Raw genomic sequence first — 113,873 nt, forward strand, 5'->3', positions numbered from 1 at the left:
CTGATTACTTTGAGAAAGAGGGGATACAAATGAATCCTGATAAGATAAGCCTTAACCCCGCGAGGCGTTCTATCAATAAGTTGTTGCTAAACAGTTTGTGGGGTCGTTTTTCTATGCGAGAAAATCTCCCCAACACTGTGTTGCTCTCAGATCCGGAAGAGTTTACGAGATACATTTTTGGCATGGCGTACGAGATTAAACACTTTTCGTTTGTGTCAGACAAGGTAGCTCTAGTGCAATGGATCCATCCGGACGGCAAAGGCGCGCGCACGCGTGACATAAACATATTTCTCGGCGCCTTTACTACAGCCCACGCGCGTCTAGAATTGTATGATCTTATGGACAGGCTCAATGAGCGTGTTCTTTACAGCGATACAGACAGCGTGATTTTCACGTCTAAAGACGGCGACTGGGATCCTCCGTTGGGGCCGTATCTAGGTAATTTGACTGATGAAATTGGGGATGATGATTTTGCGGTCGAGTTTGTGTCGTGCGGGCCAAAAACATACGCCTACCGCACCGCAAAGGGGCGCACGGTCCTAAAGGCCAAAGGCATCGTGCAAAATTATACAAACTCCCAAATTATCACATTAGACACACTGCTTGATCTTGTCCGTGATTATGTTAATGAGGGTGATCCTGACAGACACGTGCTAGCCTCTGCTGACAGCATTGTGAGGAATAAAAGTCACCTCACGCTCCACAACAAAACAGTTGTGAAGAAGTTTAAGCTCGTATACAACAAGCGAGTAATAAACAAAAAAGAATTGACAACGTTTCCGTATGGATTTTGATAACGTTTTTGGGCATAAAGGTGTACGGGATGCTAAAGGCCATGACTTTAGGCTACAGCATCCCTTCTCTTTAATTGTAGCAGGACCATCCAACAGTGGGAAATCAATCTTTGTTAAGATGTTGTTGGAAAATGCTGTAAATTTGATTTCTGAAAAGATTGAGAATATTGTAATTATATATGAATGTTGGCAAAAAATGTATGAAGAAATATCAAAAATGTACAAAATTAAATTCATTGAAGGGATACCGCAGACTCTGAATGACGATCATTTGTTTCCTGTTAATAAAACATCTCTGCTAATTCTAGACGATGTCATGCGTGATGCTTCTGGAAACATCGAAGTGGAAAAGGCATTCACTCAGTATGTACACCACAGAAACTTGAGCGTTATTTATATTGTACAGAATTTATTTTGCCAGGGAAAGTCGAGCAGGACAATAGCTTTGAACACAAATTATCTAATTCTTTTTAAAAACCCCAGAGACACAAATCAGGTCATGGTTCTAGCCAGACAGATGTACCCCGGAGAAACAAAATATTTTATGGAGGCTTACAAAGACGCCACCAGTCAGCCTTTTGGTTATCTTATGATTGACTATAAAGCCAAAACACCGGAGCTGTATCGTCTCAGAACAGATTTGCTTTCACCGTATCCAGTGGTGTACGTCCGGAAAAGAAAACAGAGAACGTGAAAATGTCTGATAGACTTTGTAGAAACCTCCCTCTTTTAAAACTTCTATTAAAATCAACACCCAAACAGAGACGCGTTATTCTACAATCTGCTACGGATGATCTCGTCGTGGCATTGTGCGAACTAGCTCTTAATTTATTACACGGACATATACCCTTAAAACATGTACAGTACCAAAAATTGAAAAAGAAGAAACGTGAGTTAAAAATCGTTGCGGACAAGAAGATTAGTGTCGGAAGAAAGAGACGTTTGATAAACCAGCAGGGGGGTTTCCTTCTACCCCTCCTAAGCGTCGCTATCCCTTTTATTACCAGCCTGATTGCCTCTAGATAAAACCAGAGCATGGAATTTACGGAGAAAATGTATCTAGTACCGCAGCACCAGCTGGATAAACTAAAGACCGAATCGCCTCGCGAGTCTATTCAACAGAGCGTCGAGAGCGATATGGATGAATCTATACGAAATATTTTACACAGAAATGATTTGGACGCTTATGAAAAGGCAAAGCTGTACTCGAACGCCTTACAGAGATTTTTAACAATCGCCAAACACAGAGACCGGGAAGTCAACACTTTAACATTAAGCCTTCCCCCATCTGATCACACAGATAAGGAACAAACTACTTTGGATGTTAAGGATAATGCCGCAGACGATGTTGTGGCTGATGTGTTAAACAACGCACCGCAAAAAAGTTTAAAAAACATCAGGTACATTTTAGATAAAATGTCTAAAGCTAAAGATGTAACTTCATGGACAGGTTCAGGGGAATTTGTGTTTAGGGGAAGTCCTATACATGGGTCCCATTTGTTTGATTTGGTGAAAAGCGTTACCGCATCGCATAAGATCAGAGACGAACACAGACCTGTAGGTTGGTCAGAGTTTTTAGAGGCGATCTCGTTGTTGAATTTGCCTTATTCTATACTACCAAACCATGCCGTTAGACAGGCTGTTCAGTCTTTTAAATCGGGGACATCACCTGGTGTGTCGGCTCATTATGGAAAAAGTAAAAAACGCAGATCTCGGGCTCGGGCATCTGTTATTCTGCCGGATGAACCCCTGTTTAAATCACCCAAACTAGATTATAACAAATGGTTACGTTTCTAATGTTTTACATTGTTGTTGTTGTTGTTGTTGTTGTTGTTGAATGGTTGTATTCATAAATAAAAAAATAATCTTTCTGAAGAATCTTGTCTTGACTAATAGTGTTTTTATTGATTAAACAAAAACATTACACAAACATGTCACCCGTTTGCACACACTGAACACATTTAAACACATTTTTATAACAATCAGAGGGTTTTAGTTTTTTCACAAAACACGATACCATATTATCATTTTTAATCAGATCATCTGTATACTTTTTTAAAACATTTTCATATTCACGATCCATGCACATATGATACAGGAAAAAAACACAATGCTGACCACAGGTATCTGCTGAGAAGTCTTGTACTTGCTTGGCAGAGTATTGCATCGTTACAGAATTGAGATTTAAAAAGTCATTGATTTGATGGGGAAAACGGTAATGATCCGGTCTGTTGCCAAAACTGTCAAAAAAACAACCCACACCGTATTTGTTTATGTAAATAGCTAACCAGTGTTCCCCGGGGAGTCCGGACGGGTGGGTGTTGATTATGACCATGGCCGGCAATGTTCTTAAAGGATCAACTGGTAAATGGTCACACGGCACCACTCCTAGGAAATGTGTGTTGCATGAAATTTTATCCATCAGGCTCGTTAGTTGCAAGGTGTTCATGATTAATAGTAATCAATCATAACCTGCCGACGATTAGATATTTCCAGAATTGAATCATAAATCGCATACACTATCAGCGTTATCGTATTTTGGAGAGGCTGCCTAAAACGAAGTTCTAATCTGATATTGCCGGATTTGACTAGTGACACGTGACGCCCGCATTCTTCATCTGGTGTGAGGTTGAACGCGTAGAGTGTATATCCGTGCAGAAAGGCCTCTCTATCGATAGACAGAGCTTGATTTTTCAAATGTTTTCCCGAAGCCAATGCTAGTTGGTAAAACTCCCTTACAGCAGAACCGCTGCCAAAGTCAGGCTGGAAAGGCTTTGAAGGTGTCTGAACGCCGTCTGTATAGACCGCTAAGAATTCCAGATCGTAGTTTTTAAATGCAAATGGGTTTTTATTATAAGCGCCTGTAAAGGCGTCATTATCAACCATCGCCAGAACGATGGATTTGGGTAGGGTTCCTAAAAATAAGTTTTCTTGGTTACATACGCGGGAACCAGCGGGTATGGAGAAGTTTTTCAAACACACTCTGTCGATAGGGTATTTTGCTGTTGCTGATAACAGAGCCTGAGCGTGGCCCAGCCTCACAGCTGGTGACACTGATACTTTTTTAACAAACAGAGATGCTGAAACAATGTTTATTCTGTAGTTTACATTATCGTTTCTCATCAAACAAAACTCATCTTTGGCCCTAGTCATACGGATTTTAACATCTACTCCGTTAAGCAACAATTTTTCTTGAAAGAATATATCGCTGTGAATGGGTCCTAATAGCTCAACGATATTGCTGGACTCTGTAAAGGCAGCTCTCTTTGTTAGACCTCTATTTCCGGCAGCTGGATCTGTCGCATCCATATGCCCCGGAGAATCTTTATAATATAGTCCAGAGGAGAACGTCGTCTCGAGAGCGTCTGTTCCATAGTTTAACAGACACTCTATGATGCAACGATAAGGATGCGTGCTGGAACTCTGCGAAATTAATCGGTCCCCGAGCGACACGTCCGTTTGGGCAAACAAACTTCCAATAGGATAATTCACTAACCCAACAGGCGCTCCGGCGGCAATGTCCGTACCGTTAGGATTAGTAATTTTCACCCTCAAAAACAGCAATGTGTTATTTAAATCGATATAATCCTCCCCGGTTCCTGCTATAAAAAATTCCAACGGGGCTGTGTCTGATAGCGCGGATAAAGGAGGTATTTCTACATATGTATTTTTTTCAATAGATGTCTGAGTCAGAGGTACCGTGAATAAATCCAGTTCGGATTTAATACACTCTTCTGACATATTGTGTAGCAGAGCCATGATCTAGAAGATTGTTTTAACTCTCTTTGCCGGTGGTTTTTTTGCTGGCACCTTGCGCTTACGCTTTGCAACTGATGATTTCTTGACTGTACCATGTGCTTTCTTTGGTTTGTGGCCACTCCTTTTGGCGCCCGGCGGCCTATACGTGCGTTTGCGAGACATAACCATCAAACCCGAACCGTCTTGATCGTGGTTGTTGAAAGAGCCTGACATCGTATTGCTAACGACATCACTAAATATGTTTTTCGCAGCAGATTTAAGATGCGGTTTGGCTATGTTAAAACCACGCTTCAACAAGGGTATAGCGAATCTAAACAGTCCTCTGAAAAGACCTCCCAGCCCATTGCCGTACATGACCCCACCACCCGCATACCCAGGCAGTCCATTTCCAGCCTGGTTTGTATAATATGTCACGTAGCGCTCGGGGTTTGCGTTATAATTATTATTAAAATAAGCCATTACTGAATATTAAAAGGATGACTGCTTCACGGGTCTAAAATGTAGTTTAACACACACTTTACCGTAAGAAAACGCAACGTCTTTGTTTTGATCGTCCTTTACTTCAATAGCAATTTCTGTGATAACGGACTTGTTTGTAGGTACGTAATGAGGTTTGTCGTATCTAATACTGACGATGTTGTTGTTTTCACCAGTTATATGTACACATCCTAGGAGCGGTACATATGCATCACCCACTGCCTGATATTCGATAATGTCAGTATAGATATAGAGCGTATAGAAACCACCATTTATGTCTGCCTGATACGGCGCTCTCGTCACAACATCCTTTATAGGCTCAGGAGGGGCAGGTGCTCGCATGGCTATCCCTATAGGCACATTAGGTCGCAGCCCTAAAATGACAGCCAACTTGCCGCTAAACATTAACGAGATACCGGGCGGTGCTTTTAAAAATACCTTGTTTCTTATGTTATCATACCCCATGAATCCGTTAGGGTTTAGAGCCTTATTTATTTCACTAACCACCGATGTGACATTTTCATAATATCCAGCTTTTATAAAGTGTCGCTTGCTGTCGTTGAAAATATTGGACGCTCCTACTTCTGTATTTAAATCAAAAAATGCGTCTTCGGTACTAAATGTGTACCATGTTCTAGGATATTCAATTTCAACAATCCCCACCTCCCATTTGCCCCTCAGGTTTATAGGATTGCCTAATACGGTCCTATAATTTGAGATAGTATTGTTGGTGTAGACACCAGAAGATGCGTTGCATGGTAATGTAACATAAAAGCCACCCTCACCCATGTCTATTTTTTATTGGACTGCCTTTATTCTACGCGAGTTCCTCCTTTTTAAGGATTCTGTATATCGACCACATCTTTTTCTTCGACCCAACTATTAAATTTATCAGGCCATCCGAGCCATTTCACTAAAACCACTATTTTTTTGCCACGTTTTTTCTTGTCTAAGATTTTTTCTACCTTAAATGCTTTGTTTTCACACACAGATATTTTTTGTAATTCTTGTTCGTAAAACCGACCATCAATAACATCGTTGTCATAATCATGTAGTTTGTAGACCGGCGGATCCCTGGGTATACACTCTGCGATTGTAAAATACTCTTCTGTGTAATTCTGTTCATAACCTTTCGCGAATGGACCCCTAACTTTGGAGATTCTAACAACATCACCGATCTTGTATTTAAAACACGCGGGTTTGTCTCGTCGCACTCCTGCAGGTCCATACAGATTTTCAAACACAACGTGTTCAATATCTTTGTTGACATCCACGGGTCTCATCTTAATACTCCTGTGATAACTGGTGTTGTAGCCCCGCGTGATATCTTGTAACACGTCAATATATCTCCTGGAGTTTGTGGCTGTTAAAAAACGCCACATCAAGTTTTTGAGGCTACGATTAAACCTTTCAACCACAGAAGCTTTTAAATCCGATGCGACGGCAAAATGATGAATATTATATTTTTTAACAACTTCTTGAAAATGTTTGTTAAAAAATTCTTTCCCCTGATCCGTCTGTATTTTTTGAGGCACACGGCCTTCCCCAAGTATTGACTCAAAAGCCTTAGCGACCTCAAGGCCGCTTTTGTTCTTTAAGACCCGAGTCCATGCATATTTACTAAACACATCTATGCATGTGAGTAAAAATTTTGTGTCGTCATTTTCCTTGGAATATGCAGACATATCGACCAAATCAGCTTGAAACTGCATGTCTATCCCATAAACAATCACTCTGTTTCTTTTGAATTTAAGAGGAGCCTGTCTATGTAACGTGTAGGCATCCTGTGAGGAGACCCATTCTGAAACTTCCTCGTCATTTAAACGTACATCGTAACCTTTTAAAACAGCTTGTTTTAAACGATTTTTACCACCTAAGGACCCCGGGTTGGAGGGTGTGTAATAAACCTTACTCATGAGTTCTGCCGACATGATGTCGTCTCATCAGACCACAAATAAGTAATGAGTGAGATTTAAGTAAATAGTCTTTTTTATTTTCACACAACAACGATAATACAGAAAGCCATTACAGGGTGTCTAAATACCATAAAAAATGTATACATGAAACAATTTTTTTATCAATCATATATTCAGCAGCTGTTGCGACAACTTCACACACATTAAATTGTGGATTCTTTAAAACCATATAAATGCATAAATCAATTACGTATGTAGACATTGTGATTACATCTCCTATGTAAAAATCATCATGACTTTTATACATCAAATCTAGAGTTTTTTTAATAAAAATACAAGGTTGCTCTTCGGCATTAACACACATCTGGACCATGGTATCCCATGACGTAGCAATATCTCGCACATCAGACATTTGTTGTTTGAGACTGGTCACACGTTTGCTGCTTTCACAAGCATCAGGTTTGAAATCAGAGTCAGTTTCTAGAGATATCACGCTACATAAGAGATTAACCAGTTCATGTTTATAATGGTTTTTAAACATATTTTTAATCAGTCCGGTAAAGCACAGGTTCCCCATTTGAAAGTCGATGTCAATTCAAACTCAGCAGATTTTACTCCAGGAGTCCACACAATCGTTGACAAGTTTTTCACATTTATCGTCTACTAGATCATCTGTGATTTCTTTCAGCTTAGACACAACGTAAGGCTCAGACCTTAATTCACACAGAATAGCGTCCACAGCACCTTGGATCCTCATGGGATGAGATTTCAGGCCGATCTGGTTCAGAGCTTGTGCGATGATGTGTTTAAACTCCGGTTTAAACAACGTACTGGTGAAATCTTCATAATTAAATTCAAAGTAATAGGGCGTGGGTTCGTAAAGGCATCCGTGCTGTATTTGGCTGGGGTGGTTCACCTTGCAGCCGTAGCATTCACGCTTCATCTTTGCCCCGACGGCGCTTCCCAGAACGGACGCAACAATGGCCTTTATTAGCTTAAAGCCAGCGACGCCGATACAGCCGTCCACGCCGTCGTCTGATGCTCCGTGCGCGGCTGCGGCGATGTTACAGCTACGCGTAGTGAGGAAAGTCAGGTTGTGATACCCCAGTTCTCTGCAGAACTCATCCAGCCAGCTGTTAATAGCCGCGGTGTCTCCAGCACTTGGCGGGGGAGCATCCATGGTATCGGGTGTATCTATGACGGTGTGGTAAGGAGTTTCAGAGTCTTGAGACATGTTGAATCAATGTGTCTGGGGTCTGTGGTCCGGGGTCTTTTAATGTTTGTAGTAAGTGGGCGGAGACGGCATCTCGCCGGTCCCCGCCATGCTTCCACGGGGGTCAAACAATTTAACTCTTACGACATTGTATTGGTCACGCATCTTGCACCATCTAAACATTTTGTCAATGTGTTCAAAAACATCTCCAAGCACACGAACATCGCGCCACTGGAAAATGAATTGCAGATCGTAGTGGTTGTTGTGCTCATCCTCCGGGATAGGCCATGTATACTCAGAAATCTTTGATACGTCTCTACAGGTGAAAATGTAGACACAATCATCAAGTTTCTTTTTACACTGGTTGGCGACAACACGATAGTGCATCCCCCGGGTCACACCATTCCACTCACCAACGTACAACGGTCGATCACAAAACTCTTGCACATCTTTCCAGATACGTTTGTAGAACAAGGACCAGTCTTTAGCAGGGAGAAAAAGGCTTGGATCTCCGTATGTTTGTTTCTCACCAGACTCCACACTGTAAAGCTTTACAGTGCGCAATTTCTTGTCAAACTCGTAGTCCCCCAAACGCTTGTCCGCCATTAGAAATTCATATTTAACCATGTCTTCCGAATCATGTAAAAACTCTGTCAAACGCACACGATGCCCCACACCCCTCTTGGGCGCAAAAGTCACATCTTCATCCACTTCCATACCAGAAGCCGGAGGGGTATTAAATGCGCCAGCCATTGTTCAACGGTTAAGACAGAACCAAAGTCTTTTCATTCACTGAAAACCTATAACCTGTTTTAAACAAGCCTATCTTATAACACCCATTTATACAACACACACACACACACAGGAATAACAACGAGCTGATTGACACATCGTAAAACACGCACAGGATACTCGCTGTCTAAAGCCCTTGATATACGACAGTCCAGAAACTGGACAGATTGTACACCTTTTGATTGATAGTCCCGCCCCCTGTCAAAGGGGGTCATAAATCAATCAAATTTTGACAGATAGTGGTCCCTTACAACTACTTGTATTAAATTTAAATGTAAAACTTGTCAGAAAGAAAATGCAACAAGCAGACAATTGGGTGGTTTCCTGTAAAGGGATTAGCTTAAAACAGGACTAGGCCTTAGTTTAATTAAGAAATATAACTAGTTTCAAAAAACATGCCTTAATAAAAACATTACCTGTGTGCATTTTGAGGCAAAACAAAGGACACTGGTGTATTTTAAGATATGTCAGTGCAAGTTGTTTTCAGTTTGGACAGCTCTTACATTTATTTTAGTCTAGGACTAGTCTAATCGCTGTCCAGGAAACAGCCTCAATATGTATATAACATTATCTAAACTGAAGCTTGATTTACTACTACGAATGAATTATTATATCTTAAGAGTTTAAAATGACTTACCATTAGCTGCAAAGTCCTTCCTACAAATGTCTTTGAAAAACTTTAGCTTCTGAGGAAAGAATGCAGCATCATTAATACTAAATACAGTTAGGTAAAAGCCTTACAACCTCTAAACAGACAATAAATGGTTAACTTTCACGCTACATTAAAAAAACAGATTTTCTGACGCTACCTTTATTCATTAACATATACATACACACCAATACATATATTTAACAAAACAATCGGGTGTACTAATTCGATATAACAGGCTAACAGTGCTATCTTTCAAACTTTTAACATTAGCTATAAGCTACACAGCAGCTTATCACTAATAGAGAGTTAGACACCGCGTTAGTATTGACAACATTTCGCATTCGAAATATGATAGTCTACTGATAAACTTCAGAATGGTCAAACGATAATCAAATATATTAATTTTAAGATATTTTAACGTACCTTGGGACTGAATCCGTCTGTCTTGAACGACTGTTTTTTTTTTTTTTTTTTTTATTAAACAGAAAAAAAATAACAACAATTGTCATCATTGCCATGTTACAATAAAATAATATGCCAGAGTCCAGTCTTTCAGTCTAAACCAAGTGCCAAGTCCTTAAACACAGCAATTGTTCTCATAGCTTTCAGGTTTTTAGAGGATTCAAGTGTATCAAAATATATTTTCATTTCATGTTTAAATCTTAAGAAAAGGGGTTTGCACTTTGAGAATTTACACTTATGAATATGATATTTTGCTAGCAGAAACAAAAGGTTTATAAAATAAATATCATTTTTCTTTTCATTCTCATGAAAGCCAAAAATTACATTTCTGTATGAAAACGTAAAAGTTGGATAAATATAACATTTAATATAATCACACAAGTCACACCAGAATGTCATTGTATAAGAGCAATTCCAAAATAAATGTAGAGTAGTTTCAGGTATCTTTAAACAGAAAGAACAGAGGTTATTAATATCATTCTTAAGTCTTTTGAGAGAGCATTTATCTGGGTAGACCCTATGAATTAACTTAAAGGTAATTTCTCTCACTTTGTTAATGATTAAATACTTGTGAGGTAAAGTCCAAACCTTTTTCCAGGGAATGTCACTTACAAGTCCATTCCAATAAGAAATTACATATGGCGTAGAAACAGATTGCTCTTGAAACAAAACTCTGATTTTCTTATTGTTTTTTGTCTTCGATAAAGAAAAGCACTGTTTACCTACAAATGTTTCACATAGATCCATTGGGTGACATAAAGATGAAAAAGAAAACTCTTGAACGACTGGTAAAAATCAAAATACGTGCGTCGTGACGTCATTAGTGATGGGACATCTGAAGCGAGGCTCCGGAGCTTTGCTGCGTCCGAAACCGCCTACTACATACTATATAGTACGCGAAAAGCAGTAGGCGAGGCGAGTAGTATGTCCGAATACGTAGTATTCGAAAAACAGTATGCGAAAAGTACCCGGATGACCTACTACTTCCGGTTAGATTTTGCAGTGTGCATAAGATGGACGCTTCACTATCCCATGATGCCCCGGACGAGGAGTTATCCAACGAAGAAGAAGAGGCACGCGGCTGTTTTCGCGCTGAAATGACATGACGTGATGACGACGTATGTCACGTGATGTAGCAACATGGCGGATGTAGTACGTCCGAATCTCATTCATACTACCAGGATTCATACTATACAGTACCTACTGTTTTAACGTCAAGTAAGTAGGTACTTCATCTAATGCAGTACCTACTATACAGTATGCGGTTTCGGACGCAGCCCTTGTGTCGAGCAAAAAGGGGCGTTCCAGATGAAGCCCCGATTCGAGGCTTGTATCGTTTACGTGAAAATCACGTGACGATGACAAACGAGGCCTCGTTTTCTGTTGAATACGTCATTGCTTCATTCTGAGTTTCGCTTACGGTTCGAAACTCGCGCCTCTTGTGGGTTTTGCAGTACGTTTGCATTGATGTTAAAGTGTTGGTTGTAGCGAGTAGTGGCGAGGTTGTAGTGAGTTTCTAGTATAGTTATCATTATATATCATAGCCTGTATTATATATTATATTACACTTAGTTTAGTAGATTATTAGAGTCAATTATACATAGCCTAGTTCAGTAGATCATTAGAGTAAATTAGCATATGTCTACTTCTAATACCTATAATACGTAATTATATTATATAGCCTATATTAGTAGTAGTGTTATTATTATATATATTATTGCTGCTGTATTAGGGATAACCTAGAAGGACTGAGGATCCATTGGGATATTGGAACAAACAGAAGGTCCAATATCCCAATTTATATAAGCTGGCACTGATCTTCTTATGTTGTCCAGTTTTCTAAAAACAGAAACCACCTCAATCCAAATAATGTTAAAAAACTTTTGTTTCTAAATAAAAACCAGTAAACCATTTTCCGTGTTGCAGTTTGCTGTTCCACACTTCCAGTCCCATAAGCATTGCACTATTGCAGCCCCAGTTCAATAAGCACTGCACTCACGATAATTTGAAGAGTTTCGTTGCAAAACGAGATAACCACCGTTTTTTAATTGTTCAGAAATCTTGTTTTTTGGTTGTGCATTCCAATTAATTTCAATGCAACTGCAGTTGGTTTGTTTTGATTTAAACCTTCATAACTTAAAAAAAATACAGCTAAGTAGCACCATAAAACAAAATAATAACATGATAACGTAATAATAAACATGTTTTGACAAAAATGTTAAAAAATGGATTTATCTCGTTTTGCAACGAAACTCTTCATTTCTTTATTTTGTGCATTCACTGTTATCACTAACTCAAGAACTGTAGGCCTATAGTTGAACACAAAGTTGTGTATGTGTGAGTTGTGTGTACATAGGTTAACACAAGCAGAGTAAAATACTTTCTTTAATATACTTTATTCAAAAGCCCACACCATGACAATTTGGTTGCTCAAAATGAATAGATTTGTGTGCGTGTGCGATACATTGCTTTGCACAGCAGGTGTCACTGGAGAGCACAGTGTTTCATGAGGCTTCGGGTAAATGAACCTTTTGGCGAACCAATGGGCTGGAAAGCCTCATTGGTTCAGGAAGCCTCGTTTGGCCATCACTAGACGTCATCCCACACGTCAGATGCATTATTCTTCTTCTTCTTCTTCTTATGTTTTATGGCGGGTGGCATCCAACGTTAAGGTGCAATACCGCCACCTACTATGCTGGAGTGTGAACTAGAGTATCTACCCAAACTAATAAAAAAAAAAAAAAAAACTACATATATATTTAATACAAATGACTAACAATAATAATTATAATATTAATACAACATCAGATAATTAATTTCCTTTAATGAGATAATTTAAATTCTGTTTATTAAGCCAGTTTCCTTCAAAAACATAATTAAAGAATGATAACCTCCTGATTGTCCAAGTATTTGCTCAACAGTTAATGTGTCCTGTGGTGTCCTTCTCAATATTTCTCTTTCTGTATTATACTTTCGGCAATGACATAACACATGCTCCACTGATTCCTCCTCTTGACAATATTCACACAGACCAGTAGGATGTTTTCCAATGAGTTGTAATGTCTTATTTAATCTTGTATGACCCAGCCTTAACCTTGATATTATGCTATCTTCCAAGGCATTTCGCCCTGTCATCCTCATTCTTCCCACATCTTTCTGAATATTATAAAAATGTCTACCCGTACTACCCTTGTTCCATTTGTTTTGCCATTTCCTTATCATTTCACTTTTAATTATTGTCTTTATTTCTGTTTTACTAAATAAAATATCCATTATAATTTCCTGCTTGCTTGCTTCCTTTGCTAATGTATCTGCAGTTTCATTGCCTTTAATTCCCCTGTGCGCAGGTACCCACATAAATGAAACTATTATATTTAACCTTTGGAGCCTAAAAAGAGTTTCATATATTTCATTGACTATGTCCTGCCTACTCCGGGATGAAAATGACTGAATTGATAATAACACTGAACTTGAATCTGAACACAGAATTACTCTATTTAGTTTTACTTGTTCTACCCATTGTAGAGCTGATGCAATTGCAATTAATTCAACTGTATAAACTGCCAGGTAATCTGATGTTCTTTTATTAATAGATACTTGTAAAGATGGAATTGTAAAAGCATACGCTGTTCCTGTAGAATCTTTAGATCCATCTGTATATATTGGTACATAACTCTGATATCCTGTCTGGATTCTTTCCTCCACTATACTTGGCAAATTTCCTGCATCTTTAAAAAGATGACTATTTTCTAATAGATAGAAGTCAACAAAAACAGATGGAAATAACCATGGAGCAGTTTCTGTCAATGGGACCGTAGGGATGCATGCTACCTGATCTAATCCCATTTTCCTTGCTATATCCACTGCAATCCAAGCAAAACATTTATTTTTGACTCTCTCACTCTCCCAACATGGGAGAAAAACCTTGGTGGTGGGGTTTCTAGCCTCTGTATGTCCTTTTAAATTTGCCCAATAATTCATCATAAGTTGCTCCCGTCGGAAACACAGTGGTAATTCCCCCATTTCCACATGAAGAGCATCAACAGGAGTCGATTTAACTGCACCACAACACATTCTCAGCGCTTGAGCTTGTATAACCTCTAACTTTTGTAGTGAAGTTTTAGATGCTGATCCATATACAAAACTCCCATAATCTAACACTGATCTAATCAATGCTATATATATGCCTTTCAATGCCCCTCTGCTTGCTTCCCATGCTGATCCGGTTAAACACCTCATAACATTTAACACCTTTTTGCATTTGTTTACAATATTAACAATATGCTCGTTCCAAGTCATTTTGGAATCAAACCACACTCCCAAAAACTTAAATACTTTAACTCGTTCAATTAATTGCCCATATAATCTTACCTCCATTCCATTGATTTCCTTTGTTCTCTTTGTAAAAATTAAAGATTTAGTTTTTTCTACTGAAAACTTAAAACCCCATGCATAAGACCACTCTTCAACCACATTAATTGCTTCTTGTATCTTTATCTTAATATGTACAGCATTCCTTCCCCTTTTCCATAAAGCTCCGTCATCTGCAAATAATGAACGACTGATATCAGGTGGAACTTGCGAAAAAACATCATCAATCATGATAGAAAAAAGCAGTGGACTAATGACACTACCCTGAGGGGTACCATTTTCAACCATGCACTTCCTAGAAAGTGCTGAACCAATTCTCACTCTAATAGATCTACCAAATAAAAAATCTTTAATCCAATTAAAAACTCTACCAGAAATTCCCATTTTATCTAACTTAATCATTACTCCCTCCTTCCACACCATATCGTACGCTTTCTCCACATCGAAGAAGACTGCCATAACAGATTCTTTATTAGCCATCGCTTTTTTTATTTCTGTTTCCAGGCAGACAATTGGGTCCATTGTTCCTCTCCCTCTCCTAAATCCACTCTGATACAGTGAAATCATTTCCTTTGATTCCAAATAAAACGTCAACCTTTCAGTGACCATCCTTTCCATTACTTTAACCAAGTGCGAAGTTAGGGCTATTGGTCTATAGTTTGCTGGCTTTGAAGGATCTTTCCCTGGCTTCCTAATGGGAATAATCACTGCTTCTTTCCACACACTAGGCAGTTTCCCCATATCCCACACTTTGTTATACAGCCCTAAGAGTTTAAAAGCTGCTAAGGTTCCTAGATGTTTTAACATTATATAGCAGATTCCGTCTTCCCCTGGAGAGGTTAACCCAGATCTTTCTATTACTCTCCTCAATTCCACCATAGTAAATGGAGCATCTAAAATATTATTATACTCCTGTCTCCTCTCCAAAATTCCGGGATGAGCCTCTCTAGTTCTCATTATACCTCTTTTAGCTTCCTCAGATAAATTATCAGAACTATGTATTTTAACCAGCTCTTTTGCAATCATTTCTGCTTTTTCCTCATCAGAAATGGCTATCTCCTCATCCTTCTTTAATACTGGGTACTGGAATTCCTTTCTAATTCCTCTCATACTCTTGATCATTCCCCACACATCCCCAACCGGTGTTTCTCTACCTATTTTATTACAAAAATTTCGCCAGCTATCCCTCTTTGCACACCGTATTGTTCTCCTGACTTTAGCTTGGGCTTTCTTATACACAATCAAGTTCTGAAAACTAAGAGATCTTCTTAATACTCTAAAAGCTTTATTTCTCTCTTTAATTACACTAGTACACTCACTTGTCCACCAAGGGACTGCCTTCCTCTCCATTTTCCCTTTACTTTTAGAAATGGACTGATTTGCCGCCTCTATTAATTTTGTTCTAATATTTTCCTCAATTTTATCAACATCTTCATCTAAATTTATTTCATTCATCTCATGCTCACAAATATATGAAAATAATTCCCACTTTGCATTACTAAAAATCCATCTCCCTGTCATTACCCCCAACCTCTTATTGCTTACCATTGATAATTGCCAAAAAACTGGAAAATGATCACTACCCAACGTTGATTCTTCTAACACATCCCACTCACACCTTCCACTTAAATTCCTAGACACTAACGTTAAATCCAATACCGACGTGTTCCCCGTGCGCACATCTATTCTTGTTCCTCTCCCATCATTTAAACAAATCATCTGCCTTTCCTCTAATAATTCTTCTATAATCTCTCCATTTGTATCTGTTCTACCTCCTCCCCATAAAGTGCTATGTGCATTAAAATCCCCACACAATACTACTCTATCACTACCCATCCCATCCATTTGAATTAACTTATCTAAATCTAGCCTTTTACATGGATTGTAAAAATTAATAATAGTAACCTTCCCCCCGCTTGTCCATAACTCTACAACACACTCCTGTTCACTTTCTATACTCACATTTCTAAATGCAATTTCTTCCTGAATAAATGTAGCACAACCCCCACCACTTCCCTCCTCCCTATCATTTCTAACAGATGAATAACCAACTATTCTAAAATCCCAATTTGACTTCAACCATGTTTCCTGAACACAAATCACATCCGGTTTAATAGGCAACTCATCTATAAACTTTTTAAATTCCTGTCCATTAGCCACCAAACTCCTAGCATTCCATTGCAGACAGAGAACCATTAACCACACGAACCAGCTCCCAACTGCTCTTGACTATTATGGACACTGAGCTCATTCCTAACCTCCTCCCATGTCAATCCTCTAATATCTAGATGTTGTACCGCAGCTTTTACAATGACCTGTATTCTCTCTGTTTTAGATTTAATTTCCATAGTAGCATTAATAACCCCTGCTATAAATGTGACTAGTTTCTTAATATCCACCACCAACTTTTCTTCCACTCCCTGAACTGAATCCTTATCAAGCATCTTACTTGATTTGTTTCTTACTCCATCTCCTCCTCCCTGCCTAACTATCTTCACAGCTTCAGCATACGTCACCTTTCCCTGAGTTCTCACCTGCTGAATTTCTTTTTCCCTCTTCAGAACTTCACAACCACCATAAGCCACACTATGATTTCCACCACAATTACAACATCTCGGTTGCTCCTTATGATCACACTTATCATACTCATGATCTTCCCCACATCTAGCACATCTTCTTCTGCCTTTACATGATTTAGCTGTATGACCAAACCTTTGACAATTGTAACATCTCATTGGCTTTGGTACATATTCTCTTACCTTATAGCTCATAAACCCTAGGGTTACATTCTTGGGAATCACCTCATCCTCAAAAACTATCATGATAGACTCGCTATCTAGTCTAGCTCCCTCTCGAAAAACCTGCAGCCTCCGGACACTCTTTACATTTCCTCCCTTTAAATTCGCCTTGACTTCATCCATAGAAGTAGTAACTGGCACTCCCCAAATCACACCTTTACACGACTTGATTCCCCATCCAAACAAATTCACACTCGTGACTTTATTTTTCCCCATTTCTTTCAACCTTCCAGCCCGCTGCCTCTGCTCTTCATTTCTACAAACAATAAGCAAATTACCATCTCTCAATACCTTTGCCATTTTAATATCACCAACCTGATTTTTAAGTACTGTCGTTAACTTTACCGGGCTCATAGACAAAATTCCCCTCTCCTCAGCAAATCTCAATATAATTTTAAATTCACCATCTACATTCTCTCTTTCCCTGCTTCCCTCTCCAACACCTCCATTACCTCTTATTTTCTTCAACCTGCCTCCTGCTAAGTCATCTCCTCTTTTTTCCTTCATACTCACACTTCCTATATTTATATCCATACTTTCCTCACTATCTCCCGATTCAGACTCACCCCACTCATGTTCATTCACAGCATAGCTGAGCCGAACCGCCACAATTTTCTTCCTTTCTTTCTTCTTTTCCATATTAGTTAATCCTCTTAATCGATTATCCACATCCAATCGTTTCTTACTCTCTGGATCATTTGACCATTCACGTTGACTGAATTGACGTCCCGATAAAGATTTTACCATATATCCACGGTTTGTTTTGAAGCAGCGCGCCCGTCCGTATCTCGAACACCCCACTCCGCCGTTCCAATCGATGCATTATTCAAATCTCAGAATTCACTTTTCTCTGAAATGCATTTACGAAAACTGTTTAAGTTAATTAATGTGTACAGCTAAAAGCGGTATGCAATTGACTCAAAAACTACAAAAAAACAAACACTCATATTCCCCCCACGAAAATGAATGTTTTTTTTTTGTGGTAAAAGTTTAGTAACCATGTTTTTTTTTTGGTGTATTGATTATTACTAGCAAAACCATGGTTATTTTGTGGTAAAACACAGTTCATTAGTTTATCCAATGCTTGACTATAGTGAAGTTAAAGTGTACCTTATTATGTTAATAGTATATTACAAATGTATACATCTACAATATAAAATGTAACAGAACATACTGCTCTCTCGTAATTTTAAGCCCACGTTATTTCGCCATAAAATAATATACATTTGTACACCCCATATACTTTCAAAATGTGCTTAAAATATACTGTTTCTAAAGAATACTAAATAATGTATTTTAGAAATATACTGTCAGTGTATTATTATAATGATAACTTTAAGCATACCAATAAAGTATACCTAAAATACATTTTAAAATAAGTTTAAATTTAGTATACTTTAAAAATTGCACAAAACTTTAACTTTAAGTATATTTTTCTAAAGTATACTTTTAGAAAATATACTAAAGTATAATTATTTTGAAGTATGTTAAAAGTTTAATTGTAAAAAATACGCGCAAATATGTTGTAAGCATACTTTAAATATGTTTAAAGAAAGTACATTCCTTTGTAAGTATATTTGTAATGTACTATTGCAAAGTTAAATATACTTGAAATACAATAAAGTATATTTGTTTTTCACCAGGGTTATCTTTGCAATTTAATTCTAAACTTAAAAATTTGAAAATCTCTCAAATGATATACTTAGGTGCATAGATCGTCTTAGTGACTAAAATGTCATGTACTTTTATAGATAATCCTGTATATGATGATGTTGCATTCATTTGTAGAAAGTTAGATTTATGTCGCGAGAGGATTTTGAGACCCCGAGTGTTTTTTTGTCATATCCACTTACATTTATGTCAGCGAAATTATTATTTTTTGCAGTCATAGAAATAAATATACTTACGTCACTAATATCAGTCTTTGTGGTGCTCTTACATCTATACAGTTGTCTTGACATTTCTTACGTATACACTCGTCATTATCGCTGGTCTAGTGGGTAGTGCTATGTGCAGTAATTAGGGCAGACGTATTATCAGCGATCTGAGTTCAAATCCCGGCTCAGCGAATTTTTGTTTTATTCATGACAAACATTTGTAAAGTTCGTAGCCTTATATGACAAAGTATTTTGCCTAATTTTATTTTAGCTAAGCTGCTGTCATCTTTTTGTCCATGGGATTGCATCTGCATGTAAATGAATATAATAACGTACAGTCCTCAGTTTATTTACTTCTGATATTTTAACTGGGATGAAAAATTAAATGTACGCATTTACTAGAGTAGCAATTTACAAAAACAACTATTTTCCTTAAAATATATGCTTGAAGTTGCTGTACACTTGCAGTAACACTTTCAGTTTTAGTATTAAGAAGGATTAAGACCTCTTTGTCACGTGCTGTTGCCATGGTAAATCGTAATATCTGAGCTCCATTGATGATGGCTTTTCATTGTGGCTGTGCACGCGCTTAATTCAGAGTCAACCTTCTCAGAGTCGATTCAACTAACTCAGATCAGCTGTTCTGTAACCGAAAACTCAAGAGCCGTTTCTCAATATGCGTTCTTGTGTGTACTTGTGTTCTTGTGGACTTGTGAAACGTCATCAGTCGCGGCCCAAGTACTGTTCCAATTCAAAGTTCGCATCTAGCCCAAGTTCACATAAAATCCCCGGATGTGTTCTTGATCCGCCCATTTTATCGAGGATGCATCAGAGGAGACTTGTGTGGACTTATGACGGCGAAGTTTACCAGAATGCATTTCGCGTCAGGAGTTCGTTCTTCCGAGTCTGAACTTGCAAGTTCGAACTACGAAGGACACAAGTCCGAGTTTGTGTACTTGGTATTGAGAAACGGCTAAGGTGTGTTCGACATCGGCTGTGGCTGGATGTAATCGATCGGCGAGATTAGCTGCGTGCAGGCGGAGAGGAGCTGAAAACGGAGACGTGAAGTCGGACGCGCTGTGCTTCCCGTAGTTTGCTGCATTTACGTCAGGCATGGCTGATCACGTGCCGTTTGCTTGCTTAATTGCATTAAACATGATTTGTAAGATGTAAACTACATAAAAAGTGAATTATACTGTTTTGAATGTCCGTGTATGAGCATGAGTGGAACTGAAGAGGCTTACAGCATCTGTTTTTACAATAATAAAGTTCAACACAAGCATATATTATTAAAATACCAATGTAGTGGGGTCTACGTTTTTTATCCATTTTATTTTAATGGAGATGACACAATATAACATCGCGACTACATGAAAATAGCTTTAACTGTTATAAAAATACAGATTTGTGAGCATTTGTGGAACTGGGGGCGTGAAAATAAACACGAAATACACGTGATTGTTGTCATGCGCTGAATCCGACCAATCGTGAAACAGCTGTGTCGTCATTACAGCCTGTGCAGCTCCTCTTCGCGAACTGCGCTGGCTAACTCAGGCGGCTGATCTCGAATCGCTCTCGCGGTACTTAAAAACCATATGACACAGTCACGTGCCTGCAGCGCCAGCTTAAGTCGGACAAAAATACTAACCGGAATGCACTGCTTCAAGTCAGCCGCCGATCGGTCTGCGCAGCGCCGCATGAAGTCGAACACACCTTCAGAGTTTACTATCTCAGAGTAAGTCAACTCAGAGTTCAAGTTTAAACTCAGAGTTGGTTGAACCTCCTTATTGAAACAGGCCCCAGTTGTGTGATTGCAGTACCAGTTTTAGCCACAAGTTTTGTGATTGCAATAACAATTTTGGCCACAATCCTACATACTGTTCCTTTAATATTTAATGGCAGAATTTAATGGATCGTTATAATGTTTGAGTTTCCATGGCGACATATCAATCAGGTCATTACGTGAATGTTGCACTTCTTTCTGGTCAGTCGGCTGTTTCTATCTCGTTTAACACATCTTAAGTTACTTGAAAACACGTACAAACCATAACCAAATACATTTGTTCAGTGTTGATTTTATGCAAAGTAGGCTAAGTTACTTATAAATGTGTTTGTAAATTACATTACTTCACTTCTCGCGCACTATGAACAGGAAATTGTTGGCTCTTTTAGGCTTTTTTTAAATTTTTAAATAAATTATATTAAAATTAACAGGAAAAAACTAACAACAGTTTATGGTTGATATAGACCATTTCATATGATGTAAACAACACTGGTCCAGAAACACTTCCTGTTACGGTATGTGACAGTTATTTTTTTATTTCACATATATTATTATCTTTAAGATGTTTGTTTAACTTCAGTTAATTCAGGTTTATATGTTCTGGTGGTTTATTTTATCCAAAAGCTTATCTAGTGTTAAAAAACTGAAACAGGAAGTGCTTCTGGACCAGTGTTGTTTACATCTTTTGAAATGGTCTATAGAAATAAATGAATAAACAAAGTAATGCCTGACTCACACTATAGGATAATCAGGCCGAATTTACCCCGATTTTTCCCTCCAATCCGAGGGAAAATCGGGAAACGGATCTCGATTGGCTCCGAAGTTCGGCCCAGATTATCCTGTAGGCTAATGTGAGACGTTTAAAAAATCTAAACTTACACCTTCACATGCTCACAAGCAAATCGGGGCCGCCCCGATCTTATCAAACATGTTTGATATTTAGGATTTTAAATCCGGATAATGCAGCTTCCTGAGGTCGCGTATAGGCTTCATAGGTCATCAAGAAGGTCTTATTTTAGAATATTAACAATTATAACGTTGACTATTATTCTTAGTTAATCATAAATTGTTGTAATATGCTTTTGACTTTTTTTTTAATATGCTTTTGACATCACGTAAATTAACCAGGCTTGATGACGTGGGCGCCTGCATATGAGACCTCCGGAGTAGTTCACCAGTCCGCCAGAAAACGAAAGAAGAAGAAGAAGAAGAGACCTCCGGAGGCTGCAGTCTTCAGATTGAAGCTGTGTCCCAATTCAGGGGCTGCGACCTTCTAAGGACGTATTTTAAGACCGATTGCGTCACAGCAGCGCGACTTCAGGCTGGTAAGGCCGTCCCAATTCGAAGGATGCTTAGAATGAAACCTCAAAATGCGTCCTCATTTCTCCGTGCTGTTAAGGATAGAACGAATGGATCTCGAGGACATCCCAAGATTCATTGCGCGCCTGCAACGGCGGCTGGATATTCTAAAATAAACAATTAAAATCTTCATTAAATAAAAGTGTGTATTTATCAAAAAAAGTTTGTCACTGTTTTAGTATTATAAGTTATGTTTTGTGTTAATATTATTATTTTTATGATGCATATATTTCTATGGTTGATTAATTTAATTTAATATAGGATACTGTTGAATAGTTTAATCTACATCAACGTGTCATATTTTCTAAACTAAATTAATATTTTTCTGATTTCATATTTATTTTAATAAGTCAGAAACGTTTCCGCTATGTCCTGGGGCACGTTCAATCTCACACCGGTGCGCAACGTTTTGCTACAGTTTACGGGTTGAACGACATGTTTCCTTGAAACGGTGTGCAACGGAATGCAACAGGTTTTAGAAGCGTTTTCTCTTGTTTGGTGGGTGTGTCAGAAATGTAGCCCCAATCAGCGGCAAGATATAAAAAACCACGCGGTAGTAAAGAGACAGCTCGCTCAATGGGTTCAAGTTGGAATGTTGTCTTTCATTCTGGACACCAAGGTCAGTGACTGTAACATTGAGGGTCTTTTAAAGTATTAAACACACATTTATAACGATTTCATCAGGCTTCAGAAACATTTAAAAAAGAACACAAAGAATGGCCTCTCAGCTACCGTAGTTGCAACTCTTGCGTCATCACAACAGGGTGTTCAATGCGTCACCGTTTCTGTTTAATAAACATTGTGCAACGTTTTGTCGGGGCTGAACGCAGCCCTGCTGACAGGCGCAGCAGGTAGTGATGGCCAAACGAGGCTTCCTGAACCAATGAGGCTTTCCAGCCCATTGGTTCGCCAAGAGGTTCATTTACCCGAAGCCTCATGAAACACTGTGCTCTCCAGTGACACCTGCTGTGCAAAGCAATGTATCGCACACGCACACAAATCTATTCATTTTGAGCAACCAAATTGTCATGGTGTGGGCTTTTGAATAAAGTATATTAAAGAAAGTATTTTACTCTGCTTGTGTTAACCTATGTACACACAACTCACACATACACAACTTTGTGTTCAACTATACAGTAGTTCTTGAGTTAGTGATAACAGTGAATGCACAAAATAAAGAAATGAAGAGTTTCGTTGCAAAACGAGATAAATACATTTTTTTACATTTTTGTCAAAACATGTTTATTATTACGTTATCATGTTATTATTTTGTTTTATGGTGCTACTTAGCTGTATTTTTTAAGTTATGAAGGTTTAAATCAAAACAAACCAACTGCAGTTGCATTGAAATTAATTGGAATGCACAACCAAAAAACAAGATTTCTGAACAATGAAAAACCGGTGGTTATCTCGTTTTGCAACAAAACTCTTCAAATTATCGTGAGTGCAGTGCTTATTGAACTGGGGCTGCAATAGTGCAATGCTTATGGGACTGGAAGTGTGGAACAGCAAACTGCAACACGGAAAAGGGTTTACTGGTATTTATTTAGAAACAAAAGTTTTTTAACAGTATTTGGATTGAGGCGGTTTCTGTTTTTAGAAAACACCCTATCACAGGGCACTGATGCTGGACAACATAAGAAGATCAGTGCCAGCTTATATAAATTGGGATATTGGACCTTCTGTTTGTTCCAATATCCCAATGGATCCTCAGTCCTTCTAGGTTATCCCTAATACAGTCTAGTCTTATAATAATAATAACCGCAGCAATAATATATAATAATAAATATAGGCTATATAATATAATTACGTATTATTAGAACTAGACATATACTCTAATGATCTACTGAACTAGGCTATGTATAATTGACTCTAATAATCTACTAAACTAAGTGTAATATAATATATAATACAGGCTATGATATATAATGATAACTATACTAGAAACTCACTACAACCTCGCCACTACTCGCTACAACCAACACTTTAACATCAATGCAAACGTACTGCAAAACCCACAAGAGGCGCAATGACGTATTCAACAGAAAACGAGTGCTGCGTCCGAAACCGCATACTACATACTATATAGTACGCGTAAAGCAGTAGGCGAGGCGAGTAGTATGTCCGAATACATAGTATTCGAAAAACAGTATGCGAAAAGTACCCGGATGACCTACTACTTCCGGTTAGATTTTGCAGTGTGCATACGATGGACGCTTCACTATGGCTGAATCCCAAACCGCCTACTTCCATACTATATAGTATGTAAAAAGCGCTACTTTGCATACTATATAGTATGGAAGTAGGCGGTTTGGGATTCAGCCTATCCCATGATGCCCCGGACGAGGAGTTATCCAACGAAGAAGAAGAGGCACGCGGCTGTTTTCGCGCTGAAATGACATGACGTGATGACGACGTATGTCACGTGATGTAGTAACATGGCGGATGTAGTACGTCCGAATCTCATTCATACTACCAGGATTCATACTATACAGTACCTACTGTTTTAATGCCAAGTAACCCAACAAACACAGAACGTTCCCCTAATGTTCCCATATGGTTCCCATTTGGTTATTTTTTGTAACCAAATAAGAACGTTCTAGGAACATTCCCTTTAGGTTATTTTTTAATAGCCTAAAGAGGACCTTACCGGAACGTTCCCGGCAGGTTATTTTTAGGTTTTTTTTAAAACCTAAAGGGAACCTTCCCGGAACGTTCCCTGCAGGTTATTTTAAGGTTTTTTATTTATAACCTAAAGGGAACCTTCCCGGAACGTTCCCTGCAGGTTATTTGTAGGTTTTTTATTAATAACCTAAAGAGAACCTTCCCAGAACGTTCCCTGCAGGTTATTTTTAGGTTTTTTATTTATAACCTAAAGAGAACCTTCCCGGAACGTTCCCTGCAGGTTATTTTTAGGTTTTTATTTATAACCTAAGGGGAACCTTCCCGGAAGGTTCCCTACCTCTGGAAAAAAACAGCTTGTCTCCCAGGCTGGCCAGCTTAAACCAGCTAAGACAAGTCAGCCTGACCACCAAGCAGGCATGACCAACCTTCAACGTTGAAATTTGGTTAAAATAACCTCAGTTGTTTTTTCAACATTGATACAATGTTGAAACAACGGTGAATGGTAAACGATTGCAAAAGGTTAATACAATGCTTAAAAATCAACGTTGAAATTTGGTTGAAATAATGTCAGTACGGTGAATGGTAAACGGTTGTTTTATGACATTTTAATTTGTGAATCCTTTAGATAAAAATTTAAAAACTCATTTAATGAAAATACTTATTTTTATAAAATTTAACAAAAGTAATTGATCAAGTTAAAAATATATTAGACACATGCAAATAAATCATCTTTTTATCTTTATTTCTCCCTTTTAAAACAAGTGCCTTTTTGGTAAATATTTTTCGGTTCTTCATATTATATAATGTTTAAGAAGCTAAAAATATTTTTTGTATACTATTTGATTGATTTTAACACTGGTGGGGCATTTGATTTCCATATTAATTTAGGAGATGGATTAGGCTATTTTTGTAAGCATTATTATGGTTGTTTTATTTTTATTATATTTTCATCACAATGTCTAAAATATAACGTTTCAAATATACATTTTAAGAATACCATTAATAATATAATAACATACAACCTTTTATCTGCTTACTTTACGGTGCACAGTCAGCTCCCTCAGCCTTTTGTAAGCAAAACATGCCCATGCGGGCCCACTGTGAGGTATACTGTGGGACAGTGTGGGCAGGGCAAACTTACACCACATCTCAAATGGGCCCCCAAATTATCATTGGTTGTTATTATCTTAGCAGATCATTTTCTTTTGATGTTTGCTGTTGTTAAATCAAAAACCAGTTACTACACTTGTATTATAATAATACAATTTTTTTATTTTTATTTTTTCATAAAGCTCTGTCCATTTAGAACAAAATGTGCATGCATGTTTATGAAATAATTGAACCCACCCCCGGGTGAAGATCTAAAAAGCTATGTTTTAAAAGCACAATATTTCTGTTTATTTTAATACAAGAAATGTTTATTGTTAAAAAAAGTTCTAATTTTCAGTTCAGTCTGAACGTGGGACATCTTTCTTACCATCTTTATTGTTCTTTAACATGTTGTCTTTTGTTATGTGTTATTAGCCATGTTCGACTTCGTGCAGCACTGCGAGAACCGACATCATACGTTGATGACGTCAATGTATCGCGAGAGCGAGTCAAGAAATTACACTCTAGCGATACATTGACGTCAGCGCAGCAAGAAGTCGAACCCACGTATTTGCGTGCGCGCGCCTCGGTCCTCGTGAGGTCAAAGTTGATTTTAACCGTTTACCTCAGACGACAGTTTTCATTTCTATGGCAAATTCTAAGGTAAGTTTTTATTAATTCCTGGTTAAGTCATTTAAATAAGTTCACAGTTATGTTTATTTTGTTTTTAGTAACAGTTAATTCGATATGACTTAAATATTCTTACGTTAATGTTGACTGTTGATGCAGTGGTTTGACTGAGCTCGTGACGCATCTGAGCTAATGTAGTAAAGATATTTTATTTGTCTGTACCTTCTATAAAAATGTGTTATCATCGTTCTTCAAATTTATATGACATTGTTTAGTTCATTATAACGCAAGTTATTTAAATGTAGGGTTTGACGCGTAAATGTAAGGTTATTTAACTTACAGTACGGGCACACAGTTTACAGTAAGTTATCCTGTTAAAACGGCTAAGAATTTAAACAGAAGCCATCAATTCTGGTTTAATAACTATTGTATATTTATGTTCACTTTTCTTTACAGGTCATTTTCTTGTTGTGTTGTGATGTTTTCCATTGGCTGAAGAGTAAGTATAACTTTGTGTTTATATTTGCATCCAAAACATAAGCGCTCAAAAAGTGCATATCTGGTTTATCATTGTCATTAGGAAAATATAAGAAAATAATTTAGGATACAATGGTTATTGTTCAGCACAGCAATTCATTTCTTTTGTATGTCACTATTCCTTCTACAGTATGTAAGTTACATATTTCAAACCCTTTGTTTTCAATAGACAGAGCCAGAAGTTAATAGTTCAGAGTGGATGTTGACACAAGTTTTAGAGAGGCTTCATATTGACATATAAAATTGGTCTTTGTGGTGGTATACATAACAGCATTATTTTCTATCTTTATGTATTATGGCTTTAATCATAATTTTTTAAATGATGGCTATGTCCATGAGCTACCACCCACCATTGTAACGCACCACCAAGTAGGGCTGGGCATCGGATAGCTTGTGAATCGAAATTGAATCGATCTGGAACATCTGAATCGATACCCAGCCCTACCACCAAGCTAGCGTTTTGTAATAGAAATCAATAATTTACACTTTTTTTTTTGAAGCATCTCCCCTACAACATACAATGCATTTAGTATTTGTTTTGTATTCAGATCAAATTCTACTAATCGTAATAACTAAGATGCAGTGTTTTGTATTTCACAATTTATATTTTCTTTTGAAAAGGAGCCATGACTTGTTTTTTATTTTATTATGTGTAATTTGAAGAAGTGTGATAAAATACACAGAGGTGAAGTCATGTGTCTTTTCAGATGCCCAAATCTGTACCACTCAAAAGGTAATGAAGTGACAGTGTACCATGACAAAAAATGTAAACATTCTTTCTTTCTTTCAAAGTTGTACTTGGGCCACAGTTTTTGTATTTCTAACCAAAACATTACATTTATGATTGTATACTAATGAAATATGTTTTTCTTTTTCCAAACTTTATCAAATGCAATGATCGCTAAGATGAGCCTGAAGAGGAGATTTGGGAAGATGCTGTTTTATAAGTCTTTGCTTTGCCAGATCACCTGTGGTAAGTTTGTAAAACATATATTAAAAATAGGACCAGAACATCTCCTAATCAAATTTTTTGATCAGGTCGGGATGTCTGCTAACAAGATGCCTTGTTGGTCTGGGCGAGTTTGAAGTCTCTCACAGACAGTCCAGAAGGTCTGGAGTCCATGTTAGCTTTTATTGGTAAGGGACTGCACAAAAGGCTGTTTGACCCACATGTAAAGCAACCAGTCAATAGCCTTTTTCACACAGTAGTTCTGGTAAATTACCATGAATTTACCAGAATGAATTTACCAGTAAATACAAAAATTAGCTGTTCGCACACGCAGTGACATTCCGTCTTTTTACCAGAAAGACATCATTCACACATCAGTATCAAAATACCGGTAAATTCGTTGAGAAAGCGGAAGTACCTATGGCACCCAGCAAGCTCAGTGTTGTATTTGTAAACAATCCACGTCGTTCATATCCACGGTCCATTTTTTGTTGTTTTCACGTCTGTGGCAAACAGTCGCGAAGTTGCTCATCACCAAACAACATTGCATGAGGCGACGTCAAACCGAAAATGCGTTTTAAACAACAGTACTGTTTGCACTTTAGGCTTCACAGAGGGCGTCCTACGTCGGCAATTCGGCAAGTAGGTGGTAAGCTGTTTTAAACAACTTTGGTGAAGAAATGTGGACGTAAACTTCAGGTGTGCTCGACTTTCAAGCAGCATGTGTGTGGAAACGTCCGTAAACAGTGCGGGGGTAAACGCATCATCTGTATTAAAACATTATGATTGGCCCGAAGCTGTCAGCACGGTCTGACGTCGTCCGTTCTAAATGCGTTAATCCTATATTTTTCGTTCACACATAGCGCTTACCGGGGTGGGGGGGTGGGGGGTTAAAGTTGATATGACCTAAGTATTCCGACCCTTTACTCTGTACTTAGTTAAAGCACCTTTTGAAGTAGCCTCAGGTCATTTTGGGTGTGACACAGCAAACTTTGCAACTACTGGATTCATTTGTAAACAGGGCGATCAGAAGACCCATTCACTTCTATAGTATTCTTTTATCCTACTATGGAAGTCAATGGTGCTTCCGGTCAGTTTGGTTACAGACATTCCTCAAAATATCTTCATGTGTTCGTCAGAACCCATCAGCAACCATCAAGAGAAATTGGAGGCAGCTGAGCTAAATTGCAGATATTGATGCAAATGATCTGAATATGTATAATGTAAATACGTACATAAGCTAGGCATATGCCAATCCTAAACTTTCAATATAGTTAATGGACATTTATATTATATTTCACAAGTTAATAATGATTTATATGCATAAAATAATGATTTACTGACTGCTTAATATGTTCTTCTAGACTTTAAAACCGGTTGTGTTAAAACAAACCCTATCAGTGTTATTTTGGGACACATTTAAACTCACTGCCTTGTCCCAAACTAGACACATCTGTGTTTTTATTTGAACAACACATTTGTGTAACTTTTAATACAACGTTGTTGTATACACACAGAGTTGTGTCTAGTTTTGGACAATGCATTTAGTGTTTTTTAATGTAATATATAAACACTGATTGGGTTTGTTTTAACACAACCATTTTAATAAGATACTGTGATTTTAGAAGAATGCAAACAATTTCTGTATGTTAGAATCGTTAATTTTAAATTGCTCACAGTAGGACTATAATGAATTACTACGCTAAACAATTCTGCCAAAAGTATATAGTCAGTATGTGTTCATAATTATTTTCTACTAGTTAGAAAATACATGTTGTTGTTGTTTTAGATTAACTACATACGGTCCCTTGGGGGAGCCAACCCAGGTGAAGTCCACTGATGTCCTGAGTGCCTACAGCATGAAAGGGAGGAAGGGTAAGAAAGCCTTCCAAAGGCTCAGAATCTGCCCTTTAATAATAGGCAAGCTTTCTTCTTCATCTCATTGTTTAAAGAGAAACTCATTTCTGTCCGTTTATTCTCAGCAATATCCAATTTAAAGAGACAGAATAAGATTCTGCTGGGTTATTTTGAACCCAATGCTGGGTAAATATTGGACAGAACACATGGGTTACCTTTTAAATAAAGCACTGCATTGAAACAACCCAGTATAGGTTTATTTATTATTGACTAATGCAGTATGCCTACTAGAAATGGGTAAATGAAGGCATGCTCAAGAAGAAAAGTGGCCAAGGAGAAAATGCATTACGTTAGGACTGATGTGATTTGTAACTGGTACTGATGTGCTTATAAAATAAGAAAAACATATAAATGATCAGAATATCAACTTGCATAATTATGCATGTAGTAATCATAACAACAGTTACAACCATACATCACAATTGTGGTTATACAGGAGTATGAGTATGACATGACATGATGAACTTGTATGTTTGATTCAGGGGTGGCAAACGTTGGTCCTGGAGGTCTGCGGTCCTGCAGAGTTTGGCTCCAGCTCTGATCAAACACACCTGAACAGGCTAAAATCAAGGTCTAAAGAGTTACTAGAAAGCTACGGGCAGGTGAGGTTTTATCGGGGTTGGAGCTAGGATCTGCAGGACTGCCCTCTCCAGGACCGATGTTCGCCATCCCTGGTTTAAATGGTACATATTTTACAAGCCCAATTCTTATGAATTTGTACAGTAAATCATACAAATACCTATGATTATTATAAAATAAGAATGAATTAAATTAGTACAATGAGCCACCTCATAACATACATAGTACTAATTGCCATGAGATTGTGTTTTTTTTATAATCAGCTGAAAAATTAATTTAATTCTTTCATCGAATTGTATTTACAATCTACACATTATAGAAATTATTCACTGTGATTATTTTATTTTGTTTACAGAATCAACACAGAAAAACTACAAGGCATTAAAGGCCCTTGACGTGGAAGACTTAATTGCATTAGCCCTGAAATTTGCCCCACACAGAAATTTAAAATGGTAATCATATTCAGTGTTTCCCACAGGATTTAGAGAGACTTTTTTAGAGCATGTGGCGATTACGTCACACGCTAATTAGCATATATGTGACGTGTTTGCGTTTGATCGAGTGTTGGCACCTGAAATATGTTTAATTTCTTCTCTTTTATCTGTCACATTATATTGCATATTACAGTTTTTCTCAGTTGCTTAAACACATTTACTGAAATTATGCCTCATATTCTCTAAACAGTAAACACAATTGCATAACATCTCACACAATACTCCAAGTATTATATTTTCAGGTCAAAATGAAGCTCTACACTCAAAACCACAGAAGCAACAGTGAAGCGACTCAAATTAGGCTTTACCCCTGGCTCAGCCTCCCTCATAGTCATACCATGGACAAGGACATGGTCAGCTAGAGTGGCTTAAATTTCATCTGAGACTGCTTGTCACCTTTCACCATCTCCTCCTCCTCTTCCTCCTCCTTCAACAAGTCCTCTTCCTCCTCCTTCTTTCCCTCCTCCTCTCCCTCTCCCTCCTCCTCCTCCTTGAACTATTCCTTCATTTTTCTGTGAATCCATTCTTCCAAAGCTCAGTGAACTGATTCAGGTCCTTTATCTATCTATTGAAGGATTTGATGCTGTTCAGTTTTGATTCTTAGTGTTTCCACCTTGGTAACTGTTTGCTAATTGAGCCTTAGCGGTGCTGACTTGAGTGAACAGTATTGAATGCTAGTGCTTTCCATATGACCACATGGTGTAAGCCCCGAGAGATGTAGGGATTTGTGTGTAGAGTTTTGAAGTAAAACTTCACCAAATCTAACTCATGTGTTAAATCAGGGGAGTAGTGTTTATTGTTCAGCAAATTGATTTTGAATGATTGTGCTTCTTGAAAAATGGCGTTATGGTTTTGAAATTTTAGTTCAAAAGCCTGTTTATAGTGTTTCCGCAATCGAGAAAAACTGTAAAACAACTGCATGCTATTTTTTACATATTATCTGTTCGGTTGTCAGACATGAAACGAGTATACTATAAAGTAGTGACAAAACACGACCCAGAAACACCTTGTGTTCAATTTAACCAGTTGTTCCTTTAACGGCTGCTAAAATCCTGATTTATAAACGCGACATCGTCTGAAGCGCTTGCAAGAATGAATTAAGCCGTTTACCAGTAAAATATAAATGTAAATTGGAACCACCATACTCAATCCCACAGCGACATCTTAAAATAAAAACTTGTTTCAATCTGTATAAAAACTGTACTATTGCAGTACTAAACTTTTACCAACTTGTAGCAGTCGAAGTAACAAAATTTTTTTTGAATAGATTTATTCTAAAAATACTAAGGTAAAAGAGAATCATTTTGCTGATTAAATCAGTTGTTGTAGAGAAAATAGCCTACTTTTAAAGAAACCATGCGTAAAAGATAGCATACTTTTAAAAATGATGGTGTGAAACTTTTTTACTTTTATACACTTTATCATATTGGTTTAATAACTCTGCTTGTTCGAATCTGTATATATATATATATATATATCTATAGCCTATATAGTTTAAAATAAAATGTCGTAAAGAATCATTATCAAAATTACTACTAATATCCTGGCGCTGAACTTTTTCTTGTTTGTATGTCTCTTGTTTTTCAGTATACCAATATTGTCACAGTGTAGTATGAGGTTGAGGCACTGTGACTAGCCTCATACACAGCAATTATTATTACACAGCCACCATTAACACCAAGCACGATTCGAATGCCTGCATTTAATGTATACAAGGATCTGTGTAGTGGTGTAGTGTATTGTGCATCTGTGTTTAATGTTTTATGTTGCTTATCACTGTTTGCTACTTCCCAAACAAAACTACATTTCATCTGCCATTAAAACATTGAAATAACCACACACATATTCTTTTTCTGCTATCATTTATTGGACAATAAACACGCATACAAAGATTACAAACACTCACCAGTTTCCATTTTCCAGAACCAAACCTGTGCAATATACAACCTGGGACTTTTATACACTTACCATGCTGGGCAGCCATTTTGGACTGTGACATCATATGGGTCACCAGTTCATGCCTGTATAAAAGTGTTCTGTTTTTCTGTTTAAAGTCTTAATGGTTGTTTGATATGTCTGTGGAATTTTGTACTTGTACTTATTTATTTTCATTAATGTATATTTTGTTGCCCATGTATGTTTTTATAGTTAGAAGAGAAACCCCCTAACAATTTTTTGAGAATGGTTTGGTCCAGGGGCGGAGCTAACAATATAAAATGGCTCCCACACAGTCAGTCAGTGTGGGTTGTTGTAGGAGTTTTTGTTTGACTCACTGTGTACAAAGTTTATTGCTGACTTCTTGCTGACGCAGTTCAGATCAAGTGATTTAGCTGAACTAGCGTGTAAATACTTTGTATATAGTGTATATTTTGTACAGTTTATTTTCTTTTTGATTATTTTTCTATTTTTACACCGTGTGTTGGGGATTGTTACCACGTGTGTCATTAATAAATAACCTTCACCTGAATCCAAGCGGCTTCTGTGTCACTTTTGCCTCCCATGCCCCGGTCAAATCCTAACAGTTGGTGTCAGAAGTGGGATTTTGAGTGACATAGAAATATGCCGCCGAAGAGGAGGGGACAGCTAGGAGCTGACTTCGATGTGGAGGAAGAGCAAGGTGCCACATGTGGAGATCCAGTTCAACCTGCGGACCCCCCTAACCCTACGGGTGATTCAGCCGTTGCAGCTCTTGCAGGAATGTTCCAATCATTCCTTCAATATCAGAAGGACAGGGATGAGAGGCAAGAGAGAGAGTCAGCTCGACGGGAACAGCAGTACAAGGTCCTCACACATCAAGTCACTCAGATGCGGATGGATCTGGAGCGTGCCCGACAAGGAGCTCTCTCTTCTGAACGGTCAGTGGCTCGAGTTTTTGATCATCTACCTCAATTGCCTAAGTTGCAAAACACTGATGATATTGAACATTTTCTTACAACTTTTGAGAGACTGGCAGAAGTGTACAAGTGGCCGAAGGAAGACTGGGCTATTCATCTGGTTCCCCTGCTCACTGGCAAGGCAAGAAGTGCCTTTGTTGCCATGTCACCTGCCTATACATCGGACTATGAGAAAGTCAAAGAAGACATCCTCAAGAAATATGAAATCAACGCAGAAACCTACAGGCTGAGATTTCGAACACTGAACACACCTGCTGACGAGTCACCGATGGAGTTGTATGTCTGGCTAAAGGATCTGTTCTCTAAGTGGGTGAAGTTTAATGAAAGCAGTAAGATGGACCTGATGGAGACGATGGTGTTGGAGCAGTACATGCGTGTGTTGTACCCAGAGGTGAGAACTTGGGTGAAAGAGAGAGATCCTGTTACAGCAGAAGAAGCAGCTAAACTAGTTGAAGCCTATGTTGCAGCTCGTAAAGGATTCTCTGAGAACTTCAGATATGCGGGCAGCCTTCAAGCAGCAAGGGGTAAGTCTGAGGGGTCGGGGGGAAGTTCGTACTCTCATAGCCAAGCCCAGATTTTACAACAACCCACACCCCACCCACCCTAAACCCACCCACCCAAAAGCTACAGCACCCATAGACACACGTTCAAACCAGCCCAACAGTGATGTTATTTGTTATACCTGTGGCAAACCCGGTCACACTAGCCCACATTGCCCACTTAAAAAGCTCAAATCAGCAAGGTTGTGTTATGTACCCAGACCCACCCCTACAACTGATGATAGTGCCACCAGAGAGCCCACCCTTACAGTGTTATTAAACGGAAAACCAGTAACAGCCCTGGTAGACACAGGTTGTACAAGGACCTTAGTACAGGCTAAGTACGTTCCCAGAGAACTGTGGTCTGAGGACACAGTTTCAGTGTGTTGTGTCCATGGGGACAAAGCAGATTTACCCACTGCTGAAGTGTATATTGAGGTAAACAAGCAGCCTTACTTAATGAATGTTGGTATTGCAGCTAATTTGCCCTACCCAGTTCTGCTAGGTACAGATATGCCAGTTCTAGCAGATTTGGTGCAGGAGACAGCATGGTGTGGAGTGGTCACTAGAGCTCAGGGAGAAAATGTAATCCAGTCATCCAAAGAGTCTGTACAGAGCACCCTTAGGGAAATGCCATTTTTCACTGAGGAAAGTGTAGGTGAGACAGGGGTCTCAAAGGAACACAGACTGCAGAAAAGACGAAATTGGGTTGCAGATCTGATTGACAGCTCAGAACAGTTACAGTTTGAGTTGACAGAGCCTGAAATCAGTGAAAGTGAGTTAATCATACCTAACGAATTAACCAAACTCCAAAGAGATGATTCTACATTGTCTGAGTGCTTCCAAAAGGTTGACAATGAGTCAGTTTTGAATTCTCTGTGTGATGAGAGATATTTGATAACGAATGGCCTTCTATACAGACAGACAAAGGAAGAAGGAAAACAGCTTTTGGTACCCACAGCATATCGCAACAAAGTATTGGAATTAGGGCATGCTATTCCATGGGCAGGCCACTTGGGCTTCATGAAAACCCTAATGAGAATCTCCAAGAGGTTTTATTGGCCTGGTTTGTACACTGATGTGAAGGGGTATTGTAAATCCTGTCCAGAGTGTCAATTGACCAAAGTCAGATCACCTGCCATTGCACCATTAGTTCCAATCCCTGCGGTGGAAACGCCTTTTGAGAGAATAGGGGTTGATATTGTTGGGCCTCTTGAAAGAAGCCAAAGAGGTAACAGGTTTATACTGGTGATCTGTGATTATGCTACTCGATACCCCGAGGCTTATCCCCTTAGAGAAGTAACGGCCAAACAGATTGCAACAGCACTGTTACACTTTTTCTCACACGTAGGCATCCCCAAAGAGGTGTTAACAGATCAGGGCCCCAATTTCATGAGTCACACACTGCAGCAAGTCTATCAGTTACTAGGGATCAAGAGAGTACGAACAACTCCCTACCACCCCCAGACTGATGGACTGGTTGAAAGATTTAACCAAACATTAAAATCCATGCTTAAAACATTTGTGTCGGAGTCCGGCAAAGACTGGGACCAATGGCTACCTTACCTCCTGTTTGCTTATCGTGAAGTACCCCAGGCATCCACTGGATTTTCGCCCTTCGAACTCCTTTTCGCCCACCAGGTCAGAGGTCCTCTGGATGTCTTGAAGGACAGCTGGGAAGCTAATGACAAGCCACGCAAGCAAAACATCCTGTCCTATGTCCTTAAAATGAAAGAGCTGCTGCAACAATCGTCGCTTATGGCGCAACAAAATTTGCAAGAATCTCAAGTCAAGCAGAAAGTTTGGTATGACCAAAAAGCCAGAACACGATCCTTTCAACCAGGAGATCAAGTTCTGTTACTGCTCCCCACATCAGAGAACAAGCTCCTAGCAAAATGGCAAGGTCCATATCAGGTGAAGAGGAAACTTGGTCCAGTCACATATGAAATAGAAATGCCTTCCAGACAACATCCATTACAGACATTCCACATTAACATGTTGAAACAGTGGCATGAACGTCCCTCTCAGCCACATTCACCACAAGATGCTGTGAAAGAGCTCTTGGTTCGAGTTGTAGAGGAAGAGGATGAAATGGAGGAGCAATACTTGCCTGTTCATCAAAGTGAGTGCCACTTAGAACTTCAACATTTGTCAAGTGAACAACGCCAACAACTGCTGGAATGCATCCCAGACCAACTGTTCCTGGACACACCTGGAAGAACAGACCTTGTCCAACACCACATACATTTAAAAGATCCCAAACCCATAAGGCAACCAATGTACAGAGTGCCGGAAAGACTCTTACAAGTCATGAAGAAAGAGTTGGAGTTAATGCAGGAACTGGAAGTCATAGAGTCATCATCTAGTGAGTGGAGCAACCCCATTGTGCTTGTACCAAAGAAGGATGGGTCCCTCAGATTCTGCCTTGACTTCAGAAAACTTAATTCAGTCAGCAAGTTTGATCCTTACCCTATGCCCAGAGTTGACGAACTACTTGAGAAACTTGGTCATGCAAAGTTCCTCACAACACTAGACCTATGCAAAGGTTACTGGCAAGTTCCACTAAGTCCAGTCAGCAAAGAACTGACAGCTTTTAAAACTCCATTTGGCCACTATCATTTCCGTGTTCTGCCTTTTGGACTTCATGGGGCACCTGCCACCTTCCAGAGGATGATCGATCAGATTCTCCGGGGTACGGAGGCCTTTGCTGCAGCATATCTGGATGATGTTATCATCTTTAGTACATCCTGGCAGGACCATTTGCAACATCTGCAGGAAATGCTGTCCAGGATAAAGTCTGCAGGACTTACCATTCGTCCAGACAAGTGTGCTATTGCCAAGGAGGAAGTGTGTTACCTTGGTCATGTGCTGGGGCATGGAGTCATACGCCCGCAGTTGGGGAAAGTCGATGCCATCAAGCAAGCAGTGCGTCCTACGACCAAGAAGCAGGTACGAGCTTTCCTTGGCTTAGTAGGGTGGTACAGAAGATTTATCCCCAATTTTTCGAAAAGGGCTTTAGCACTTACTGAACTTACTAGAAAAGATAAGCCCAACACTGTCATCTGGGAAACTGACTGTGAAAGTGCTTTTATAGACTTAAAAGATGCTTTGTGCAGTGACACTTTTTTGTTGAGTCCAGACTTTGATAAACTCTTTACACTCCAGACTGATGCGTCAGAATGCGGTCTGGGAGCTGTACTTTTGCAAGGGGAACAAGGACAGCTTCAACCAATTGCTTATATTAGCAGGAAGCTTCTTCCCCGTGAAACACGGTATTCAACCGTGGAGAAGGAGTGTCTAGCAGTTAAGTGGGCCTTGGACTCTTTTAGGTACTACCTCATTGGTAGAGAATTCAACCTAGAGACTGATCATAGAGCCTTGATGTGGCTGAACCAAATGAAAGACACAAATGCCCGTATTACGCGGTGGTTTCTAGCAGTACAACCCTTTCAATTTAAAGTGTCCTATAGGTCGGGCTCTGAAAATTGTACTGCTGATTATTTGTCTAGAACACCACAGGGGGTGTCACCAGAAGGGGGAGGAAATGTCACAGTGTAGTATGAGGTTGAGGCACTGTGACTAGCCTCATACACAGCTATTATTATTACACAGCCACCATTAACACCAAGCACGATTCGAATGCCTGCATTTAATGTATACAAGGATCTGTGTAGTGGTGTAGTGTATTGTGCATCTGTGTTTAATGTTTTATGTTGCTTATCACTGTTTGCTACTTCCCAAACAAAACTACATTTCATCTGCCATTAAAACATTGAAATAACCACACACATATTCTTTTTCTGCTATCATTTATTGGACAATAAACACGCATACAAAGATTACAAACACTCACCAGTTTTCATTTTCCAGAACCAAACCTGTGCAACATACAACCTGGGACTTTTATACATTTACCATGCTGGGCAGCCATTTTGGTTGTGACATCATATGGGTCACCAGTTCATGCCTGTATAAAAGTGTTTTGTTTTCTGTTTAAAGTCTTAATGGTTGTTTGATATGTCTGTGGAATTTTGTACTTGTACTTATTTATTTTCATTAATGTATATTTTGTTGCCCATGTATGTTTTTATAGTTAGAAGAGAAACCCCCTAACAATTTTTTGAGAATGGTTTGGTCCAGGGGCGGAGCTAACAATATAAAATGGCTCCCACACAGTCAGTCAGTGTGGGTTGTTGTAGGAGTTTTTGTTTGACTGTGTACAAAGTTTATTGCTGACGCAGTTCAGATCAAGTGATTTAGCTGAACTAGCGTGTAAATACTTTGTATATAGTGTATATTTTGTACAGTTTATTTTCTTTTTGATTATTTTTCTATTTTTACACCGTGTGTTGGGGATTGTTACCACGTGTGTCATTAATAAATAACCCCTTACCTGAATCCAAGCGGCTTCTGTGTCACTTTTGCCTCCCATGCCCCGGTCAAATCCTAACAAATATAATTATTTAAAATGAAATATTCTTCTGATAACCAAACTGCAGCGCACTAAATATATTTAAAACTTTTTATGAAGAAGTAGGCCTACACAAAACGCGTCTCAAATCTGTATAGACCATTTCAACAGATGTAAACAACACTGGTCCAGAAGCACTTCCTGTTTCCTTTTTTTAACACTAGATAAACGTTGGGATAAAATAAACCAACAGAACATATAAACCTGAATTAACTGAAGTTAAACAAACATCTTAAAGATAATAATATATGTGAAAAAAAAAAATAACTGTCACAAACGGTAACAGGAAGTGTTTCTGGACCAGTGCTGCTCACATCACCCGAACTGGTCTATATGCATTTTTATCAGACCATTTGACGGGGTCGTGCAACTTAATGATAATACTTTTGTCATTGAATTGTTCATTTAAATGTTTAATCTAATGTTACACTAACTTACGTTGCCTTTATTGTTTGTTACTTTTGCAGATGGGAGAGATTGCTGTGGAGTTCTGAAGTTCATCGTTTAAAGCGTAACTAAACCCCTGGTCAGAGCCTGACTCCACCCACTGCAATATTTGAAAAATGCAAGAAAAGTAGGCAGATCCCAACGGAGAAAGAGGGGATGAACTAAGCTTGTACCAAGTGTGTGGTGAGATCGTTACAAGGGCGTGGTGAGCTTGAACCTGCTTACGTCACGAGTTCTTTTTTGGACCCAACATCCAATAGAAAAATTCAACTGCAGTAGCCACCGTTCAACCTGAAGAGGGCAGCACTCAGACGTTTTTACACCATATATTGTAGTATTGAAACACTTTATATCCAAATGTCAAAAAACTTACTAAAATGAATGAACAGCACTAATAAAGCATCATTCTTACAGATCATTAACTAAAAAAAGTTGGTTTAGGGTTTAGTTACTCTTTAAATGTTTTCGTTTTTAATATATTAAAATGTTTTTTATGATACAATGTTCTACATGTTTATTGCCAATTTTATGTGTAATATAAGCAAATTATCTACCCTATTATATTATTATCTAAGTCTATAAATTCTATAAATGTTCCTGTGATTAATGATTTTGATTTGTCTACGAATAAAGAATGGATCAACATGGATTGTGTGATTATTTGTTCATTTAAATAGATTATATATAAACAAACTTAGTTTATATAGTGAAATCGTTTTTTTTTAATGATTTAATTGTGAATTTTTATTATTAATGGTGCCTAAATATAGGGAATAACTAGAGGTTTTGAGAACGTTCCGGGAACGTTCTGAGAACGTTCCGGGAACGTTCTGGCAAGGTTCTGCAAACGTTCTGAGCAGGTTAGATTGATGTTTCCCGAATGTTCCCGGAACGTTCTGAGAACGTTCTAGGAACGTTCCCGGAACGTTCCGACAAGGTTAGGGGAACGTTCTGAGAACCTAAAAATAACGTTCTATTTCCATAAAGAAAACTTTCCTGGGGAACCAACAGGGAACGTTTCAAAAATAACGTTCTGGGAACCAAAAACTAACGTTCTGGGAACGTTCCCGGAACCAAAACCTAACGTTCTGGGAACCAAAAATTGTTAGCTGGGAAGTAGGTACTTCATCTAATTCAGTACCTACTATACAGTATGCGGTTTCGGACGCAGCCGAGGCCTCGTTTGTCATCGTCACGTGATTTTCATGGAAACGATACAAGCCTCGAATCGGGGCTTCATCTAAAACGCCCCTTTTTGCTCGACACAAGCTCCGGAGCCTCGCTTCAGATGTCCCATCACTAGCAGCAGGTGACGCCAATTATGGGTCGTCCGAAGGTTAGACCGTCTCATTTCAGTTCTCTTCGCGGATTTCTGAGGCTGCCAACTTGAAAGACCGAGTGCTCATATTTAAGGTCGCATGCTTAGAAGGTCGCAGCCCCTGAATTGGGACACAGCTTGAGAAACGGCCAGTGGCGTGTTTGCGGAACGTCAATGTTGAGCTCGTGTTTCTGATCGAACCATAAAAACTGCAGCACGACCGGATGTTCAGTACACGCTGAACCGTCGCATGACCGCACGCTTTTAAAACGAATTTAAACAAAATTAATCACAGAATTTCATTAACCGAACCGATTCATTACACGTGACGCGCAAATAATGTCTGATAACGAAGACAAGTAAGTTTGAAATTATTACTTTTTCCATGAACATCGGACATTGCTATAAATATAAATTATCTTATAGAATGCATGTAACGTCATGTTGTTAAGTAATAGCAGTAACATTTTAAAATGTTTTATGTGATCCTTTATTAAATCCTTTATTTTTATATCGTGAGATCGTCAGTGTTTGTTTTGTGTGCTTGTCTCAGTATCGTGTTCATTTGTTGTTTATCAGTTTTGATGATGGAGATTTTGATGATGTTGAAGATGAAGAACCTATGGATGATCTGGAGAATGTAGAAGATGTAAGAAGTGTTTATCTCAACTAATTAAACTTGATCAGCTTCATTTCTTAATTTCTAGACTTGAAAAGATTATGACACTTAAACGTTGATGTATTTCCTTTTATATATCTAAACTGTATTTCAAACAGTGTTTCTTTTATTTATTTATTTAGTATTGTTTATACTGAATTTAATTTCTGAAATAAATATGATGGTTTTTATAGTTTTATTATAGTAATGGGAGTTAAGAAAATTACAGTAATTGAAATATATGACCAACATTTCTTCTTCACTGGTGACCATTTTAAGGGTTTATTTTGAGTGTTTTGTGTGTTAATGGCTGTTGTGTAGATGTGTATGTTTACAGCTGATGTGTTGTGTGTTTTTCCTGCAGGAGGATCAAGAGAACGTTCAGATTCTGCCGGCAGGTGAAGGTCAGCAGGCCAATCAGAAGAGGATCACCACCCCATACATGACTAAATATGAGCGTGCACGTGTGCTGGGAACACGAGCGCTGCAGATCGCGTGAGTATTTCTGACACACACACATATGATCTCTCTAATCCTAACACACATACACAACTGCATGTATGATCAGTGACATCACTTCCTCTATGACAGGATGTGTGCGCCTGTGATGGTGGAGCTGGAAGGAGAGACCGATCCACTACAGATCGCCATGAAAGAGCTGAAGTATGATAACACATGTGTACAGTATACCACACACACATACACACACATTATACTACACACACATACACACCTGTCTGAAACTCTGTTAGTCTGCCTGTACATTAACTTTGTTGTTGTTTATGAGAGTTATGTTGTGTTATTACTCTATAGTTTGTGACATGTGTTTGTGATATTGTGTTTGTGTAGTGTTTTGTTGGTGTGTTTATGTAGTTTATGATATTTGTGTTAGGGCTGCACGATATATCGCATGTGATTGTCATTGTACATCTCATCAGTAAAGTAGTTCACAGACAATCTGAGCAATTTTGCAGTCATTGTCGCTGACGTATTGCCTGTGATAATGTATGTGATATGGCTCAGCTTGTAAAAGCAGACGATCATGTCTTTCTTTTATTTATCGTGCAGCCCTAATTTGTGTGGTTTGATTGCGATGTAAGTGTGCAGTATTATGATTGTGAGGTTTGTTTTAATTCTTTCTTGTTTTGTTTTTGTCAGGAGTAGAAAGATTCCCATCATCATCCGAAGATATCTGCCTGATGGGAGTTATGAAGATTGGGGTTGTGATGAGCTCATCATCACAGATTGACACTCAGATCACGTGTACAGTATTAGAGACACAACACATCTGTGTAGATTTTATGTGTATAGCAGAGTTCAATCTCTATTTTACGTTTTTCTTTCCAGCAAGTTGTACTTGCGTTCATCCACAAGATGGCAGCACAAACACACAATAACGTTAATACTCAATGTACAGTTTTCCTGTTGAATTTAGTGATTTAATGTTTGTTTGCTTTATTGATGCAGAATTAAACAATTTTTGTAAAATAAATAAAAACTACAATAACTGTGCTCTTGCTGCCTTTGTTGTTGTAAATATCATTGTGTGTTCAGTTTTGTGTAATCAATGAAACTCTTCAGCATCTCTGTTAGTGGGTGACTGAAGTACAGTAAAATCTTTTAGATTTGCCCCATTAAATGTGTAGATTAAAAATAAATCAAATATGTTTGAGTAAAACACACAACTGTTGCTTTAAAGTGAATAAATTATTACCTTATATTACATTTTCTGTGACTTATTTTATATACATAGAGTACATGCATGAATATCATACTACATTTTCCAAAATGTGCATTCCACAACATGATGCGCTTGACCCTTCATTGTCAATTTGACATCAGTAATATATTGACATCAGTAATATATTTTTTACATTGCTTTATTGGCTGTAATTTGTTAATATAGATAAAGTTGTTATTTAAAATATATTTTATTTCTGAAATTGTTCCAGTTGCTGACGTAAAAATACAAAATAAGTAGGTGACGAACACCGTGTGCTCGATTTCATGTGTCGCTTCACTGATCAGTGTTCGCTGCGCAGACCGTTCGCTGTATGACGTCACATTCCCGCGAGAGCGATTCAAGAGCAGAATTTTCAACACAGCACACAGGTGTCCTCATCGTGTCTTCATCGTTTGAATTTGAGACCTCCAACTCATTTCTTCTGACTCTGATAATCGCTGAATCACTCACAAATGATGACGACTTCAGGAGTAGTTAAGTAATTCTCTCTTAATAGTTTAGGTTAAACGTCAACTATCGTCTAATTTGGACTAGCGTTTGATGCACAATTATTGTGAACAATATAATTGAATGTTGTAATTACGCATTTTGCAGTTGTATAATATATGTAAATAACACATCTGCCCCTCAAATTTACCCAGCCTAAGTAGGCCTATACTTAAAAAAGAAAACAAGCTTCTCTTTTTGTGGTTCCCCCAGTGAAATAGCACTTCATGTTTTTTTGGAATTGTGATTTTACACAACTCTTTTGGATTGATTTCTGTAAATATATTAACCATAACCTTATGTTGCCAAAACAAGAGAAAATGGGCATTATAACTAATCTTTACTGTTACTAGATAAGTTTCATATTCATTCATTATTTTTGAAAAGGAAATCTAACTATACACCAAAGCTCTCTTATCTTCTAAAAATCCCAAAGCTATTAAGATATTAAAACTCCTTTAAACTGTTTTTTTTAAAAGTCCTACTGGAACACATTTTTTCTTATTATTGTAACGTTTTAATATATAAATCTTGTATGTCTCTGTACATTTTCATTTAATGTATTGTACATTGAAACCCCGGCAATGAAAAAGTAAGAAATAAACAACACGGCCATTATTGTTTATAGTAATGTTATACCAACATGGGTTAAAGGTGGTGTGTGTAAATTTTAGCGACATTTAGTGGTAAGATTGTGAATTGCTCACCCCTCAATTTTAAAACCCATATGGTAGCCGCCACAGGACAAACATGTTGTTGTCTGAGACAAAATCTGAAATGAGCACTGTATAACGATTTGTCCGTTTAGGGCAACTGTAGAAACATGACGTCAACTTTCATGGCCCACGGTGTATGGAGATAAAAACGTCTCATTCTAAGATAATAAAAACAATACAGTTTATTATGTAAAGTCTTTATACACCACTGATAATATAGTTATGTAGATTATGTTACATTTCTGTCAAGAGATCCTACTAAAGGTTACAAAATACACATTTAAGTTACCTGCTTTACCTGGATCCTGGTCATCATGGCCTGATCTTTTTCTGATCTTTTAAAACAGTGAGGTGATTATTTCAAATTAGGGGTGCACCGATATATCAGGCGATGATGCTTGTTATGCTTCTCAATGAAATACGGTGAAATGCCGCTACATCCAAAAGCCAGAAGGCTTGTGCAGAAACTCAATGTGCACTACAGACGAAGAACCATACACACATGACACACAGCTCCAGGAAATGTCTTAAGGATATATTTATATTGCTGTTCCTCAGGTATTTTCATGATAATAAAGAATATTTATAATTATTGTAATGGAGGGGCGTGACCTCCCACAATTTAACTGGTTGAGGCGGCAGATATGAACTTGACTCCGGTCAGAGAATCAGGCTCCAGAGGATGTATGTTTGGTTAACAGAGCTTTATTTAGTTGCATTGGTATTTGTTTTGTGTTTGAGTTTGTGGTCTACAAGAAAAGATAAACATATAATAAGGTTATCAATTTAAGCTGTAAAACAATGATGTGAAGATAAATGAACTATAGCAATAACCATTATATCAATAACATATAGCAATAATATATTAATCAACAGTGGTTAATATAGTCACTAATAGCAGAAACAGCAGCTTTTAACTTAAAGTGCACAAATATTAATTGTAGCTGTTACCAACATTACAAATAGACTACAAAATGGAGTATTGAATAAATCACGAGGTGATTAACTGCACATAGCTCACGGAGAACATAAACGGAGATTCACTTCACAATAATCTCCTACACTAAATTGTAACAGTCAACTATAAGATATAAACACTCATAGAACACACAAAGTGATATACAACAATGTTATCATAAATTATCGGCGATAATTAGCAAAGTAATCTCAATCTAGTGTGCCGTGAAGAAAGGAAAATTAGGCTTTAATGACATCTCTTACATAACTCTGATTCAAATAATGAAACTATAGACCCCTTCACGGTTCACGTCACAGGCGGTTCCCACTGCGCATGTCGGGGTCAGAAAAGTCATTACAGCAGATTGAGTTCCGTATTATTCGGTATCGTCAAAAATGCCTACTTACGTCGTGGGCTGTGAAAATCGCACCAGGTCTTCAGTTAAGTTTTCGCGATTCATGCAGAATCTCAAAAACAAAAAAATACAACATCTGCGTCTGCAAGCAATTAAATGTGCAGACTGGGACAATGCAAATATCAAAGAGGCTTGTGTTTGTAGCGCTCACTTCGTTTGAGGTAAGACATCATTTTTCAGCCCTGTTAGATTAAATTATAAAGCCTAAATGGTATGAACAGTTTGACCCCGTGCTGCGCGCGCACCCGATCGTCATTCAATGTTTACAAACCTTGAAGGGGTCTATACAGTTAAACTAACACACATATTGTTCATGTATGTAGTAATACATCAAACTCTTGTAAATGTTCAAAATACTCACTTTTTCCTCACGAACGCACAAACCAGACAGAATGATGAAAGGAATAACTAAAAAGTCTGCTGCCTTTCTAAACAGACCTCTAAAATGCAGTAGCACTCACTCAACTGACATCAAACTGCAGTAGCGCCGTCCACCAGCAGGGGGCGTGGACAGGCTTTCCAACAATTATTATGTTTGATGAGTGTTGCTTTTTCAAACGCATGTTATGAACGATTAAAACTAACAGTGATTTCAGATCGATAAGGACTTATTGATCAAAAGCTGTACCGTATAAGCCGCATCATTCAAAAATGCGTCATTAAGACGAAATAACATATAAGTCGCAGTGGACTTTACGTCACGTTTATTTAGAAAATTATTTCACAAAATACAAGCCGAAGAACAGACATTTCATCTGGAAAGGCAAGTTATTCAACTAAACAATAGCGGACAGAACAGCAGGCTGAATAGATGTCTGTACATTAAAGTAATATTATCAGTTATTTAAAGGGATAGTTCGGCCAAAAACGATATTAAACCCATGATTTACTCACCCCCAAGCTGTCCGAGTTGCATATGTCCATCGTTTTTCAGACAAACACATTTTCGGATATTTTAGAAAATATTTTAGATCTTTCTGTTGATTAAATGTAATGTTACGGGGTCCAGCAATAGTCCACGACCTTCAAGTCCAAAAAAGTGCATCCATCCTTCACAAATTAAATCCAAACGGCTCCAGGATGATAAACAAAGGTCTTCTGTGGGTAATCCGTGCGGTGTTGTTGTAGAAATATCCATATTTAAAATGTTATTAACGTAATTAACTACCTTCCGGTAGCGCCGCCATCTTGGAGTCATCCGCATTCAGGATGAGAGCTTACGCAGCATACAGCGGTTTCTCTGTTGCTGCTCTGTGCCCCCACCCTCCGAATTTGTCATACGTCACTAAGAAAAGTGCGTACACTACGCTAATACTCTCTCCTGAGTCTAAGATGGCGGCGCTACCGGAAGGTAGTTTATAAAGTTAATAACATTTTAAATATGGATATTTCTACAACAACACCGCACGGATTACCCACAGAAGACCTTTGTTTATCATCCTGGAGCCGTTTGGATTTAATTTGTGAAGGATGGACGCACTTTTTTGGACTTGAAGGTCGTGGACTATTGCTGGACCCCGTAACATTACATTTAATCAACAGAAAGATCTAAAATATTTTCTAAAATATCCGAAAATGTGTTTGTCTGAAAAACGATGGACATATGCAACTTGGACAGCTTGGGGGTGAGTAAATAATGGGTTTAATATCGTTTTTGGCCGAACTATCCCTTTAACCGAACAAGCCAACTAGCGTGAAGTTCGCAGACTCGTCATTCCACATCACTGAATCCATTGAATTACATAAATACAGGACTCTCACGGCTGTAGACGGTAATGTTGTCTTTTGCTTCATAAGTGTCAAAATTAATTCATACTGACTTACAAGGCGCACCTGACTATAAGACACAGCACCAGCCAAGTTATGAAAAAAAAACGCGGTTTATAGACCAAAAAATATGGTAGTACATAAAATAGCTGTGAATAATATCGGTTGTTCGATTCAGAGTAGTTATCGGCCAGGTATTATTAGTGTGTATCGGTAGAATGTTAGTAGAATGCAGTTAACGGATGTAAATACAATTATATCACAGATGATCGAAATCTTCAATACATCACTCAGTAAGAGAGAGAGGACAAAAATTAAATTGATCTCTCTCTCTCTCTCTCTCTCATGCACAGTTTAGGAATGTTCAGATGCAGACCTGCTCTGTGTGTGTGTGTGTGTGTGCGTGTGTGCGTGCGTGCGTGCGTGCGTGTGTGTGTGTGTGTGTTCCAGTGAAACTGTGCGCTATAAGCCCCCTCCCTCCCCAGAGCTGAATGAGTCTCTTTGTTTAAGCAAAGTATCACACAGATGATTAAATCAGGGGAATTAGAAATCAGCCTGAACTCTCAACACACACACACACACACACAGATATGCATAACAGCATTTACACAATATTAATGTAGAAATGCAGAAGCCGTTGAGATGATGTTAATGATTTCAGCCAATCAGAGTGAAGCTCCAGTACACAAGAGCTTCATCCCAGTTCAGTAGACTACACACTGCACGTACTGCCATGATGAATGTAAAGTGCACACTTCTTAGTGTTTACTAAAATAATGCACCAGCCATACAAGAGTTCGCAAAAACACAATATAATCAGTCAAGAAAAAAGTTTATAATTGTTGATCATCCGGGAATAAAAAAAAAGTCTGTGTCAGGACTGAGAATATAAATATGAAAGAAATGACTTTTCTTCATGAAAGTGAGTTTGTATGGACTTTAGCTTTATTTAAAGTGAGGGAGGTTAGTCATTGCTCTCTTCTATTTACACTGAAAAACAACAACACTTACCCACCACAACATTACACAACAAAAACATATCCAACATCAGAATAAAACACTACTGATAAAAAACAAACAAAACAACAAATATAAATAATATTCTGTAATATATATAAAACAAGGATGACCTACTGTAAGATGTAGGCTCTAACATTGAGTTTTTGCTTGTTTTTCTTTCAATAATAAATCGCCTAAAAGTCTACAATCAAAAGGGACGAAAACATAATTAAACTTTGTTTACAGAAACATAACATCAGTCGTAACTTTTACTAAATTATATCATGATGTTTAATTTCTAGCTGAAAATGGAAACCCTTTACATTGTCATGTGTTCATGTGTTATTTTCACAAAATATGTTTAAAAAATATAAAAAACACACAACATTTTGTAAAATTATAATGAAAATATACTTTTCACAATAATAGTTTTGCATCCTGACGTGATTTAAACTCTGCGTCAAATTTTTGATTTTATATATTGGAAACTTGACAGATGGTAAAGGTGTTTTTACTTCATTACAGCGTCACGTCTGTGTTTAGAGTAACAAGGTAAAGACTGATATTTACAAACAAACACGAGACAGTGGTGAAGATGTTCAGTGGAGTTATGGCAACACAATTACAACATAACAATAGAAAAGATTACAACAATGCAAACACATCATTATTATTCTGATGACAATATGGCCTTATTTTGGTTAATAAAACGAGATTATTCATTTATACAAATAAAAAACACAGATGTATAGATAACATGATCAGGTATTGTGTTTGTGTTGGGTGAAGTTTGAGATCTTCTGCTAAACCACACAAAGAAACTCATCTATTTGTTCCTGTTTTAATGTTTTGGTCTCTTACTTTGGTAATATGTAACACTTGAAATACCATAGGAGTCAACTTTCTTGAATCTAATGAGAATAAGATCACAAATCTTTGTGATGGGCCATGTTTTAAAAGCCTGAGGCACATGGTGATAATATTTTCCCTGCAGATCTCCACACACTCCAGAAGGTTTCTCTCAGATCTCCATCCGTGTAGATTGTAGTGCAGGTGAAAATATTTCATGATTTTCAAGCACATATACACTAGTTTAGACCTTTCAGCTACTGGATATTAAACAGGAGCAAAACCTTAAGTTGTATGTGTTTGTCACGGTCGAGACAGTGTGGTGTATACGGGCTGCTCCCAGTGTGTAGGGCTGTGTGACTGCGGCACAGACCCGGGGTCCGGGATGGCCGTGTATAGGGGCCTCTGTGAAGGGCCCATGTAAGAGAAAGCAGAGTAAAGGCCGGAGGTCTGACCGGAGTGGGCGTAATAGGAGCCGGACGCCTGGTGATCGGCGTATTCTGCAAACTGGGCACGGGACGCCAGTGAAGGGAAGGCGGAGCTATAGTGCGGCAGGCTGAGAGGCGTGTAGGTGACGTGAGAGCCGCTCGCCGAGGCCGCCGCCTCGCTGGAGAAGTGCGCCTCGCTCTTTATCTGAGTTTTCCCGCCATCTGAGCCCAGGTGTTGCTGGGATGGCAGCTGCTGTTTGGACAGCCAGGCGGTGGAGTGCCCGCTGGCGGCCGCCAGGGCTGACGAGATGCCGTACGTGTACGGGGAAGCCGAGGATCCAGAGCCTGTGCCGCCCGACGCCTGCGCCACGCCGGGGTGCCCGTTCGGCGGTAAGTACTGGTCAAATTCATTAACGTCAAACGGCTCCATGTTGGCCATCACATCGTGGCTGATCTCACCAATGTCCACGTTACCAAAGTCGATGTGAGGTTTACTGCTCCCGGACGCAGAGGAGGAGCTTCCATCTGCTCCCACCCCGAGACCGCCCCTGGAACCCCCGGCTCCACCCTCACGCTTCCCGTCCCCGGATTTACCCCCCTGCAGTTCTGTCTTAGGTGTGGTAGGGGGCGTAGGAGGGCTGTGATTCTGACCTGATAAAAGAACAAACACACGGAGAAGAATGTTATGGAAAAGTGTTGTCGAAGGTTGATGACGAAGGTTGATGTAAGCAGGTGTTTGTGATTCTGACCTGTAGCGTGAGGGTGATGCCCGTCACCCAGCGGTGATCCTGCCCCGTGTGCCACCTCCAGGTGCAGGCTCTTGTAATGTGATTGGCTGTGACTGACCTCACCCTCAGAGTGGCCGTCGGTCTCAGAGTTGGTTCCTAGTTTGCCATTCTTGCGTCGACGTGGCTGGTATTTGTACTCGGGATAATCCTTCTTATGCTGTTTCCTCAAACGCTCGGCTTCTTCAATGAAAGGCCTCTTATCCGCTTCGTTGAGGAGCCTGAAACACACACGCATAAAAACAGCTCATTTTCTGCATGATATAATGTTACATTGATCTCTTCAGTGAAACAGGCCTACAAATATTTTTTACAATGCAAAAAATAATGAAGATTTAAACAGGTTTAATCCTGTTTATATATATCACAGTGCCAATAAAATCATAATTTTTCCATCTATCTATGTGACATCTGGCTGTCTGATTCCTGAACTGTTAAATAATAAGAACGGCTCAGATTTCTGCTCTTGTGTTTAGTAGTTGTAATAGTGCAGCTGGTGTTGGAGGCCGTCTGTTACCCCATCATGTGTGGAGCGAGACACTTTTATTTACTGGACTCTCCATACATTTCAGTGTCCAGGAGTGTATTTAACACCTTCACTGCTGTGTCTGTAAGTTCAGTGAAGTCACACTCAATGCTTCATTAAAATAAACTATTTAAGATAAATAAACTCAGTAACGGCTGATGTTGGCTTTCAGTCGTATGTTAATGGAGCTGTTTGTGGCATGTGTGCGCGCGCAGGCGTGCGATTACTCTTTCCACGTCAGCTCCTGAAGGGATTTGTCCCTCTAATATGGTCTTCTGAAGGAATGATTATTCCCAGCTAAAGCCCACGAGAACCTCAAAACCTGAGCACCTCAGAAGTGACAACTGCTGTGTCCAGGTCTTATTAGGTTTATAATAAATCTGGACATCACGACTACTGACAAGAGCAGAACTCACTGTGGATGCATTAAACTGTGTTATTAACTAATATAATTATCATCATAAATTTATGTCTGTCATTTCTTAAGTGATTAATGTTTGAGGTTGTGTTTGAGGCAGTTTGAACCACTTTTAATTTATTTATCTGGATATAGTTTTGCAAGTTTACGCGAACGTCAAGGTGTACGATCATCTGATCTTGTTGTACATTTTTACTATTATAATGATTGTTGTTGTGGTTTAATGTCATCTGTTCTCACCTCCAGAGTTTGCCGAGAGTTTTGCTGAGCTCGGCGTTGTGCAGATGCGGATATTGATCTGCCAGTTTCCTGCGCGCGGCCTGCGCCCACACCATGAACGCGTTCATCGGCCGCTTCACGTGCGGTTTGCTTTTACTGCCCGAGTTCACTCGCACGGGCATGGGCACGAGAGTCCAGTCGTAGCCGTTCAGCACCTGACTGACCGCCTCACGGATGCCGATGGGGAAACGATCGTCCTCGTCGTCCGACTTTACCGAGACGCCCCCGGAAACGCCCGCCGCCTCCTCGCCGACGCCCGACATCTGGGGCGGCTGGCAGGGCAACGGGGAGTCCGGCCCTCCGGCAGCGCCCGACGAGTGCCCGGGGGACATGGAGTGGCCATCGTCGGACACCCCAGGACTCATCTCCACCTCAGATAAACTGTGTTCCTCCGTTGACATCGCTTCTCTTGCGCTCCGGTCACGGGTGTCGGTAAGTTAACGGTTCTGTTTGTGCTCGGTTGATTTATGTCCTCCAGTAGAACTTTACCAGTCTTTACACATACGCTTGGTTCTTTCACAACGAACCCATTCACTGTCTTCCTCAGGATGAAGATCTGCTTTACCAAGACCTGCGAAACAATCCACATAAAGATCATCAGAAGACAACAGGTGCGTCATACATTTACAACAATAAAGTGATTGCGTTCCGTGTCCAAACGGTTAGTATTTTATATTAAAATGTTAGAGTTTACAGATGTAAGGGAACAACCTGACTGCTGTTCATAACGCAGCACTCAAACATCTCGAGAACAAGATAAACGTGTTCAGGAAAAGTGGCTCTAAACACTGTGGCTTTTACTTTATTTACAATTCATCTGTTTCCAGAGCAGCGCTGCAATCATACTGTGGCGTCAGTGTGTGTTATTTTAGCTTCACTCCTGCTAACAGGCTACTGTTGAAGGTCTGGCGGTTTGTTCAAGCTCCCGGGAGAGAAGCTGCTGGAATAATACCGGCTTCATTGCTGGATAAACAGTGACGGTGTGCCCGCGCGCGCGGCTGAATCACACATGTGTTTGTGTGTGAAAGCACAAGCGACGACTTAACTGAGAGCACATACATGACGCGTTACACACAACATGAGACATTACTGACAGGATTTCTTTCAGCATGTGCCCTGTATGCTTGACTGTTTCTGATTATTAAAGATCTGTGTGTGTCTTGTGAGAGAAATGTGACCCATCTGACTTTAGTTACTGCTGTCAGATCAGTTTTAATTATAGTCAGACACGGATGAGCAGATGCTGTCAGATTTGTGTCTTTCGTTTTTCCATCTTAATACGTCTCTTTTAGAGTAAATGTATTTGTATAGGCTAGCACTGAATATTAAATCGTTTTAGTAACACGTGTACTATTGCTTCAGTAATATTTCTGAATAGAGCGCTTGTGTTTGCGCAGTTTTCCATTAAACTTGTTTCAGTACAAAAAGCGCCTGTTTTGCGCGAACATGTGCGGAAGTTACACCTCTGTACTGAAGCTCATTATCTGTCTTTCTGTCACCACTCATTTTATTTTTTTAAATGTGATTTAGTCCATCGTTAAGCACATTACTGTATTTCGACAAAGTTTTCAAATAATTTGTGCCAGTTCATTCAATAAGATCATAACGCCTGGCTTGGCAATAATTTGCCCCTAATTTTCACATGCCAAAACAAAAACTCTCCTAAAGGACACAATTCCAATTAAATGCCAACAAACATCTCGACATTTATGTTGTTAAAAATTTAATAACATCAGATTTAAGCATATTGATCACTTTGTTAATTTCTGCAAAGTCGGACTATTACGAACTCGCATTTATAGTTTGACTCAGTTGTTTTTTTCCACAGTCATATGAACACTTTTAAATCTTAAGGGAAATTTCGATTACAGACTACAAAATTAGCTCACAGTGTACAGGAAAATATTGTGTCACGTAGTTAACTTTTAAAAATGTCCTTAGCAAATGTTTCAAATCATCTTTAAATAATCTCTACATTTAATTAATAGTTTGAAGTTTAGTTATTCTAAAGTGTTTCGTTAGGCAAAGTGTTCAACGATAAAAAAATTACTAAATGAAAATTTACCACAACGCGACTGTGATTTACACATCGCATGAATATTTCATAGGCTATACGCATCGTGACACCAACGAGTTTAAAAGTGTGTTTTCCCAAAATAGTTTTCAAGTATTGTATGACACTTTTAGGTCCTTCCTAAATCCATTTGTTATTCATTAAGATTATTTCTTCTTTTCAGTAATCGCATAATCGTGTTACCAAACTTCAAGTACAATAACCCGTACAAAACGCATGCAATCTTAAAGTGCTAAAGTAGAGAAATAAATCCAATGTAATGTATTTAATAATTATATTTTCCCCGTTCAGACGTGATTCCAGTGTCATATATCCATATACAGTGTTAGTGAAAGAGAGAGAAAGAGAGAGAAGTAATAGCGTCAAGCGTCTTACTGCACTAAAGCAGGTCGCCCGCCCAGCGCGAGAGTCCGTCCGTCGGTTCCTGCCCCCTCGCTCGCGCTCTGAATGCCCCTCTGTGTCGCTCGCCGGGGCTTAAAGAGCCTCGTTGTGTGAAGAGTGAGAAAAAAACCAATTCACGGAAAAAATCTCTTAAAGGAGCCCATCGGGTCGCTCTCTGATTGGCTGCTGATTGTGCCCGGAGTTTTCTAATGGAGGGCGTGATTTCTCCTGCAAATCAGCAGCAGTAATATTTGGCCTCGAGTGTAATTGAATCTTTATTTGCGATTTAAACATTTTAATGCATGTCTTCGTTTATTCGTCTTTGGAGCTGATGGTGTGATTCAGAAATAGTGTATGTCTTAAAGCGCTATAAAACCAGTGATATTTACTGCTTTTTATATTTGTAATTAGCATTAAATAATCTATGTTTAAGACATTTTATCATATGGTTATGCTAAATGAAAGATATTGGTCACATTTTATTTCTTTATTATTTTATCATCTTTTAATTTTTATTTCTGTAATTCAATTTGTATTAAATTAAATTAATCACACCGCGCATAGTTTGGGGTTTTAATCTCCGAAATGTAAGGATGTTTGTAATAAACTATATGGTGTGCAAATCTCTGATTAAAGACTTGATCTTGTTGTGTTATGTTTAGGCAGTTAAGTATATTTCTTATTTATACTTTCGTGGTTTTCTGGTCACAGGTGGTCACAGTGTCACATGGTTTTGGGTCATTCTTTGAACTATTTCCGATCACACTGGCCCGTTGTTGGACTAGTTGTGCCGCAGGGTAAAAGTGAGGTTGAGTGGAGTACAGGGGCCTTCCGATCCGCCAAGCGTCACAAACCTGTCAGCAGCGCCCGCGTCGGGCCATCGCCTGATGGGATTTTGCGCACCTGCTGTGCGCAATAATGTCTTAATTCTTACATGCGCATTTTCTGCGGTGAGGGGTTGAACAAAATCAGAAATTAATGCAGTACAGGCTTTTCCGACAACTGCTTAAGATGTCTTTAGATTGCCACTGAAAATGTCCTGTAATATATAATATAAGAAACTTTCCTAGAAGGAGCTCATTTGTAGTTTTTGATGAAACTGCAATGTTTAACAGCATGTGCGTGATGATGTAGAGCGCAGGCCCGATTCACACCGCGCGCGCAGCTCTGGAATGAGCTTGTGTTGTGTTATGTGTTAGTTTTATAATCGCATCAGTGTCCCGTCACATAAACACACAGAGAGCGCATTTAACACGTTTAAACAGCGTTTGCAGAAAATATAGAAAGACGAGAAGAGAGGGAAACGATGGGCCAAACGCATACAAATACACGCGCTGTTCTGGTCAACAATAACCTCTTGTATTGCCATCTCGCGACACCCCCCCACCCAAGCCAAAAATCATTGCCTTTTTCATTATCCATGAATGTTGACTCTGATAAGGGGATCCTGACTATGAGAGCATCTCTCTGTCTCGGTCTCTCTCTTTCTTTGCGTCCTTTGTTTTATCTCAGGTGAATTGTAATCATGTGATCAAACGAGCACCCCCCTTCCATTACCCTCTTAAATGAAAAAATGAGGAACAAAAAGCAGTTCTCTTCTGTGTATATAAAAAAAGAAAAGAAAAGAGAAAAGACGTGTGTCTCTCTTTAGAGCGTCTTTTTCTCCGTGTTCCTGCAAACCTACACATATAGAGAGGAAAAACACGCGCAGATCTGTGGATGTCACTGCTCAGGGGAACACGTCCTGTCCTGCAGGGGGGAACACGGACCCGGGGCCTGCTCGACACTTTCATGTGAGTTTTCTCCCTGTTGCTAGAGAAGTTGCTGGGAAAGACGCACAGGAAAGAGATGAGAACACTGTTTGGTGAAAGTAACTTAGTCACCAAGCCCAGTAACGTAAACTATCTGCAGATCATTAGCTGAAATATTCTCAAGGAAATAATGTCGTTATTCGTATTTGTGCGCTTTGATTTCTGTTCTAATTCTTCCGGTAGTCTTGTGGATTACATATTTGGTTTATTATTTTTGATAATGGGGTTTCCTTAATAACATTTTAATTTCTTTGAGCATTTGGAACTTTAGTTATTTCTGTAAATTAATTTTATATTTCAATTGTCTCATAACATTTTAACGGCTAATTATATTTTTAAAGCTATATATTCGTTCTTGACCCATATTTAAATTATTGTGTTATTAAATGTTTTTAATTAGACAATCAAATGAGCTTATCGTTAATAATAATTATTTATAAAATACTCGTTGTTAATGCTGTTATTCGTAGCTTATATTTTGTATTTTTTATAGTTATTTGAAATCGAAAATGTAATGTTTTTTTTCTGTAGATCTTTCTCCGTGAGTTTGCAGGTGCGCTGGATACTTCTGCGCATGACGCGTCAATATTAATTATTAATCATTAACTTGCGCCTTGCTTTTGTTTAAAATATGAAAGCTGTCAAATTACTTGAATCGAATAAAATATATAAGATCAAATGTTAACATTTCAGTCGCATTAGTATTAGTATTTAAATTGCTGTTGTTGTTGTTGTTGTTTGAAGGTGTGAGATTGTTGTATTAGTAATTTGCAAAAGTGCATTTTTCATGTTTATAAAAAAGTTTTTTTTAAATTACATTTCAATTTTATTTGTGTCACAATTGTGCAAAAGGTCTTACATTTTATAAACATGCCTGAAGAAAGAAAAAAGTCTAATTGCCAGGCATTATTATTATTTTTTTATATTTAACATTTTATTTATTTATACATCTTAATGATAGAAATGATAACTGTTTAATTGTGAGTATTAGTAATAACTCAAGTAATAATTTAAATAAGTTTACAAATCCCTGTTAATTTCAACAAGCGCATGTATTGTATAAATATTTGGCAAATCAAAATTTCCAAATCAAATTGAAATCAATAGTTAACTTAAACTTAACGAAATGTATTGTTGAAACTAATAACGTTTGAGTTTTTTTAAGCCTCGATGTTTATTGTTAAAGTGGATTTAATGAAACTGAGCAGCGACTAAATTCAGTCTTTATTTCAGTGTCGTTTACAGCAGCTTTTGTTCATTCTGTAAATTTAAGAAAGTAAGTTAGTAAAATTAAATTATAAAGCACATTCAAACAGACTAACCGAAGTACTGTAAAAAAAAGAAAACAAATATAAAAGCAACAAATGTCTTACCCTAACTCTATATTTCAATAGAACAATTTCAAATAATACTATAGGTGCTAAAAATATAAGTACTTTAAACCTATATTTGAAGGATAAAACTTGACTAATATCACATGATAGCTGAAGGCAAAGTTTGCTGTCAGCTCGGAAGAGTTTTATCATTTTTTGTTCGTGTTGCTTAATTAGGTGTGTGTGTGTGTGTGTGTGTGTGTGTGTGTGTGTGTGTGGTGTGGTTATCCAGCATGTGACTGTAATGATGAGGATGATGCTTGTTGCCGTTGGAGACGGTCACAGAGGTGTCAGTAAAGATCCCCATGACTCCAGAAGTCAAAGGTCAATGTGAATATGGGACATGCATGCCTGTCTTAAGACAGTGAGGTCATCACACACACAAACACACACCTGATCTCGTTCAGTCTCTGTATGTGCAGTCAGAAAGTTTCATGACAAGAAGTTAATGAAATAAAAGCGATGGAGAAGCACTGAGAGTGGGTGCAGTGTCGATCATTTCTCCTCTGAGAATGAAGGATTGACCTTTTGTCTAAAATTCCTGGGGGAATTCCTGTATGTGGATGCAGTGATCTACAGGAAAGGTCATGGACTGAAGTTTTCTCTGTGAATGAAGTGAAACGTCCTGTGGGTGGAGCTTCATCATCACCTGACCATCATCACTTCATGAGAACTTCTCATCTGAATCTCACTCTCAGAGACTTTCACTTCATCCCTGAGAAATGACTTCAGGGCAGAGAAAGAGATATTTTTTAAATATATTTTTGCATATATTAAATAATATAAAATATTGTACAAAATACAGCGATGAGAAACTTATTGTTAAAGAAAGATTTATTTCTTTAGCTACACTCATATAAATAAAATAATCTAAATAACTCTTTTTCTGATTTGAGTAAAATTAAAGGGTTTGACTGAAACCGAAAGATTATTTAGATGTTAGAGCTTCTTTATGAAATCATTCAGCTATTAATGGCATCATTTAGCATCTGTAATTTAAGAGAGTAAAGTACTTTTATTGAAATAATATCTCAAAATATCTAATATGACATTATATTAACAAACTTTATTTGATGCGATTCGGCACCCCATTAAGTTTCTCTTTATATATTTATAGTTTCATTGAATAATCACATCAGCAGACTGAAGAGAAAGATGAGTTTGTGTGTCCACCTGTGCTGAAAATATACTCCTGGGGAAGACAAAGAGGTTTCAAAGAGTGTGTGTGTGTGTGTGTGCGTGTGCGTGTGTGTGTGTGTGTACCTGGTAATCATCACAAATATAGGAATACATTTTTGACCTTGTGGAGACATTTTGACGTCCCCAAATCAAACAGAATGATGTTTATTGAAAATGTGAAGTAGGAGAAAGTTTTCTGTGCTTGTTAAGTGTTTGAGGAAATGAATATAATTTATAGTTTGTACAGTATAAAAACTATTACATCTGGAATGTTCCCACAAAACATGGAACCCAGTTTGTGTGTTTATGTGCCTGCGTACGTGTGTGTTTCTCAAAACTAAATTTTTCTCAGTTGTGAAGCTGAATCACTTTTAACAAGACATTTTGAGTTGAATAAATTCATTTTAGTTCATTTAAATCTCTGGATTTGAACCTATTACCCATCATGCATAAATTAACTCCTACTGTTATATGAGTGTTGTTTTGCTGTTTGTCGTCTTCATTTCTACTACTGCATTTATATTTTGGTTTCATTGTTAATTATTTTTGTGGTAAGGTTAAGAGCTCATCATGAGATTTGATGCTGTCAACATTATTGAGATTTGTGTGTTGAGGTCTCTGTGTGAGGTTGAAACCTTTGCTTTGGTTGATGTTAACTTTGCAGGGTGTCCTCTTTGTTGAGAGGAAAAGATTGCAGAGTTTTCTTAACATTACAAGTTTTATAAACCTGTGCTAGAATAAGATTTGTGAAATAAAGTATTGTTAACTGACCATTTGTAGAACAGGAAATGTTTTGTTAATCTAACAAGGGTATATTGCTGAAAAGACACAAGAAAATTTTTAGTTGTCTGTTCATCAATCCTAAATAGCTTGTAAGCCCGACAAGTTGATTCTACTTAAAAAACACAGGGTAACTCGCTGCCCTAAAAATGTTTGCTAAACAAACAAGTAAATTTAAGTTAAATCTACTTAAAATTGCTGAACAGGCCATTTAAATTTTTCATTAATTGAATGTAAAACGTTTTGTTCCTGTAATATATCCTTGTTTGATTGACTAAACATTTTTTTTTGCAAATGGTCAGTTAACAATATAATAAACTTGTTTTGGCATATTTTGTGAAACTTGTAATGTAGCTCTGCAATCTTTGCCTTTCACAAAAAAGAAGATGCCTTTCAAAGCAAAGGTAACATCAAGTAAACACAGGTGTAAACATCACACAGAGACCTCAACACTGAACACACAGGTCTCAATAATGGTGACAGTAATCAAATCTGAAAGTGTAGTTAAAAGATGAGCTCTTCCCCTTTACCACAGAATAATGATAACAATAAACAACTGCAGTAGTAAAAATGACGAGAAACAAACAGCAAAACAACACTCAACAGTAGCAGTTAATTTATGCATGCTGCAATGCATGATGGGTAAAATTTTCAAATTCAGAGACTTAAATAAGCTAAAATGAGTTGATTCAACTCAAAATTTCTTGTTGAATGCAAGAAATCATGCAATTCGTGCATTAAACTTAAAAACTTGTGTAATCGAGGACATTTTTCAGGGTTAAGTGTAGTACTTATTTATTTGGCTTAAAACAACATGAGGTTTAACAGTGTAGTGACTTGTTTTTTACGTTAAATCATCTGGTCTGGGCTTACAGTGTTGTTATTGAATATCTAAAGTCACTTCTTCAGTGATTTTTCGTCATAATGTCTGTTTGTTATGGACTGTGCTCATTTACGTGAGGTGACGTCCATCCGTACATCACTGAACTTTATCACTGCCGTTTACTGTAATGCTTGACTTGTAGCGTTCCTCTTCTGTTTCCAACGCTTTCTTCATTCTCGACATTCTGCTGAATATTTCAAGCTCATTAACATGTTATCATCTTCAGAGGGTTAATAAAATCGTCTGTGGGTCCGTGACCCCTGCTGACCTCCATCTCTTTCTCCACCCATCTTTTAATAAATCGATGCAGCTGCGTAACGCTTAAATAGGTCCCGCTCGATGTGCCGCTCGGGATGAATCCGGCTTTTGTGTTTCTCTCTTTCTGCTGGTGGACGGGTGGCAGTTGTGTGGTGGGGGGCAAAGACTTGGACAGGATTCCTCTGCAGCTGGGGAAGAATAGAGATGGAGAGAGAGAATGAATGGGCCATTGTGTGGTCACTTCATATCTCCTCTGACTGCCTCCACCAAGAGTCCAGTTACCCCAATTGTGTTGGAGAAACATCTGAGGAAGCTGATATGGGGTTTAATGTGGGTTTGGGGTGGAGGAGGGCAAGAGAGAGAGACCTGGTTTTCAGGTATGCGTAAATCCGTCTCAAGCGATACATCCCGGCAGGTGTCGTCACCATAGAAACAACTCATGAGTAGATTTGGTCAATAGTAAAGCTATTTACTGTTTAATACACAATTAAAAATATTTATCTTTCTCTGTTCAGTTGACATCATCAAGTGCTCGTGTTTGTTAGCCCCTCCCCATCAGCTTTATATATACAGCAGTAACAACATAAACAAATGACTTTCATGGACCAAATGTATAACTTCTGCAAATAATCAATTAAAACATTCTAGAGTAATTTATTTCTGTTAACAAGCTAAAAACAACCAATAAATGACTGTATATACCTACTAAGATACGTTTTGGATGATCCGATCACAAATGGATGAGAGACACATTCACGTTCACACCTGGTATTACAACTGCTGAACCAGTATAGTCTATATTAAGTAAGCAGTAAATTAAAAAAAAATGGGCATAGTGTCTGTGAAGTCACCCATTGGTTTGTGAAGAGATTTTTTTAAGCCAATAGTTGGTGGTGCCTGTCGTTGCCATCTTGGCTGTGCATCACTCGCAGATAACTTGCCCACCTAGCTCGACTCTAGAGACAGCAATGCTCTTCACCTGTCACTCAAGTGGCCACACCCTCAATTATTTAGAACATTAAGGCTAAATATAATTTAAACGAATGAATTACAAAAAAATTCACCCCCCTCACAGTTATAGCAAAATTAGCTATACAGACCAAAAACACTTTTTGTACCAGACTGTAAACACTTTATTTTCTGCTGTAAAGTTGGGCATTTTAATCTATGGAGATTGACTCTCTTTTGGAGCCTCAAGTGGCCAGTAGATGAATTGCAGTTTAAATCACTTCTGTATTGTCTTCATCAGAGAGATAGGAACGTTGCCCCTCGATCAAAGCTACATTGAGCTAACATAAACTGTGTAAAATTAATCTATACAATGTTAACTACAGATCGGCTGCCAAACTTACCTTCACATAGCACTGATCCATGTTTGCCGTCTCCCTCATCTTTGTCTTTAGGAAAACAAAACATCTTGGGATTTTCCACAATGTATTTGTTTTAGAGTTCAGTCTAGTCGCTAACCAGACCAATAAACAAGCACAGACCGGAAGTTAACTTTGGGCCAGACACATATAAAAGTGTTTATACAAACACTTTCATCTTTTAATTAATTCCACATAGACAACATTAAATCCTGTCTTATATTCTGACAAGTAAATGTGTCACGTTATGAAAGTTAAACGGTTTTGGATTGCAGATGGTTTGTTTTATATTTACATATAGTGTATCATTTTGAAGATGTTCAGAGTCACTTTATTTTCTCACTATAAGTATAACATTATATAATGAGATTTCTGGTCCTGAATGCTGATTGGTCTACTTGAGTTTGTTGATGTCATCATGATGACTTTGTTGTTCATTTCAGAAAGTAACTCTAATAACATACAACAACAACAATGTGGTGGTGAATTCTAGTTTCTTTCAAGGTCCTGTTCTTTCTGTGTTTTTGAAGCTTTGATTGTGTTTATAGTGCGCAATATAACACGTGTTCATGTTTCACTTGTAAAAAATGCTGTATTTTTCACACAACTTAATTATCTGTATAGCGCTGTTTTCACTGTCCTCAAAACGGTCTGATGTCTTCCTTGTTCTATGATGTCCCTCCTTCAGAAATACGTAACGAGTTCTGATTGTGTAGTTTGTTTAGTGTGTTGTGATTCGATAGCAGCTTAGCTTGCCGTTGGGTTAGCTGGTGACTGACGTATTCCTGTGGGCGGAGTTTAGTCAAAAACTGTTCTAGTGATGTCATTAAAGCAGGAAGTAGAGGGCTGTAGTCCAAACCGGCCATTCGCTGTAGTCTTTGAAAGGTGAATTCTGTTAAAGAAAATATATCGCCTGGCAGTGAACTTCGACCTTTATCATTTTACACTAACTAGGGTTTAAAAAATGGGATCAGGAAAAACGGGATCTTTCATCTGAGGGGTATTTGCCAAATGAAAGACTTTTTTAATTTTAAAGATTTGGAGATGGTAATCAAGCTTTTATATCATCTAGACTTGATTACTGCAATGCTTTATATCTAGTGCTGCATAAAAATCATCTGTCATATCTGAAATGAGCTCAAAATGCAGCGGGCAGACTTTTGACTGGGCTATACAAATAAATGTTGTTGTTGTTGCTGACATCAGCATGAAAATTCCCTGACAGAAAGCATGATGATTTAAACGAATAGAAATGCATCCCTATTCAGCTAAACTTACATATCAGTGAGTTTAATTCTTCAGTTTGTTATAATTGAGTTTTATTGTCCAACGTCTCTTGACCTCTCCTGAACCTTCAGTCAATGATAGAGACTGAAACAGACTGATTGTGATGGACTTTAGTTTGTGTCTCATGACCGTATATGAGCTCTTGTGTAGTCTGATCTGTGTTCTGCTGGATTCATGTCTTAGGTTAAAATAAAATATACTTCAATCTAATCAAACTATACAGAAATATCAGCAAGTACACGTGAAGTACAGTCTTATTTCTGTGCTAATCAAAAGTTTTAGTTATAAAGTCATTAAAAGTATAGCTCTACTTAAGAAAGTATACAAGATAGCAGTAATACATCATCTGATTGAAATGAAATATCACAGTTGAGTTCACTTAGATGTTTATGTTGAGAAGTTAACGCTTTTTGACTTTGTCTTGATCATTCAAAAAATATTTAAGTTAGATGAATCATTTTTTACACACACACACACAATCAACACACACATCAAGTGCTATATAAATAAAATTGAAATACGTCAAAATGAATCTGTGATGTTAGAAACCTTAGCCATCAGCAGAGCATCAGAAAAACTCCACCGCTGTTTGTTAATGTAATGTAATGTAATGTACATCAGGTGATCTGTTACTGAGGCCTGTTGTCTGACACTGACATTAAATTCATTTAGAATAATATTAAGTGTTAATATGACGCTGAAAAGATGTAATAATGAGTCACAGTGTAACTTTATTTAGATGTAACACAATACTGTAATGATATTGTACATACAAAAGATCTCCCAACACCAGTTACACAAATAATAAACACACATGTACACCAGTTATTATTCAAACATGCTGACAATGAAATCAGCACATACGTGTGTGTGTGTGTGTATGTGTGTGTACATATCCATGTGTGTGTTTGCAGTCATGTAATGAATGATGGATGAGCTGAAGGTTACAGCAGGAATCTCATCTGTGGGTGAGTTTGAGTCACAGCTGATGAAATGCAGAAATGATGCTGAAGAATTCAGACGACAAAAGAGTCATTCTCTCTCTCTCTCTCTCTGTCTCTCTCTCTCTCTCTCTCTCTCTCTCTCTCTCTCTCTCTCTCTCTCTCTCTCTCTCTCTCTCTCTCTCTCTCTCTCTCTCTCTCTCTCTCTCTCTCTTTCTCTCTCTCATCCCTTTCTCATGATGGTCTCATAAAGTTCTCCCTGAGGCTGTGTTTGGTCCTTGTGACTCTTGTCTTGTTTTGTAAGGTCACGCTGTATTGAACGTGTTTCTCACAGATTCTGCGGTCTGATTCTCATGCATCAGGGTTTAATGTTGGATTCTGTGCTTGATATCTGTGCTAATTGACAAAACACTGAACTGCCCTACAATCGACCGTGACTTTTAAATTCATGAAAAAAACATCAATAATGACATCAGCCGGACATCTTAGTTTCATTCCAGTCGTGCAAGAATGCGAAGATGTGTTTGGGTTTAACGCTACACTGTTAGATAGACATGCTCAAAATACATACCCAAGATTCATACCCGAGATTCATACCCGAGATGCATACCCAAGATTCATACCCGAGATACAAACCCACTATACATACCCGAGATTCACACCTGAGATTCACACCCGAGATTCACACCCGAGATTCACACCCGAGATTCACACCCGAGATTCACACCCGAGATTCACACTCGAGATTCACACCCGAGATTCACACCCGAGATTCATACCCGAGATGCATACCCCAGATGCAAACCCACTATACACACCCGAGATTCACACCCGAGATTCACACCCGAGATGCATACTTGAGATGCAGAGATTCACACCCGAGATTCATACCCGAGATGCATACCCGAGATGCAGAGATTCACACCCGAGATTCATACCCGAGATGCATACCCGAGATGCAAACCCACTATACATACCTGAGATTCACGCCCGAGATTCACGCCCGAGATTCACGCCCGAGATTCACACCCAAGATTCATCCCCGAGATACATACCCGAGATTCATACCCGAGATTCATACCCGAGATTCATACCCGAGATTCATACCCGAGATTCATACCCGAGATTCATACCCGAGATTCATACCCGAGATACACACCCGAGATACAAACCCACTATACATACCCGAGATTCATACCCGAGATTCATACCCGAGATTCATACCCGAGAAGCATACCCCAGATTCATACCCGAGATGCCGAGATTCATACCCGAGATTCATACCCGAGATTTACACCCGAGATGCACACCCGAGATGCAGAGATTCATACCCGAGATTCATACCCGAGATTCATACCCGAGATTCATACCCGAGATTCATACCCGAGATGCTTACTCGAGATGCATACACGAGCTGTCAATAATTTGTAGCTCCTAATATCTAGCGTTAGGTGTATAGATGATATCTTTGACATAATATGAACTCATTATGTCAACAGATGGATTATTTATTAAAGTCGCAATGAAATTGAAATGAAAAACTAATATATTTATGTATGTATGTATGTATGTATGTATGTATGTATGTATGTATGTATGTATGTATGTATGTATGTATGTATATATATATATATATATATATATATATATATATATATGGTATTATTAACAGATGACTTATCTGTCACTTATCTCTCTTCACTTCCGGTCATATGGTACGGCAGGTGGGCGGGGTCTGGGAGAAGATCGCAGCGATTAGCAATTAACAACACGACCCAACTTCAAACGATCCTATCAGATCTTGATGGACAAATTTAAATCCAGCCCTGCCTTATTTCATCTCAAAAGCCGTTTCATTCGGATATACGTCACCACGGGGAAAATAAGACAATTGCTACTTCCGTTTCATAGCGGCTTTAAGTTACCACTGCAGTGACAGCTATGGTAAATATTTCAGCTATTTTTCTGACAGTGTAGCAGAGAAAAGTGAACTCTGACCTCCAGGAAAAGAGATTTGATGATCATCAGTTGATTTGTCAAATTCACAGTTATAGACAGACATTATGCCGTACATTTAAGGAACTATAGTTCACTTTAAAATGAAAATTCTGTTGTTTACTCATCCTCATGTTGATCTAAATCTGTATGAATTTATTTTTTCTGAAGAACACAAAAGATGATATTTTGAGAAATGATGGTAAACAGACAGCAGATAGTGACCATTGACTTCCATAGTAGGAAAAAAATATTTTGGAAGTATTGTGATAAATGATGAAGAAAATATTTTGATAAGTGATGTTAAGCACACAGTTGAGGGTACCCATAAAATTCCATCCTTTTTTATTCCTACTATGGAAGTCTATGGTCACTATCTGCTGTGTGTTTACCATCATTTCTCAAAATATCTTCTTTTGTGTTCATCAGAAAAAAGAAATTCATTCAGGTTTAAAACAACATGATGATGAGTAAACGATGACAGATTTTTCATTTTGAGTTGAACTATCCCTTTAAACCTTTAACACTTCACTCATATACACTTCAGTTGTGTGATTATATCATTATTCCAAAAGTCATTATATTTTCAGGGTTTTTTCAAATGGTTATATTTTTAGTTATTTTAAATATGATTTGATAGTATATCAATAATGACAGTGTACAATAGTGGTTCTCAAACTTTTTCAGCGTGCGGCCCCCCTTGTGTCCAGTGCATTTTTTTCGCGGCCCCCCCAAAGAAAATTTATGACAAATTTGTGCAAAATGTAACATTTTTATGAAACAAAACATATAAAATGATTCAAAGTAGTGCTGTTGGTTGGTAGCCTTATTTTTATTTTTATTTTTTATTACACAGAATTCATGATAAATTAATGTATTTTATAAAATATCATAAAACTGGGGCCCCCTGGCACCATCTCGCGACGGCCCCCAGTTTAAGAACCACTGGTGTACAACAGAACTGACACACACATGATTGTCAACACTGTTACTTTACCTTTATAAGTGTGTTTGAGAGTTTGGTTAGTTCTGTGTTGTGCTGGTTAATTCAGGTTTGATAGATCCCACTATAGACATGACTTGTAGATATTATATGTCTGATTGCAGTCCATACTCAACTCTATTGTGAGTTAATACTTCAAATGAACCATGAGTCAGATACAGAAACTACACCAGGAGACAGTAATGTTGAATAAAATGATTTATTGATTGATCTCAGTTGTGCATTAATCATCAATCTAGCTTCATCAATGGGCTGACTAACTTTGTATAACTAGATTAAGATTTGGCAGTGTTATAATACCAAACACAGGCAGTGAAATTCTACTGTTCACAATATTCTCATGATTTTACAGTTTTTCTAAATTGCTAAAACACATTTTTTTGAAACCATCACTCATTTTCTCAAAACCTCAAACACAAATCCCAATTTTCAAACTAAAATCACAGAACCGCTGACTCTTCTAGCAAAATCAAACAGTTCAAAATCATTTCAGCTGTACTCAAAATCAAACTAAGCTTTCAAATCATACACACATACTGTAAGTCAAGAATATAAAAGACTAGAGAGCGTCCATTAGACACTACATTAAAAAACACAACATCCAGGACATCTTCTTACAGTAAAATACATGTTTATAACAACACACCTGACAAATACTGTTAAAAATCTATATTACTGTAATCACAAGTTTAGTTCAATGAATACTTTACTGTAAGTACTGCAAGTAATAGTAAGTGTTCAATATTACTGTAAGCAGCACTTGTATTTTGTAAAAAGTCAGCAACTGCAAATTTTACCAATGCTATCTGGTCCTGTCCTTCATCATACTCTTCATCTTACTCTCACACTGTTTACAATCCACACAAAATACCATTAGAGAAAAGTGTGTAGAATTTTGAGTTTCTTGATGATAGCTGTGTTGTTGTTGTGTTCAACTTTTTCCTGCCTGTGTTTAGTATTTATCAAACAAGTTCATTGCAGTGTAAAATGTGTGTTTTAGTGAGAAGTTTGTGTTTAGAGTTTTGTTCATGATTTGACAAATGAGTTTAGGCCATTATGAATTTGGTTTAGAGTTTGGGGTTTAGTGTTTTAACAAATCAGATAAACTGTAAATCAGGGGTTGGGAAGCGTTGGTCCTGGGGTGTCGATGTCCTGCAGATTTTAACTCCATCTCTAATCAAGCACACCTGAAATATCTCATCAAAGAGTCACCTGAAACTACAGTGAGGTTTTATGGGGGTTGGCGCTGAAATCTGCGGGACATCGACACTGCAGGACTGATGTTGCCTACTCCTGATGTAAAGTAACATATATAATTAAAGCTGCAAGCAGCATTTACCGGGTTTCGAGCATTAAAGCACGTCAAAGACGTCAGACATCGTCGACCAGGCTGATCCAGCATCCACAAAAACAAAAGAGGTGGTCAGAAATGGTTTATACAGACTATGTATGCTTAAACACGCGTGCACCTATAGGACAAACATGTCACGTCCTTAATGTGAAGTCATTCGCAGCTACCAGACACACGTGTTCAAAGTTGTCAGCAAAAAAGGTGTTATCATTCAGTGAAATGTCTCCCTCTCTTCTCATGGAACATTGACAAACAGAACACTGAAGGAAATGTTTGTGGTGCTTGCAGTGGTAAAACTTGTGTCACAAAATGTTAAAATAGTGTTAATGAGTCAAAAGAGCCGAACCCCATGTCTCTACGATGTTCTGATACAGAGATACAGCTCTTGTTAAATGGTTGCTAGGGTATTCTCATTGGTTGCTAGTGAGTGAATTGCAATCCACCAATGATTATACTCAAAGCCATGAAAGACATTATCCATGATGACTCATGATTTTAAATGTAAGGTTGCAGTATTTTTAAGTGAAAAAAACAAATAACCACTAGGTGGCGCTATGACAGACTCGTGCATGCAACCTCAGGTCATGACTGTGTTACTTGTAGCTAGAATCACAGCTATTCACTTTAGTTTAGTAAAGAAACAGTTGTATGACCATTGGGCTTACTCAATGTCAAAGGTTTTGTTCAATTATGAGGCCAACTAGTGGTGCAGGCATACCATTTTTTTTTTATTGCCTCAGACTCTGCTCAGACATCAGCGTATCAAATTTGGTGAAAAAAGGTCATTTCGTTGCAGAGTTATAAGCATTTATATCTAAAAAACACAAAAAATGAATGTAATTTTTCGTTTTTTGCAATTTTCGGCCATTTCTGATGGAAATTTTAACATAACACCTATAGAACTTTTTGTTCAGAAGTTCAAGTTAATTTCTACCTATGGTTATTTCGAGTCGATCGGAATAACCCTCGCGGAGTTATTTGCGCATGTTTTTTAAGCGCTTTTTTGCTGTGCAGGGCTAACCGTAAGGCGAAACCTGGCATGTTTGGTATCGTTGGACTCGGCAACAATTCAAAACTCTTACTAAAAAAGTCCCATGAAAATACGTCAAACTCAGAATAAGTTATAAGCATTTAAATGATTCGTCTGACCACTAGGTGGCGCTGTGACGAAACGAGGCACGCAACCTCAGGCCATGACTTTCATCACAAATACCAAGTGTCGTGTTGATACTTCATTTCTGTCCCCAGTTATAGCCAAAAAAGTCCAATTGGCTGCGCACACTTCAGACGTTTGGGCTTGGCATATCGACCGTGAGTCGAAAGTTCAACTTTTTTTTAATAATTATTGATATTCGAACTCCAAGGAACATTTTAGCACTGGAACGATTCTGATCGAGCGAAAAACCTAGGACTAGTTCGTTTTTATTTTTTTCGACAAAATCGAAAATACAGAAAATTTTTTATGACGGAAATAAAATCGGAGATATACATTTTTTAAGTTTGGAATCAGGGATTACAATGATACCAAACACTTGACTGTCTGATGTCCGGTTTAGGAGTTATGAGCACCAACGCGTCGGGCATTGCTATAGCGCCACCTATGGGCCGATTTGGCTGATTCACTGTATCTGAGTAGCCTGCTAATATACAACCAGTTGACCAAGTGGCAAGTTTCTACGACTTACGGTTTGGGCTGGGCAACGCGTTTTACCGTGGAAAAATAATAATAAAACAGACAAATACAATAGGTTTTCAGCACTTCGTGCTCGAAACCCTAAATATATGGGATTTAACAAACATGCAGCATTTTGTGTGTGTGCATGTGTCTGTGTGCGTGTCAGATGTCTCTGTGGTTGAGGAAGACTGCGGAAAGGCCGAGATGAAGAGCGTGAGGCAGTAAAGAGTGACTGACTTTCCAATCATGTGTTTTTCTGGGAACATTGAATTACAGCAGTGTGGGGGGAGCTGAAATGAAAGGAGCTGTTGTTGGTGACAGAGATGAACAGATGAAAGAAAAAAGAGAGAGAGAGAGAGAGAGAGAGAGAGAGAGAGAGAGAGAGAGAAATGGGAAAACATGTGTATATGTGTCACAGATATCTTACAGTATGTATCTTTAGGCTTCTGTTTGTTTTAATCTCATGTCAATTCATACATATTATAGTTTTTAATTTATATTAATTTGTATGACCACATTCATGTGTTTTTGTACGATTTGCTTTCGTCTCTGTGACGTTGGGATTAAGCAAGAGTTTTCTTTCTTGTTTGTTTTGTACGAATTCATACAAATGATCCAACTCATAAAATACATTTAAATTCCTGTATAACACAACAGTGCACACCTGTTATCTGATGCTATGAGTTTCACACTTATTGATGTGTTGAATCTCTGAACACCTGTGATCATTCACAGACTTCACTTTGAGTTTATTGTTTTATTATAAATCACCTTAAAATCATAAACATTTAATGAATTTAATTTATCAATCACTTCAGTCTTATATTAAAGTCAAAGACACTGAACCACATCAACATCAAACACATCAGACTTGAACATTACAGCCTGTGTGTGTGTGTGTCGTGCGTGCGTGTGTGTGTGTGTGCATGCGTGCGTGCGTGCGTGTGCACGTGTGTGTGTGTGTGTGCGTGTGTGTGTGCGTGTGCATTGATTAAAAGTAACTGTAATATCAAACTCTTGCAGTCCCTTCAGATTATTTTAATATGAGTTGTCATAAAGTCAAAACTTTTGTTGAAGATTTAAAGTCACTGTTATGTCATGCAGTGAAACTACACACTGTAGAAAATACAATAACTCTGACAAAAGTGTGTGTATCAGTCAGTGTGTGTTCATGTCTTACAATTGAGACCACAAACACAACAACAACATTTAATGCTCTCTATGCAAGTGTTAGGAAATTATAAGTGAAGCACAGTTTAGTTTAGTTTAGTTTAGTTTAGTTGTGTTATATGAGTTTAGTTGTGTTATATGAGTTTAGTTGTGTTATATCAGTTTAGTTTATTTGTGTTGTATGTGTTTAGTTTATTTGTGTTGTATGAGTTTAATTTAGTTGTGTTGTATCAGTTTAATTTATTTGTGTTGTATCAGTTTAGTTTGTTTGTGTTGTATCAGTTTAGTTTGTTTGTGTTGTATGAGTTTAATTTAGTTGTGTTGTATCAGTTTAATTTATTTTTGTTGTGTCAGTTTAGTTTGTTTGTGTTGTATCAGTTTAGTTTGTTTGTGTTGTATGAGTTTAATTTAGTTGTGTTGTATCAGTTTAATTTATTTGTGTTGTGTCAGTTTAGTTTGTTTGTGTTGTATCAGTTTAGTTTGTTTGTGTTGTATGAGTTTAACTTAGTTGTGTTGTATCAGTTTAATTTATTTGTGTTGTATCAGTTTAATTTATTTGTGTTGTATCAGTTTAGTTTAGTTTGTGTTGTATCAGTTTAGTTTGTGTTGTATCAGTTTAGTTTGTTTGTGTTGTATCAGTTTAGTTTGTTTGTGTTGTATCAGTTTAATTTAGTTGTGTTGTATCAGTTTAATTTATTTGTGTTGTGTCAGTTTAGTTTGTTTGTGTTGTATCAGTTTAGTTTGTTTGTGTTGTATGAGTTTAATTTAGTTGTGTTGTATCAGTTTAATTTATTTGTGTTCTATCAGTTTAGTTTGTTTGTGTTGTATCAGTTTAGTTTGTTTGTGTTGTATGAGTTTAATTTAGTTGTGTTGTATCAGTTTAATTTATTTGTGTTGTGTCAGTTTAGTTTGTTTGTGTTGTATCAGTTTAGTTTGTTTGTGTTGTATGAGTTTAATTTAGTTGTATTGTATCAGTTTAATTTATTTGTGTTGTATCAGTTTAGTTTGTTTGTGTTGTATCAGTTTAGTTTAGTTTAGTTTGTGTTGTATCAGTTTAGTTTGTGTTGTATCAGTTTAGTTTGTTTGTGTTGTATCAGTTTAGTTTGTTTGTGTTGTATGAGTTTAATTTAGTTGTGTTGTATCAGTTTAATCTATTTGTGTTGTGTCAGTTTAGTTTGTTTGTGTTGTATCAGTTTAGTTTGTTTGTGTTGTATGAGTTTAATTTAGTTGTGTTGTATCAGTTTAATTTATTTGTGTTCTATCAGTTTAGTTTGTTTGTGTTGTATCAGTTTAGTTTGTGTTGTGCTGTATCAGTTTAGTTTGTTTGTGTTATTTTAGTTTAGTGGTGTGTTATCTCCTCCTCTGTGTGTTGTAGTTGTGTTGATGTGATTTGTGTTGCTCTGTCTGTGTTGTGCCAGCAGGAGGCGCTAGAGCTTTAGATCATCATCACATCAGATGTGTGTGTAACTGAATCACTTTTGATTACAACAAACATTGAGCAGATCTCATATCATAGTGACTGAAGAATGAAAAATAAACACAAGAATATAAACACAAACACTGAACTAAAGATGTTTTATTGAACGTGTAACTCTTATAAAGATTAAATTAATGAACTTTTGCTTTACAAAGAAATAATCTGCTGATGAGAAAGTGACCTAAAGATCAGAGAGGAATTATTAATGCAGAAAATGAATTGTGGGGTCGTGGAGGTGGGGGGGGCAGCAGGAAGCAAAGTTTGGGAAAAAATGAGATGAAGGAAAAAGAGACGGATAGAAAGAAACGGGGGGAGAGAAGAGATGAGAGTGACATAATTAGCAGTGCAGGGGGGCAGTAAAGTTTAACAATGCCCCTCTGTTACTGCCCCATACAATACTACACTATCACTTACATCAGCTACTCTCTCTCGCTCGCCCGCTCACTCACTCACTCCCTCACTCGTCTCCCATAAGGCATCTCTCTCTCTCTCTCTCTCTCTCTCTCTCTCTCTCTCTCATTGAACTATCATGACTTTGAGTTTTTCACTGCACAGATCTTCAATATCTCTGATTTTATTTTATTATCATTGTATAACTCATCTATAACAGAGCGCTCCGGCTCAGAGATTTTAATCATCATGACTTAATGCAGTGCTTCTCAAACTGGGGTCCGGGGCCACCAGGGGTGCCGCGGGATGGTGCCGGGGGGGCTCAGTTTTATGACATTTTATAAAATACATTAATTTATCATAAATTCTGTGAAATTAAACCAACAGCACTATAATTTAATATGTTTTGTTTAATTAAAATGTTACATTTTAGAACCAATTTGTCGTAAATTTTCTTTAGGGGGATTTGATTTGATCTGATACTGAATACTGATGTTTAAGTAATAGAGATTGATGTTGATGTTGTGTCCTGTTTGTGACTGTAAAAACAAGCAAACTTTGCAACTGCTTCTAGTTTTTTTACATCTGTAGGTTTCTTTTGTAAAAAGTCAGCATCTAATCTGAGGAAGCGTTTACATGATGTTTCTGAGTAAAAGCTGTAAAGTTATTGTGCAGTTTGGATGTTTGAAAGTTTAAAGTGCACGTTTTTGAAAACAACACCTTGTCATATCTCTGTGTAAACTATTATAACAAATCTGTGATTACATCAAATTAATGGCACATTTAACTATAATACTTCATATATACTCATGCAGGGTTTATTGTACATCCATGTGTGTACTTACACAGAGTTGATCATACTGTAAAAAATGATATCATATTAATAACATTTTTTGTGTTACTTTAACTTTACAAATTAAGTTAAACAATTTGAACTTGTTTTTCCCAGTTATGTCAACTTATAAGTCAAAACTTAAAAATGTAAGTTAAATTGACTTGCAGAACTTATTTACAGTGCAGTCTGTGCTTTTGATCTGTCAGAAGATGATCTCCTGAATAAATGTAAATTTTATGGAAATTGTAGCTGTATTACAAAATTAGGGGTATTATTTGACCATAAGACTTTTGAATTTTGTGTGGCCTCTATTACATAGACAGAATAATATAAGAGTAAATATAATTTTCTATCAAGTGTTACAGCAAACTCTCTGTCTGTTACAGTGAAAAACATCTATGGGGCAAGTTGTCATGTGTGCACTTCATTCACTTTCTGTGTAATTGTATGAGAACTGTAGATGAGAAAGAAACTTTATAGGCGGAGTGCACAATGTTTGAAAGCCAATGTTGATATTTGAAATCATGTAAACATACACACCCCTACCCCAATAGACTCTGGACCTTCTTTTAAAAGACCCGCCCCACACATATACAACCCCAGCAAGGATGTAGGTTAGTAGACACGCCCCTTAATGCTGATTGGCTACAAGTGTGTTTTGGTAGTCGGGCCGACTCCCTTTTCCAAAGTGTTTTTCAAACATTGTGCACCCCGCCTTTAAGTGTTCATGTGTAGAGATGTATGTGTGTTAAATATGATTAATTTAAATCAATGATTGTCTGAATGATGTGAGCTGATCTACTTCATTTATTCTACTCATTACATGAGAGTAGAAATCATAACACATCTATAATAAAGATTTATTTCACTGAATCAGAAGATACAGCAAAAAAAAGTGCATTTCAGTCATCAGGAAGACAAAAGAGTTTCACATAAGAGCCATAAAAACCTCTTAAAACATGATAAAGAAAAGTTCATAACAAACCACACAATACATACAATAATCTACACAGATCAGCAGAAAAGATTTCTCTTCATTTCTAGTTTATAGATTAAAGTCCATTAGCAGCAGCAGCGGTTGCATTCATCTCAACTCGTACACAAAAAACAACACAATCTCACAGTACAAAAGAGTCTTCACAATATTCACATCATATCTCTCTCAAACTGATTCCCAAACCACACAGAAATCACTTCAGTCTTTCACCATCAGTCAAACTCTTTAATGTTGAAAATGATAACAACACGATAAAATAAAACAAAACAAAGAGGAAAACAAATCCAGAGTCTCAGACTGAAGCGGGATAAATTTGTGCATTATTTATTATTTAAATGTTGTTATTGTCTATGTAAGAGAATATAGAGATTCATTCTGTAATGAATGAGAGTGCAAACATTCATCTTTGCCACCAGATGTCACCATCTCCTGATCTGGAGTTTCTCCTTCTACAGTTACTTCCTGTCTATTGTGTGTATATATAAGTCAGTTTTATCTGCATACTGAGTGTTTGTTGTCAAAGTTCATTGCCATTTCTTCATGTTCATGTTTCACATTGTGCCGGATTAAGGTTTCTTGAATCAGCCTTTTGTCTAATTTGCCTGGTTGTCTCTTTGGTAACTGGATTATTCATTATATCATTATATCATTTCATCAGCAGATGAGCAGGAACACAAGATTTCACTCATGCTGAACGTCAGGTTCTGGATGAAGTGTTGGAGGCTGTGAAAGTATGCCGGTGCGGTGCCAGTGAAGGTCCTGTAGGTGAGTTGTAGTGATTTATACCTGACACACACTTCAATCAGTAGCCAGTGCAGAGTAGAGAACTAAAGCATTGTTTGGTTTCATAATCTCAAAAAGCATCTTCAGAGTCTTTCAATACAACTAAATTCTTTAATAAATAAAGTGAGGTCAGTACGTCTTGATCTCATCTTATCTCAGACTCGCTCTTATAGGTCAGTGGATCGAGTGGTATAGCACTCTTTAAAATGTCAAACTCTATTTGGTTGTCCATATCTAATACACACAGCGCATTACTGCCAGAGGTCCCGGTGGGCTGCAACATCTTTTGGAAGTCTGTGTGAATGAGATCTACATCACCTCCTTCTCTAAACCCCTCATCCTCTCCACAGCACAGCGCCACCTCATTCTCATAGCAGAAAGCACTGGGTGAATGTGAAGGTGTCAGGGTTCGAGTCCAGCGCTTGACTGGCGTCAAGGAACGAGATGAGTCCGCCGACCGATGCCCACTGAGCTCCTTCAGCTCTTTAGCACTACAGGTGGGCGTTGACGGTACTTCATAGGTTTTGTGAAAGCGGGCGTAATCGACCTGATAGCGATCGAGGTCCTCAAAGATAACGGGCTCAAAGCGGTGACCCCAGAGGATCTCCCGAGACAGATACGAGCTCCGAGCTTGCGTGGTCATGGCCGTCGCCTCCACCATTCCCTCCAGAATCACCACGATCTCAAAGTCGTCCGACTCCAGATCTGCTCTGCTCATTCCCCAGAGCGGCGAGTCCTCATTGATCTCGTGCACGATCACCAGAGGAGATACAAGGAGAAGTCTATCGGTGCCATCATCATAGCCCACGTTCAGATCGGTCTGCTCAAGGGGGATAAACTCGCCCTCTGCCGTGACGTACGGACGAATGAGCTGAGCGCGAACGTGAGCCTCGACGATGTGACTCTTCCGCAGATTCCCGACACGCCACATCAGACGCAACTTACCGTCCCTCAGCGCTATCACGGCATTCTGGGAGAAAAGCAGAGTCTGGTTTCTTTTCTTTGGCCGCGCCATCTTTGCCATGATCGTGCCGATCATAAAAGAGTCGACGATGCAGCCGACGACGGACTGCACCACCACCGTCACGATCGCTGCCGGACATTCCTCTGTGACGCAGCGCCGTCCGTAACCGATGGTGGTCTGAGTCTCGACAGAGAACAGAAAAGCCCCAATAAAACCCTCGACGTCCAGCAGACACGGCTTCCGCTCCATCAGTTGCCCTGTGTCTGCAGAGGCGACTTTCGATTCAAAGTCTCCGTGAGCCAAAGACACGCTGTAGAAGATCAGGCCGAAGATGAGCCAGGACGCTAGAAAGGTGGAGCAGAAGATCACCAGCAGATATCTCCAGCGAATATCTACACATGTAGTAAAGATATCAGCGAGGTACCGGCGTGGTTTGTCATCCATATTGGAAAAGATGACATTGCATTGGCCATTTTTCTTGACAAAGCGGCTCCGTATTTGGCTCCTGCTGGCGGTGAATATCTTTCCGTTGTAGCTAGCTCTCATTCCTGCACTCGTCCCCTCCACTCCTGATCTCACGCTAGTAATGGGGGAATGAAGCCGGTCGGAGCTGTGACCGTTCTGAAGGCCGAGGGCAGAGATCTTCAGTCTCTCCTCATCTGCAGACACAATACTATACCTGAGGAGCAGAACAAACACACACAAAACGTTTTGAGTTAGAAACCTGTGGTTTCTAATGCTGCGTTCACACCAGTCGCGGTAGAGGCATCAAGCACGAGTGATTTCAATGTTAAGTCAATGTGAAGATGTGTTGACGCGCGTCTGGAGGTCTGGCGGTGCAAATGAGGTGTTTAACACGGTAGAGGCGCGAATGGCGCGGCAAATGCGCGAGTTGAAAATTTTGAACTTTGGTGAAAAAACGTGCCGCGTTAACCAATCAGGAGCTTGCTCTAGTAGTGTCGTGATTACAGGATGTGAGCGGAGTCGCAGAAGCCCCTCTCATGACGCAAATTTGCGTTTAAATGTCTCGATGACCAGCATTTAACGCGTGAATGAAGCACTAGACGCAGACGCGAATTTGACGCCTCAAATGCGGCTGGTGTGAACCCACTTTAACTTTTTCTAAATCTTATCATGCTCATCCTCTTTCACCTTTAGTCTTGAGAAGGTAAAGAGACTCAGGTGTGCGTTACCTGTAGAGAAGATTATTGAGGAAGGTGAGTTGTGTTTAACAGGATTGCGGTCAGTGCAGGTTTAAGGATTATAAACTGAACATGCCATCCACAACTCTCTCTCTCTCTCTCTCTCTCTCTCTCTCTCTCTCTGTCTCTCTGAACACATACACGTCCTGTAAATGTTCTGGGATTGCTTCTGTAAAAAGTAGTAACATTGCTGTGTAACATTTACTGAAAGCATTATGTGCGAAAAAGACGCAGAAATAATGGCGTAAGGGTGTAAAGTAGTGAGGACACGATAATTAGCAAACCTCAAACAGTGTGGAAAAAAACAGGACTTTAAATACATCACGTGTCTTTACAGGATCTTTACTGTATGTGTGTGAATACAAGCACAGATTCCAGAAAATCATTGGCAGTGTAAATGAACCAAAAATTTGTATCCTTTGTGTAAGAATAACTTCTCTCTCACACATTTTAACAATTTATTTTAATCCACTTAAACAAAATTTACAAGGACTTATATTTTAAATATTTTAGATGCTGTAAAAAACCATGTACAAAATCATGGACCACTGGCATACATCAGATCTTCGCATATTAAGCAGATCAATCAGTTAAGGTTAGGGTTACAGACACACAGACAGACAGATACATATAGACACACAAACAGATACACACACAAACAGATACACACCTGCAGGCTCTGTTGGTTCCCATTGTATGTGTGTGATATTCAGAGTTTGTGATGAGACACAACAATGATTTCCATTTACACAGAAAGGTTCAGGGTCTCCATCATCCAAACATACAACACTGTAGTGAGAAAGAAACAGAAAGACTCAGATGATATCTTATGTGTAACTCACTGAACATTTCATCATTGATTGATAGTTGTTCTTTTACAGTTATTTAAAATAATAGTAAGGGCATACATTTACAGACATTGCAACTTTCATCATTCATCGCATATTTAAATCTGGCAAAAATAAAAGAATACTTTAAAGTTAAATGAATTTAAATGCATTTATGTGTCATATAATGCCTTGTTTCAAAGCAGATGTTTGTCTTATTAAATTATCTTTATGAAAAGATTGTAACCCACTAAACACTATGTAGGCCACTTTAAGACATTAAATCAGTTAAATTGATGAAATAAGAGGTATCAGAATCAGTTTCAGCTTAAATGGATATCATTATAAAGCATTAAAATTACATTTAACCTCTTATTAAAACATAACTCGATTTGTGTTTTAGGAGTCATTGTTAATGAAGTCGGACCAGTCGTGAAACGGTCGTGTCATCATCAGAGTCTTTCCACTAACAATACCAACACCAGATTTAAGGGTTTGTGCCTCATGAATCTTTAGTTTTTACAGTGCAGGAGGTGAAGGATTGTGGGACTCAACACAACTAACCAATATCAGATTCAATAACTACTCTTTACTATCAAAATAGACCTTTGTTACACAACACACAACCACACACACTCTTAATCTCGGAGATAATGTCATTCTTAACTCGTAATCCAGGAATTGATGCTTGAATAATCTCATATATAGCCTAACACTGACATTAAAACAAGACAAAGATCTTACTGCATTTCTCATTAATGTTGATCTATTCTCAGCTAAACAGCAAAGACTTTTATCATCTGAGTTTCTGATTAACTCTTTTAAAAATTACACTGCAAAGGTTTTTATTTTTTTTTTATAATAATGTTGTGTTAAGTTTGCAATAGCCTAAGTAAAGATTAAGTCATGCATTTCATTGTATATCACACAAAATCAATCAAATGACCTTTTTATAAATATGGTAACACCATTTCTAAAATCTTATGTTTGATTTGTAAAAAAAATTCTAATAATAATCTTTTTTTGTAACAACTATCAGATAACGGTATTGTTAGTGTAAAATAGTTTGTGTCCCTGTCCTGGCAGACCTGGATACCAAAATGAGTCCCCATAAAAACACATTAACGCACGTGTCATTGATTGGTCGCTTTCCTGTGGAAATGGGTCAAACACTAAAGTCGAGCACGCGCTCCAGTTAAAGCGTTCATCACTAAACTGACGCGCTCACCAAAATGTGCACAAATAACACGCAGTGCTGTAATTATCGGGCAATAGATACGACAAATTATCATTTTGCGTGCATAATACGCGAGTCCTTCCCGTTCACTTATATGGCGCATCTTTCCGTGTAGTTTTATTTATTGGTTTCTTATTTGTTTTTTTTTACCATTGCCGCTTGGGTTTTGGGCAACTTTTTGTAACACAAAATGGCACCCTAACCCAAAACCCGATTTTAACCTCAAGCGACCATGATTTAAAAATAGACAAAACATGGAATAACATATATATTAAATTACTCTTGGGTGTTTCATCCTCTTTATCTGCTCATCCGTCATCTTTAATAATACAAATTAAACATGAGGTCAACAGTCTAAATTCACCCCGTAATGTACTAGCAAATCTGTTACCTGAGAACACGAGCTCATTTATTTAGCCTAAATACCGGTTGACGTCTTCATATTAACAGGTTATATTATTTCACACAGCTTTAATAATAATTATGTTTATTATCTTAACTCCAACAAAGGTACACTGACATTTCTTTTATTACTACAAGTTGAGAAACACGGATTAACACATTATGTGAAAATAATGAGAATTGAGTGGACTCACCAGCACATGAATGTAAATCATCTGTTTGTGTTTATCCGTCAGTTTGTGGTCTGTCGCCTCCGTTCGCTCGTTTCATGATGTTGTTATTCATTGAATGACACTTCCGTCTATTCTGTTCAGGTTTTTTTTACTTTACACGATCGAGTTAGATCTTTATAATGTCCCTCTGGTTTGATTTTATTCGCGCGTAATCCCCGAGCGCGCGCGCTCCTCACTTCATCCTGGCGGTGTCGCGCTCATGTGGGTGAAGAAGAGGAGGAGGAGGAAGATGCGAGTCTGTCACTGCGATTATATTCACTGCACACTCATGTCAGGAGAAATTTAGTCCACATCTACTCCAGCCCCAGAGTTTTACATGAAAGATTCTTCAGTGCATCTTTATTAACATTCCATAAACCTCGCTTTTATTATAGTAATCATGTGCTAATCTTGTCTTTAAACAGATTGACTTCTCCCTGTCTGTATTACCATATGATTTACTCAAATACCATGATTATTACTGTAGTGAGACATTTAGGGTATAATTTTAACAAGTCGATGCTGTGATTCACTTGTAGGTATACCTTAAAAAACAAGTACTTTTTTTATTTTCTTAAATGTCTAGATTGAATTTTTTAAGTGGATCTTCTTAGAGATTTAACATCATGAAAACTGAACCCAGATTTACTCTGAACGGCCTCAGTCATTGTTTGAGCAATGAAACAAAAATTGAGAAGCAAAATGTATCTTTATTAAGGATTTATTAACCAGAGCAGCATTTCCAAAAAAGACCCTAAACTGTCTGAGAAAGCTGAATGTCATGATTCAAATGTTTCTTTGAGCATGTGTGTGATCTTTATATCTGTCCTGGAGAGGTTTTGAGAGAGGGACTTGATGGTTTCTATGGAGATTTTTCACTGCTGACTGTAGATTTAAATGAGGAGGAGGAGGTGGTGTTGAAGATATAATGAGAGGAGAGCTGTGGTGTGGGAGTGGGTGCATAAACACAGCCGGCATAAAAACATTCAGTACAGTGTCATGATATATGATATAAAGTCTATATACTGTTCATTTATAATCATTGACTGCAGACACTCTCATGAGTTTTCATTTGCATAGTAGTTTGTTAAAACTGTGACTTAGTTTATTTAAAAAAAAACTGGAATTGTAAAAAAAAAGTCTGTATTGTGATTTAAATATTTGTTTAACAGTTTGGTTATTTCACCCCTGCTGTAAGAGAGAGACAGACAGATTAACACAGACAGACAGACATTAGCTCAGACAGACAGATGATCCTCTCAGACACAACCTCATCTTCTATCACATACAGTCACTGCACAGAGGTCAGGGGTCAAAGTTAAAGGTTAATTTTTTAATATAAAAAAGTGAGAATATTCTTTTCTTTTCTTTGTGAGTCGTCATCAAAGAGAGAGAGAGAGAGAGAGAGAAAGAGAGAGAGAGAAGATGGACGCCCTAACAACAACAGATCTTGGTGCATCTCAGGTCCAGAAGAGAAACAGGTGAGATCTTTATCATTGAACATCATGACACTGAGTCACTAAATGAAGCTGTCGCTCCTGTCATCATCACACCATGGACAAGAAAGAGAAAACATCGAGCCAAATACAGAACTGAGCCCCTACATTAACACTCTCTCATCTTCACATACACCATCACATCTTTTATTTGCCCACATGTGCTCAATTTAATCCCCAATGTGTTGTGATGAAAAAAATCAATGTTATTGCAGCTGGGTTGCCGGTAAATTACCGTAGATTTAAATGTATGTTATTTACTGGCAAGAGTTTGTTCAAAGTTAAATAAATTTTAAATATTAACAAGTCTTACAGAATAAAACTATACAATAACAGCCTCATGCAAAGCATTCTGGGAACCAGAAATCATCATCAACCTTTTTCTGTTTTTTGCTTCAGATTTTGTTTCCCAGAATGTTTTGCTTGATGTTGTTTTTCTAGTTTTATTATGTAAAGACAAATACTTGTAAATGTTTGATGTTCGTTTAGCTTTGAAGAAAATGTTGCCAGTAGTGGCATAGATTTGAATCTACGGTAAGTTACCGGCAACCAGCTGCAAATTTCTACAGAATTTTTTTACAGTGATGGGTTACAGGACAGCCGTGTCTGTGTGAATATAGTAATAGTCTGTAATGGTCCACGACCTCTGAAAGATAAATCATTTCTTTCATGATCTCATTTGAATGTTTTTTATTGGTAAGTTTTGTGAAATCTCGTGCACAAAGTTGTAATTTGGTTACACAAGTAAACCCTTGCTAACTTCCTCATTTGATCTGGTTGAAACGGCTAACTGCTCCTCTGTCATACTGAGTTTACAGGCTGCGGTCAACTAAACACTCATTCAGATCCAGAACAACCTTAACATTTAAACAGAACCTAAAGGAAACCACCATTAACAAACAGAAGAGTTTACTCAAGTGCACTGAAAACTACTTTATTCATCCACATAAATAACTCAAAACTATACAATTGACATGTTTCTAATTAACAACTGTATTTATACTGAAGACATTTGAGTTACAAATAAAGATATTTATAAATGTAAACCACAAGTTGCCTGATCATTGAAAGTTAAATACAGTCATTTAAGTAGTATAATTGTTGTGTATGTGTAGATGTATAATGTAGGCCTTCACAAGTTTCATATATATTTGTTTGTTTATGAGCAGGTTTCAATCATTTCACCCTAACTCACACACACACACACAGTGTTACAGTGTAAATATCTGTTATGTTTTTTTATTTGTGAAATGCTACAGATGTTTCTGGTTAGTTCAATATTAATGAAATGAATGAATCTGTGGGATTTGAGACCTATTTCTCTTGACACAGTATTATATAAGAGTGAGTTTACTGTCCTCTAGAGGTTAATACTGCTATACACACTAAACTAAACTCTCATACAGAACTGCTGACCAATCTAATGTTAAACATGCTTTGATTGGTTTATGAGCTTTTTTAATCATGACTACCTAAAATAAATGTCCCTTACAAGTATAGACAAATCTAAAGACACCGTTGTGAAAAATCTTTACTCTTTTTATAAGAAAAACTAATTGAAAAAAGACACACAATTTACGTTACTGCTCGAGACAACAAAGCGAGATGCTCAAAGCTCATTAAAGAACATCTGATTTGGTTACCATCTGACTCCAGTTTTATACACTTAATATCTGCTGATATCAAGACATGACGTATAGGGAAAGTAAAAAAGTGATTTTCTCAGAGCTCTGACTACATTTACATTCTAGACTATGACAGCACAAGATAAGTCTGACAAATATCTTGTGATTTTATTATCATTATAGCTCTTAGGTTCAGAAAGTTTAATCAAACATGAAAATAAAATGACTTTCTTTATTACACGCTGTGTTTCTGGTTTCATGTGTTACAGTACTGACAGGTTATTTAGAGCTCAACACATCCTGAAGTTTGATATCTCAGGAGTTTTATTTTAAGTTTGTTACTTGTTTAAACACTTGTTACTTTTGTCCTGCTGCTAATACTTCTGCATTATGTTCAGAATTTATATTATGCTCATTAAATTACATTTTCATAGTGTTCATACTTTTGTAAAAATGTTTTATTCTCAACAACAAGTTTGCACTGCCAGGTTGCTTTTGAAACATTTGATAAAACTAAAATTTAAAATGAAAATGTAATTGCATTATTTTTGCAAAAATAAACAACAAAATATGTTTGCCGTTACATATTAACAAGGTCACAGTCATGTATATAATAAAAACAAAAGTAACACAAAAAATCTGTAATCATTTTCTGTATAAATGACAGAATTACTGCAGCTGTTTGCGGGTAACTTGCTGCGGATTTGAAGTGATGTTGTTTACTGGCAACAGTTTGTTCAAAGTTGAATGAGCGTTAAACATTAACAAATCATTATCTTTACAGAATAAAACTAAAATAATATGCTAAGCATTCTGGGAAACAAAATCTGAAGAAAAAAACATTTTTGCATGAGTCTTTTTTTTAGTTTTATTCTGTAAAGATATAGCTTTGTTTATGTTTAATGTTCATTTAACTTTGAACAAACTGTTACAACATCAATTTGAATCTACAGTAAGTTACTGCCAAACAGCTGGATAACTACAGCAACATTTTTTACAGTGTGTTGTGTTACTTTGGTCCCAGCTGTCAGGGTCAAAAAGTAAAAATGTGCTACTTATGTTCAAAGTGAAATTATACTAAAGTCATTTTCAGTTTCACACTTGTGAGTTATTGGCTCCAGCTCCAGCAAGTTGATGTGCTTCCCCTTTAAATGCGCGCGCTGTAGGAGGTGACGCTTTGTCATGAACGCGCTCAGCGAGGAAACCCGGATCCTGGATTCGGACCGTCAGCCACGTCACACACAGATAGGGAGAGAAAGGGAGAGAGAGGGAGTTCTGCAGTGAATATAAAACAGATCTTTATATTATCATAACATTAAACTGTGTGATATGACAGACGTGCAGATTTAATAGCGACAGTGTGAATGTGATGCGCATGCGCTGCTGTTGGATCTGAAAACAGCTGTACAACTCTTCTGTTTCATCTTTTTGTTTTTCATTGCGTTATTAATCGATAAAATGAACGTCTTCCGTCTGTCTGGAGATATTTGTCATCTGGTCGCGATTATTATTCTCTTCATGAAGATCTGGAGGTCCAAATCATGTGCAGGTACAGAAAAAACTCACATTTATATTGACATAAACTTACATTCATATAAAGTAAACTCATTTACAGAACAGAGTTAATAAATAATCATGAATATAAAAGTAAACATGCTCATTCATGAAAGACATTAAATAAACTTGATGTATGAAATAAAGATGTAAATAAACGCTGAAGAGCAGACGCGCGTGAATGTGCAGATGTGTCAGTTTCCAGTGTTTACGTGGCACATGCGGTCGATTCCTGAAGCTGAAGTATCATCATGTGTGACTTTAACTGTTATGTTTCGTCATTCAGTGATGTAGTGATGCCTGGAGAAGTGGGTTGCTCTTAATTTATGCCCTCATTTTTTATGTAGAAGTGGGAATACCCCATGCCATCAAATAAAGAAGTGTGTATACTCCTTATAGCCTGCACTATACCACTGATTATATCTGATGATCTCCAAACATCTGGATGTCTTCTTATAGCTTCTTCAGATCAGTGTGATCATATAAATGTTATCTTCTGATATATGAACTTCTCTTATATTCTGCTCTGTTGTGTGTCTGCAGGGATTTCTGGGAAGTCTCAGGTGTTGTTTGCTCTGGTCTTCACCACCAGATACCTGGACCTCTTCACCTCCTTCATCTCCATCTATAACACTGTCATGAAGGTATACACGCACAGTTGTGTGTTTGTATGTGAACTGGTTCATTCAGTTTTGGATTCGTAACTCCACAAATATTAGCACAGCATTGTTTTCATAGTTGATCCGTTTATTTAAAGGTGCAGTAGAATGTAAAACTGTATTTACTGTAGGCATAGATGAATAATAAGAGTTGGGTACATAGAGCTGGGCACAAAAATGCCTGCGATTCTCATGCGTATCTCTCTTAATAAAGCATGTTTTATGAATAGTAGTAAATGGCCATCACCTGGTTTCAGCATGAGAATCGCAGGTGATTTTTGCTTACCGTGAGCCTCAAACATGATTGTTTCCTCCTTCTTCTGGAAACATCGTGCATGCAAAGGACCGCCGTAAAACAGACCAATCTCAACATAACACCAATTGTGACGTTACAGTCAAGATGTACACCCCTAATTACATGTTAAATTAAGTACAATGTTGTTACAATGCTAAAAACAAAGTTGTGACTGCCGAGTTAGCGTTATATGCTAGTTAATGCTATATGCTAGCTGTTAGGCTGAAGTTCTACTATTCTAAAGGCAAATCCTAGGGTTGTAAATGGACATGTTAAACTGTTTCTGGATTATTTTTGGACTTAAAAAAGACACAAACCTTCTATGTAGACATCAGAGAACAATTTAACAAATTATATAATGCATTCTTTGACACCTTTAACCGATAATTCTTTAACTGATGTTTATTTAAATTCATGCAAAAGTCCTGGCCGTGTTTTAGGTATTTTTAAAACCTCTAACCAGATAAAAATGTACAAATATAGACACAGTGGAATGAAATGAATCAGACTGTAGTTCTGCTGCTACTGCTGGGTTATATGTTTGATTCTCAGATGTAGCTGAATGTAATCATGTATGTTAGGAGATCAGACCGCTGATGTGATGTCTGGCTGTGTTTCAGGTGGTTTATTTGGCTTTGGCTTATGCCACCGTCAGTCTGATCTACTTCCGCTTCAGGAACTCATATGATTCTGAGAGCGATTCCTTCAGGGTGGAGTTCCTCCTGGTTCCTGTAGCCGGTCTGTCTTTCTTGGAAAACTACGCCTTCACACCTCTTGAGGTGAATCTCATCTGTCTCTAATCATTACATATGCTAGTAGTATTTGTTTGCAGAATGATGCACAGTTGAGAAATAGTTTATGTGTGAGCTAGTTAATGTCCAAACATTAAACACACTCTGGTTATGATTATTTGTGTAGATTCTGTGGACGTTCTCCATCTATCTGGAGTCTGTTGCCATCCTGCCACAGTTGTTCATGATAACTAAGACGGGTGAGGCGGAGTCCATCACCACACACTATCTCTTCTTTTTGGGTCTTTATCGCACTCTTTACCTCGGTAACTGGGTCTGGCGTTATCACGTGGAAGGATTCTTTGACCAGATCGCTGTCGTGTCCGGTGTGGTTCAGACCATCTTCTACTGTGATTTCTTCTATCTGTACTTCACCAGAGGTCAGCATCTTTATTATTGTTTTCTGATGTGATGACAACTGTGATGTTTATTATCTTCTAGTATTAAACTCATCAGATATAAATGAAACATGCAGACGTGTGCTGTTACTTTTATAAATGATAAAATAACAATTGACAAAGGATGAAACCTGTGAAAAACTATCACTGATGGAGAAATCTGTCTCACATATAAAGTAAAGATGATCACAGACACAATCATGTAAAGGAAATGTTATCTTTAGAAGATGTGACAATGATTCCTGTTAATTCAATCTGATTGTTTTGATCTGAATGTATTGATTTGATTTTTCTGATTTGATTTTGATGTTCCCTGCAGTGCTCCGAGGAAGTGGAAAGATGGGTTTGCCAATGCCAGTGTGAGATATTGGAACAGTGTTAGGCCACACCCCCCACTGTGACATCACCACTCACTGCTGTCTTCCCAGATGTTGTTCTTCTGTTTTAACTACACATCCCAGCTGTAGTGTCAATCGTGCCTTAAGTGACCAGATAACAGCTGGACACTCGCCTCATGTTCAATGCCTTAATCTTTAGAAACAGACAACTGTCCTATAAAGACTGTGCACGCGTGTGTGAGTTTGTGTGTATGTCGGTGTGTGGGGGTCATCCTGTCTACATATTTGTTTTTTGGGATTAATTTGTCTGTGTTGTCTGTGTGTCTATGTGATGTATGTGTCTGTCTGCGTGTGTTTTTTTTTCTGTCTGCTTGTGTGTCTATGTGATTTGTGGGTCTAAAACACTCCAAATTGTGTGTTACATGTTTTTTTCCTCTCTAGCTCATGTTGTGATTTTCTCATGATGTGTTTGTGTTTTGGTTGTATTAAGGAGTGTGTACGACTCAACAGATATTTGGCAATATTGTACTTAATCATTTTTTTAATGAATCTAATTTTGATAAAGCATGTTTTATACAACATGTAAATAAAGAGAGATTGATTTCTGCTCTGAGTATTTGTTGTTCATCATATAGTACATCAGTCATGCACATGTTTTTATTTTCAGTTGATGTGATGCAGAATGTAACATTAATGTAATATAATCAGTGATGTGAGCGATCGCTCTGTTCTTCACACAAACATTCACATTGCTTGGTCTTTAGTTCATGAGTTGTGTATACTTTAATGATGCTTTTTGGGTAATTTTCATCATTTCTGGCAGCAGCTGAGCACCATCAAAGACGACTTCTGCATTGAGTTGGTTTAATTGACATTTTTTCCTGAACTGTTCTTCTCACTGCAGTAGTGTTTTCTTGTGTTTGTACAGTATTTTCGTGCCCTCTCTTATGGCTCCTCCCATCACTTTAGCAGCGGTTGTGAGTGACAGGGGTGTAGATGCGATGGCCACCGCCCTCTGTACGGCTTTCACTTTCTTCCCTTTGCCCTTCCCTTTCTCCAGCACTCCAGACGCTTCTATCGCTCCGTGACCCATGGCCGTGACCAGCTCGTTCCAAAACAAACGCTCCGCCCTCTTCCTTGCCTCCTCTTCATCCTGTCCTGCTCGCTCCTCTGTCTTCTGAAGCTCCTCATCTTCTTCCTCTCCCAGAATCCTCCTCTGTATGTGGCGTATGGCCGTCTCGGCCCGCAGGAGCATGTCACTGGTGTAATACGTTCCTTCGTTATGCTGTATAAGTACATCTATCCTCTTCATCAGCTCGGTGACCTGTGACCTCTCCTCATGACCTCTAGTGTTATCAAACACATGATAGCCTCCAGTACACCTGCACACAAACTCCCACAGTTCCTCGCTCTCCTTCAGGAAGTCTTCTGCAGGTTTTGCTCTCAGTGTGTCACCCCAAGTGATGAGGATGATGGTGTATCTGAGAAACTGTGGTCCAAACACAGTGCTGAACCAGTCCAGACCGGATCTCTGCTCGTGGGTTTGTCTGCAGGGTCTCAACACCAACAGGAACACGTGTGGACCGGGTTCTGCCAGGTTCACACACCTGCTCAGCTCTGTACGGACCTCATCAGGGCTCAGACAGGTGTTGAAGAACCCGGGAGTGTCGATCACCTCCAGTCTCCGCCCCTCCACCACGCCTCCCGCCCTCTGGCACCGAGCGGTGACCGACAAGGGCGAGACGTCCGTCCAGAAAGCGTCTCGACCCAAAATAGTGTTTCCAACAGAACTCCTGCCTGAACCCGTCTGACCCAACAGGACCGTCCTCACTTCAGCACAACCACCTGAGATCAGAACCGCATTAACGTATCGAATGAATATTATTATTATCATTAATAAAACAGCCCACGTGATCAAGTAGTTGCGCTTGCATTTTGCCAACAGAAGTGGTGTTGTTCTCCATTGGTTCTAACATGTTAGCAACTCAGAAAGTTTATTAAAACGGTTTCCCAGAATCAAAATGTCTTGTTGCTGCGTTTACAGTTGCACTAATCAATATTCCGTTTCAGAAGAACCGGCTGCATCTGTGGCTGCAGGCGATTAAACGTGCTGATTCTCGCCATACTTCCGTTGCCAAAATGCACGCGCATACATTGCTACATCATCATTATGTACAAACAGTAAAAGGGTTTATAGCACTGTTTTCACTGTCCTGCCAATGTCTTCCTTGTTCTATGAAGTCCCTCCTTCAGAAAAACATAACGAGTTGTGATTGTGTAGCTGGTCCAGTGTGTTGTGATTCGACAGCAGTTTAGCACATGTTGTCCCTAAAGGTCACGCCAAATTGAGGAAGCTGTCCTCAGCAAAGGCCAAACAAAGGGGATTTGACCCCGGGATGAAAATAAAAGCATCTCAATTGTATGGCGAAACTCTACTTACGCAACTCTTCCTCTTCTCCGTGGAAGTGCAACAAGGTCTCGCCCCTTTTTTGCCGTATTCCTGTGGGCAATTTTGAAGGTATCGTTTATGCTCTAATAGCAAAATTACACACTTACTAAAGTTTGAAAAATGGGATCAGGAAAAACGACACCTTTAATGTTCCATGAAACAAAAGTAGTGTTTTGATGTATTCAACGGCTTCAAAAAATTTTTTAAAAAAAAGTGTAGGGCTGGACTTGAATTCTGGCGTCAATGCTAAATACATGTCTGACCGTTGGAACGAACAAAAAAAAAAAAACCCTAAAAAATCACATTCATGAGGATTTATGGTGATTTTATTTCTGTTATACCTTTGCCTACAATGACGCTGATGCAGGGCTTCCCTGTTCAAGATGGCGGCTCTATTTGACGCATTAGTTCCAATGAACTGCCGTAGCCAAGGCGACATCTAGTGCACATTATTTTTATATATAGCCTATATCTATGGTTTACTGCGAACTTTTCACGGACACCGCCCACCTGACATACCACATAACCCAAAGTAAAGAGAGATCATTTTGTGGAGGGAATTTGCGTTTTTAATTAAATATTATGAGGACTGTTATGAGGATTTATAAAAAATATATAATGACACAGGTAATTTGTAAAATAAATACCACAATATTATAAAATAAATTAAATTACAGTTTTAATTTTTTTTTAATGTGACTTTAATATCTCTAGGCTATATATAATTAATTTAAAGTTTTTCAATTCAAAATGTATTTCTAGTGCTAATCACAGTTTTACATTGTAGCAAAGCAGCTTTACAGACAAATGTAAAAATTAGGCGAATGAAATCTATATATGGTGTTATAACTGAATACAAGTACAAAATGGACAATCAAACTGTTCTACTCATATAAATGTATATACAAGTTAAATTAGAGATACCATATTAAGTCTGAAGGACATTTAGCCAAATTATCACAGGGATTCTAAACATAAAAAACCCTCAAGTTAAAATGTACATGAAACATTTTTCAACAATAACATAAAATATACCTATAACACAATGTATATTTAGCATATTTAGGTGTCTCAAACCATTGGACCATTAAAAGACAACAGAATGAAATATCATCTTGCTGACATTCATACAGGAGTATTTACAGCTGTTGTGTATGTTAATATTATTGTGTTATTATAGTGAGGTTTGATTTCACTCACCGGCAGCTGCAGGCTCCTCTGTCTCCGCCATATTCTGATAATTAAAGAGACAAACCCTAAAAAAAAAAAAAAAAACGAGAAAATACACCACAATACCCATATGGCAAAAAATACGTTTCTCTGGCCAAAAATATATTTCAAATATATGCTAAATACATTTTGTAGAAAGTAATGCTCAGTTGAATATTTTTTTTTGGGGGGAATATATTCAGTTTTAACCTTCATATATTAAAATATATTTTAAATGTATTTCAAAGGCAAGCAAATACATTTCTAATTTCATATTTCATATGGCAATTTTTTGCCTAAATATATTTTATTATATTTTATTTTAAATATATGCTAAATACAAGTTAATTTTATAAAGTATTTTTTTTTGTTAAAAATATATTTAATTTTAACCTTTTTTTAACCTGTTATGTTTACATGTTCGTAACAAAGTTTTTCTTACAATGCGATGTGAATATATTTCTATGGATTAAAATATATGGAGGGCTAAATATTTTTGGTTTAAAATGTATTAACTTCTAAATATGTTTTAAAATATACAAAAAAGGGCATATATATCGGCGAAAAATATATTGTTGTAAACATATTCCAAAAATATATTTCAGCAAGTACATTTTTTTGGCCATTTTTTGTATATTTTGAAATATTTAAAAAAAAATGTTTGTTCACAATAACACCGAGAACTGCGCAAACGCATGGTTTTGTGTCTGTTTTTCCCCTGTTATCTGGATTTCATGCTAAAGTCTTTTAGCGTTATCTGCAGTTCTTTTATCTATATCTTTTTATATTCTATAATAACTGTTGTGCAGAGTAAAACAAGGATTTGTCCTGTATGAGAATCATGTAATCTCCACATACAAATGATCTGATCACGACACCTGCTGCTGAAGACATTACATTACAGTCTGATCAGCACAAACACACAATCTGATCTCTTCTGAGGCTCTCATGAAAGCTTCACTCGCTTACTCAGAAAGATAAATATTAATGCTTAAAAAAGAATATTTATTTCTAAAAGCAAAATTAACATGACAGACATGTTCATTTCTTGCGCTGCTACACAAACCCGTTCAGCATTTTTCATTAAGGTACCGCGAGAGCAGACTTCTTTGTATGCTTTTGAATCAATCTCGCGGTAGTTTGATGTCAGAAGACGATCCATCTGCGCAGCGCCGCGTGAAGTCGATCACGTTGAAGTCTATGAAACGGTTGTCATCCTTTAATTTGATTGGTTATTTGTCCCCGAGCCTCAACTGTGATTGGTCAGATTGACCCGCCGTGTCTGATTTACTAGAACTGAGATAAATTCTTTACTGTTGGGAAGCGATTTTCATCGCACTAGGAGAAAAGTGTAAAATAAAACTGATATTATCATCATCTTAAGTGATTTGCAGTCGAGTAACAGTGAACATGTCGAGTTTAGACATTATCTGTGAAAACATTCACGCCGACCCTGGGCCGCGGTGGTTCGCAAAGTGGGAGCGCGGAGCTGTGTGTGTCGCATGCGTCGTGGAGATGATAGAAAGGCCGGACGTGTCGGTAAGAACCAGAAAATAGCGATAAATAATTAAAATAAAATAAAAACGGAACATGTTTTTTATACCGAGTTCTAATGTTTCTATAGGCTTTGCCCTGGTGTGCGTGACTCTTGCTGAGGAGATAAGCGACCTGCTGTACTGTGATGAAAACCTGAGAGTAAACTTCACCAGGGCCCGTATGTATAAAACATCTCAGAAATGCTCTTTAGTCTTAAGCTATGACTTAAGTGTCCAAAAATTCTTAATAAGGAGTCGGACCAGTTTGAGAATAGAAGACGTTTATAAAGAAGCTGAAAGCAACTTTCAGTAAAGTGTAAGTGCGTTCCATTCGACAGGGTCCCTGCGGAGTGTTCACTGCTCCCTACTCCCTGAGCAGGGTATATTAGCAGTTTTGCCAGATAGAGTTGATGGTTTCCAGCCCAAAACTGTTCCAAACCCCGCCCAAACGCACAAAAAAACGCCCAAAATGTTTAAATCAACATTTTAGTTTAATTTGATTAGCATTTAGTCAGGGACGTCACTAGGATTGGAAGACAGGGGGGGCTCAGCCCACAGAGTATTTGTAACTTGTGTTTGCAAAATTTTTGCACTCACATCTGAGCTACAATTATGTCAACAACCAGTCAAGAAACCAAGATGTTAACAAGTAAAACATGACAGACATATCCTCCTCTTCCATTTCTACTCTGTTAAATAAAAGTTACTGTAATGTTAGCTTTTAGACACATCAAAGCTGCATGGGGGAATTTAGGCCAGACTTTGCTCCTGATTAGTTATTCTATAAGCAATGACTTAAATGCTATCTGTATGCTTTTGTAACTGTATGATAAAGTAATAGCATACTATATCTAATTTCTATATTAAGTTGTCCACACACAGAATGCTATGGTGGATAGGTTCAATCAGAGTGCAATTTTGTTTGACTTGCATACAGTTTAACCCAAGAACTAGAGTTTTAAAGTCATAGTGATATTTGACAACACACAGGTTTGAGCATTTCTCAATTAAAGATGATTTATTCTGCCAAATGAATACAATGTATAATAGAAATCAACAACAAAAAGGCAGTATTTTACCAGGTAAGCTATTGATATGGATCCTTTTTAAAGTGGCTACTGTATAAATACAATAACCTGATGGCGGAAGGAATAAAAGATTTGGAGTAATGATTACTGTATAATATGTACTGTATGACTGCTTTCATTTTTGTTTCACATGTGTATCTGTGGAGAGTGTGGGCATTTACTCATCTTTAGCCTACTTTTAGGTAACATCTACGTATTTAATATTTAATTTATCACATCATATGATAGTTAGAATATAGCTAGCATATTAAATATAATGAAAAAAAAATGTAGTGTATGCTATGCATAGTGCCTAGACCTGCCAACAAATGCTTATTGTTATAAGAAATTCAAGAAAATAAAAGAAAAACTATCCTTAGACCTATAGACCATTACTGACCTCAATCACACCGGCTCCCTCAGAATCAACTGGCCTGCCAATCTCCTGCAGCTGCTTCTCTTTCTCTCTCCTAAAATATTTTCTAATATCCATCTCATCTGCTCAATGAATTGAAGGATACAACAGTATTGTATTAACAGGGACCCTATAATGACATTTAGTTTTCAGTGACAACAGCATTCTATGGGGATTGATACTGTTGAATATGCCTCTTTTAGAGATATTTTATTTTAGAGATATTTTATTTTAAAGATTATTAGGCCTATATTGTTGGCAAAGAATAAAGAGTTGTGATTAGATTGCTAAGTTAACAATTTCTTGTATTTTGCTTGTGCAAGACTAAAGTTTTTCATGACATAGCAAACCAAAATATTCCCATTCCTTTACCTCAAGAAAACGTAGCTAAAGGTAAGCAGCCAGCAGGTAATTAAAAACAACTTACAATTTCACTCCTCCGTATCACGACACTTACCAATCTTTATTTCACCATTAGCGTGCGTACTAGCGTGTGTATTAGTGATGGGCAGTCCGGCTCTCTTCATTGATTCGGCTCTTTCGGTTCAAGCGCTGGCTCTACATTTTAGTGATGGCAGTCCGGCTCTTTTCATAGATTCGGCTCTTCTGGCTCGGCTCCCTTAGAAGAGCCGGCTCCCCCATAGATATGTATATAAAGGCTAGATGGCTCAAGGCGGAGTCCCTAACGGCATCACCTGGCGGCCATCTTACGACAGGGCGCTCGCTCACTCGTAGCATTGAGTTTAATGGTGCAGGTACATTTAAATGACCATAACTTGCTCAATTTTCTACCGATTTTCAAACGGTTTGGGTTTTTACAAACGTTATTAACGTGGCTATAATTCTGGATGCTTTAACATGTTTCATGAATTTATTTTTTATTTTTAGTATAGGTATGCAGTGTCATAGGTACATCTTTGACGTTTATAACAAACCAAACCGTTTGAAAATCGGTAAAAAATTAAGCAAGTTATGGTCATTTAAAAGTACCTGCATCATTAAAACTCAATGCTACGAGTGAGCGAGCGCCCTGTCGTAAGATGGCCGCCAAAATGCGGACGTTGCACTCAATTGGCCAGCAGCGCGGACGAGCCATCTAGCCTTTATATACATATCTATGGGCTCCCCTGCATGCGTCTGAAGATTCGGCTCTGCTCGTTCGCTACAAAGAATCAGCTCTTAAGAGCCGCTCGTTCGCGAACGACCCATCACTACAGGCAACCAGAAGCGATCGCCGTTTTCCGGTTTGGTCACTTGGCGTTCGACATCTAGCGTATTCGGTCCGACTTGTCAGATGTTTTTTTGTAGCTGGATATATAACATTTGTTGAGTCTAAATATTAATGAGGAAACGGTTTTTGATAAATCAAATTTTACTGTTCTTATAATCATTTAGGGGGGCTTAGGAACATTTTGGGGTAGCTTCAGCCCCCCTAAAACAGGCCTAACGACGTCCCTGCATTTAGTTATTTTTTACTTCCACATGAATGCACCATACTATAGCTAGCGACACCAGAACAGAACCACACACTAAGATGACATAACTTGTTCACAACAGCTACATTATGTCCCCTCGCCCACACGCACAATGCACTTTTACAGCGTATATTTAAGTGGTTTTATGATTATTCAAGTACCCAATTCGTTAATAACAATTTCAACAATGTCTGTTTTTTATCTATTTATATTATTATTAATAATGTATTTTTACTCCAGGGCCCGTATGTATAAAACATCTCAGAAATGCTCTTAAGAATAGTCTCAAGCTATGACTTAAGTGTCAAAAAAGTCTTAGTAAGGAGTAGGACCAGTCTGAGAATAGAAGACGCTTATAAAGAAGCTGAAAGCAACTTTCAGTAAATTTAAAGACTCATTCTTAAGTGCTGACTTAGGTGCCGCAAACTGAGGACTACAATGATTTCAACACAAAATGGCCACCCTTAACCTCTGAATCAGCCAATAGAAAGCCGGCAATGTTAAACAGTCACAGCAGCATGTGACACCATACATTCATGAATCATGAAGACATTCAAATTATATTAGTATTTAAATATTTTAATTTAAATTAGCTTCACAAAATGTTTAACAATATTACAAATAAGTACATGCATTTATTTTACACGATTTTGCACCATTTTGATTAAGTTTCAGCATGTTAATGAAATACAAACGTAATGCTATTTAAAAAATGAATAATTTTGATTTCACTCACAAGCTGTTTATAAAGAAAAGACTAAAGTTTGCAAACACTTAGATAAAAAATACTTTAATGATTAAGCCTGAACAAGATGATCAAGTTAAGATGGATTTCTCCACTTAAACACAATTGTAATTTTTGCCATCTTTGTCACTTTCACCTTTGGCTTGCTCAATGCTAACATTGCTAACATTATGTTTTGGGTAAGGGTTTTATACTCTATTAATATCACTTTACATGTAGTGATGTCACTGCAATCTTATAGATACTTCACATTTTTTATTGTAGATTTTATTGACATTTTATGGTATTTTATTTACACATCATAAACTGTAAAATGTAAAAGCGGCTCTACTTAAAAACTTACTTAAATTGGTAACACCTAATATTTAAACTAGGGCTGTGAAATTAACGCATTAATTCGATTAATTAATCTGAGAAAAAATAACGCGTTAAAAATAACGCAGATTAATCCATTCCGTATTGACCTTTGAACCTGGATACATTCTAGCCACCATTTGACTGTAAAATAAAGGAGGTAGACGAGAATGCGCTGGCGGTGACTGGATCATTGACTGGAACATTTACTTATAAAAAAACGGCCTGATGGAAGTGATGATAAAAATAAAGTATGCAACTCCTGCAGCACAGAATTTGCATATCATAGAGTTTGTATACTCTAAAGTACCACATCATACAAAGCACATGGAGTAAAGTTCTCCGTCGTTACACGGAATTGCAAAATTATTAAATTAACTTTTCATAAAGACGACGTGTATTCAGCTTTTTAAGTGGGATGTGATCAAAGCCTGGAGTGGAGCAAAATCACGTTCCTCTCTCCACTGTAAGTGTTCTGTATTCACTATGCACCGGATCCACTTCGGGTTTTCTGGCTGTAGCGCGTAATTTGAGGTAAAACTTTATTTCAGCTAGCATGGAAATACTTATAATGCAGGAAGGCTCTGATGTTTTGGAGATCGATAAAGGTGTAAAAGACCAATGGAGATTGACTTGGCTTAGCGGAATGATGAAGATTGGGATCAGAAAACCAAACAGCCAATTAACGTGTGTGTTTGCACAGTATAGGTGTCCTGTATTTTGTGGGTAAATGATTTCTCTCGTACGTGATTACTCGTGTCGCGTTTTTGACTGCTACGTTGATCTAACCAGTGGCTGATAAAACGGGTTTGTTAAACTAGTGAGTACACTTTATGTGGCGCCACAAGAACCAAGAAGCAGATGACATCCAAATCCCGTGAGAGCAGTTCGAGAAATCATAACAGAAGACTGCTTCCTAAATGCTCTCGCGGTACTTTGATGTCATCCACCTGTCGGGTTCTTTATTTAAGGTTTATGTTCAATTGCACAAAAAAGCCCTGCAATTGATATTGCACTGTTAAACTTTTGGTAAATAATCTTTTCTGAAGCACTTTATTCCCTTAGCATATTACTTTAGGTCATTTTTGTTGATCGTTATGGCCATTATTTGAACAGTGAAAATACTGTTATAATAAAAGAGTTTTTGAGCTTTGATGTCACTAATGCTGATTATTCACTGATTTATTTAAAAAGAAATATTGAATACTTTCACAGCAAAAATTATGTAGGCGATTAATTTAGATTAATTAATCACAGAGTATGTAATTAATTAGATTAAAAATTTTAATCGATTCACAGCCCTAATTTAAACATTTTTAACTTTAATTATTTCAATTAAACTGAGAAATTTAAATTGAAAAAACATTACATTTTAGGCATTATCAATAATTTGATCCAAGTTTAACTTTTTACAGTGTATATTATTCAAATGTATATACATTTAAGTATATACAATTGCTCTCTTAATAATCCCATAATAATTCTTGGTACTGTACAAGCACTTGAATAAGTTTCACTAATATACATCTTATACTGTATATTATATTGTGTAATATAATATACATTGTATAAAAAAAACCCTATACTCTTTATATTTCATGATATATTAATTCATATCTACTGTCTATGTCCTGCTAACATGTATATACTGTACATTTTCTGCTCTGCAACAATAATTTTTTACAAAAGTACTATAAAAATACATTTGAATTGAAGTAATTCTAACACATTCTTTGCTGTAAAGTGCATGATCTTCACCTCTCTGCTGCCCTCTTGTTACTCTTAACTAGGTTAAGAGACCTCTCCAGCTCTCTTAAATAATTTAGGAGCTGAGACGTAGTCTTAACACTTAGGGGGGATTATAAATCAAACTTATTCTTAAGTCCAGGAATAAGGGTAAAATGACGTCACTCTTAGAACTTTGACACACTTAAGACTAAAATTTGACTCTGAGCGTCTTTATACATACGGGCCCTGCACTGAAAAAAATGGACTTAATGGGTCTTTGAATTTACATAAAATAAGCATGTATATGCAACACAAAGTATTTATATTCCTTGTGTATACATAATTTAATTGATTAGGATTAAAATGTTTTGTTTGAATGTAGAATGAACACATTATTCTTACATTGATTAAAATTGATTGAATTGAATGCTTAAAGCAATCAAATTGAGTGCACACAAAACGGCACCTCCTGAGCAGCAGGTGGCAGTACAGCTCAATAAAAAGGACGTCAATTGCCATAAAAGAAGAATAAAGATCGTTTGTTTTGGGCGCCAAAATGAAGACTCAGCACAGCAGCGTCAGTCAGAAGAACTCTCTCAGACGGACACCACATTATTAAAGTAAGTTCTATTATTTATTTATGTTCACTTTATACGTGATACATCTTCACTAGATAGACAGTTTTTTTACAATATGTAGCCATTGCAATGACTTGTAGTAAAAATTAGTTTGGAGCAGGTTGGTGGAGTAAGTAAGGCTCATAAAGAAAAACACAGCGTTTTAAAAATGTCAGCTGTTTAACGTTAGTTCACGTTTGGTAGTTTTATCTGAGTTGAAAGCTGTCAGCTTTGAGTTGACTTTTGAGGCACTTTTTACTCAGCTGTTCTATGGAAACGTGTCAGGACAAATAAAACGCTAACCAAATGTTATTCTGTCCAGAGTAACGTTATCCATGTAAGTAATTTACCAGATGATATCAATTGACTACATTAAAAATGACATTGCATTTTAAACAAACTGTCTGCTTAAGCAGATTATCAGACCTGCGTCAGTTATTCGTGACTTCGCTACGCCACGAGCAACACTTGATTCTATTAGAAAAAGCTTTTTCAAATGCCTCGCGTAAAGTCTGGTATATTCACTGAAAAAAATATGTCTTTGAAGTGCCACACCTTAAAGCTGACGTTTTCAGAAGAGCACCTTGTTGTTTTAAGATCTCATTTTGTCCAATATTGCGTCCTATGACAGATATAATACTTATTTCATTATTGCTCTGTGTATGTGTGACCTTCATCATTTGAGGTTATGTGTTGATTTCACCTCTGAATATTTCCTCTTATATGTGCATCATCCTTGCACACACTCAAAAGCATTGGTAAGTCATTCCTATCACTGTTTTACTGCTGTTAGGAGCTAAATCTTATTTTAATTACTAATATAACGTTACAATTATTAATCTTTGACTCGCAGTACTCAAATATACAATGGTTGGTTAATTTGTTTTCGGATAAATGCTGAATTTGAAAGAATCACTACTGTCTTATGTTCCTGTGTCACCTGGACCTCCAATCCAAAAACCTGACGAAACTCTTCTATCAGGAAGGAGGACAGCTAGCAGAAAGACTTGAAACAATCAATGATCAAATGACAGAAGTAAGTAATATAGATTCATAGACATAAAAATGTGTAAACCTTGTTGGAAGTACAGAAAATGTAGTATGTTTTAGTTACATCTTTTGGCACACGGGTCATTAACACACCTGGGAAGATTTAAAGGGGTACTTCACCCAAAAATAAAAATTCTCATCACTTACTCCCTATCATGTTGTTACAAACCTTTATAAATGTCTTTGTTCTGATGAACACTAAGAAAGATATTTTGAGGAATGTTTGTACCCAAAAATCATAAGCCCCATTCACTTCCATAGTGGGGAAATATAATACTATTGAAGTGAATGGGGCTCATGAACAGTTTGGTTGCAAACATTCCTCAAAATAAATATCTTCCTTCATGTTTATCAGAACAAAGACATTTATACAGGTCTGAAACAACATGAGTGAGAAAATGAGAATTCACTTTTGCTGTGATTGTCAGGTGTGGTAGCACACACTCGAAATGTGGCCTCTTTATTTAACTCATTCCAGTGTAGTAAACGCGCGCACACACACCTGGAGCAGTGGACAGTGCAGCTGCCTTGCTTTGTAACACATATATTTGTTACCAATTGTAACGTGCTGTGGCAATGCACATGGGTCTGTATACTTACATTTATATTCGATTGCATTGTACTAATTTCCAATGACACTTTTATTGTAACAGTAACTTTTTTTCTGTTTCTTTAACTAAATTGGTCTGTTTTGTACAGGGCATGGATGAAGTCAGCATCAGTGTGGTCATTTGAAGACACCAATGTTGGGATTTGTGCTCTCAAACAACATGCTGCTTGTGATTAAGAAGAGGATCTTTGTATAGTCCTGGAAGGCATGAAGGTGTTGCAACATCGTGCCATGTTGTTTAAGCTGATGTATGCCTTAAACCTGAGCTATCCTGTTCTTCGCTTTATTTATGAGGAAATCCAAAAGATTTTAATGGAACTGCATTGAGCGTAACTTTAACGAACAGTTTCTTTCAGTGAAAGGATCAGAAAGACCGTGCTGCTCATTTTCGACTTTATCTGTTTTAAGTGTTTTCTCTTATTAAAACATTAACAGTTTGCTGCTCAGAGTTGATTTTGGAAATGGTTGTTGTATTTTGTTTTTGATGAATCTTTGATTATCAGTTTATACAAATGCTGTAGCTCTGACTTTCTGAAGGATTGATATTTTCCAGTTTGTAAATCCATTTAAAAAATAATAGTACTTACTGTTTTGCATGTCTCTTTGGAATGCAGTGTTTGTGTTTTAGCACTTCTAAATCTACTGTGATAGTAACTATTTTAAACTGTAAAAATAATTGACTTACCATTTAAAGGACAATAAAGATACATTACATACATGCACACATACACATCTCAGTAGCCAAGCCATTAAAACATTTAATAATATATGTATAGATAATAGGGTGATATCAGGTAAATTGGGCCATCAGGTAAAATGGGCCATTTAAGGTTTGAGTGTCCTATCTCTTTAAAAGTTAACAGCCAATGACTGCAAAGAATTTTAAACTGATGTCATAAAAGTACTTGACATTTAGCCAATTATTTTATTGGTCTGGGGTTGCTATGGGGCGAGGGGCAATGCCACAATTTGAGGGAGGTCAGAAAAAAGTGGGATAAGTGGCCTGGCATATCCAGTCTCACTTATCAATAATAAGGATGATAAATAATATATAAAACAAATGCACATTTACATTTTTGTTTAACAATCTATGTCTTGAGGGTCTTTGTGAGATAAAATGCAGATTTTACAAAATAATCCAGATTTTTATATCAACATTTTTAATTACGGGCCCAATTTACCTGATATCACCCTAAACGTAATGGTATAAAAACACCAGACTAAAGGGAAACACAGAAAACATTCACCGCCATGTGTGAAACTCCGTTAGACTGCCACCTAGTGGTAACTGTTTTCTTAGCACAGCTGTGCTCGTGGATCTTTCAATGCAACCACGCAACTTAAAGGTGTAGCGGAGGATTTTCTCAAATTTTGGAAAAGAACCGCCTTCTCCACTTTTTTTATAAAATGCAATTGGCAAACCCTCTTGATTGACAACTAGGAGGACCAATAGTCTTGATGATCCACCCGGAAAAAGAAAATCCTCCGCAATACCTTTAAGTCTCAAAACTCGTATGAACAGAACAGGATGAATACACGCGTGTCACCTGATCCCCAAATGCACATCATCTTTTTTGCGTGCACAAATTGTGAAATAATGATACGAAATATGCCAACTGAATTCACAAATATGTCTCTGTTTGTACAAATCGATGCACATTCACGTAAATATTAAAATTCGCGGAAACAAAATCAAAGACATCTGTTTAGTAAATTCATTGATAGTTGTTTGTATTTGGCTCATAAAATGCTTTAAACAGCGAAATGAAAGTCTCAATATACAAATGAACAGAGCGGGATTAATGCACGCGTGTCATCTGATCCACAAATGAACATCTCCCTTTTTGCATGCGCAAATTATGATATTTGAATACAAAATAAAGCATTTGTATTTGTACATTTGTACAAATCGATACACGTTCATTCAAATTCTGATATTCACATATTCAAATCTTAAGACATTTGTTCGTGGATAGTAAAATACATTTGTAACATGCATCCAGTTCACAGATAACTGTGCATGTATTTGTTAATAATTTAGAGTCTAATTTCTTTCCATACTAAACTCATAGATTTAGAAAGGAGAATTAAGAATACTGAAGTTAAATTTAAAAGGAACATGTCTGACCCTATCTTAAAAGAATTGACCCACCTTAAAGTAATAGTCCAGATAATTTACAAACAAACAAAGACATCAACATTTTGGATGACATGGTGGTGAGTAAATTATCTGGATTTTTCTTTTAAGAAAATGGGCTATTCCTTTAAATATGAATATAATATTATAATATCTAAAAAAACAGAATATCTCTTGTTCAGGGCCAGACCGACTATTTTCGAATCTGGGGACAAAACGGGGAAATTTTTGGCTAGGTATATTGAACAAAAAAATTGCACATCTTCTATAGCAGCAGTGAGGACCGGGGATGGAAGTTTAGTTACTAAATCTAGGGAAATAAATGATGTATTTAAGAGATTTTATATAAATCTTTATACATCTGAAAATACTGCTACAGACAAAGAGATAATGTTATTTCTCAATAAATTAAATCTTCCTAAGCTGAATGTCTTGCAAAAGGAGGAGTTAGATTTACCTATTAGTTCACAGGAAATACTTGATGCAATTAAGGAGTTACCATCAGGTAAATCTCCAGGCCAAGATGGATTCACAGCAGAATTCTTTAAATGTTATGCAGAACAGCTATTACCATTATTTGAAAATATGCTTGTAGAAGCGTTTAAAACTGGCGAATTACCTCCATCCTTAAACCAAGCAATTATTACACTTATATTGAAAAATGAAAAGGACCCGACTGACTGTAAAAACTATCGTCCAATAAGTTTAATATCTGTTGATTGTAGACTTTTATCTAAAATTCTTGCAAATAGATTGTATAAAGTACTTGGGTCACTTATTCATTCTGATAAAGTGGGCTTTATTAGACAGAGAAATTCTTCTGATAATGTAATACGCCTTATAAATATTATGTGGTCATTGCAAGATTCCAGTGATCCAATAGCAGCTATATCACTGGACGCCGAGAAAGTGTTCGATAGGCTAGAATGGAGGTATATGTGGATTTGGTCAAACATTTCTTAGATGGATAGATATTCTTTATAAAGACCCACAAGCTGCAGTGACAACAAATGGTCTGATTTCATCTTATTTTACATTTCATAAAGGCACTCAGCAGTAGGCTTGCCGCGATGGTCGGTGAAACGGTGATAACCGGTGCTTCAGCCTCTCACTGGTTAGATCACTTGCCCACCGTGACACCGTCTTTCACCGTCGTTTTGATATTTTCGTGTAATTAAATCATTTAGTTTCGTTAGAGAGCAAAAACTTACAACTGAATTTGTCTGCTGACTGAATTTAGCGGAGCTGAACGCGCATCACGTCAGGTGTCAGATTTCATTTATTCCTGTCAGAGTGTGCGAGGCAAGCTGACTGAGCAGACGAAGACAGAAGCCGCGTGCTTACTCGTTTTTGTTATAATATACATATATGATGTTTAATATAACCGAGATCGTTTTGTTCTTGTGTTTTTCATCAAGAAAAATAATAAAGCCATCATTCAAGCAGCGCTTTATGGAGAAGTAGCCGGTTTGCTCTGATTGGGACTGACAGGTTCTGTGAGAATTACCTGGGCACATTGACTCAAGCACTAATTAAACCAGCTGTTGCTTTCGCATTGCACGCAAATTCATACGCGATTTAACGCAGCGTACGAAAGCACTGCATTTAAACAGTTGCGTAATTCAAAAGTGATAGTAAAATGTGCACGTCTGCATGCGCATTTATAAGCCCCTCCCACTCGGTGAAACCGAATCACCGGGTTTGTGACTCGCCGATTAACCGGTGAGAAAATTCTGTCACCGCGGCAACCCTACTCAGCAGGGCTCTGCACTGTCACCAGGGCTTTTTTGTTTAGCTCTGGAGCCTCTTGCTGTAGCAATTCGCAAGAATAATAAAATTAAAAAATTAATGAGTCTATACATAAGCCACTGCTTTATGCGGACAATATTTTGTGGCTTGCATTGGGGCCAGCTAGATCTGTCCAAGTACTATTGGATGTTATTCAGTCATTCTCTAAGATATCAGGGTATAAAGTTAACTGGTCCAAGTCAGAGGCCCTTCCACTGACTTTATATTGCCCAAAAACTCTTTCAGACAGGGCTGTTTCAGCGGCCTACAGAGGGCATAAACTATCTTGGCATTCTCTTTCCTCATCATATTTATAAAATAAATGAAAGAACTTAAACCCACTCATTAACAAGATGGTATTAGATGTAGAGAGATGGTCACCACTATTTTTATCATTGGGGGGAAAGGTTAATGCCCTAAAGATGATTTTTTTTCTGAGGATGAATTACTTGGTCAAACCTTTTAAAATACTTTTGGGGTATTGCAATAGGAAGGCATTGCAACAAGTTTGCAAAAAGTTCCTATGGAATGGTAAACGTGCAAGGATAAAATTGGAAAGGCTTCAGGTGGCAATTTATAAAGGAGGCATGGGCCTTCCTAAGTTGGTCCTGTATCTTTATGCCTTCTGAGACATATAGCTCATTGGGTACTGCCACCTGAGAGAGCTCCTCCCTGGCTTGAGATTGAACAGGGACTGTTTTCCCCACTTTCCCCCTTTAAATGCCCTATCTAGTTGTATACCCTCTAAATTGAAATCTCATCCTATAATATCTAACCTCTGTAAAGTGTGGAAGAAGTTTTCTGATGCATTTAATGTTAATGTTTATCTTAATTCTGAATCATGTATTTGGAATAATCCAAAGTTACGTATTAATAAACATCCCTTTTTATGGAGAGATTGGGTAGAAAAAGGAATTATTACAATAGCAAACCTATATGAGAAGGATAGTACAAAGTCTTTTGAAAAGTTGGCTGCATGGTAAATATAACTTGCCCAGAAATAACTATTGGAAGTATTTACAAATAGGACACCTGGTAGTTGCTGTCATAGGGAAAGGAATAGAACCTCAACAATCAAACCTTCTCTCTCAGATTATGAAAATAATGGGTATGGGACATGAAGCTGCTATATTTTATATTTTATTTAAACAGACAGTTTCCATATCTTATGCAACCATGTTAACATGGTCGACAGATTTGAACATCGACCTTACATGTAAAGAATGGGATTGTATTTGTGAAAATATTAAGAGGGTTTCAAGAGACATTAAAAGTAGACTAATTCAGTGTAAGATTTTGAATCGGTTCTATTGGACCCGACTAGATTGTTTAGGTTGAAGCTGAGGGATAATTCAGACTGCTGGAAATGCAGCAACTCGGAAGGAACTTTTTTCACGTGTTCTGGGAATAGAACATCTGGGAATGTTCTATGATTAAGAACTATTGGTTAAAGATTTATGACCGTATTGAAAATATTACCTGGACTAGTTTGGAGTTTTGGCCGAGGCTATATGTTTTAAATGATCCACAAATGACAGTGAATTGTGGAGCCGCAGACTTCATCCAGACCAGTATAATGGTAGGAAAACAAATATTAATGAGAAACTGGAAGAACGCAGGCGAGCCCTCCTTTCAGGAGTGGAGCATAGAATTGGCAAAAGTGGCTTCATATGAAAAAATTTCTTTCAATATCAATGACGGGGCGGAAAAATATGTGGCAAAATGGGGATTATATGTGCAATATATTGCAACTAGATGAGAATGTGGTGCTTGTTGGAAAAGGTATACTTGAATGCATTTTTTATTAAATTGAAAATGCTGTTTTTTTCTTTAGTAATAATTTATGTTTATTTAAAATATATCATCCATGTAGGATACATGTTATGCTGGAATACATGAAGGGAATACAATGGTGATTATAATGTATCAATGATGATCAAAAATTTTATATCTTGTTCATCATATGATGTATCACTAATACAATTTAGACACATTTTACTGCACAATATGTTTACTTTTAATGGAAACAAAACAGATTAATTGTAGACATATGAAGACATCTTGTTTTTATCAAAAATATTTCTAATTTGTGATGTTTGTAGTGACAGCAAGTGAGCGTCTGATAAAAATGTCAATGAAAAATCTACTTTTACACAAAAGACAGCATTTCATGAAATCTAACAACCAAACTATGAAATAAATCATGTTAAAAAAGCATTTGGTTTGCTGAGGAGTTTGGTCTCAAGACTCTGCACTAAACTGAATACAATAAAATGAGTTGAGTTCAGGCATGAAAATCCCTCACCTTTCGGCGAAATTCGCCGTTTTGAAGCCAAAAAAGGTGACCCACGTGAATCGTTTGTATTCGATGAGAAAACATTTTTTGGGATGGAGGGGGGGTATGCGCGCGTTGTTTGTAGACGCGTCTTTCGCCGTCGTCCAACATGTATCCCAGACATTAGGTTGGTTTGAGTTTGTGCTGCGCTGCAAAAACCGACAGGCAGGCAGGTGACATCAAAGTATCACGAGAGTGAATCAGAAGCCATAAGGAAGTCTGCTTTCGAACGGCTCTCGCGCTACCTTGATGTCATCCGCATTTCTGTGTTCTTCGTCATAGAAGCTTGTTGAAGATGCGTAGAGCTACTGCCTTCGGGACGTAAAGTCAACACAAAACGCTGTAAAACTTTCATTGTAGAATACTAAGGCATCAATCAATTACAACAACATATCTACACAGACTGACATTTCAAAGTGACCTAAAAGATTTTTTGTTGGAATTGATTGGAATGAATTATGGACGTACTCCTCGCTTGTAAGTCACATTGGTCTACGGCTGTAAGTACTTAAATGTAAATATGGTGAAACTGCAAAATATTGCATGAAATGCTGTAATAAGAACATAGTGTTACTAATACAGTTCATAAGAAAGTTTACCGTTTACAGTAACATTTAAGCGATTTTAGACTATTTGAGCGACAAAGATGCTAAAGTGGACTGTTTTCAGTGCGCATAAGCGCACAAACTCAAAAGCCCAAGCGCGTTTCAAAAATCACGCAAACGCATATTGTTTTGGGCTTGACAGGAGATATACGCACAAACTATATTGTAATACCACAGTCTCTGACACATGATCAACTGCTCACTTATAATAAATGACTGTTTTTATGAGAATACTTTCAGTCAGTGTATAGATCGCTTCTCCGTTGTTAAAGGGACAGTTCGTCTTATAAGAAATGCTTATGTTTGAGTCATTATGTTAATCAAACTACAAAAGACAAAAGGAAAATCACTTTTATAGCTTTAAAAAGATCAATTATATTTAATTTATAGAATAAAAACAGTGTTATATTAATTTGATATTGTTTCTCTACCTAATCAATACTGTTAGATCTTACTTTATTTGTAACTTTGTTCTTTTCTATTGTAATGTCTTGATTTGTTCTTATTTTATTTTCCCACATCACTTTTTTGAAAATTATTCAACCCATGACTCAAAAACCATAATGTAATTGATTTAACCAGTACTATATTGTAAAATTAATTCATTTTAAATTAGGTGTAGGCCTTCAGGTCCACCCTATTGCAAGGCCAACTTAAAATTGTATGGCCTTGCGACTGATGGTCAGATTATGGCAAAATAAAATGATTGCAGATGTAAAAATAGTAAGGGAATGTTACTTGTTACAGCGTTCCACATTTATCAACCCATTTAATTAAACATGGTTTCTGTTACTAGTCAAATGTTTACATTTTTAATTTGAAATCTAAATTGTCCGTCAGAATTAAATAATTGAAATAATGGTCATGATGTATTTTTTGCGTATGTTATGGTGTGCTTTTTGTTTCTGCGCACGTGGAAAGATGTTGAGTTCCTTCTTTTTTGTCCTTGGCCAATCACATTCCTGAAGAATAAATAAGTTAAGTTACAGCATGTTCCCTAATGTGGCCATAATATTTATTCTGGGGGGGTCCCCACACCTCGCGGCCCCATCAGAGGCCACATCGCCCCTCGAGGGCCCTTCTCACCTCTTTCACCCCTGACCCGTTTTCATGCCTGTGAGTTAGAATAAAAGAGGAGAAACACTGACTTAAGCCCTTTTCACACAGACATTACGGAAAATACACAGGAAATGCATGTGGTGTTTGTCTGTAATCGTTTGATTTTTAGCTCATTCACACTGACAGTGATTTGTCGGAATCTGTGTGTGCGTTCACAGAAAGACACGTGATGTAAAGTCCTGCACTTGGTAGTTTGATGACAGAATTTTCATTTTAGGGTGAACTATCCCTTCAATTCTCTCTCCAGAAACCACTCGCATGCACTTTTGTTTATGATAAGACTATAAAGAAGCATGTGACATGCCATTCTAGTGTGCTGGTGAATGATCTCAGCTTCGGATATTTGACAAGCTCCCTTTAGTCCAGTTTGCAGACATTTCTCATTGTGATTGTTAATGTGCATGTAAACCTTTAGTTTTAAAGATCTGAACCATAACTTTATGTTGCCATGACACACGCGTCCTGACTACGACACGCCCCTTACCACATTGTTTCTGCATCTTGTTCACACTGAGGGCTTTATGGGTATCTTACGGCATGTTACTAGGTCCTCTTTCCGGGAACAATCCCTGAACATTTATGTTCACACAGAAGCTTGTCTTCAAATTTTATGCGTATTTTCTGGGACCAAATGTCTGTGTGAATGAGGTTTAAATGTCACAGGAGAAAAGCAGACGGCTGTTTATATAAACTTTCGAGTATTAAATCTTTCCACATCAGTGTTTTTTTAAATGTTGCCAGCCAACGCCAGCATTTTTTTATGATTTTCACTAAAGTTTAATGCCTTCCAGAAAATGTTCTTCTTTAAATATATAAACATACAATAAATCAAATGAAAATACAGACCCTCTGATTTCATTTGTTCTCCTTTTATCATCTCTCAAATATGGGTATGTTTCTTAAAAAACACCACATTTTGAGCAAAAAGCTGAGATGATTGCATTTTTGTGAAGGACTTTTGATAGAGATCAGATTCAGAACGTTCTTTAAAACATATACGGACATACAGATGCTTGCCCTTGGGTGATACTTCCGGTTTATGTTTAGAAATAGTAGATTTTCAAAATTGTAAAACTTTAATATTTTTCTGGACTCAATGCTAAATACATGTCTGGCTGTTGAAACGAACCAAAAGAAAACCAAAAAAAAATCGCATTCATGACGATTTATGGTGATTTTATTTCCGTTACACCATTGCCTACAATGACGCTGATGCGGGATTCCCCTGTTTCAAGATGGCAGCTCTATTTGTCGTTCGTGAAGTATTCATATCTATGACGAAAACATGCAGCTGGTGTCTCGAGTGTCTTCAGTGTACATTGTGGATCTTTCAGTAGATCAGAGATCTGCTTCACTCCTGAGACTCCTGGATTATTGTGGCTCAGGTTCAGCTCTCTTAAGTGTGATGAAGGGTTTGATCTCAGAGCTGAAGCCAGATCACAAAAACCTTCATCTGTCACCTCACATGCACATAAACTACAAACACAGAGATAAAGAGTGAAGTTAAGATGATCATCAACACACAAACGCTTCTGATACACACACACACAGACACACACACACACACACACACACACAGGACTCTTTTGGTCTGACATACTCGAGTGTCTCCAGTGTGCAGTGTGGATCTTTCAGTAGATCAGAGATCTGCTTCACTCCTGAGACTCCTGGATTATTGCCGCTCAGGTTCAGCTCTCTTAAGTGTGATGAAGGATTTGATCTCAGAGCTGAAGTCAGATCACAAAAACCTTCATCTGTCACCTTACAGTGAGATAAACTACAAACACAGAGATAAAGAGTGAAGTTACATTTACATTTACATTTTGTCATTTAGCAGACGCTTGGGTTTACATGAACACACACAGAGAGAGACACACACACACACACACACACAAAGAGAGAGAGAGAGAGAAAGAGGTTTGAATATATCTTTAATCAGTTAAATTACACATTCTACACAGTAATACAAAAGTTACTCACAAAAATTACCAAACAAATATCAAAGAATCATCATCACCAACTGCAAACAAGCCACTATTTGCACACCATTTATATGTAAATTCAACCATATTGTCAGTAGTTTTGAAAAATATGTATTCCACCCTTATTCGCGATTCAACCAATGCTTTGAACATTTTTAAAACATTAACTGTTCGTCCTTCAATAGAAAGCCTACAAGTCTTCCAAATAGCCAATTTTGCCTGACCAATTATGAAATTGGCAAAAGTACAATGCTCTTTGTTTGCTTTGGAATACTTGTATCCATAAATAAAAATCATTTTGTTAAAAACAAAGCCCAACCCTACCAAGATCCCTTCCAACAATGCAAAAAGTGGCTCTAACCGTGGACATTCATTAAAAACATGGAACACGGTATCAGGCCCATTGCAAAAATTACAAAAAGGCAATACAGTGTTTCCCCTAGGTTTACAGCTTTGGGGGGGGGTTGGTTGGGTAGGTATATGTATATATATATTGCTCATTCATTGTTTGTCAATGTTAGTTAATAAATTTATATGATAAACAAATTTTAATTATGCATTTGTTGGAGAGTATAATCCTGTTTTTTTAAATTATCTGTTCTGTTGTCAGACATAAAACGAGACTATTATAAAGTAGTGAGTAAATACGATGCAGTCACACCTTGAGTTTAATCCAACCAGCTGTTCCTTTAACTCTGCTGAAATCCTGATATATAAACTCGATTTATAATTGTCTGACAAAATAACCATACAGTTACATTGAAGCCTTACTGCTGTTTTCTCATCATGTCTTCTTGTGTTATGAGCTTTTTTATTTCAAATGTGAGTTTTATTGTATGTTGCGTACAGGGCTTGACAATAACTTTTTTGCTCACCAGCCAAAGTGGCTAGTTGTTTTCCAAAGTTACTACCCACTCAGCATTTTCACTGGCCACAATTTTGTTGCTGGTAAATACATTTTGTATGATTAAACTTGACTATGGCATTCTAAAATGACTTTGAGTAATTGTACTCGATTTAGCTAGATTAGATGCAGATTGACTTTCAAATGCAGACTGACCACCCAAGTTAAGACTACATTATTTAGCTGTTAATATCAGTATAGATCATATCATATATTTAGGTGCATGAAAAACATGCTAGAAAGGCATAAATAGATTAAATGTAAATTAATATATTTACAGTGGAGCGCAGTGTAGAAGATTAAATAAAAAGATAAACACAAAACCCTAGACAAACTTGAAATATTTATTAACAACAGCAGTAAAATTTATATGCTTGATCATGGTTTCTGTTAAAAGTTATTTAAGACTTTAAATGGCAAATGTTGAGAGGGTATTATTTTTGCACAAAGTAGCCTACATTAAAATGATCATCGAACCTCTCCACTTGTGGGTTTCCTTTGATTTCGGACAAAACTGGGACGTGTGCATTCAGGTATGTGCTATGAATTTCTCTCCGCTCTTGCCCAGAGAGTGTGTGCACGCACTTTAAATCTCTTCAGTCACTTCCATGCAATTGTTTTATCCTTCCCAAAGTGTGCGTGTATGCGCTCAGACTGCGTCCCGTGCATTCGCAAATCCATCAGCTTTTGCGCTCTCTCTGGTAAAACGTTGGCGCTTGGTCCGCAAGGCGAGCCTCCGCTGCATCGTGCGCGCATCTCAGTACGTTGCGCTGGGTGCATGGGAGTTGTAGTTTCCCAGTGTCATTGCGTATTGTTTATAATTTCGCATAACTTTTAAGAAAACTACAATTAAAAAAATATTCAACAAGTCAAAGTGGCTAGTGGGATTGGCTGTCTTACCCGCCACAGCCGAAATCTACCTGGATTTGGCGAGTGTTAATGTCAAGCCCTGGTCGCGTAGCGCAGACAAATCGATGCTAATTCAGAAATATGACAGCATACACTGTTACTGTTACACAGAGTTATAGCATATAGCTACTGTACAGCATGATAGAGAGGGAGAGAATGCGCGCGTGTGTGTGGGAAAACACCGTCACCTTTTGAGTTATGAGGCGTGCGCTGCACGCAACATGACAGAGCACGCATTCAGTGAATTAAGCCAAACAGTAAAATATAAATGTGCGCACTCAATTGGATAATTTTAAACGCGCAAACACAGACAAAAAGACATTTCATCGTAGAAATAAGATAAATAACATATTACTTGAGGGCTGTTTAGTTTGTTTAATAAAAAACAAATTGTTATCTGGTGCTATAAAGAAAAAAATCAAATAAAATATACTTGACCTTCAAGGGGGGCGGGTCGAGCCGTTAGGAGGGCGGGGCGCCCCCCTTATATAATGGTAGGGGAAACACTGCAGTTGAGTTGAATTTTGAGACAAAAACATTAGTGGCTAACACACAGTGTAATATTCTCCACTGTAAATCACCTGAGCGTTTTGGAAGGGGGCTTTTGTAAAAAAGCCTCCAGGAAGGAGAAACATTATCAACAACTGACAGTTTTTCTCTCCATTTAGTATCCCGTCTGTCACATAAATCATTAAAGTATGCTGTTTTTACACAGACCTGGTAAATACTTTTCTAGTCTGCTGTTTGAAAAGGTAGACATTTAAGTCTTGACTTTCAAAATTCAACAACTTTCCTTCCTGAAACACTTCGGGACAAACTTCAGGTGATACAGTTAACTCAGGAAAGGCTACCTGTCCAGGCTCACCCTCCAAAGAATTATTGACCAACTGAAAGAGAGGAGGAGGAAGAGCAGCTTTTAGACCAAAATCAACTGCTCCATCACCCTCACAGATCTCATTTCAACTTGACTAGAAATTTCTTTTACTGATCTCCATTCATTTGTAACTGGGTTAATCAAATGTCCCACTTTAGTGAGTCCTTTTTCCATGCACATCTTTAC

The 113,873-nt window shown here is 37.6% G+C and overlaps 5 protein-coding genes and 3 long non-coding RNA genes across 13 annotated transcripts; 5 read left to right on the top strand and 3 right to left on the bottom strand.

Moving 5' to 3' along the window:
• Positions 1 to 26,213: 26,213 nt before the first annotated feature.
• Positions 26,214 to 40,505, top strand: LOC129451767 (uncharacterized). Of its 5 annotated transcripts, XR_012359474.1 has the most exons (8): positions 26,214 to 26,630; positions 27,054 to 27,096; positions 27,842 to 27,867; positions 28,041 to 28,107; positions 28,173 to 28,271; positions 29,873 to 29,958; positions 30,935 to 31,031; positions 39,445 to 40,505. It is a non-coding gene; the product is annotated as an uncharacterized lncRNA (long non-coding RNA). The 5 variants fall into 5 exon arrangements; XR_012359473.1 differs by lacking the exon at positions 27,842 to 27,867 and having other exon boundaries at positions 26,216 to 26,630; positions 39,445 to 40,504; XR_012359471.1 differs by lacking the exons at positions 26,214 to 26,630; positions 27,054 to 27,096 and having other exon boundaries at positions 27,565 to 27,867; positions 29,873 to 30,003; positions 39,445 to 40,503.
• Positions 40,506 to 40,930: 425 nt separating this feature from the next.
• On the top strand, positions 40,931 to 42,912 carry polr2f (RNA polymerase II, I and III subunit F). Its single transcript, XM_055195118.2, has 5 exons — positions 40,931 to 41,101; positions 41,322 to 41,391; positions 41,765 to 41,895; positions 41,992 to 42,063; positions 42,559 to 42,912. The coding sequence occupies exons 1-5, from the start codon at positions 41,082 to 41,084 to the stop codon at positions 42,647 to 42,649; spliced, it is 384 nt and encodes a 127-aa protein (XP_055051093.1). The 5' UTR covers positions 40,931 to 41,081; the 3' UTR covers positions 42,650 to 42,912.
• Positions 42,913 to 48,409: 5,497 nt separating this feature from the next.
• Positions 48,410 to 54,367, bottom strand: sox10 (SRY-box transcription factor 10). Its single transcript, XM_055195115.2, has 4 exons — positions 54,220 to 54,367; positions 51,732 to 52,341; positions 50,512 to 50,768; positions 48,410 to 50,413 (listed from the first exon to the last, which is right to left on the bottom strand). Exons 2-4 carry the CDS (start codon positions 52,169 to 52,171, stop codon positions 49,638 to 49,640), a joined length of 1,473 nt encoding a protein of 490 aa, XP_055051090.2. The 5' UTR covers positions 52,172 to 52,341; positions 54,220 to 54,367; the 3' UTR covers positions 48,410 to 49,637.
• LOC141351241 (uncharacterized) lies at positions 52,291 to 53,694 on the top strand. Its single transcript, XR_012359479.1, has 2 exons — positions 52,291 to 52,381; positions 52,598 to 53,694. It is a non-coding gene; the product is annotated as an uncharacterized lncRNA (long non-coding RNA).
• A 126-nt stretch (positions 54,368 to 54,493) lies between the features above and the next one.
• LOC129436854 (uncharacterized) lies at positions 54,494 to 80,617 on the top strand. 2 transcript variants are annotated; one of them, XR_012359477.1, is made up of 3 exons: positions 54,494 to 56,018; positions 75,659 to 75,762; positions 79,177 to 80,617. It is a non-coding gene; the product is annotated as an uncharacterized lncRNA (long non-coding RNA). The 2 variants fall into 2 exon arrangements; XR_012359478.1 differs by lacking the exon at positions 79,177 to 80,617 and adding an exon at positions 76,131 to 76,267.
• kcnj4 (potassium inwardly rectifying channel subfamily J member 4) lies at positions 75,683 to 80,733 on the bottom strand. Its single transcript, XM_055195113.2, has 3 exons — positions 80,607 to 80,733; positions 78,617 to 78,735; positions 75,683 to 77,423 (listed from the first exon to the last, which is right to left on the bottom strand). Exons 2-3 carry the CDS (start codon positions 78,637 to 78,639, stop codon positions 75,926 to 75,928), a joined length of 1,521 nt encoding a protein of 506 aa, XP_055051088.2. The 5' UTR covers positions 78,640 to 78,735; positions 80,607 to 80,733; the 3' UTR covers positions 75,683 to 75,925.
• Positions 80,734 to 84,979: 4,246 nt separating this feature from the next.
• Positions 84,980 to 88,386, top strand: kdelr3 (KDEL endoplasmic reticulum protein retention receptor 3). The gene is made up of 5 exons (XM_055195117.2): positions 84,980 to 85,294; positions 85,843 to 85,943; positions 86,874 to 87,032; positions 87,172 to 87,424; positions 87,762 to 88,386. Exons 1-5 carry the CDS (start codon positions 85,204 to 85,206, stop codon positions 87,803 to 87,805), a joined length of 648 nt encoding a protein of 215 aa, XP_055051092.1. The 5' UTR covers positions 84,980 to 85,203; the 3' UTR covers positions 87,806 to 88,386.
• A 17-nt stretch (positions 88,387 to 88,403) lies between these two features.
• On the bottom strand, positions 88,404 to 91,478 carry LOC129436850 (GTPase IMAP family member 7). Its single transcript, XM_055195116.2, has 2 exons — positions 91,430 to 91,478; positions 88,404 to 89,625 (listed from the first exon to the last, which is right to left on the bottom strand). The coding sequence occupies exons 1-2, from the start codon at positions 91,458 to 91,460 to the stop codon at positions 88,676 to 88,678; spliced, it is 981 nt and encodes a 326-aa protein (XP_055051091.2). The 5' UTR covers positions 91,461 to 91,478; the 3' UTR covers positions 88,404 to 88,675.
• Positions 91,479 to 113,873: the final 22,395 nt, after the last annotated feature.

This window comes from Misgurnus anguillicaudatus, chromosome 19, assembly GCF_027580225.2.
Source record: "Misgurnus anguillicaudatus chromosome 19, ASM2758022v2, whole genome shotgun sequence".
Taxonomy (NCBI): domain Eukaryota; kingdom Metazoa; phylum Chordata; class Actinopteri; order Cypriniformes; family Cobitidae; genus Misgurnus; species Misgurnus anguillicaudatus.

Bases quoted from the DNA above. Each gene is read 5' to 3' on its own strand.
- polr2f (XM_055195118.2), top strand. From the start codon at position 41,082: ATGTCTGATAACGAAGACAA. The intron at 41,102-41,321 runs GTAAGTTTGAAA...GTTGTTTATCAG, and splicing joins ATGTCTGATAACGAAGACAA to TTTTGATGATGGAGATTTTG. The intron at 41,392-41,764 runs GTAAGAAGTGTT...TTTTTCCTGCAG, and splicing joins ATCTGGAGAATGTAGAAGAT to GAGGATCAAGAGAACGTTCA.
- sox10 (XM_055195115.2), bottom strand. From the start codon at position 52,171: ATGTCAACGGAGGAACACAGTTTATCTGAGGTGGAGATGAGTCCTGGG. The intron at 50,769-51,731 runs GTGAGAACAGAT...TGTGTGTTTCAG, and splicing joins ACTCTCGGCAAACTCTGGAG to GCTCCTCAACGAAGCGGATA. The intron at 50,414-50,511 runs GTCAGAATCACA...TTCTTTTATCAG, and splicing joins GCATCACCCTCACGCTACAG to GTCAGAATCACAGCCCTCCT.
- kcnj4 (XM_055195113.2), bottom strand. From the start codon at position 78,639: ATGGGAACCAACAGAGCCTGCAG. The intron at 77,424-78,616 runs GTGTGTATCTGT...TCTGCTCCTCAG, and splicing joins GGAACCAACAGAGCCTGCAG to GTATAGTATTGTGTCTGCAG.
- kdelr3 (XM_055195117.2), top strand. From the start codon at position 85,204: ATGAACGTCTTCCGTCTGTCTGGAGATATTTGTCATCTGGTCGCGATT. The intron at 85,944-86,873 runs GTATACACGCAC...GCTGTGTTTCAG, and splicing joins TCTATAACACTGTCATGAAG to GTGGTTTATTTGGCTTTGGC. The intron at 87,033-87,171 runs GTGAATCTCATC...TTATTTGTGTAG, and splicing joins ACGCCTTCACACCTCTTGAG to ATTCTGTGGACGTTCTCCAT.
- LOC129436850 (XM_055195116.2), bottom strand. From the start codon at position 91,460: ATGGCGGAGACAGAGGAGCCTGCAGCTGCCG. The intron at 89,626-91,429 runs GTGAGTGAAATC...TTCTGATCTCAG, and splicing joins AGAGGAGCCTGCAGCTGCCG to GTGGTTGTGCTGAAGTGAGG.